This window comes from Myotis yumanensis, unplaced genomic scaffold, assembly GCF_028538775.1.
Source record: "Myotis yumanensis isolate MYYU_CA2020_CCGP unplaced genomic scaffold, mMyoYum1.0.hap1 SCAF_15, whole genome shotgun sequence".
Taxonomy (NCBI): domain Eukaryota; kingdom Metazoa; phylum Chordata; class Mammalia; order Chiroptera; family Vespertilionidae; genus Myotis; species Myotis yumanensis.
Genome location: NW_027223766.1, coordinates 14208765 through 14352943, shown reverse-complemented (window position 1 = coordinate 14352943; position 144179 = coordinate 14208765). Strand labels below are relative to the sequence as shown.

Sequence of the window (144179 nt, the reverse complement as noted above, 5' to 3'; positions counted from 1 at the left end):
CCTTCTGGTTTGAGTTTTACATTTCAAGAGAGATTTTTCTGGGGAGAGCTAAAGTGATCTGCACGGAGTTTCAGAACAAAACCTGGAGAATACTGTTGAGGAGCTAAGCTGTTGGGCATTCTGTATGTGGTTACCAGCAGTTTTTAGAAACGGCTTTCTCAGAGGCCTTCGAGGTGTCTAGGGACAAAGTCCTTTCAGCTGTGCGCCTGTTTATGTTCGTCACTATGTCATTTGTTTTTACTTAAATAGATTTATAAAAGCATAGTCTCCTTTTCTCTTCTTTTTCTTAATTTCCCTGCCCTTCTTTTCCCCCTTCCTTCCTTCTATGCCTTTCCTTCCCGCCCTCCGTGACTGTTTCCCACCGAGATGGAAACCCCCCGTGTCCGTGTGTCTGTCTCTGATGGAGTCTGTCTGTCTCTTTGCTCACTGGCTTTCTTTCACCAAACATTTACCGAGTGGCTCACTCTGGGCCCTGGGAGGGAGCTGGGGAAACACACACACAGCGGCACGTGACTCTCCCTCTCCAGGTGTCGCAATGGAGTGGGAAAGACATTGAGTCCAAAACCGGAACAGCAAGGGAGGCATCGAGTGCAGAACCAGGTCACCTTACCAAATACCAGCTTGCCCAAATCATTAAAAAAATATATTTTTATTGATTTCAGAGAGGAAGAAAGAGGGAGAGAGAGAGATAGAAACATCAATGATGAGAGAGAATCATTGATCAGCTGCCTCCTGCACATCCCCTACTGGGGATCAAGCCCCCAACCCCGGGCATGTGCCCTGATCATAAATCCAACCCGTGGCCTCCTGGTTTAACCACTGAGCCACACCGGCCCAGCCTGCCCAAATCATTTTACCAAAAGACTGAAGTGCTGAAAGGCCAACTCAGTGAAATCAATCTGCCCTAGGCCCAGAGCTGATGAGTGTTGCTGGTCAGAAATAATTCACCCGACGGTCCCACAGGAACGAGCTTGGTACTGGGAGAGGGGCCACGTTTAAGTTCTGGCTCAGTGACAGCTATGGTTGCGAGTCCTCTGGATTCTGGCCAGGGGAGAGCATTTTACACATGAAGTCGCAGTAATCAGAGGTGTGGTTCGCTTATATAACAGCGGCGACTTTCATTTCACTTCTGACATATCCATTATGGTTCCCATAGGAAGCAGATGGCACCTGCAAGCTTGGAGATGTGAAGGTAGTTTAGTAGAGGGACATTGTTCAAGGCCTGGGTGGGATTTGGGAAACGAGGTAGAGCGAAGTGCCCTGGGATTAGTAAGAGCAGGGAGCCATGGTCTCTGGAAGCTGGGTTAGGGCCACCCAGCTGGAGGAAGGGTTTGTGGTGGTCACGTCTCATCTCTCACAGGTGCGTCTCATTGGCCAAACGCACCTGTAAACTGAGTAAAAGGATACCCAGACACACAGCAGGGACCGAGCGGCTCTAGGGGGCATTTGTCATGCTAGGTGACAATTGAATAATATGGCACTAAATGACCATTTCGTCCAGTCATGGGAGCACATTTGTCATTTCAGACTTAAAGCTCAGTACCAAAAGTTCCTTCACGGCACCAAATTATTAATAAGGAGTTGACATGTGCAACAGGGAGCCTGATGAAATTATTTTTAGTGAGAGACGCTCTCAGCAGCTGGCTCTGCAGGTGGCGCAGCAAGCAGTTCTGGAGGAGGTCTTGGTGCAGAAAAGAGTCATTGGAGCTCAATTCTCTCGCACACATGGCCTTTTACAAGGGCTGGACCTGCGCTTTCATTTCTGCTCGCTCTCCTTTTCCCTCCAAGAAGCATCTTCACTTTGTCTGTCTCCACTGTTCCTCACCGGCTGCTCTCTGTCCCTTGCTGCTGGTTGAACCTCGCCCTCAGGAACAGTTCATGGCTCTCTTGCTCATCAAGCACGGGTGGCTCCTTCTGTCCTCTGGTGGGAATCCAGACGCCTTGATGGAGAATGTAAGGTCCCCTAAGGCTCCTCGAAGAATTCAAGTCCCATAAAACCCCTTTCCAACCCCATCTCCCATGATTTCCCTTCATACATGCCTAGTTTGGGCCCTGACCCAACCATCTCTATGCTCGGCTGGCTTGAGACGGCCCCTGCCTGTTGCCAGGTAGAAGAAAATGCCACTTCCGAGTCTCATGGCACTTTCCTCTTGCCCCTCTCCTGTGGCAATGAGCACATCTTATGTTGTCTTACAGTTCATGAGGAATGTGTTTGCATCTCCTCCACCGGACAGCAGACTGAGTGAGTCTTACACCTGCGTTTGCCATCTTTGCATCTGCCTCGTTCCTGTCTTAGGCAGTGTAGCTCCTGAATACGTATTTTAAATTGATTAATTCTGGTGAGTTCAGCTGGAATATCAGACCAAATTAGGTTCCCTGACCCAGCTCTGTATTGGAGTTATATCTGGGGTTGATGTTGATCATAGTTTATTCTTCAGATCTTTTGTAAATCAGGCCAAATATGGGACCAGCCTTTAGCTTTTAGGACCTGAACAATTCCACACTCAATTCTAATGTGTGTGTGTGTGTGTGTGTGTGTGTTTGTGTGTGTGTGTGTGTGTGTGTGTGTGTGTGTGTGTGAGTGTGTGTGTGTGGTAGGGTGGGATGGGGGGGAGGTGAGGGAGGGGGTGTTCCTCACATATCTAAGCAAGTCTTGGACACCAGCTGGGTGTTCTACAATTAAACTCAGTTCTGACTGTCTGCATGGAGATAGCATCAGATCCCACAGGTTAAAGGCTCAGTCCCAGAACAGACTGCCCCCTTCAGACAATGATCACAAGTCTAGGTTATCACCTGTGCTTCTAACCCACAGGTTCTCACCATCCCTTTCTCGGGCTCAATTAGTTTGTTAGCATGGCTCACAGAACTCAGAAACATTTTACTCCATCTCTGGTTCATTATAAAAAGATATAACTCAGGAGCAGCCAGATGGAAGAGATGCATAGGGCAAGATATGGAGAAAGGGTGGGGAGCCCTCTGAGTGCTCAGATCCCCTTGAATCTCTACCTGTTTACCAGAAGCTCTCAAAACCCAGCCCTTTTCGGTTTCTACCCAGGCTTTAATGCACAGCATGATTGATTAAATCATAGGCCTTCACTGATTGAACTCAATCACTCAGACTTCAGCCCCTCTGCCCTTCACAAAGGTCAGTGGGGCAGGATTAAAAGTTTCAACCCTGTAATTGCAAGGTTGACTTTACCATCAACCAGCCCCCATCCTTAAGGACTTTCCAAAAGTCACGTCATTCATATAACAAAACACAAATTCTGAGGGTTTTAGGAGTTCTGTGCCAGAAAATAGGATGAAGACCAATTATAAATTTCTTATTGTAAATCACAATATCACAGACATCCTTGAAAGAACTGGGCACCATCAGGTTTTTCTGGTCCAAGCCCTGATAAGAAGGAGCATCCGTGACTTGGGGATCCATCTGAGTCCTACATGTTCAGCATGTCCTTTCTGAGAGCGATGCCTGTTGTGTACGTGACAACGTGTCTGTGCATTTCCTTTATGTTACTTTGCTACCCTGTTAGACCAAAGAGGCCGGAGGGAGGAGGTGAGTAGCCCAAAGGAGTAAATGGCCAATTAGAACTCAGATGAAATGGTAAGGAATGGGAGACAAGTGCCAAACAGCAAGAACCAAGCTATTATCTCCAAGTGGGGAGCTAAGATCACCCTCTCTGATGTGACTGATGATTCATGACGAATGTGCTGAAGCTTCCGGGTGCTGGGCTCAGGCCCTGCTCACCTCTCCATTACTTGGTCTTCTCCTCCACCTTTCCATATCCTGCTGGTTCAGCCTGACCAGATGCTTATGGAACAAAATACGGGACCAGGTATTTTAGGGAAATAAAAAGTGTGAGTTACAGGCTCCGCCCTTTTTGGAGTTTGTAATCTAATTGGGAGAGAGGCATGTTTCAGGTTGAAATAGGCTTGGGAAATGTCAATACTATAAAACAACATGGAGCACGTGACCTAGCCATAAGGGGAACCTAACTACAGAATATTGGTGGTTCTGAGGATTAAATTCACAGGCACAAAGAAGCACGATAAACATTGATTTAAGCCACTCCTCTTTAAGATATGAGCCAGTTCCCAGAAGTTTTTGTGTTACTCTGAATAACTCAATAAATGAAAATCATACTGTAAGTCAACAAGTTGACTGTGGTGTCCAATCACAGTCTGATCTCTCTAGCCATCTGGCTTATTTAGGGCCTCTTTTCTAGGGCTCCATAAAATTGTTTTAACAAAACCTAAAGGGTAAGAAATAGTGGCTCACTGGAGAGATTCAAAATTTTCTTATTTGGGTGAAAGTCTGAGTGAGATATAAAATATTGAAAATATTTCAGTGTCCATATAGCACATTACACCCAGAGCACGAATGTGTTTCTGGCCAGAAAGAGATGCACCAATGACTGAATAGCCATTACCATCTGGTGCGAAGGCCATCCACCAAGATACTAATTCTCCGGCAAGAATGTCCAAGGTGTCCTTGCTTACTGAAGTTAGAAAGGCTCTTCGAACTTAAAATGATTGGTACTTATGAAGGCATCACAAAATGGAGAAGAAGTGTTCATGCACGAATCTTAATCAACAAGCCAGGAAGCAGCCGCCACAGCCCCAGTGCTGAGCTGGGAAGCCCTCAAGGTTTGCCGTGTGACTCCGGCTAGTTCGCCTTCTCTGGATCTCAAATCACTCTCTTTGAAATAATTACACCAATTTTATCTACCTCATCAGAACATCGAGCTCTGGGAGGAGTTGAGACAAAGGAATTAGTGGGTCTAATTCCAACATATTTGAAAGGGACCATCAATGTTTCATGGCAGGAAGGGATACACAGACGTGATTTTTCAGGAGCTGCAGGTCGCTGTGTGAATGGATGGTCTAGCTCTACAGTTTCGTTGTGCTGCACATTTTTTTGTCTGTTTCCCACGGTGGGATTTAGAACCTGACCATCCCGCGCTCCATTCCCCACTGGCTTCACTTTCCTTGCCTTTATCCCTGATTCTTCCTCTTCCTCCCACCTCTAGGTGAGTGATCCCAGGAAGAAGGAATCCCCTAGTTCAGTGGTTCTCAACCTTCCTAATGCCGTGACCCTTTAATACAGTTCCTCATGTTGTGGTGACCCCCAACCAGAAAATTATTTTCGTTGCTACTTCATAACTGTAATTTTGCTACTGTTATGAATTGTAATGTGAATATCTGATATGCAGGATGCATTTTCATTGTCACAAATTGAACATAATTAAAGCATAGTGATTAATAAAAAAACAATATGTAATTATATATCTGTTTTCTGATGGTCTTAGGTGACCCCTGTGAAAGGGTCGTTTGACCCCCAGGTTGGCGACCCACAGGTTGAGCACCGCTGCCCTAGTTACTTGTCGTGGGCATCAACCGCCATGAGCCTCTCAGTTGTCCTAGCTCTGTGGGCTCCTCCTGGGACTTCCGGGTGAACCCTGTCTTGCCTTGTTTCTTGGGAGCCTTACCCTGGTAGCCGCACCAGCTTAGACCCCCTTTGGTGCAGTTGGGAAAATGCAGTAATTCAGAGGCAGTTTTTACTTAAAAATAATCAAGAGGAAAGATGAAAAAAAGAATAGTTGAATTTGTATATTGTAAGTGTTGATCCTGACTTAGGCTATTTGCTTTGTTGGCACAACCCCATTTTCCTCTGTGCAGCCTGGCCTGGGGCGGATGCTAGTCCCAGCTTCCTGACTTTTGGCCCCTTATGGCTTCCTAGTGACTCCACTGCTGGGTCCAGGGAGATCGAGCAATTGTTGAGCTTGTGTTTTTTAAAAAAATATTTGTATTGATTGCAGAGAGGAAGGGAGAGGGAAGAGAGAGATAGAAACATCAGTGATGAGAGAGAATCACAGATTGGCTGCCTCCTGAACGCCCCATCGAGCCTGCAACGCAGGCTTGTGCCCTTGGCTGGAATCGAACCAGGGACCCCTCAGTCCGCAGGCCGACACTCTACCCACTGAGCCAAACCGGCTAGGGCTGAGCTTGTTGTATTGATTTAGTCCCTCAGCTTGACTCTGGTCTGTGGTTCTCAGGAGCTCCACATGTTCTCTTATTCAAAGCAAACAACACCCACCACTTTTCCTGATCACCTTCTTTACTCCTGCCACTGTTCTGCATGGCATGGGACGTGGCAGAGAAAAGCACAGTAATTGCTAGAGTAGCTCACAGCTAAGTGAGACAGATGGACACCACCCAGAAATGGCAAAAGAGTGGGACAAATGCTTTATCAGACATTTGTCTATTTTGGGGGGTGGAAGGGGTGTCTAATATCCAGACCTCCTTTCTGTTCCTGAGGAGCTGCACAGGTGCCATCGCCACGCGGGGCAGGGCCTTCCTTCACGTGCCCGGCAGAGGAGAGGCAGGTCTGTGGCCCTGCTCAGCCCGTCTAATCCCAAGGGAAAGAGAGGAAGGTGCAGGGACTGTTGAGAAATGCTTTTAAGGTGGTAGCCTTGGCACTGCGTTCAGAGACTGCATTTTGTTTCAGCCCATTTTCCAATGTTCTCCCGCCTTCCGGGCTCTCAGTTTCCCCCATATACATTTATCTTCTCCGTAGGTTACTCAGGGGTTTTGCCCCCCTTGAAATCAATTGACCCAGAATGAACAATGAGGTGTGTGACGCCAACCCCAGATCCTCAGCGAGAGGAGAGGAGTAGGGCATTAGGGTTATTCATGGGCTCTGGACGACCCCTTGGTATGCAGTGTCAAATATTAATGAAATTATTGTCCAGTGCCACCTGTCATGAGGCAGTCGCTGAAGGGAAGATGGGGGCCACATTACTGCTGACACAGAACAGAATGAAGATCTGGGAACTCAAGAGTCACAGGCGAATGGTGCCCTCTAACAGCACCAGGAAGCCTGAAGAAAGAGCAATGAACCCTAATATGTAAATCCTCAGCCGAAGGCAAAGATGAGGCCCTGGCACTGCACTTGACCTCACTAAAGAATTCTCCTGCCACCTGACGCTGAATGGTTCAGGCAGCCCCAAACCAAATTCAAAGTGTAGGTCAGTTGACAAATTACATTAGTCCAAGCTACAGCTTTGTAATTCTAAATTTAGGTTAATTTGAAGATTAGTTTTCTATCATTGATGAAATATAGATCCCCTCATATGTATAAATAAGCTAAACTTTGAATGGTTTTTAATAAATCCACTATAATTACAAAAAAGCTAAAGTTTTATTAATCTCCTACACAATGGATTTCAAATATATATTTTTACTTCAGTCCCTAGAAAAACTATGTTTTATTTTGATCCAGCACACACGCACACACACACACACATACACACACACACAATTGGATAAAGGTGTGATGAAACAATATTTATCTTTATTATAAGCAAAATGTTCTGCTATTTTTATCCTCTTCTATTTAAAAAGACTCTGCTTACAGTGAACCAAATTGGAAAACACTGAGCTATGGGAAGAATTAGAATGAGGATGTGTGGGAAGATCTGAAGGACCCAGAGAGGTAGTTGGACTCCCCGACCCTTCAGTGAGCCCTCCTTGCCAGTCGGAGCAGCCCAGCAGCACTCTGTGTCGTGGGGTGGGGGACGTTCCTTCACTAGAAGGCCCTGTAACTCCCTCCTGACATGAAGCCAGTTCTTCTGAGTTCTTCGCCATTCACCACCTGACCCCCTCAACCCACGATCCTGTCTCTAAGTCTCTAACCAGAGTCAGATCTCAGCATGCCCCAGGAGGCTGACAATACACTTACGCCAGGAAGGGGAAGCTTCCATCACAAAGAATCATAGGACTTTGTTACTTTCTAGCAGCAAAATCCTGTGGGATATTTGTGGAAATGAGTTCTGTGCAATAGTTTCAGCAGCCAAGAATCATTCCAATTTTTAGCTTGATTAGTTGACAAAAAAAGAAAACCAGAACAAAAACAAAACTGAATTCAGTAGCAGCTCACATCAAATGAAGCTGATGTGCTAAACATCTTTTGTAAGCAGGTAGAGAGGGAATTCCAAGAGCCAGGCATCTTGCAGGGACCTGATCATGCGTCGTGTGTCAACCACCAGGGCCGGCCCTTGGCGATACCTTGGAAAATACACTGGTGAGAGGGACCTTGGATTTTTGGGAAGCTGTTTAGCTACTGTTCTCTGAAGGTGAGGATTGCTTATGGAGATGTCCTTGATTTCAGTGGGGAGTTGAGGGGCTTGCAAACTGGGCATGCCTTCCATGCTAATCAGCTCTGTGGTCCCTTCTGAATGGAAGACTAATGCTGCCCTTTGCCCCCTACCATTGAGAGAGACAACAGGATATTTACTGATACTCCCTCCATGTGCCAATCACCGAATCCTCAATACTCTGAGGTCACCAGTCTCACGACCTCCATTTTACAGGTGTGCAAAGTGAATCACAGAGGTTCAGATCTCCTGGCTACTGAGCTGTGGAGTGAGGGTTCTGTCCCCGTGCAGTTTGGTTCCAGAGTCAAGGCCCAAAGCTTGATTCTGGAGGCAACCTATGCCCAGAGGTAGATCTGCTATGAAGCGACTGAAACTTATGCTTCAGGGACCCTCTTCTGCACGAGTCCCTTCCCAGGTCCTGGGAGAACCCTAGGAATGGAATCCCATGGTCACGTGTTGCTATAAAATTTGCAAAATAAGATATTTTGGTTGCAGTTTTTTAGGACTGCTTTCGTTCTACTGTGACTTCTGGAACTCACATCCCCTGATGTCAGGGGGTGTCGGAAGGGCCGTGGACATTTTGGGGATCGGGCTAAGGTGAAGTTGAGTTGGGGACTCATGTAGTTTAGTTTGGTGGGATGTATCTCTGGTTTATAGTCACTCTGCTGACCTACCTAGTGTCGTGGAACTGACACCAGTGTTCTGGTTTTTAGCTGCAGGGCCAGACATTCTATCCACCTGTGAAGGTGCACCGTGGAGCCCGATACAGGAAGTAAGTGGGAGATGGAGGGTGACTAGGTCTGAGGTGGAACCAGAGCTCAATAAGGAGCCAAAAGCTATGGGAAAATTCTTCCAGTCATCAGATGCATATAATTAGAAGGAGAAGATTCAGTTGTCATAAATGTGTCATGCTGTTGTGTCGGCTCTGACTCCTGGCAGCTCTATGAGTGAGTGACATCCACAAGGTCTTGTCCTCAACAGCCCTGCCCAGCTCCTGTAGACTCTTTTATATGCCTGCGGTTTCTTTTATGGAGTCCACCCAACTCATCTTTGGTCTTTTATAGCTGCGTGGTCAAAAATAAAAGTTCTGCCCTAACTGGTTTGGCTCAGTGGATAGAGCGTCAGCCTGCGGACTGAAGGGTCCCAGGTTCGATTCCGGTCGGGGGCATATAGCTTGGTTGCAGGCACATCCCCAGTGGGAGATGTGCAAGAGGCAGCTGATCGATGTTTCTCTCTCATCGATGTTTCTAACTCTCTATCCCTCTCCCTTCCTCTCTGTAAAAAATCAATAAAATATATTTAAAAAAAATAAAAGTTCTCCCTGTTAGGCAGACACTTGCTATTATGGCACATATAATTACATGTGCACCATCAACCTTTTTCTTTCTGGTTGCAGGTTCAAACCAGAGTTGATCAGAATCCCTGTGCTGGAAGGGTATAACCTAGGATGTCTGTGTGTGAAGACATATATTTAGTGGAGAATTGTCTGCTGAGACACGTAGATGGAGAGGGTATATCTAGCAGCCCCCAACCCCCATGGTCAAGGGTTGCTCTTTGAGCTCTAACTTCCTCAAACATTCCAGGGCTTGGTGTGTGGCAGATTGTTGAACAATTTCCTGCAGCAGATCCAGTCCAGGCAGAGGAGGCCCGACAGAAAACCAGTGTGACACAGTGGCTGTGCTTCCATATCCCTCCTGACAGCAGCAGCTGGGAGCCAGGTGGGCCGACAGGGTGGGGAATCCACAAGGTGTCCCACCCTGGTCTTTGAGTGTCATCACTTTAAAGATTATATAGGATTAATCCCTGCACAGGAAAGTTGAAATACCCTGAAACCTCACAGTTCACATTGGAAAGAAACTTGATGACACTTTTTAAAAATTTCACCAATCCTAAAAATCAACGGAAAACAACTTTTCTAAACTTTCAATAAAAAAAAATTAACCAACCATGCCAGAGAAAATAATAAATGATCTTTCTCTTTTTTTTGTACAGAAAATATTTGTCATATAAGAGTATGTAGCCAAAACCTTTGGGGAAAAATTGGGAGATGTGTCAGACATCTGTTGTGAGTGGTATTTATCAGCTTTCTTAAAAATCGCAAATTGTTTGGCGTTCATACCTAATATTAGTCATTGGTACTATTTTTTGTGAAGTGGCTCCGTCCAAGTTTTCCAAGCACCAGCTCTAAATTCTGGATGTGCCTCTGCGTGTGCCACACTGGGGAGTCGGAAGGGCTGTGGGCTTTGTGTGGGGCCAGGACAGGAGCAGTGGCCCATCCAGGTGGGAGCACAAACCACTGGACAGCACAGCAGCGCTCCCCGCTCAGCACTCGTTCTTAAGGGAAATTGCACCCCTGATGAATTAAGAATCTCCATCACTACACCTGAGATTCTACCAACTGCGCAGAATTGATCTTTTGTAAACCAGCCGAGAATCTTCCCAGCATTTCCAATGTTATTATTTTTTTGAGTAAATGAGCTCAAAGCCTCCCCAAATGGCTTATGAAGTCAGTCAGCTGCTTGTTCTGTGTGTGTGGGTGTGTGCACATCTGTGTATACACACACACAGATTTCCATACGTAAACTCATCAGCCTTTGCTTTCCTTTGTGTGTGAATATACCTCTTTTAAAAAATTAAATTTTTTTCTAAATATATTTTTATTGATTCCAGAGATGAAGGGAGAGGGAGAGTCAGAAACATCAATGATGAGAGAGAATCATTGATCGGCTGCCTCCTGCACGCCCCCACTGGGGATCGAGCCCGCAACCCGGGCATGTACCATTGACCAGAATCAAACCCGGGACCCCCGAGTCTGAGGCTGATGCTCTATCCACTGAGCCAAACTGGCCAGGGCAAAACTACATTTGTTTTATTTATTATTTTTATTTATTTTTAAGAAAGAAGAAGGGCGAGAGAGAGAGAGAGAGAAAACATTGATTTGTTGTTCGTTGGTTGATTCTTGTATGTGCCCTGACTGGGGATTGAACCCACAACCTTGACATATCTGGAAGATGCTCTGACCAACTGAACTACTGGGCCAGGGCTCAAATACATCTTTTTAAAAATCTGCACCCAAAGATATATCTATATCTATATCTATATCTATATCCATATCTATATCCATATCTATCTATAGAATTGATTTTTAGAGAGAGAGGAAGGGAGAGAGAGTGAAACATCGGTTGTCTCCTGAATGTGTCTTGACCAGGAATTGAACCCTCAACCTTTTGGTATACAGGACGATGCTCCAACCAACTGAGCCACCTGGCTGGGGCCTGAATATTTCTTTTAGTTCGAGTGCACCTTTCTAAGGAGAGTCTCTTAACAGAGTGTAAGGTGCATAGTCAGCTCTCAACCAATAACATTGTAAGTGACAATTTGCTGAACCAAATATAGGCATTAATTCTGATTCCCTCAGATTCAGAAGGCAGCTTTTTTTATTTTCCTCGTTGATTATGAGTTTCTTCCTAGCTTATTTTGATTTTAATTTACTGGGACTTTATTTCACAGGAAAAGGTATCTCACAGTGAAGAATTATGAAAACATGGTCAAATGGTTGCAATTCTCTTCAATTTCATCCACTTTTAACAAACGCTTAACTGGGGAGCTTGTCAGACAGCTAACCACACTCACCTATGCAATGCCCCCTTTATTGCACTTGTGGGGGTTGAAATGTCACCTTTGAAATCAGCATGGGTATCATTTTCTAAAGGGCCCGTGTCTTCACTACGAGGGGATTGAAACACCTCTTGACTACAACATGAATAGAATGAAATGTATGTGGTTCAATTCATAAATGCGTTTTTGATATTGCTTAATGTGTTTCATGTTCCAAGGCATTTCTTCTCTGGAGGTTTACCCGATGTGAATTTGTAATCACTGGAAAGCTCTTAAAGTCTAGCTACCTTCTACTCCAGGTGGCTCGGTTGTTTGGAGCATTGTCTGGTATAACAAAAGAATTTCTGGTTTGATTTCCGGTCAGGGCACATACTTAGGTTGCGGGTTCAATCCCTGATCCCCAGTCAGGGCGTGTAAGGGAGGCACCCAATCAATGTTCTCTCTCTCTCTCTCTGTCCGTCTTTCCCTTCTCTCTCTCTAAAACTTCAATTACAAAAGTCTATTTACTTTCTGAACCGATTTCAGAATTAAAAGGAATGGATTTAGGGGCTCTTTTGGAAGGATCTCCGTGATACCTGGGGTTTTGTTAACGAGATTGTGTAGGTACCACCTTTGTTTAACCAGGTTACCTATTTGGTGTAGATCAGGGGTTGGCAATTCTTTTCCATAAAGGGCTAATAGTGAGCCTTTTAGGCTTTTCAGGTCACCTGTGGTCTCTGCTCCTTTTCCTCTCCCCCTCTCTTCCACATTCCCTTCCCTGCGCCCTCCTCCCTTTGTTCTTTCCGTTAAAAATGTACAAACACTCTTAGCACCAGGGCTGTGCAACAACAGTCTGCAGAACGAATGTGACCGCTGATGTAGGTCATTGTATTAGTCAGGGTAGGTTGGGCTCTGCTACAGTAACAACTCTAAAACTTGGGAATGGCAGTGGCTTACCACATTTAATATTATTTCACGTTTGCCCACTCAGATGGCCCTGCTCCGTGCTGCAGCCCTTCCACCTGCATCAGGATGGGGCTGGCACTGGGGTGGGGCGAGAGGCCCCTAGGGCACAACATTAAGGAGGCTCTCTCTCTGAAGGGAAAGGGAGGGCCCTGGAATCACATGAGCCATATATATATATATATATATATATATATATATATATATGACTTTATATTTTAGAACAGTTTTAGATTACAGAGAAATTGAGAAAATAGCACAGAAACTTCCCATAATCCCTGCACCCCGTTCCCCCATATTGTCGACCTCTTGCGTTAGGATGGTACATTTATGTCAGTGAAGGAGCCAATATTGATGCATTAGCTAAAGCGTGTACTTTATTCCGATTGCCCTAGTTTACCTTTTGTCCTTTTATAAAATGCCAGGATCTCCGATCCCACATCACATTTAGTGGTCACATCTCCTCAGGCCCCTCCTGGATGGGATATTTCTCAGACTTTCTTTGTCTTTGATGACCTGGAGAGTTTTGAGGTGTACTGCTCAGGGATTTTGTAGACACTTCTTACTTTTTGGCACAACAAGACCCTCCGGCTTGTGTTTTCTGCACTAGTCCCAGAATCAGCCATTTCTCCCAGGTTCCTTTTACTGGTGAAACCAGGATTTGGGTGTTGGGTGTGCTTGCTGCGATGCGGCTTTTGCTTCTACCTGGCAGGTGTTTTAAGGGCTAGGTGTGGGAAGAGCTTCAAAGTGTGGTCCACAGACTAGAAGCATCATCCTAATATGAGAGCTTCCAGACCTACTGAGTTCATATCTACATTTTAAAAGATCGCTAGGCAGTTTGCACGGACTTTAGGTTTGAGCAGCACTGCCCAGAACTCAGTCCTGTGGCCCCCACTTCAGAGGACACTAGAAATGGGGGCCCCAGAGGAGGAAATAGCGTGGCGAACATACTGTGTTGTTTCTACAACTGTGCCCTCCAGTATTTACTTAGGCTTTATTGGCTATTTGCTCAGATGACTTATGCTTAAAATACCTATTTTATTTTTGTTCTTGCTCTTCCATTGTATTCTTTTTCATATAAAACAGTCATTTATTGAAATACATATAGAGCACCTGTTACGTTTCTGGTGTTTTCCTGAGTGCGAGGGATGCAAAATGCCTTCATGCAGCTTACAATTCACACGGGGGCGGAGGGTACCGAGAAAGAATATGTCTGTGTTGGGTGTGGCAACTGCTATGAAAAAAGAAGGCCTGGCAAGGGGTAGAGTGGTGGCAGGACTAGGGAAGGTTGCCGATGGAAATAGGATGGCCAGCTCATCCAAGTAGAGATCCGAATGAAGGAAGCAAGTGAGGCCTGTGACTCTTTGGGGATATTCCAGGCAAAGGGAACACAAGTGGTTTTTTTCAAAAGCCAAGACACATTCAGATTAAAATTTGAAATCTCAGCTCCAAAGTCAGGTATCAAAATATTCAGGTGTTGACAACTTTTGGACCTTGGACTGACATATGGCTCCTGCTATGTTAACACAACTCCTTTGGTCAGAAGGGATGTGACATGCTGATGCTCATTTTATAGGATGTGAAAGAACATATTTCAGCTGTTTTCAAGTTTTTTTTTTTATCTTAGGACTCTTTTATGATATTTACTTATTTATATATTTTTTGGTTAATCCTCACCAGAGGATATTTTTTTGTTGATCTTTTAGAGAGAGTGGAATAGAGAGGGAAAGACAGAGAGACACATCGAAGTGAGAGAAACACATAAGATTGGTTACCTCCTGCACGTGCCCCGACCAGGACCTGGGCTGGGGAGAAGCCTGCAACTAAGGTACGTGCCCTTGACTAGAATTGAACTCGGGACCATTTGGTCTGCAGGCCAGCGCTCTATCCACTGAGCCAAACTGGCTAGGGCAGGACTCTTTTACACTCTTGAGAATTATTGAGGACCCCAAAGAGCTTTTGCTTATTAGGCTTACATCTATAGATATTTACTACATTACAGATTAAATCTAGGAAAAGGTAAACATTTATTAATTAATTCATTTAAAAATAAGATGAATAAATTGAGTGCATATTAACATAAACATAATTTCTATGAAAATACATGTATTTTTGAAAACGAGAACAATTTAGTGAGAATAGTGGCATCATTGCATGTTTGCATATCTCCTAATCGCAGCCAGCTAGACTGGACTCTTATCTGCTTCTGCATTGAGGCTGTTGCAATATCACATGTCATGTAGCATTTCGAAAACTTTGTTGTAAACCCAGAGAGTAAAAAGGCAAGTAATAGTTTAGCATTATTACAAAATAGGTTTGACTTCGTGGGCCCCGTTAGAGTCTCAGAGACCTCCAGGGGTCCCCGAAGCACAGTTTGAGAACCTGTCCTCTACCAGAGTTCAGCTTCACCACTCCACTTGGCTGGGCAAGTGATTGGACTTTTTGGTTCCTGAATTTCCTCATCTTTAAAATGGACTGAGTAACAAATAACAATTGATGTGATGCATTTAGATTCGTGCCTGGCACCAAAAATCCTCCAGAGTCGTTACTATAGTTTTTATTTTTTTAAAAAGATTTTTCATTGATATTTTTTAGAGAGTGAGAGGAAGGGAGAGGAAGAAACATCAACGTGAGAGCAATACATCAATAGGCTGCCTCCCGTATGCACCCTAACTGGGGGATCAAACCCACAACCTAATTACGTGCTCTGACTGGGAATTAAACCGGAAACCTTTTGGTGCACAGGATGACACCCAGCTGAGCCACACGGTCCAGGGCTCGTTACTGTGATTGTTAAATAGACACAGACTTTGATTATGATTATTTCTGAGCCGTGAGAGAATATTATTCACATATTAGAGACCCGGTGCACGAATTCATGCATGGGTGGGGTCTGGCTGGCCCACCCCAATCAGGACCTTTCAGGCGGGCTGGCCGGGGGGAGAGGATGAGGGAGATTGGCAGGCTGGCCTCACCCCCCCGATCGGGGTCAGGGGGAAGGCCAATTGGGGGCAGGGCTGGCTGGGGGAGGGGCTGCAGGCAGTTGGCCGGCCAGCCCCGCCCCCTGGTTGAACTCCTGGTGGGTTGAACTCCCACCTGAGGGGACAATTTGCATATTAGCATTTTATTATATAGGATAGGATTAAAGTCTATGTTAATTCCTTTGTCAGGAATGCAACTCCCTCCTCCCGAATGCCCCTTAAATCCTCTTGTTATGGAAAAATAAGGTGTGGGCTGACTTACACATGGCTGTTTTCTATTTGGAAAAGATTTCTGTCCTTTCCAATATTTTAAGCTTCATTAACATTTAGTTTTCACACTGATAATCTCTTTGTGGTCAAGACTGAGGAAAAATATGTCTTCCCACTCCCCAGGATGAATCAGTCCTGTCTGAAGCTGGTCTCCAAACATGGACAGATCTCATTTGCTGTTTCCTCTCACCATTGATCTGAATTCCTGAGAAGTCCAGGAAGAAAACTGCCTTTGGCCACCGTAATAATTTCTTTCTTTCTTTTTTTTTTTTTAAATATATTTTATTGATTTTTTACAGAGAAGAAGGGAGAGGGATAGAGAGTTAGAAACATCGATGAGAGAGAAACATCGATCAGCTGCCTCCTGCACATCCCCCACCGGGGATGTGCCTGCAACCAAGGTACATGCCCTTGACCGGAATCGAACCTGGGACCTTTCAGTCCGCAGGCCGACGCTCTATCCACTGAGCCAAACCGGTTTCGGCAGTCGTAATAATTTCTTAGGGGCCACTGACCTTGATGCCTCTTTTATGTGTAACTATTTTGCATATGTATTCTAATTATCATAAAAAGTCTAGTGAATTCACACTGCCGAGCAAGGACATTATCACAGACTCATGGAATGTCGACTGATTTTTTCGTGTTCACATTGTAACGATTCTCTCTTAACTCAGGATGCATTCCTATTCCTCTGTTGTGCTTCACCCTGTCAGTTAAGATGGAACAGCTTCGCATTACTTAAGCAACAGATGTGCTTTGCATGCAAAGTCGGGAAGTCTTGCAGGAACGACCTTCCATGTAAAAGAACTTCAAACGACAATAATAACAGGTTAATCCAAGAAGCATTAGCAGCCTCCTCCTCACGCAGCCTGAACAGGGAAGCACTTATGTAACGAGTGAGTTTACCATAGTAAATAAGCCACTGACATTTGTAAGAAGCATTCCTATTGGAGCCTGGACCACAGATTATGTTGCATGTTAAACTATAAATAGGGCGAATCACGGAGCCAGGCCCGGTTCTAAAATGCTATGGAAAGTAATGAGCTCTGTCGGGGTGAAATGGGTGTTACGAGTCCTCTCGACACGAGTGTCCAGTTGCCCGGCTCGGGTTCCCTACAGGCCCTGGAAACCTGATGATTCATCTCACTTTCCAGCCTGACTCTCCGGGGCGGTTAAAAAAAGAGAGGGCATGTTTCTCTTGGGGAAAAAACCATCGGAGGCAGAATTCGTAAATGATACAGAGGGATACGGATTGCATCTCGCTGTAAGTGAAGGGAGAAAACAGCTTTCTCCATAAGGAGCTGGCAGCTCCTTGCAGCCTAGGCGACTGGAAGAGTTTCGATCAGAAAATCACATCCTGCTCCAGGCTGTCTTTGCTGAGAAGGTCTGTGCGTTTAGTGATTTCCTTCAGACCTCACATTAGGTGCAGCAAGGATGAAGCCCGGAGCCGAAAGGTTATGATGACACAGTCTTTACACGGAGACTTCTCGAGCCCACACGTTTGGCGGAAGACATACGAGGGGCTCAGTTTCAGGCCCAGTGAAGAGGGAGTGAGGAGAGGAGAGGCCAGGAGGACCAGAATTTGTAGGGCTCACCCAGGCAAAGCCAAGGAAGTGGCTGCCTTTCCAGGATGTCTGAAGGACCCGGAGATTCTCACTTGCCCCATTCCTGAAATTCCTGTGTGTGAGCACATATTCGTCCATTCAGCTCACTCATTCAACATTTCCTATGACCCATGGATTGTTCTAGAAATGTAAAGATACCAGAAACAGAAAGAGAAAAGTTGTATTTCCTGTCTCATGTTCATAGTCTAGTGGTGTTGAAAGAGAAATATGAAAACAAATGATGATTGTCATTGTTTGGGCTGCTATGACAAAGTATCATAGATAGGCTGGCTTAAACAATAGACATTTATTTCTCACAGTCTGGAGGCCGGAAGTCCCAGATCAAGGTGCCCACAGATTTGGTCTGGTGAGGGAGAGAGAGAGAGAGAGAGAGAGAGAGAGAGAGAGAGAGAGAGAAAAGCTCTGGTGTCTCCCCTCTTATAAAGGACACCAGTCCAATCATGGGTATGAAAAGTTTCAAGTGTTCAATTCAAGATGCAACTAAGAGAGGCATGTTCATGTATGCTGATAACCAGGGTGTAATGATCTGTGTCCCCCCAAAATTCATGTTGATTAGGCAGAGCCTTCATGAATGGGGTTAGTGTCCCATTAAAGAGGCTCCAGAGAGAGCCCTTTTCCCTTCTGCCCTGTGAGGACACAGCGAGAAGTTCATGACCGTGAAGCAGGAAGAGGGTCCTCACCAGGAGGGGACCGTGCCTTGACCTTGGACTTCCAGCCTCCAGAACTGAGAAATCCATTTCTGTGTTTGTAAGCTGCCCGGTCTGTGGCATTTTGTTATAGCAGCCAGACCAGGCTAAGACACAGGGGCACATCAGTTCCAATGGCCTCTGCAGCCCCTCGAGCCTGGTAGGTTCTGTGTATGGCAAAGCCCTTCCCCACCAGCTGGTCCACAAAACCCCGAGCTTCCTTTGCAATCTGGCCACTATTCTTCCCAAAGAGATGGAAGGGAGACTGCGTCCAATATTAATGACCTCCACTGATACAGCTTCACAAAAAAGAATAGAAAGGATGACAGCAAAATCATGATAAATGGTCCTTTCTCTGCTGGAAGACTACCTCCAAAACTTTGCTAGGGCTAACAAGGCCCTGGGCTGTGGCTGCGGGACTGTTGCTTCCCTCCCATGGACTCTTCCTGGGATGTGCAGATGGCTGAGTGTGATCAGCTACAGGGAGTTCCTGTTTTCTGCATGGTTACGATGACCTATCTATGTTGCTGGGGCAGGGCATGGCTGGAATTCACACACACAGTGTCCGATCCAGAGGATCAGCCTTGAATCTCTGAAGCTGCACTGGGACCCAGCATCTCTCTGAGACTGTTCAAGGTGCTGACTGTTTAATAGTTCCCTTCCCATTGTCTAAGGACATCTGCTTGAGGACAGAGAGGTGCTGGGTGGCAGGTGTGGGTCGAAATACAGACTTCCAAGTAGGAAATCTCAGGGTGCCCAGGGCCCTGCCCTACCAAGGCCAGAACCCGGATGATTGAAGCAGTGGCTGGGGAGGGTCACCTAGTGTCCTGCTCCGGACTTGACCCTGGTCCACCAGATGTTCTGCTCATCACTGCTACGCTGCCACTGTGGGCCTCCTCTGAGCCGCTCCCGCCAGAAAGGAGGTGAGAGTGGGATCAGTATTTCCCAGGAAGCCCTGACCCACTAATCTCTCCCTTTGGGATGGATGATGGCAGGAACACTTCTTGCCTCTAAGAGTTCTCATCTCAGAATAAAACCCAGATTTCCTGCCCCAGCCTCCAGGGCCCTGCAGGCTGCAGTGCCTGCAGGCCTTCCTCCGGCCACTCCCTGCACTGCATCACTCCCGCCAGCCTTGCTGGCTTCCTTGCTGACCCTGGGACAGGACAGGTGTGATCCTGCCTCTGGGCGTTTGTGTCCACTCCTTCTGGGTTGTTTGCAAGTCTTGCTCCGTCAAGTGCTCCATTCAAGCATCTACTCAGTCTTATCAGAGACCCCTCCCCCTAGAATCCTCACTTCTTTCTGCACCTCTCATTTACCTGCTTCCTGGCTTTATTTTCCTAGCACTTCCTACGCCTGATATATGTTGTATCTTTGAGACCACAGTCTAAGTGTCTCTTTCCCATCACCCACAAGCAAGGTCCTTGAGAGCAGTGACTTGGTGTCCCCAGTGCCTAGAACAGTGCATGGCATGTGACAGGGACAGCCGAAAATATTTTGGGATGTCTGTTGGCTGGGTGAGGACAAGAAAATACTGTACCTCACTGTGTGTGTCTGTGTGCTCAGCCTCGACTCCCCCAGCAGCTCACGGCCACGGGGCCTCGCCCTTGGCTGGGTGATGACTTCTTACATTCATTCGGCCCTTTTCAGCCCTGTTTGCCTTTCTGAAGCAATTTCTGCCATGAAAAGAGTATTATGGACTTTGGAGCCAGCAAGGTTTGGCTACCACCCTGTTTCACCACTTAATAGCTATGCAGGCCCGGGCCAGTTATTTCACCTCTCGGGACCACACTTTCCATGGGAGTTAAATTAGGATACAGATGGCTCGCTCATGGGAATTTTCCAGGCACTTGAAGTCAGAGACTCCTGGGGCAGGGCTGGGTCCACCATCAGAGCTCAATACACGTCCATCCCATGTCTTTCTTCCTTCCCCTTGGCATGCCTGGGCTCTTCCTCATCCTCGTTTCTCGTTCCTTCTTTGTTTCTTTGTGTCCCTTGCACACTTTTCTTAACCTTTCTCCCCACGGCCCGGCTACTGTTCTCCGAGGCTGACCTTCGTCTTGCTCTCCTCTTCTGCGGCCGTGTGCTCCCTGGTTCTGTGGCCAGGCGACTGCTGACTTGTGTTCTGGAGGCTGCAGGTCACAGTTTCCTGCTTCTCACATCTCTCCCGGCGAATGTTCCACACAGAGCAGATTGAGTTGATGTGACGTGAACTCTCCTTTCCTCCGTCAGAGAACGCCAACCTCCTGGTGTAGACGGTCCCATTGCTTTCCCAACATCAGCACCGGCTTGTCAGAGACCCATGGCCCAGCACCTGGGGCGGCACACACAGAGTGGGCTTCTGGGGAGGAGAAGCCCCTGGAGTGGCCTCACCAGCAGAGAGGAGGAGACAGGGACCTTGACTTTGTCTCGATGTAAAGACAGCAGAGCCTGCCTGCTGTCCCCTCACAGCAACCTCCCTTCTTCTGTTCAGTGCAGAGCCCCCAGGTTGAACTGAAGCAAGTGACGGCCAAGCTCTACCCTGAGATGTGGCCATGCAACCAAGCCCCGTGATGTGCACAGAAGTGATGTGTGTGACTTCTGGGTTGTGCCCTTAAAGCAGTGGTTCTCAACCTTCTGGCCCTTTAAATACAGTTCCTCATGTTGTGACGCAACCATAAAATTATTTTCGTTGCTACTTCATAACTGTAATGTTGCTACTGTTATGAATCGTAATGTAAATATCTGATATGCAGGATGGTCTTAGGCGACCCCTGTCGCCTGTGAAAGGGTCGTTTGACCGCCAAAGGGGTCGCGACCCACAGGTTGAGAACCGCTGCCTTAAAGGGAGAAGGGCTTCACTCAGTCGCCCCCCTTTCTGTGGGCTGGAATGTTGACATGATGGCTGGCGCTACAGCAGTCATCTTGGACTACAAAAGAGAAGCTGCAGGCTGAGAACCCGGAAGCACAAGACCAAAGGGGTCTATGCTCCCAAAACCCAGGAGAGAAGTAAGGGACTGCTTGCACATCGCCTGATCCATAGGGGAGACAGCCTGTTTTGTTGACGTCTCTGTGGTTTTGGCCTTTGTTACAGCAGCTATACCCTAACTAAGCGAGAGAGAAAGGGTATTTTGTTCCCAGTAAGGATGGACACTTCTGAGGTGGTTATAACTTAGTGGAATAAGCTCAGACATTGATATTGAAGGACTGCTTTGGCATCACCACATATAATCGTTGGGCAAGTTATAACCCTCTCCGTGCCTCAGTTTCCTCATCTGTACACTAATAATAATAAAAGACATAATGGTACCAACCTCTATCTAACATTTTATGGAGCGTGTAGCTCGGTTTAGGTGCCACATAGTGTTTGGGTAAGTGAGATACTAGAGTAAATCTAATACCACCGTTAATTACTTTACACGTTACTATCCACACAAGTATTATTATTTGACTCTTCCCATCCTGATTTCTTGTTTACTGCTGATGGGCACTGACCGCTCCTGAGGCTGGCTTTGAATCCCACCAGAGACCTGCTTCAAAATGTAGCACAGAAGCAATATTTCATGAATGCTTGTGAAAGGCATAGCTTATTTGTGAGTGGGATACTTCTATTAACAGAACGACATTTTATCTTGATTTTAAAAAATTTAAGTGTGTTATATACATAACATAAAATTTACCCTGTTGGCTATTTTTAACTGTATAATTTAGTGACATTAAGTACATCCACATTGTTGTGCAGCCATCACCACTCTTCACTTCCAGAGGTTGTCATCATCCTCAATAGAAATTCAATACCCACTAAGTAAACACCCCCACTCCCCCCCTCCTCCTAGCCTCTGATAAACTCTATTCTACTTTCTCTCTCTATGAATTTGCCTGTTCCAGGTACCCAACTAAGTGGACTGCTGAAGCTTTCTGTCATTTTATATCTGGCTTATTTCACTTAGCATGTTTTCAAGGTTCATCCACGTTGTAGCCTGTGTCGGAACGTCATTCCTTGTTAGAGCTGAATAATATTCTACTGTATGGCTATCCCGCCTTTGCTTACCCACTTGTACACGGATGAACACGTGGGTTGCTTCCATCTTTTGGCCGTTGTGAATCATGCTGCTACCAATGTGTGTGTGCAAGTCCTCGATGTGCCGTTAATGCAGAATTTGACTTCACATCTGTGTGGACACCGGGCTTCCTCTGAGGCGGTGCCGCACGGGGACCTGCTGCAGTGTTTCCCTTGGAGGCATGCTCAGTGTCCCAAATGCCTAGACACAACAGCTGGTCCCTGGCACAGCGGTGAGAAAGTTCGCAGTGTGCTGCCATCTCCTTACGTTGCACGGAAGGACTCGAGGGGACAGAGAGGACACAGGGAGGGTGACATTGGTGTGTAGGGGCCCAACGTGCCCTGGTGCAAATGCACTTCTCTGTCCGCTTCTGGATGTAACATGTCCTACCTGACCTCGGCTGAGTGGGTAGGCAGGGGCACCTCCCCTCGCCCAACAGTCAGGTTGGCGCCTTGGGGCCGAGGCCAGGTGCCCCTGCCCTGTGGCTGCGAGCGCCTCGTGTGTTTGGCTGATAATCCTTCGGTCTCCGTCCTGGCTCCTTGTTGTAGAAGCAGAAGCTGACGACTTTGAAGCTGTGGTCCAGCGGAAGCATGCCCGAGGAATGCGGCCATTACTCCAACTTCTGAGAAATGCAATCATGAGGATTCTCACTTAGATCATCTAGCGCCAGAGACACGGCTCCCTGGGCCTGCAGCTTTGACACTGGCTGCCAGTGAATGTTCGAGTGCGTGTCAACAGAGAAACCAGTGCATGGCCCTGGCGTGGTCACGTTGATCCTGCAGTCGGTGAGATCGGATTCCAGGATGATGGGGTCGTGACCGTCGCGAAGGTTCGCACAAAGTCAGATGAGGACAGCACGGGCAGGTGCTCGCCTGTGTCCTTGGCTTTGGGATCGGTCCCTTTGTGTTTCAATCATTCAGTAAAAAATCAGATCCTTGCATGTATCGTGGTTATGAACTTCCCGGTTTCACTGCTCACTAGACTGAGTAAAAGGCCTAATAGGATTCACCAAGAAAAATAAGAATGTTGGGCTGTATTGGGAAAAACAGGACTTACATATAATTTTTTGGTTAGCTGCAGAAATGAAAGCATGTATGGACGAGAATGACTTCAAACCCACTGGCCAGGGTCCAAAGAACTCATTTATTTTGTTTGTTGGGTTTCTAAGAAATTAACTCTTTTTTTCCTCTTTTTTTAAATTGAAAAAGAAATATATGCACGTTGCCTTAGCCCAGCCAATAGAAACTGAAGGAAAGCTTGAGGCTGCTGGTTAACTGGGGGAGGAGGTACAGCGACCAGGTGGCCAGCCTGCGGAACAGGGAGGCAGGGGAGGATGGGAAACGATTGCAAGGTGCTGTGTTACTTCCAAAAGGCATCAGCGTAGGTCGTCTCATCAGATCCGCTGCCCATTTTTTAATGAGGTTGTTTGTTTGCTTTTTTGCTGTTGAGTTGTATGCATTCTTTATAGATTTTCAATGGTGATGGGAGTAACAGGGATTATGACCACTGTAGTGGAAACAGATGTTGGATTACAATGCTGTCCACCTGAAACTGATAGAATAAAAGATTTTTTTTTTTTTAAAAGATGTTCCTGTGCTGTAAAACTAGTAAGAGACTTAGTTCCTTTTAAAAAAGATTTACCTACATCTCAAAGGGAGAGAGAAAAGACGGACAATTATGAGTTTTTCTCAAGGAATTGCTCTAAGAAAAAAAGGGAGGAAATGTATTCTCCCCTCCCCCTTTTTAGACCAGAAAAATTCCACTTTTTAGTATCTGTATTTAACCTTTTCAGAAAGGGCTATAAAATGTAACACAACTTCAATCAAAACCACAATAAAAATTTTTTAAAATATATTTTTATTCTTGATAGTATTACAGATATCTCCCATTTCCCCTCCCTTTTGCCCCCCTCCTCCCGGCCCTTATCCACGCTTCCAAGTCTTCACTATCCAATTGCCTGTGTCCATGGGCTATGCATATACTAGTAAGTATGTAAGTTCTTGGTTTATCTCTTCTCCCCCCACCTCCCCCCCTCCCCCAGTCCCACCACAATAAAAGTGTTTGATGGAGAAAAAAAGAGGTTGCTTGTGTTCTCTTCTTCAAAGGGCAATTCCGTTTCTACCATGTGAGCTCTTAAATATAGAGTTTCTCATGCTATTGCTAACATGTCAGTGGCTCGGGCTCTATTCCTGTCCCCTCCTTCCTCCCTCCATCCCTCTTCCCCGTTTCCCTTCCTTTGCTCTTTTGCAAATTTGTGTTGAAGGGGCTTGTGGCAGGCTGGGGCAAAGAAGAACCCAGGGCTTCCCAGCACGGTTTCCCCCTGTGTTGTGGTTCCTCTCTTTGTTGAACGCACCAGATCCTAGTGGATACGAAGGAATGTGCTTTCCTGCTGGTTCCCTTGGTAAGAGCACCGCATGGAACTAGCAGATGCCTCGCAGGGAGGAGAAGCTGTTGTGGGAACAGGAAATGCGGGTAATTGGCAAGCTTCCTGGTGTCTGAAATCCTGCCTCCACTGAGTGCAGCTTTTCCCTGTGCAGCTGTGGCTCCCAGCGAGCAGGCTCTGTCCTTGGGGAATTAGAAACACATTGATCTGGGCTGTAGACGCTGATGGCTCCAGACAGGCCAATGGCCCATGTCAAGTGAGAGTTGGGTCTGTGGGGCTGGGGTGGTGAGTGAGCCAGCTTTTGGCTCTGCTGTTGCTTAGCTGTGACCCAGCTTTTCATGGTGAGATAAGTGGGCAGGTGCCCCCCATCCTCAGGCCCAGGAAACACAGGGGAGCCAGAGTCAGGGCCTGTCTCCTTTGCTCGACTGCAGGCTGCCTGAGGACAGGGGAGTGGGCGTTACTTCTGGATTTCCCACCGCCCCTGGCCCAGTGTTCTCCCAGGAGGCAAGGTGCCTGGTTCAGGGAAGCAGCAGCTTGGCTGCATCCTTGACCCTCTCTTTTCCAGCTCATTCTCAGGGGAGCTCAGAGGGCTTGGAGCAGGCAACAGGCCATCCATTTCCCAGGGTCTCTGCGGAGAGTAGACCCAGGGGTACCTTCTCCTGGGTGTCTGGAGGCTGAAGGGGAGAGAGCTGCTTCTCCTGGGGGCCTGGGAAAGGACTGACATTTCCTAGCTGTCCAGGAGGCCGGCCCTGGAGCGCTGTTGCCTACATGACTTCCACCTGGCGATCCGCACGAGCGGGCGGGAAGGCCCCTCCTGAGCCTCAGGTGCGTGGTGCTGATTTGCTGGCTGTTTGCGGAAGGCCCACCTTCAACCCTTTATTGGTTCGCTCGTGTTCCCGAGCCCCCGACAGTGGACTTGTCTGCCTGCAAGGCTGGGCGAGAGCAGGCCACACAGAACCACGACAGGCGAAGAAAGAACCTCCGCCACCGGGTACAAAAGCCAAGCGGGTCATCAGGCCCAGGGGATTCGCCCAAGCCCAGCGCTTGCCACAGACAAGGTAGGAAAGGACTTTAAGCAGAAAACTTCTTGAGGAGGTGACACAGAGCTTTAAAAAGGCTTTCTGGAACGAATGAACTATGGTTTTTTGAAGAAATGCAATAGATGCATTTTGACACCTTTTGGTTGAATTTATTGGGGTGACATTGGTTAGTAAAGTTATACAGGTTTCAGAGGTGCTATTCTATAATACCTTGTCTGTATATTGAATTGTGTGTTCACCATTTACTACTGAAAAGAAAAGCTTATCTGAGTACCATGGTGACTGAGACGGTCTCTGAGGGGTTTGCAGTCTATGGAAGAAAAGAGACTTAAATAAGTAGACAGAGGCTGGCGTGAGAGCTCATCCGAAGTAGGAATACAGTGTTTTGCATGGAAGAAGGCAGGTGCGAGAAGGTGCGGATGGAGTGCTGTTCCAGTGGGTCGCTGGACAGGAGGGTGTCAGCTGGGGAGGAGGAGGACGGTGATGCTGGGCTGGGGGCGCAGACCCGTGGGGCTGAGGATGACATGGGCAATGAGGTCAGAAAGTGGCTTGGAGTCAAATCACAGAGCATCTTGTTTGCCACGTTAAGAAACCTGGCGGCCATGGAGGCTATACCTGTTAGCCACCCCGAGGGCTTCCGCAGGTGTGGAAGCAGAAGGGGCGGGCTCTGGCCTGGTATATCCCTCACAGCTGTGAGACCTGGGAGGCATCTTGTGGTTTACCCTGTGGGAGTGGCATTGCTGAGGGGAAAGAAATGTTGTAAGAACTAGGCAGCGGTTCTCAACCTGTGGGTCGCGACCCTTTTGGCGGTCGAACGACCCTTTCATAAGGGTCGCCTGAGACCATCCTGCATATCAGATATTTACATTACGATTCATAACAGTAGCAACATTACAGTTATGAAGTAGCCACGAAAATAATTTTGTGGTTGGGTCACAACATGAGGAACTGTATTTAAAGGGCCAGAAGGTTGAGAACCACTGAACTAGAGTAATGTAGGTAAGGGTGTTTGGTCGGTCATGGTCTCTTGCCGTAGGTCTGCTGTTGGAATAAACAGGCCAGAGAGAGGCCTGGTATGTGATCTCCGTTTCGAAGTGGAGAGATTTGAGGCTGAAAGAGTTTAACTAGCTTGTTTAAGCTGCCTGAGCAAATAAGACTTCCGGTCTGGAGCTGAGCCCAGAGCCCACGTTCTCCCCTTTCAAATACACTGCTCCGCGGAGATAGGCCCAGTCGGGGTGGCGGGGGGTGGGGGGGACAGGGCTGTCTAAAAGGGTGGTGTCGCTGCCCTCAGGGAGGTGACCATCTGGCCTCTTTAACACGGGAAGTTGGGCTTCAGAGCAAAAGCTGTCAGTGCTGTGGTGCTAGCGGGCTCAGAGGAGAAGCAGGCCCTGTGAGAGGCCACAGTCGGGGGGGGGGGGGGGGCTTCCTGGAGGAAGCGGGACTCCCCGTGGACTTTGTTGAAGAGGGAATCCAGGATGGGGAATGCTGTGAGGGGCTGCCCAGCATCCCTCTTAGGAATGAGGAGCTTACTGCCCAGCTGTTGGCCATTCTTCGGGAAGATGGCCTACAGCTGTCGGCGCCCTGGGCATTGCCTCAGCTGAAGACAGCTGCCTCACTCAAGGTCCCACCTCCTTCCACAGGAAGCCCACGCCCAGTGACTGACCAAGGCCAGGTGACAGGCCTGATCTTCCTACCCAGCTTGGGACAACTCTGAAGGTGATCTCAGCCCTTAAGCTCCCCCATGGGGTCAGCTGAGGTCCTTGGGGCTCCATCACAGCCCAGCCTCTCCCTCCCCTTCCACAGCGGCTGACCCAGGGGCACCCCCTAACAGACACCTGCATACTCACCCCGGTCTCATTCAGCTTCCTGGGGCCCCCACCTGTGACACTGGACTGCAGCTGAGTCTGCATGATTCAGACCTGTCCCAGGAGCTGTGTGGTGACAGGACGAACCCACTAACGCATTTTCTCACAGGACCTGTGGCCTGTCCCCTTAAAATTCTTGTCTGGGAGGGACACATCCTTTATGCCTGGTGGGACAGAGCTGAGCGTGCGTGTGTGGTGGGGCAGTGGGTATGGTAGTGGTTAAAGGGTGGGAGGTATGTGGAGGCACCCATCTTCTATATGCCTTTGCAGCTGCTCTTCCAAATGAGTGGAAGCTGAGCATGGGACAGGGAAGTGGGAGGGCGTGGCTGAGAATGACGTGTAGCCTAGAGGGAGGACCAGTGTCTGGTCTCAGTTTTTTAACCTGTGCCTCACAGAGAGCCCAGCGTCTGGAACCCCCACCGAGGAGTCCACTGGACTTATTCCCTGTAGTTCGGATGACGAAAGAAGGAAGTTATTCCTTATTCCACTTCATGCATATGCATTTCTGATTTGTAAAACTGAGACCTCTCTACCCCCCCCAGTGAAAGCACCATCTTTCAATGAGGCCATTGAAATGTGAACCTGGGAAATTTTGTCAGCCAGGGCTCAGGGCCTATTAGCAGCGCTGGGACCCCGGGGCCCCAGGGACCTTGAGCACACTGGGGAGGGCACACACCTGCCAAAGTCCCTCCGAGCTGCCCGGCTTGCTTGTGGTTGTACAAATGTGGCACTCAGGTTTCCAGGGAGTTTTCTGAGGGGCTCTGTGCCCCTTCTCTGGCTGAGTTCTCATGGCCAAGGGCTGGCCAGTTGAAAGGCCAACACCCAGCAGGGGACTGGTTCCCACAGGGGTGCCGGGTGGAGGGTAGCCCTTGACTGTTCTTCACGTAGAGAACCTTGAACAGTCATGCACCCCATAATGATTTCGGTCAACATTGAACTGCATATGAATGGTGGTCCCATAAGATTATAATGGAGCTGAAGAATTCCTATTGTCTAGTGATGTAGCCACAATAGTGTCCTAGGGCCACACATTAGCCATGCGTCTGTGCTGCTGGTGCAAACAAACATACTGTGCTGCCCATAGTATAAAAGCGTAGCTCATACAGTTATGTACAGTACATGCTACTTGATAATGAAAATAAACAACCCTGGGACTGGTTTATGTATTTACTATACTTTCAATTGTTATTTTAGAGTGTATTTACTATACTATACTTTTATATGTTTACTATACTTTCAATCATTATTTTAGAGTGCACGCTTTCTACTTATTAAAGTTTGTTGTGTAGGGAGGCAGTGGCCTCATACCTCTGGTGTCTACGCATTTCTGATTTAATCTCGTGCTGTTTTGTGCAGTATCATGCTTGTAAGCTAGGAGCACAGGCTGGCTGTCCCACACACCCTAGGTGTGCAGTGGGCTAACCCATGATGTTTACACATGAGGAAGCCGCCTGATGACGCTTTTCTCAGGATGCCACTGAGGTTAGATGTATGACCGCACGATTGGAAAGGCCCTGGCCTCACCCTGTGAATGCAGGGGAGCCCTTTCCCTGTTTCTTCTACTCTCAGTCCTTCCTGAGGGGGGTCCCAGGCTCAGAGCTAAGTTTTAGAAAATATGGCTTTGTATCTCCTGCAAGTCTTAGAGATAGAAAGGGCAGACTGGTGGCTGGGAGACTGGGTGACAAAGAGGAGCCGATGGAGGCTGGGGAGTGGAATACAGGCGGTCATTTGAGACACAGCGGAGGCAGAAGGTGTGGGAGGGAACAATGGCTCCAGCACAGAGCAGTCCGGACTCAGCCCCGAGGGAATGGTGGCTGCAATGCCATGAAAAGAATCCAGGAAGGCAATTCTCACAAACCCTGTGAGACAGGCTTCAGAAATAGACCTGGTTTCAAATTTGAGCTCTGTTACTACTGGCTGTGAGGGTGCCAGGGGCTTCTTGTAGTCTGATCTGTTGTTTTTTATTTTGTAAAATCTGGAATGACAATGACCACTTTCTAGTTATTTATTGTGAGGAACAAATTCAATGAGAAATACCCATGAAGCATTTATAATAGATCAGTGGCCAATACATGGCAGTGACTGGGTAGTCGATTAGTGCAGTTTGTGAGGGTGAACTGGGGAGATGGGGCCTGCAGAAAGAGTGACCGGTCCCGGTGAGCTGCTCAGGGGAGTCACATGGAGGAGTCAAGAGTTTGTGCTGGGGTCTCTTCGGGTCTTTGATGTTTTAGAAGTCCAACTCTCCTAAGCAGAGAAATGAACTGATTTATACAATAGTCTTATTTTTCGGGGTAGCTGTGAATGACAAGCATGAGTATTTAAAAGGAGATTAAACCATGTCATTGATTATTTGTTTAACAAGAGAAGTTCAACAATGTTATCAAAGATCCTAGCTTTTCCAACTTTCTGACCTCCCCCCGCCCGCCCAGTTCTTGTGGTCTCATGGTGCAAGATAGTTGCCATTGCATAAGGCAACACATCTACATTCAAGACAAAAAAAGAGGAAGGTGCAGCACCATTGAGGTCTCTGCTGTCGCTTTTATCAGGAAAGCAAAAGTTTTCCAGAAGACTCGGCAGTTTCATTGGCCAGAGTTTGGTCACCTCATCATCTCCAAGGGTTAAAAAAGGCCAGGAAGGCAAAAATCTGGCAAAGAGGAATGGGATTGCCTGACAGTGGTTTCATACTCAAAGGCAGGGGTCCTCAAACTACGGCCTGCGTGTCACATGCAAATACAAATATTGTATTTGTTCCCATTTTGTTTTTTTACTTCAAAATAAGATATGTGCAGTGTGCATAGGAATTTGTTCATAGTTTTTTTTTAAAACATTAGTCCGGCCCTCCAACGGTCTGAGAGGCAGTGAACTGGCCCCCTGTTTAAAAAGTTTGAGGACTCCTGCTCAAAGGGGAGATTTAAAAATATTTTTATTGATTTCAGAGAGGAAAGGAGAGGGAGAGAGAGACAGAAACATCAATGATGAGAATCATTGATTGGCTACCTCCTGTATGCCCCACAGTGGGGATTGAGCCCACAACCCGGGCGTGTTCCCTGACCAGGAATCAAACCATGACCTTCTGGTTCATAGATCAACGCTCAACCACTGAGCCATGCTGGCTGGGCAAGGGGGAGATTTTTAAGCAGCTGAGATTTTGGTGAGAAATTTTGGCAACTGAGAATTCCAGTGACGTAACCATTTAGCTGTAGATCAGTGGACATCTTCATAGAGGAGTAGGTAGCCTGTGATGTTTTTGTCTTTTTGGTTTTCTCAGGCAAAAGCTTTAATTCCCTTTCCCTTTCCTAGAAGCTTTAATTACCCCCACTTCTCCCAACCCAATTTCAATAAATAAATAATGATCTCTCCAACTAGATAATGACAAAAAGTACTGGTGGGCTTCACAATTAAACTTTGTTGCTTTTTTACTTTATGAGTTCAGCAGGAGGCTTCACTGCACAGGAAACTAAGACAACAGGAAAGAGGACAAGGAAGGCCGGCTCCCCAGGAGCAGGAAGGGCCCTGTAGTCGTGACTGGCAGCCTGTCTTCTGCCCTCGGGCCTGATGGCAGGGCTGGTTCCTGCTTGTAAAGAAAAACTTCCTTGACTTGAAGATAGCTTAAGGATCCACGGATATTTATAGTAGCTCAATCATCACATTCCTTGTTCTAAAATGAATGAGAAAAATTGCATATTTCATGTGTGTTAGGTGACCCAGGAAAGCGGCGGCGAGGAAAGCAAAGAGAATCGAGAGAATCAGAAAGAAAAAGGAGAAGTTTATTTGCGTTCTCGGGCGAGACCCACCGGCCCAAAAGGTGGGGCCAGTGAATTTCGCGACTTCAGGGAGGGAGGGACATCTCTTTATTCAGGTGTTTGGTGAGGGCGGGGGCCTGAACTGAGGAGGTGCCCGCAGCAAGGATCATCACACATTCAACTGAGGGAGTCTCGGCCCGCAGGGGGTGGGCGGCACATTCAGGAATGGGTCAGTATCTTGTGCGGGGATCTCTGTGAACTTCAAGGAGAAGCAGGTATCTGTGTCTGGCACGCTGACCCGTGAGAGATTCCAGATCTGTGAGAAATTCCAGAGGAAGTCCATTGTCTCATCCCATGTCCGTATGTATCCGATCCCGGGCTCCCTCCGACCTAACAATGTGTTATTCAGTGAATTCAGACTCAATGATAAAGCAACTTATAATAATTTCAAACACCTCTGAAATAGTAAAAAACAAACCCCAAATTAGTGAAATTAATTACAAAATCATTGTTTTTGAAAAGGGGCAATTTTTAAAAATCTACTGAAGCCCTAGCCGGTTTGGCTTAGTGGATGGAGCGTCAGTCTGCGGACTGAAGGGCCCCAGGTTCGATTCAGGCCAAGGGCACATGCCTGTGTTGCAGGCTTGATCCCCAGTCGGGCGCGTGCAGGAGGCAGCCGATCAATGATTCTCTCTCATCATTGATGTTTCTATCTCTCTCTCCCTCTCCCTTCCTCTCTAAAATCAATAAAAATATATTTAAAAAAAATAAAAATCTACTGAAGATGAATAGTGGTGTGAATGTACTTAATTCCACTGAACTGAATGTTTAATGGTTAGAATAGTAAATTTATGTTATGGATATTTTACCACAATAAAAAATTCTATGGAATGTATTAAAAAATTTTTGTTGATTTCAGAGAGGAAGGGTGAGGGAGAGAGAGATAGAAACATCAATGATGAGAGAGAATCATTGATTGGCTGCCTCCTGCATGCCCCCCAATGGAGAACAAGCCTGCAACCCGGGCATGTACCCTGACCAGGAATTGAACTGTGACCTCCTGGTTCATAGGTCGATACTCAACCACTGAGCCATGCCAGTCGGGACGGAATATAGTTCTTTTGAGGGACCTGCCTTAATAAATGGGTTGAATAATCTGTAAAGAGAAGAGCAGATAGCGACATATAAGTGGGTGTCCCTCCCCGCCTCCCCTATTCTATACTCAGCACATGTCTTAATCACGGAGTGTCCTCTTGAACTTTGGACCTGTTGACCCAATGGCATCCTGTCCACTTGGCCATCTCATGAACTCCCAGGTCCAAGATGTCTCACATTGAACTTGGCATCTTCAGTTGACCTGTGCACACCTCCTCCCCCCCCTTCCCCGTCCCCCTCTCCCCCCCGCCTCCCGTCCGTATCTTAGGCAAGGCCTCAAACCTGGACGTCATTCTTGAATTCTACTTTTCCCTCATTCTCCATACCAAACCATTTACCACCTTTGGTTAATCTCTCCTCAGTGTGGCTCTAATCTGTTCATTTCTCGTCACCTCCACAGTTGCCACTCTAAGGTAAATAAGGAATAAAGAACTGATTTCTGAATGAGCTCCAAACTCCATTCTGCTACCTCCCTACTCTTAAATGCCTCAAAAAATTTTATAGGGATAAGAAATTAATAAAAAAAAATTTTAAATTCATTCTGGCTGGGTGGCTCGGTTGAAGCATCATCCTGTACACCAAAAGCATGCGGGCTTGATCCCCCATCAGGGCACATACCTAAATTGCAGATTCAGTCCCCAGTTGGGGAGCATATAGGAGGCAACTCATCGATGTTTCTCCCTCTCTCTTTCTCCTTTCCTCTCTCTCCAAAATAAATAAACATCCTCCGGTGAGGATTAAAAATTTATTTTATTTTATTGTAGTAAGATCACCTAGTATGTGGTTTTCCCCTCTTAATTTTTTAAATATATATTTTATTGATTTTTTTTATAGTGAGGAAAGGAGAGGAATAGAGAGTTAGAAACATCGATGAGAGAGAAACATCGATCAGCTGCCTCTTGCACACCCCCCACTGGGGATGTGCCCGCAACCAAGGTACATGCCCTTGACCGAAATCGAACCTGGGACCCTTCAGTCCACAGGCCGATGCTTTATCCACTGAGCCAAACCGGTTAGGGCTTCCCTCTTAATTTTAAGTATTGTTATCTGTAGACACAAAGTTGTAAGTAGACCTCTAGAACTTACTCATTTTGCTTCACTAAAGTGTGATACCTGTTGGTAAGAAATAATTTTCAGAACCAAGACCAATGAACTGCTGGCCTTTTTGGATATGTTATCAAATTGCTTAGCAAACCAATTTTACAAAGGCACTCAACCATAATTTTTGCCAAATGGAAATGAGCGATATCTTAACATGATTTCCACAAATGCTTAAAACTTCCTACTCTTCTACAAAGTATTAACCTCCCTTCCCGGTTAACATAGTAACACTAACCCTGAAAGACAGAAGAGTTGGGGTGTCATGTAAGATGGCTCTTACACTCAAGTGGGAGCTGTCCAAGGGCAAGGATATTTCAGTTTCATTAATCACTCATCAGTCTTATCGCACGTATGTATGTTCCAGGTACTACTGGGGGAGAGAGATGGGACAAGGTCTCCATTTGCAAGGAGCACACAGCCTAGTGGTGGAGACAGACTTGGAAATGTGACTTAACACAGTGATGTGCTCAGAATCAAGCAAGGTGGTCTGGAGTCACCGAGGAGGGATGTTGTTCAGTTGACTCCCCAGATCTGGAAAGTAAAGGCGATCTGGCTTTGAGATGTAAGCTGACTCCCAATCAAGTTCCTTTTCCATTTCAGCCAAGAATGTCATCGTGCGGCAGGCACAGGAGTTTGAATCTGCATTTTCCTGGCCCCAGTGGGGTTGAGCATCTTTTCATGTTAAGTGACCATGTGTCTTTTCTCTTCTGTGTATTGTCTATTGTTGAACATCTTAATGTTGAAAATAAACTCTCTGAGCCCTGACCAGTTTGGCTCAGTGGATAGAACGTCGGCCTTCAGACTGAAGGGTCCTGGGTTCGATTCTGGTCAAGGGCATGTACCTTGGTTGCAGCCCGATCCCCAGTAGGGGGCGTGCAGGAAGCAGCTGATCCATGTTTCTCTCTCATCAATGTTTCAACTCTCTATTCCTCTCCCTTCCTCTCTGTAAAATCAATAAGATATATTTAAAAAAAAAAAACACAGAAAAAAAAACAACTCTCTGAGGCACACAGGGCACTGGTCCGATGCTCTTTGAAGGACTGGCTTCCTAACCCTACCCACGGTTTTCCACAAGAATAAGGATTAGGGTGTTTTCCTAGAAGCCCCCTGCTTCCTGCCCCTCTCTGCCTTCTCTCTGATAACCAGGCTTCCTCTTCGAGCCTGGCGGTCACGGAGAAAGTAGGATGGAATCTGTACGTGCCGACACTGACGTCACCTTTAGTTGCCTAGTTGTTTTCTTTCCTGTGAGAGCCAGGGGAGAACTCTGCACAGACGGACAGAGGGGGTGAGATGCAGGCTGGCGAGTGGCAGCACTATCTGATAAAACGGAAGTGTTTGAGTGTCACGTCTTAAAGAATGTGGTCCAGTTTTATACCTGGTTTGATAAATAGCTCGGTATCTAGGAGACTGACTCTCATTCATGGATACCTGCCTTCGGCCTCAGATATCAATGTTTTGTTCTAATTAACCCCGAGGACTCAATCTTCGTGTTACCTGGCCCAATGGCAGTCAGAAGGCTCTCCAACTGTGTCTGTGTTCCAGAGGACAGGGTTGGAGCTGCTGAGATGAAGGGGAAGGAGCACCCAGGACTTGGGGCTACAGGCTCCTGGGTGTCAGTCTTGGCTGCGCTACCCATCAGCGGCGTTCGGTAAAACAGTTCTCTCCACCCCTCTGGTTTTCTCCTGTGCAAAATGGGGAGAATGCTTCCCGGAGTCATTATAAGGACTAAATAACATGATGGCTAGACATTTGTTAGGTACATCTGTGTTCCTTTTCTCTCTTCTTTATTCTCTTTGCCACACCAGACATGCAGCCAAGCAAAGAGTCTGAATGTAGTTGGTGCTTGATACTTCTGCGATGCTTGATTACAAAGAGAAGTGGTTCTCAAAGTGGGGTTCCCTGGCCAGCAGCAGCAGCACTTGGGAACATGTTAGATATGAATTCCTCAGACCTCCACATTGTAAGCTCTGCCCTTGGGACGCACCTGCAGGTAGTCCTAGTGCTAGTTAGAGTTTGAGAACCTCTGAAGGTCATCTATCTTCCTGTTGTGGCTGATACAGGGGGGTGGCTAACGTCCCATGGGCCGTCAAAGGCCCACAAAATCATTTGGTCTGGCGCTGCCAAGGCATTAGGGGTGAGTTATTTAAATGTTTGGCCAAATACAGCAGGCTAATTTTTAAGCTGATAATTTTGTATGGCCTGCAATTGATGTTATAAATATCCAAATGGCCGTTGGCAGAAAAATGATTTCCCCACCCCTAAAAAAGCTAGTTGAAGAACCAGGAGGTGATTTTCATCTTGTGTGAGGTTTTCTTTAAAATGGTGAGTGGAATATGTTTCAAGCAGGTGAATTGTTCCCTGTTACCCACTGCGGAAAAGCCCCGAGGTGAGCTCCCTGTGGGATTTGAGCTCAGCTATCTGGATGTCTTCTCTGAACTGGGGCATTAACTTCTTTTCTGTTCTTTCTCTGTCAATGCCAAGGACAGGATTTATCAAGTAATGGATGCTACAGTGAATACTCAGCATTTGTGATGATGTTTTGCTATTATTTCTGACTACATATATTTTAATTTTATGTAAAGACAGAGCCATTTGCCTATGTTCATAACCACAGGGATTAAACTTAACAGCTGGGCCCATTAACACATTTCTGCATATCATTGAAAATCTTCCATACCTCAGAAAGTCCCTACAACCAAGAGTACAGTCGCTGTGGAAGGCCTTGTCAGATTCATTTCTCATACTCCTTAACGTTTTTCTCATGCCTTTATTAAAAATAGCTGTACCTACTGTGTGTAATGAGTGTTCTGTATGATTAACTATTCCTAAGCCTTTTATGAGAATGTATCAATACTTGCCCATGTACCTTCTGATGGCCACTAGGAGCTTTGAATTTTGTCTGCTTTTTGCTTTTGAGAAGAAACCCATTTAATTGTATAAAGTATAATGGATGCTATATGCAGAATACATTCCTTAGGGCAGGATCAAAGGCTGGTAGAATTTCATTTCAATGAGTTTTAAGAAACATCAATTATGTGTAATAAATGCAATTTGATGAAGGAGTAAGTAAAAATTGCTAATAAAGGTGAGAATATTAAGTGTAATACCTACTGTATTTTGAGAGTTTACCATGTGCCAGGGAGTTGACTGAAGTTGCCTGCTTTGGTTCTTATAAAAGCTCTGAGGCATCGATACAGAGAAGGAACTGATGGTTGCCAGATAGAAGGGTGGTTGGGTGAAAAAAGTGAAGGGATTAAGAAGTATGGATTGGAAGTTACACAATAGTGACGAGGATGTAAATTACAGCATAGGAAATCTCTCTCTCTCTCTCTCTCTCTCTCTCTCTATATATATATGGCTAAGTGACCGTCCGACCGTCCGTCTGACTGTCCAACCATCCGACTGACCGGCGGGTCAGTACATATGATGCGCACTGGCAATTTAAAAATTAATGTTGACTTGTGCATGCGTGATATTTGCCCCCATCTGACACTGGCCTCCCATTTAAATTAATTTAAAGACAGTTTCCTGTGATGCCAGCATTTGCGATGACTATTAATAAATCACAAGGACAAACTCTAGACAGAGTAGGAATATTCCTACCTGAATCCATTTTTGGACATGGTCAGTTATATGTTGCTTTCTCTCGAGTTTGAAGAGCGTGTGACGTTAAAGTTGGAAATACTTCATCACAAGGGAAGTTAGTCAAGCACTCTGAAAGTGTTTTTACTCTTAATGTGGTATACAGGGAGATATTAGATAGATAAGTTTAATCAATTTATCAGTCATTGTTTTCATCAATATTGTTTTTATATCATGTTTTTGTCGTTTTATATAATGTCTTTGTTGTTATATCATGTTGTTATTGTTTATTAATTAATTTATATATTATTTTCATATATATTTTACTAATTTTCTTTCATCTCTGACACTTCTATTATAGAGAAAGGGTGAATAGCGATATTAAAGTATTTCTTCAAATTAATTTCCTTTCAATGTGCACGAATCCATGCACCGGGCCACTAGTATAGTCAATAATCCTATCTAATAAAAGAGAAACATGGTAATTAGCTGTACATCCGCTACCCTTCCCATTGGCTAATCAGGGAGATATGCAAATTAACTGCCAGCCAAGATGGCGGCCGGCAGCCAGGCAGCTTGAAGTTAACAGGGAAGCTTGCTTGCTCCAGTGACTGCGGACTCCAATGTTCCCCACCTGACTTGCTGGCCTCTCAGCTGCAACTCTAAGCAACTATGTTGCAAATATAGAAGCTAAACAAAACCCCAGAAGCCTGCTTTATTCAGCCGGGCTTCAGCCAGTCGGACCTCAACATTGTATCAAATACAGAGGGTAAACAAAGGCCAGAAACTTGCTTTCAGCAGCCGAGGCCTCAGAGCTAAAGCTGGCCCAGAAAAAAAAAGAAAAAAAAGGAGCGGTTGGGAGCTTCAGTCACCCGCCAGCCTGAAAACGGCCCTCAGCCCCTCAGCCAGACTGGCCAGGCACCCCAGTGGGGACCCCCACCCTGATCCAGGACACCCTTCAGGGCAAACCAGCCAGCCCCCACCCATGCACCAGGCCTCTATCCTATATAGTAAAAGGGTAATATGCTTCCCGGCACCGGGATCAGCGTGACAGGGGGCAGAGCCCAAACCCCCTGATCGCCCTGCGGCTGTGTGTGACAGGGGGCGGGGCCACAACCTCCCTATCTGCCCTGCTCTGTTCGTGACAGGGGAAGGTGCCCCAACCCCCTGATCAGCCCTGCTCTGTGTGTGACAGGGTGCAGCGCCCCAACCCCCTCATTGGCCCTGCTCTGTGGGTGATAGAGGGCAGCGCCCCAACCCCCCCACCCCCCACAGGCCCTGCTCTGTGTGTGACGGGGTAGAGCCATAACCTCCCCATCGGCACTGCCCTGAGTGTGACAGTGGTGGCGCCCCAACCCCCTGATTGGCCCTGCTCTGTGTGTGACAGGGTGCAGTGCCCCAACACCCCTCCCCCCACAGGCCCTGCTCTGTGTGTGACAGGGTAGAGCCATAACCTCCCCATTGGCCCTGCCCTGAGTGTGACAGTGGCGGCGCCCCAACCCCCTGATGGGCCCTGCTCTGTGGGTGACAGGGGGCGGTGCCCCAACTCCCCTATTGGCCCTACTCTGTGAGTGACAGGGGGGAGCTCCTCAACCCCCTGATGGGCCCTGCTCTGTGCGTGACAGGGGGGAATCTCCCCAACCCCCTGATCGTCCCTGCTCTGTATGTGACAGGGTACGGAGCCCCAACCCCCCTGATGGGCCCTGCTCTGTGCATGACAGGGGGCAGCGCCCCAACCCCCTGATCCGCCCTGCTCTGTGTGTGACAGGGGGCGGTGCCCCAATTCCCCTATTGGCCCGACTCTGTGAGTGACAGGGGGGAGCTCCTCAACCCCCTGATCGGCCCTGGTCTGTGCGTGACAGGGGGGAGCTCCTCAACCCCCTGATCGGCCCTGCTCTGTGTATGACAGGGTATGGAGCCCTAACCCCCCTGATGGGCCCTGCTCTGTGCGTGATGGGGTTTCACCGCAACTTCCCTATCGACCCTGCCTTGAGTGTGACAGGGGGCAGTGCCCCAACCCCCCAATAGGCTGTACCCTGAGTGTGATTAGGGGTGGCATCGCAACCTCCCGATCGGCCCTGCTCTGTGCATGACAGCGGGCAGTGCCCCAACTCCCCAATCGGCCTTGCTCTGAGCCCAACCAGGGGCAGCACCTAGGGATTGGGCCTGCCCTCTGCCACCCGGGAGCAGGCCTAAGCCAGCAGGTCATTATCTCCTGAGGGGTCCCAGACTGCGAGAGGGCACAGGCCGGGCTGGGGGACCCTCCCTCCCCGCTGAGTGCACAAATTTTTGTGCACCGGGCCTCTAGTATTGTAATAACTGTGTATGGTGCCAGGTGGGTAATGGAAATGTCAGGGGGAACACTTTGTAAAGTATATGATTGTCTAACCACTATGCTGTGCATCTAAAATTAATACAAAATGATATCGAATATCAACTGTAATTGAAAAAACCCCACTATGAGGCAGATATTATTGTTCCTCTCTTACAGACGTAAAAACTATCCTGAGAGTGTACAACACGGACATGTGATATTTGGACATGTGCGGGCATAGCCAGTGGTTATGGGGACAATTCCAAAGGAAGTTCCATAAAAATGGCATTTGAGGAAGTGGCATTCCTGAATTTAGGCTGCCTTATGCTTCCCTGGCAGAGGTAATCTCCTCAGCTAAGCTGGGACGTTTGCCAACCTGCAGTGGTGACTTGTGTGCGTCTTTGCCTGCTACTGGGCTGAGGAGACTGACAAGGAGCTATGCTCCAGTGGGATGGAGAGCTGAGGCTTGCAGGCTCTGAGGTAGTAGGTGGTGTATGTATCACGTAGTGTTAACATTCCCGAGAACTGGGAGGAGGGCAGCAGTTAGGTTTCAAATGCTCCCTTTATAACTTGCTCAGGGAGTCTTTAGAATGTCAACACAAACACAGGTAAATTGTTAATAGTTTGAGTGAATCCATGGAAACCCCCAAATACAGTCTGTTAGGATCTTTAGGTTAGATTTTTAAAGTTTGTTAGGTCTTTTAGATTTTTTTCTTTTTGTGAAGAAAAAATAACATGTCTACTAGATTAAATGGAAAGATGTTTCTATGCACAAAAATTCTAATGGAAAAAACACACACATCAAACTATAAAGTAAGAAAATACAGGAAATGAAAAAGTGGACACTGAGAAATGACAAGTAATGCCGCACACCTCACATTGCTTGTATCACAACACATTAGATGCAAATAACAACAAACCTTATTTTGAGTTCAGAAATATTTCACTTTTTTGGGTACTTTCTTGTGTGGAGATTACTTCCCAGATTCCTGCTTGGTTTCAGTGGACTGATGAGTAACAACAGACTTAATGACACTTTATCCTTTGGAATATTGTATGGACTTGAGTATTTCTAACCTCTGCTAACTTCTTATTTGGCCCAGTTATCTGATGTTAAACTGCTTTTAAAATGCCATCTCTTGTTCTCAGATTCCACCACTCGTTAGCTCTACAGCAATTTCATGTTTGGGCATCTTTCTTGGCCTTTATTAACATCAGAAACAGCCACTTGACCTCTAGGTACCTGCTCTACTGGTTGGAAACTGTTACAACCTGCCCCAAACATGAGAAAATCAGATGATCTCGGCTTCTTCTCACCTTTGCATTTACTGCACAGGGGACGTGATATTCACCTATTCGATTCTTTTCTTCCAAACACGTGCCATAAATGGCAGGAATGTGAGGTATGCAGTTCTGAAACCAAACATCTCCATTGCTTACCCTTAAGTAAATATCATCTTGAATTCCATGGAATGTTCTATAGGGTTCTTCATATTTCACCAAGGGGACAGTAGGGGGGCAAGGAAAGATCTGCATGTAAATATTATAATCATCTTTAATGAATTCATCTCCACCTCCAAATCCTCTCTGTAAAATTCTTTTCAAGGATTGAAACACTAGATTCTTTTTTAAATGATTTTTTACTTTTCAACTACAGTTAACATACTAATTATACTAGTTTCAGGTGTAGAAGATAATGATTAGACATGTATATAATGAAGTGATCAATCTAGTACCCATCTGACACCATACGTAGTTATTACAACATTACTGACTATATTCCCTATGCTGTCTTTTACATCCCTGTGACTGTTTTTGTAACTGGCTATTTGTACAACTTAATCCTTCTACTTTTTCACCCAGCCTCCCAACCCCACTCCCATCTGGAAACCATCAAGTTCTTCTCTGTATCTATGAGTTTATCTTTTATTTGTTCACTTATTTTATATTTTAGAATCCACATATAAGTGAAATCATATAGTATTTGTCTTTCTCTGTCTCACTTATTTCACTTAGCATAATGCTCTCTAGGTTCATTCACCTACTGTTGTAAGTGGCAAGATTTCATTACTTTTTTATGGCTGAGTAATATTCCATTGTACATATGTATCACCTCTTCTTTATCCATTTATCTATCAATGAACACTAAGGTTACTTCCATATCTTGGCTATTGTAAATAATGCTGCAGTGAACATAGGTGTGCATATATCTTTTCAAATTAATGTTTTTGTTTTCTTCAGATATATACCCAGAAGTGGAATTGCTGGGTCATATTGTAGCTATATTTTTAATTTTTTGAAGAACCTCCATACTATTTTCCATAGTGATTGAACCAATTTATAATCCCACCAACAATGCATGAGGGTTCCCTTTTCTCCACATCCTTGCCAATACTTGTTCTTTGTTGATTTATTGATGATAGCCATTCTGATAGGTGTAAGGTGATATATCATTGGGCTTTTAATTTGCATTTCCCTGGTGATTAGTGATGTTGAGTATCTTTTCATATGTCGATTGGCCATCTGTGTGTCCTCTTTGGAGAAATGTCTGTTCAGGTCCTTTGCCCATTTTTTAATCAAATTGATTAGTGTTTTTTTTAATTGTATGAATTCTTTGTATATTAAATCCTTATCAGATGTATCATTAACGAATATGTTTTCCCATTGAGTGGGTTGTCTTTTCATTTTTTCGATGGTTTCCTTTGCTGTGCAAAAACTCATTAGTTTGATATAGACCCATTTGTTAATTTTGTCTCCCTTGCTTGAGGAGACATACAAAAAATATTACTAAGAGTAATGTCAAAGAGTTTGTTGCTTATGTTTTATTCTAGGGAGTTTTATGGTTTCAGATCTTACATTTAAGTCTTTAATCCATTTTGAGTTTATTCTTATAAATGGTTTAAGAAAGTGACCCACATTCATTCTTTTGCATGTATCTGTCCAGTTTTCCCAACACCACTTATGGAGAGACTGTTTTTACTCCACTGTATATGCTTGCCCCCTTTGCCATAAATTAAACAAGCATACAGGCCTGGGTTTATTTCTGGGTTCTATATTCTGTTCCATTGATCTATATGCCTGTTTTTATGCCAGTACCACATGGCATAAAAAGTTGTTTTGATTACTATAGCGTTGTAGTATAGTTTGATATCAGGTAGCATGCTACCTCTAACTTTGTTCTTTCTCAATACCACTTTAACTATTTGAGGTCTTTTGTGGTTCCATAAAAAGTTTAGGATTATTTGTTCTAGTTCTGCAAAAAATACCATTGGTATTTTGATAGGGATTGCATTAAATCTGGAGATCACTTTGGGTAGTATGGACATTTTAATGATGTTAATTCTTCAATGATGAGCATGTATATCCTTTCATTTATTTTTTTTATCTTTTTCAATTTCTTTCTTCAGTGTCTTATAGTTTTTCCAGTACAGGTCTTTTATCCCCATGTTTAAGTTTATTCTTAGGTATTTTGTTCTTTTAGATGCAATTGTAAATGGGGTTGTTTTTTAAATTTCTCTTTTTGATAGTTTGTTATTGGTGTATAAAAATGCAATCAATTTCTGAATGTTAATATTGTATCCTGCTACCTTACTGAATTCATGTGCTAGTTGTAATAGCTTTTTTGGTGGATTTGTTAGGGGATATATATATATATATATATTTTCAAGTTCTCTGCAAATAATGACAGTTTTACTTCTTCCTTTCCAATTTGGATGCGCTTTTACTTCTTTTCCTTGTCTGATTGCTGTGGCTAAGACTTCCAATACTATGTTGAATAAAAGTGGTGAAAGTGTACATCCTTGTCTTGTTCCTGATCTTAAAGAAAAGATTTTTGCTTTTCCCTGTTGAGTATAATGTTAGTTGTGGATTTGTCATAAATGGCCTTTATTATGTGGGAATATGTTCTCTCTATCTCCATTTTGCTGGGAGTTTTTAATCATAAATGGATGTTGTATTTTTGTCAATCGGTTTTTCTGCATCTATTAATATGGTCATATGATTTTTGTCCTTCATTTTGTTTATGTGGTCTATCATGTTAATTGATTTTCAGATATTGAACCAACCTTGCATCTTGGGAATAAATGCCACTTGATCATGGTGTATAATCTTTTTAATGTATTGTTGGACCTGGTTTGCTAATATTTTGTTGAGGATTTCTGCATCTATATTTACCAGGGATATTGGCCTATAATTTTCTTTCATTGTAGTGTCTTTGTCTGGTTTTGGTATCATAGTAATGCCGGCCTTGTACAATGAGTTTAGGTCCCTCCCCTAGCCTACAATTTTCTGTAACAGTTTGAGAAGGATAAGTATTAATTCTTCTTTGAATGTTTGGTAAAATTCACCTGTGAAGTCATCTGGTCCAGGGCTTTTGTTTGTTGGGAAGTTTTTGATTACTGACTAAATTTCATGAGCAGTTATTGATCTTTTCAGATTTTTTGTTTCTTCCTGAATGAGCCTTGGAAAATTGTATATTTCTAGGAATTTATCTATTTCTTACAGATTGTCCAGTTTGTTGGCATATATTGTTTGTAGTATTTCCTTATATTGCTTTGTATTTCTGTCAATGTCAGTTGTCAGTTCTCCTCTTTCATTTTTGATTTTATTTATTTGGGCCATATCTATTTTTTTCTTGATGAGTCTAGTTAAGGATTTATCAATTTTGTTTATTTTTCAAAAAACCAGTTCTTGGTTTCATTGATCTTTTCTATTTTTTAAAGACTTTATTTTATTTATTTCCACTTTGATCTTTATTTTTCTTCCCTTCTATTCACTTGGGTTTTGTTCTTTTTCTAGGTCCTAGTGTAAGGTTAGATTGTTAACTCTCAAATCCCCCACTATTACTGTATTACTGCTGATCTCTCCCTTTATGTCCATAAATATTTGCTTGTTTCTTGAGGTAGGCCTGTATTGCTATACATTTGCCTATTAGAACTTCCTTGGCTGTGTCCCATAGATTTCGGGTCCATGTGTTTTCATTTTCATTTGTCCCGAGGTATCTTTTGATTTGTTCTTTGATCTGGTTGTTAACCCATTCATTGTTCAGTAGCATATTATTTAGCCTCCATGAGTTTGTGTGTTTTTTAGTTTTCTTCTTATCATTGATTTTTAGTTTCATACCATTGTGATCAGAGAAGATACTTAATATGATTAAAATCTTCTTAAATTCATTAAAACGTGTTTTGTGGCCTAGCCTGGTCTATCCTGGAAAATGTTCTATGTGCACTTGAGAAAAATGTATATTCTGCTGCTTTGGTGTGAAATGTCCTAAAAATATCAACTAAATCCGTCTGGTCTAACGTGTCATCTAAGGCCACTGTTTCCTTGTTGATTTCCCATCTGGCTGGCTGATCTATCCATTGATGTCAATGGAGCATTAAAATCCCCCACTATTACTGCTATTACTATATTACTATTGATCTCTCCCTTTATGTCCATAAATATTTGTTTTATATACAGGGTATCCCTCCCCAAAAATGTATACCCACTTTAAAAGCTGATTCAATTACATTTTCAAAATGAAATATATTTTAATAAACAGTGCCTTTATAATTATTCAAAGTGTGATCATGGTATCTCCTCTGCCAGGTAAGAAGTATTATTCAAAGTGTGTATACATTTTCTGGGGACACCCTGGTTTTAGGTGCTCCTACATTGGGTGTGTAAATGCTTATAAGAGTTATATCCTCTTGTTGGATTAATCCATTTATCATAATGAAATGCCCTTCTTTGCTTCTTGTTACAGTCTTTGTTTTAAAGTCTATTTTTTCTGACATAATACTGCTACCCCAGTGTGAGGTGAGGAAGGCCACTTGTGTGGAAAAGCATCTAGAATAGGTTCCAACCAGGCATTTGAGTTGGGTGGGGTGGAGTCTCAGGGAATCACCACAGCAGGGCCAATGATGTTAGCCAAGTTAATGGAGAGCTCAGATTTGGCATCCACCTGCCACTACAGGTTGGGGATGGAGTGGTGGGATGATGGTGGTAACTCAACAAAAGAACATTGGCATCTGTCGGCACTTTTGTCCTGGAGAGAGCTGTCCTGATCCCTACCCTCCAGCCCTCACCCTGAAGCTAATAAATTCAGTTCCTTCTCATATGACCCTGGTGCTTTTGTAGCTGCTGCCCCAGCACTGGAGCCTAGAGTGAGTGAGTTTGTGAGTGAGTGAGTCTGTGCTCAGGTTTTAAAACCTGAATGTCTAGATCTGCAGCAACCTCAGTCTCAGCCACAATCTCTGGTGGTTTTCACAACCCGATATTATGGAGGATCCTCCTCCTGGCACAGGAGCCCCAGGCAGAGGAGTCCAGTCTGGGGCAGAGACACCTCACTCCACAGGGGGTACCTCTGCAGCAAGATGTCCCTCCTAATTCTTCATCACCACACTGTTGGTGTGGGACCTGCCTGTTCCGTGTCTCTGCCCCTCCTACTAGTCTCAATGTGGCTTCTTCTGTATATCCTTAGTTATAGGAATTCTGTTTAGCTAGTCCTCAGGTGGTTTTCAACAATGGCTGTTGTATAATCTAGTTGTAATTTTGATGTGGTCATGGGAGGAAGTGGGCACAGTGTTTACCTACTCCACCATCTTGACCGGAAGTTGACATATTGTACTCTTCACCATAGTAAGTGAGCAACTTTATCAATCACTAGCTAAACAAATCTCAGGCTCTCACTTTTGTGTTAATTCTACTAACAGTTTATCAGATTTGGGATTCAAGAGAATAACAAGGAAATTTTATTGAACACAGATAAACTGTCAAAAGAACACCATATTTGGCCCTAGCCAGTTTGGCTCAGTGGATAGAGCTTTGGCCTGTGGACTGAAGGGTACTGGTTAGATTCCGGTCAAGGGCACATGCCTGGGTTGCGGGCTCGATCCCCAGTGGGGGGCATGCAGAAGGCAGCCAATCAATGATTCTTTCTCATCTTTGATGTTTCTATCCTCTCTCCTCCCTTCCTATCCGAAATTAATAAAAGTATATTTTTAAAATTGAAGAAAAGAACACCATATTTGTCTAAATCTTTTAGGTGCTATGTGTAATTCCTAGGTTAATCCTAGAGATCAATTTCAAACACACATACACACACACACACACATGCACACACACCAAGTTCATTTATAACGTGCTTACTTCAAAATACCAAGATATCCTTTGAAATGCTAAAGTTTTGTTACTATTTAGTATTTTATAAGGTTCAAAAATAAATATCATAGATAAATACATTATTAAAAGTCAAGAAATAGAAAGATTGTGGATACATTATTTAGATCTTCTAATGGACTCCACTATAGTTATAGCAACCAAATGGCATTAAGGAACTGATGGAAATGGGCTCATTCAACCCACCATGTTACTTTGAATTTCATATTTCCTACTTTTTCATGGCTGCTGACTGTGTCAGTGTGGAATAATGCTAGCCAATATATGAAATAAAAAAGCACATTTAGAGGCAAATCAAAATCACAAATTTTTATAATTTTTGGCTACAGGATCTTGGGCAAGTCACTTAATTTTCATAGGAATTGTACAAGAACTTCATGAGATATCAATGTGAAAGTTCTTTGTAAAGCAAATGTCTCATATTCTATACTGAAAAGCACACGTATCAAGAAGGAAGTCTGTGAGTGTGGTGTTTGGTTTTCACAGTGAGAAAGACTCGCTGATCAGTATTGTAGAAAGAACATCCTATGGCCGGTGGCATAATTAACCCTTATAAAGAGGCCTTTAGTGGGATCTCTATTTTTTAAAGTGTTTGAGACACTTATAGGCATTTAATATATTTTCCTAGTTCCAATTAGTAAAAGCTAACACGTACAAAGCAGTGAGTAGGTGGCAGGCACTGTACCTTGTACATAATGTAAATGAGCTTAATTTCATTCTCACAAGCAGCCTGTGAGGTAAGTGCTGTGGTCACACCCATTTTACAGAGAAAAAGCCAGGGGAACAGATTAGAGGAGGATCGACCATCAGGACCACAGCCAGAAGTCCATCCATCATTATGGCATTTATCCAAATTCATTATGTGTTATATATATATATATATATATATATATATATATATATATATACACACACACACACACACACATACACACACACACACATACATACATACATACATATATACACTAGTGGCCCGGTGCATGAAATTTGTGCACAGGGGTGGGGGTGTGTGTCCCTCAGCCTGGCCTACACCCTCTCCAATCTGGGACCCCTCAGGGGATGTCCGACTGCCGGTTTAGGCCCGATCCCTGTAGGATCGGGCCTAAACCGGCAGTCGGACATCCCTCTCGCAATCCAGGACGGCTAACTCCTAACTGCTCACCTGCCTGCCAGCCTGCTTGTCCCCAACTGCCCCCCCGGCCTTCTCACCCCCACTGCCCCCCATGCCCAGCCTGATTGCCCCAAACTGCCCCCTCGCCAGCCTGCTCACCCTCAACTGCCCCCCCCCCCCCAATGCTGGCTGCTCGCCCCAACTGCGCCCCCCGGGCCTGATTGCCCCCACCTGCCTCCCCCTCCTGGCCTGATCGCCCCTAACTGCCTCTGCCTCAGCCCCGCCACCATGGCTTTGTCCAGAAGGATGTCCGGAAGGTCTCCCGGTAGAATTAGCATATTATCCTTTTATTAGTATAGATTCTGTTATTTTCTTTTATGTCCCATTAATCTGACCCCTATAGAGGGTGTTAGAGAATACTAAAGTACTTTTCAGTACTTTTGGAGTAAGAATGAAATGTTGGACATCGTTCACAAACCTGGGATAAGCAAACACAGCCTCGTGCACTGTCCCCAGGGAGGGGCAGATTGTGCCATGTCTACAGCTCCATATGGAGTTGGAAAGTCGAGTCTACACAACTTCCCAGAGCACGAGAGAAGGGTGGCAGGTCCACAGAGTGAGAGCCCGGGAGCTTACTCATCATGACTCTTAGAACAGTGATTGCATTAAATGGGCGGACAGAATATTTTTCCAGATTCTTCCCAACCACACAGTCTTCTCCTGAGCTTTGGCTTCAACCATCATGACGTGTGGTTTGGACATGAGTCTGGAATCAATGTTTCTAGCACCCTGTGCTTTTCCCGCTGGCTCCAAAACAGTCTGTCCTGTGTTGTGTTCCTCCTAGGATTTGCTAGGAGATTCATTGTTTAAGTCGATAAATCGATTAGTAGCCAGAGGTGATCACTTTGTGCATTATTTATATGGAGGTCTCGAATATACTAGCCCCCGACAGGAGTGACAAACCTGGGAACTTAAAAGCACCCTGGCAGCTCCTGGGCCGCTGTTCCGAGGCAGCTTGGCTAGCCCAGCTCTGAGGATGGCTTCAAAGGGCGCCCAGGGGCTGGAAGGTCTAGTGACAGCAGGTTCCCTGAACTGCTCATTGGCCTAAGCTTCCAGAAGTGTGCTCAGCAGTAGGGGCCATAGCAACGTATAACTTTATTTGGGGAACAATGGTCCCAAAACTTGAGTTAATTGAAAAGTACCCATGCAGGAGGGAATTGACTCCAACTTTGAGTTTTCCTTAAAAACTTGAAATCCTTGCCCAGCTGGCATGGCTCAGTGGTTCAGCATCAGCCTATGAACCAGGAGGTCACGGTTCGATTCCCAGTCAGGACACATGCCCGGGTTGCAGGCTGGATCCCCAGTAGGAGGCATGCAGGAGGCATCCGATGGATGATTCTCATCATTGATGTTTTCATCTCTCTATCTACCTCTCCTTCCTTTCTGACATCAATAAAAACATATTAAAAAACCAAAAGAAAAAAAACTGGAAACCCCGGGTAGGGCACTAATCCAGTTAACACGTAAAACGCCCAGCCTGTTTTGTCTTCCGGATGGAAAGTACAGTGTCAGTCCCCGGTGACTGGGCACTTCACGTGTTAATGAAGGCATCAACCAGAGCAGTGAATCTTATTTTGCAAAATTACCTGGAAGGCCCGCGATGAAAGAAATGTAGAAAGAAATAACCGTGTAGTACAGCTACCTTCTGCCCCAATCCCCTCCCCCCATCATTTCTTTCTTTTTTTTTTTTTCCTTTTTTTAAAAATTTTATTTTATTTTATTTTTTTCGCTTAAAGTATTACAAAGGGTATTACATAAGTGTCCTTTTTTCCCCCCCGCCCTTGACAAACCCCTACCCTCCCTTACCCCCCAGTGTATTATGTCCATTAGTTATGCTTATATGCATGCATACAAGTCCTTCGGTTGATCTCTTACTCCCCTCCCTCCTGCCCCCATCATTTCTATTGTTAATTTCTCAGCAGCTCTTTCTTTCAGCACAGCAAAATTCCACATAACTCCAGACAGTAGTTTATGCACAAAGGAGACACACCTGTAACTTTTTAAATAACCAACATTTTTTTTTATTAGAGCAAATACAGTTGTGAAAACTGTACGTTATACATTTTGGTTTCAAGGATTATAAATAAAGGAACTCACAGGTAGGGAGTTCTTTTTTTCACAGCAAGAAACTTTAAATAAACAAAGTCATGTTTTATTAAGTACACTGGCAGACTTCATGTGCTGTCCAAAATGTAGAGTACAGTATAACAACCCATTAGAAAGAGCCTTTCATGTAAAATACAGCTGTGCACATTTTAGAAAAATACCGACAATTTGGGCTTTGTTTTAAAAAAGCTTATAAATCATACATATATTTATAAATGGAACCAACATGCTTACTGTAGAAACATATCCTTTCGTTATCTTGTTAGCCCATTATTTCAAAGCATTACACATTTTAAATAAACACTTAATAAGATTAAATATTTTATCTTTTTAGAAAATCAGCTTTCCCAGCGTAAAGAGCTAAGGGGTCAGGAAGGAGAAGTGAGAGTATTGAGAATGACACAGGAACTTAAACGTTTCTTGGGTAAAAACGTACTTCCTAAATTTCCAAGTCAAAGCAAAATGTAAAAAATAATTAAATATACAAGTTGCAATTTTCATTTGCTCTCTTTCCGCTTTCTTCTTTATTCCACATTGGTCACACCCAGGATTCTCAACATAGTGCACTTCTGCAAGAAACACCACTGGGTTACTGCCCTGCAGGTGACCAAGCACCCAGTTCACCCCTGTGCTAACATGTGAATGGTCTCTTCCGCATTGAAAGGGTAGCAAATAAGGCAAAGAGAATCGGATTAAACCATGCAGATGGTGAAAATATTCAGGAATAGCTCCCTCTCCACAATGTCATGTTTCATAGAGATCTAACAGAAACCTTTCCTCCCCTGATTTCTTCTTAAATAATTACTTTGAGAAAGACCCTGTAGTTTCTCGAAGTAGGCATGCTTCTGAGTAACAAAGAATAAATTGTAAAACAGCAAAAAAAAAAAAAAAAAAAATCAAATTATGTCAGAATAACAAAGGACGGCGAAAGACAACTACTGAAACAGAAACGTCTAAGCCTTTAAGATGTGAAATAAAATTAAAAAAGGACTTTGAAAAAACACGAAAGGCATAAAATTGAGAAGCAGTGATTTTACAAAGCTTTATGCTCTACCTGAATGTATTCAAAATTTTCAGTTGGGGGAAAGAGAAGAGCAGTTATTAATAGCATCTTGCTTAACTTTCATGGGAATTAACATAGCCACTGACAAGATTCTATTTGGTTGTAAAGTACGTCAGCAATGAAACTGAATCCTTTAGACACCGATTACTGCAACCCATGCAACATTCTGACTTCTTAGAATTCTGTTGTCTTTCAGTTTTTAGAATTTAGCACCTCCCGAGTGCATAAATAACCCATCTCAGTAACGTTAAAAATATTTAAAATGAAATTATTTCTTAGGAAGGTATAATGCTTTCAAATTGCTAACTTTTAAAGATAAACAGCCTTTCACCCAAGGTTTAGGAAGACTAAATGGCATTACAAAAATGATGTATTGTTGTCAAAATTGACACGTTTTCTCTAGACTTTTGTTGTTTCTTTTCCTTGAGATGCAACGTGGGTGTTTCATCCAGCCAGGACCGCACGTGGTAGGTGACCGTACATCATCATATTTAAATAAACAGCAAAAATAGTCGTGCACAAGCAAACGCAACGTTCTCTCCCAGAACGTTTGGGGGCGTGAAAGCAGCAGGTCATGGCATAAGACTGCTGAGTGATGCTGCTGCCTCGTTCTCGGACCGAGACGGGAGCGAGCGTTGGAAAGGCGGCGGCAGCAACACAATCCTCCGGCCGCATTCCTCGGGTCGGGTCGTTTGTTTGCCCAGCTCCCTGCTGCCAACGTCAGATGGTAAAATAGTAAGGCAGCTGTTGACTCCCATCAACAACCAAACACGCAGCTCCATACGTTTCCAGTTTAGTCACACTCTGCTAGGACAGATGGAGCAGCCAGTGCCAGGAACTTCGCCGGATGGGGCTGCTTCAGCAGATTTCAAAAAAGAAGGATTATTAAGTTTTGCGCTCCAACCCGCTGCCTGCTCCAGCTCCCAGAGGACCCCAGAGCCACACAGCCCTCCCACGGGGACCGGACAGGGCCTCTGGCCGCATTTCCCAAGGTTCCTTTCTCTCTCGAGCCCATCCTAACGGCAAGCCTCCCTCCCTGGGTCTGAGTCTGACCGGGGTGTGCCATTTAAACGGCTGATGACACCACTGGGCAGAACTGTGGGCTGAGACTACTAGTTGTCATGACTCCACCGAAGGGTCAAAACAGTTATATCATGGAGTAGCTATGTGGAATCACATTCAGGCACAGCCAAAGTTAAAGTGAAGGACAATGTGTCGTTGTTAAAAAGAATGTGAATTTGAACATGGGACAAGAATGCTATGTTTCGTGGTTTGCAATAGAAATCAAGGCTAGTCTTACCTTTCCTAACTCCAATCAAGTTAGAAAGTGAACAAAAAGAATGGCCAACCCGATATTCAACAGCATGACAAGGACAATCATGACTGAATTAGGGCCCTGGAAATAAAACAGAACAAAACAAGCATAACTTTTCCATTTTAATAGCGGCACATAAATTAGCTCACAAAAGCAATTACGAAAAATATAAAAATACCCAACACAGTTGCGGTAAAGGAGGCATGAATAATGACAGCAGTTACAAAAGGTGTAAACTAAAAATAGCAATGCCGTATTTAGACGGAGCCATCTCTGAACTTTCACTTAAAAATGAATCCTGCCTTGATCGAGTCTAAACTAGGACTGAAAAAACAACCTGCTACATTCACCTGGAAACGTTGGGCGGCAGCCTGGGAGACACAGTTCCCCTCAAAGGTTAGGAACTGCTGAGGGTTGGACAGGCACTTGTGAAGGTGCAAATCAGACAAGAAAGTTATTTCCTCAGAAAGGCAGGAGGAATGTGGGAGGGAAATCTGTAGGACAGTGAGGCCTCCCAGGAAAAACGTTGGGAAAACTCAAAATAAGGTTCTCTGACTCTTGCCTTCTCTGGGCGTCTTTTTTGGACACTATCCCGTCCTTAAAATGAAAAACTACAAGTGGGAAGCTGAACACTTTCAGACATTATTGTACAGGTTTAATTTTATTGTTTCTCTGCTCATAACCCTAACCTTTCAGAGGTCAAGTTATACTGGAGAAATTGCAGCATCCTAGTTTGATAAATTACTGCTGTAATAAATACCTCACAGCCCAAGGAACCCAAACTGGGTTGGCTTGTTTAAAAACAAACCAACCAGTTCTGGCTGGCGTGGCTCAGTTGGTTGGGTGTCATCCTGTGCACCGAATGGTTGCTGGTTCAATTCCTGGTCAGGGCACATGCCCGGGTTTCAGGCTCGATCCCTGGTAGGGGGCATGTAGGAGGGAGCCAAACTCCATGTTATTTATGCTCTCACATCGATGTCTGTCTATCTCTCTCTGTCTCTCTCTCTCTCTCAATCAGAAAACAAAAAATCCCAAAACAAAAACAAACCAGCCTTATATGACCCACCTTTTCAGATCTGCCCAAGCTTGGCCTTGTTGATTACAAAGACATGATCTTGGTATTTACTATTAAAATAGTGTCTTATTCTCCTTTAAATATATATATATATTTTATTTCAGAGAGGAAGGGAGAGGGAGAGACAGACCGAAACATCAATGAGAATCACTGATTAGCTGCCTCCTGCATCCCCCGCACTGGGGACAGAGCCCGAAACCCAGGCATGTGCCCAGCCCGGGAATTGAACCGTGACCTCCTGGTTCATAGCTCAACCACTGAGCCACACCAGCAGGCTAGTATCGTATTCTTAAATAGCATTAAAAGTGTTCTAAAACTGGTCTCATGTCTTAGGTGGGGAGGAAGTTTTGTTCTTAAAGATGAGAAAATAGTTGTACTATGTTTGACTACCCAGCGAGTCCACAATGAAACGGTTAGGCCTCAAATGTCTTGTAGTAATTTTGAGGGGCATGGGGTGAGTAAGTTTGGAACTGCCATTGGTCCAGTGCTCGTCTCGCAGGGTCTACGGCTTAGGTCACGTATCCTTCAAGGAGGTCTCCTCCCTGGAGGAGGTCAGAGTGTGTGCGTCATTTTTCTCTATTCTAATACTTCACGCTTTATTGTCATCTTTGTGAATTGAGTTCCACAGCAGCAGGGCCCTGCCTTGTTCACCACGTGCACCCACACATAGAGCTGCCCGATTCATTCAGGCAGCCAGTGTTTAATGAAAACCTCCCATCTTCTGGCACTTTTCCAAGTGACATGGATATGGTGAACAGACTAATCCCTGACATTGAAAGAACAGGGGACTAGTACAATCAGGGTGGTGAAACGGAGGAAGTAAAAATGGGTGCCCTTGCCATAGGTAGTGTTAGTTCCTAAATCCCATGGAAATGAAGGAAAAAAGAAAACATTTCCTGCAGGTCTTCCTGTGCCAGGAGTGGGCCAAGATGCCTGTGTTGATTATTTTAAAAAATTCTTCATGAGGGATTATTAGTCCCATTTTACAGAGCAGGGAGGGTGTGTTGCCCAAGGTTAACTCAGCCTGTTTGGACAAATTAGATCTAGAAGTAAACTGTGGTCTGCTTACGCCAGTGCTCGTGTCCTTTTCACTACATCCCTATGAGAGCCACAGGCCTCCGTTTGAAAATAATGACTCCCCATCGACTTCTTTTTTTTTTTTTTTTTTAAATATATTTTATTGATTTTTACAGAGAGGAAGGGAGAGAGATAGAGAGTTAGAAACATCGATGAGAGAGACATCGATCAGCTGCCTCCTGCACATCTCCCACTGGGGATGTGCCTGCAACCCAGGTACATGCCCTTGACCGGAATCGAACCTGGGACCTTTCAGTCCACAGGCCGACGCTCTATCCACTGAGCCAAACCGGTTTCGGCCCCCATCGACTTCTTTAAAATGGTATTTTCATCTGTACCCTATGCTTCTAATATCAGAAAACATCAGACTTTGGGAAGGACCCGTGTTTCTGTTAGAATACTTGTGCTGTAACCGATTAAGAGAGGACTAACCCAGGCAACTTCTCAATCACGTTGAACCTAGAACGTATCAGGTGGGAAACTCTTATGACCCAGGAGATAAAGCAGATGATCTTTTAACATCACAACAGCATGGAGATTAAGGAAATGCTATGTATATGATGAACTTTGATTAGATTTTGCTCACAAATGTGTTACCAATTTTGGGATCGTTTCCACTCTCTGGGATCAGCAGGTTTAATTCCCAATCCCCAAAGACAGGGATATGGAAGAAGAAGAGGACATTTTTCTGTTGACCATATATTTATCCTGTAATATGTTCTAATAGACACACCCACTTATCCTACCATTTACGGTGCCCTCTTTAAAGATGATTCAGTACAACCAGCAACAAAAGGTTCAACCTGCAACCAGGTTGGAAGTGAGTTCTGGGACGCTGTGTCTGAGAGGCAGACGTCAGGACGCGAGCACTGCGTTCATCAGGGTGCAAAGCTTTAAGGTGAAGTTCCATAAATATGACTGGTGGCCAGTTGTAGCTTAAAATAGCAAAATGGAAAAAAAAAATCAGTCTTGCTTTTCAAGACTGACTGGGACAGGTGTCTTGAAGGAAGCTGTTTCAGGGCAAAGTGCAAGTCCTGATTGAAAGAAAACTCCAGGCAGTTAGAAAATTAAGTGCAGGAAGTCAGAATATGGGAAGGATGGCTAACGCAAGAAATCAATCTTTTTTTTTTCCTTTTTCTTTCAAGAGACTATCAGTTCACTTAAAATGGTGAGGAATTTCCTGCTAGAGAGTATAGTTTATTAATGTTAAATGGAAAACTTCTCCAAAAACAGACCAAAGCTTAGTTTAGTATTAACAGCAAGTTTTAATTATATAGATTGACTGTTTTTTATTGTGTGTGGTTCAAACATGGCCTGACAAGTTTTTCAAACATGGTTTTCAATAGTTCAAAAGAAATAACAGTCAAATCTCAAAATGAACTTGGAAGCTGATCAGAGGGACGGCTGGGACAAAGGGCAGGCAGTTTCCAGAAGGGATCGAGATTCTTAATGAGCAGACCCCTCACCATTCTAGCTGACAAGGCTCTACAGATGCTTCTACTGTCTCCCACCCAAGTTGCCAGGTTGCAAAATCCTCAAAATGTTGCGGTATCACGTGAGTCTACACGCAACCCCTGCCCACAGGGGCCACAAAACTTCGTCAGGGGGTTACAAAGTAATCCCTGCCATGGCTCCCCCTCTCAGACTCAAGTAATTCATTTGCTCTCAGGGATTAGCCTGTGTCCCAGAAGATTTCATAGGGGGTCAATAGCCAGGATGGTCCTGAGGGTGATCAGAGAATACTGGAGGACAGCAGGTTCTCGAATAGGTCGTTTTGTTCAACATGGTTTGGTTATAAGATGGAGGAGGAAAAAAAAAATCAATTCCCGGCCAGGGCCACTGTCTGTGTGGGTTTTCCCCTACATCCCAAAGGTGTGCTCCTGAATGCATTGTTGTGTCTCCACTGTCCCCATGACAGAAGGTCATCCTGTCCAGGGTGGGTCCCGTCTTGTGCCCTGAGCTGCTGGGACAGGCTCCCGCCACCCAGGACCCTGAACTGGAATGAGTAGGTTGGAAAAGAATGATAGTACTTGTTTTTATTCATCTTTCTTACATATGTATGTAGCTCACATTTATCTCAGTGTTGAATATTAGAAGTGTTTTGGGTCTTTATTTAGAAGTTTGGTGATGGTTTTGTGACCAGAAATATGTGGGAACTTAAACTCTTGTTTTTATCCATTAGACTGTGGTGAACTGGTTTCGTTACCTGTCATTTCACTTAAAGTCGCCATTTCCAAGAACCTATCTGCGTACTGATGATGTTAAGTGAGGACTTACTGTATTTATCAACTATTTATGCTTTAGCTAGTACAGTGTTGAAGCAAATTTAATAATAGCTTTTGAGCATTCACAATGTGCTAGGTACCAGGCTAAGAACTTCATAAGTATTAGCTCATTTAATCTTCACAACAACCCTATGATAGAGGATGAAGAAACCAAGTCACCGAACAGTTAGGAAACTTGCCTCAGGCCACACAGCAGGGACCTGAACCTCGGAAGTTTGGTAGCACAGTTCACACCCTCAGCCACTAGCCTATCCTGTCTCCATAAGCTGGTTGGAATTCTAGGTCTGGTTTGGTGAGCCACCCTACACAGGGCGATTCTGACTCAAACCGGATCTGCCAGCTGCCCACAAAGAGCCCTGGCTGATTCAGTGTTGTTTTCCCTCAAATGTCTGTTTTAGTGTGAATGTTCCTATGAATTTCCAAGTTGTTATTTTATCAACCTCTTACTTATACAATCTCTTTTAATCTCAAAATTGTATTAAATTATAGTACTCCCCAGTTTTATTAATTAATTCTCACCCAAGGATATTTTTCTACTGATCTTTCAGAGAGAGTGGGAGAGAGAGGGAACGACAGAGAAATATCAATATGAGAGAAACACCATTGATTGGTTGCCTCTTGCACACGGCCTGGGCTGGGGTGGAGCCCGCAACTGAGGTATGTGCCCTTGACCTGAATTGAACCCGGGATCCTTTGGTCTGCAGGCTGACACTCTACCCACTGAGCCAAATTGGCTAGGGTCTCCCTGGTATTGCAAGTTGTTCATTGGTTAACTTGAGGGTAATTCTGTCACTTCTACATTTCTGTGAAGAAAACAGTGATCAGGGTATGAAAAACAGCTTTTGATTATTATTAGAAAAAGAAGGTTGTTAAAATCTTCCCACGAAGGTGCCAAGTCAATCCTGACTTCTGGTGCCCATGGCGGACAGAGGTGAGAGCTGCTCTGCCTCCTGGGGGTGCGGAAGGGAACCCGGGAGACCAGCCTACTGAGCTGGGAGATGCTTGGCTAACTCCAAGAATCACAATTCTGCACATGAGTCAAACAGATGCTTTTTCTAAATAAGGAGGCTATGAAGTTTATAGAGGAACTATTACAGATAGGAGCTAGGTACTCACCCGATTGTAAGACACCAGGGCATATGCTTCCCCTGGGGCAGTTCTGGAAGTCAACTGAACCCCACTTCTGGGAACCCAAAGCTACAAATGTAGGGCTTGGCAGTGTTTGAATTTCCCCCTTGTAAATCAGGCAAACTAATACTAATATAAATGTGAGGCTTTATTAATCTGCGGATAAAAATTCTGAAAGCCAAATAAGAAGTGAAATATTACATTTAACAATTTCAGTAGTGATATCATGTATATTATAGGTATATCAGGATACTGAAATATCAATGTTAAAAACTAAAAAAAAAATGCTTATTGAATAATCAGAGTCTCAAAGTTATTCTGTTTTGAAAACCATCTATCCCCATGGGGACTGACTCTCATAAAGTTAATCCAGTTAATCTGATTAATATATATACTTAGATAATTAAAAAGATGAGAATTTGAAAAAAAGGGTGGGAACCAGTGTTTACAGATATTAGCAAAGTCAACAAACCTAAGAAGTTTCAAACCTAAGTTAATTAAAAAGATGGATTTCAATTGTTTAAACCTGTGAATACATTAAACAGACAAAAGAAACTGGTGATTGTATTATATTCTTGTTTGCTAAAATATTAACCCGCACCTTTATGCAAATAGGTCTCTGAAATTACTAGTAAACATTGGGTTGGCTGTGGCTTCTACCATAAGCTAAACATGCAACACCTCTGTTCCCAAGGCATGTGATAGGTCAGTCAACTGTCTATCAGCAAGTACTCTGCTTCAGCTTTTATAGATTCTATAGAATTTGGTAAAATCCAAATTCCATTTATCATTGACAATCAAACTCATGTGATCGAGGACATATTTATCGATAACTGAAAGCTTTCTGGTTGAATAACAAAAACCTTAGCTGCTCAAGGCTGATGATAAAACCAGCATCTACCAGAAATATGAAATGTCAGGAGTACTAACACTCTGAGGGGTTAGAAGACCAAGGTCATCTTCTTAAACATTGAAACCTGGCTTTAATTAAGCAAAATCCAAACGAAATATTTATGAGAATAATTCACAACTGCTAGAAAAGATGTTCTTTTGTCTAAAGGCACTGACTGTTTTGGGGAGTCAAAAGGTGGGCGAAGAGCTTAGCAAATGGTGGTGAAGCAATTTTTCTTAGCTAGAGCTCTGAGCTTTGTAGCCATCGGGAGTCAGCTTTCGTTCTGGACTGCATGTTTGTGTCCCCCCAGAATTCAGATGATGAAATCGTAACCACCAATGTCATGCGATGGCATTTGGAGATGGGGGTCTTTGGGAGGTAGTTCGATTATGAGGGCAGAGCCCTCCTGGTGGGTTAGTGCCCTTACAAAAGAGAGGCAGAGAGAGCTTGCTTTCTCTCCCTCCCTCCGCTGGGCGAGGACACGGTGAGAAGATGGCCTGTGAATCAGGATGTGGGTTCTCACCAGACACCAAATCTCCGGGGACTCGACCTTGGAACTCCCCGCCCAATCTATGGTATTTCTGGGAGAGCGGTCCCAACTAAGACAGCTACCAGGAGTGATGCCGCCCCAGCCGGGCGTGTTTTAACCTACCTGAAGGATGTCTAAGGTGGGTGGCTGGCTGGCTGAACATGGAGGAATTTCTGTCCAGAAAGCTTTTTCCTGTCTCCAGCTACACACGGGCTCAGAGCTACTCTAAACAGCCCCTTGTGTGGCAGGACTTTTGCGAGCCTCGCTGCCATCAGGGTGCAAGTCACCCCATCTGCTCCCCGAAAAAACCAGAGTGAGGACAGGAGGGGAAAACCCATCTCGGACAACTTACTGAATTGGCTTCTTTTTCCGAAGAAGGGCACGCATCGTTGCTTGCTGGGTTCTTTGGTATGGCAAGTTCAGACTTCTTAGCTTTTGGCTCAGCTTTGCTTTCTTTGGCAACTGGTTTTGTCACAGACTTAGGGGGACTCCACTTGTTGGATGTCGGCTTGTGCACCAGCGCCGAGGAAGAGTGGCCGGATCCTTCATCTTCCCGCACGTCTTCCGGAGGGTGCTTGGGGGCGTTCAGTTTCACGTAGTAGCCGTGGTACTGAGAATGCAGCTCCCCGTTGCTGGGGTTGGGGACATGGTGGCGGCCAGAGTACTTGGAGGGAGCGGCTCCCAGCTCCTTGGAGGGAGCCTTGGCCATCAGGGGCTTGCTGACGATGGCCGTCACCTGCTCATCAGCCACACTCCTTTTGTCACGGTTGAGTCTGGCCCCTGAGCTGGGGTTCTGCTTCCTGACGGGCTGGGGGGAAGGCTGGGGGGAGTGGCTTTGTCGGGGATGCGTCTCGGGAGTGCTCGGGGGTGTCGTGCCTTTGCGGTAAAAATGAGGCGATTCCTTTGGTGAAGGGGGCTTTTCCGGTACCTTTTCTTCTGGGTTTTCTTTAGTATCGACACCTTCCTGAAATCTCTGCTTGATATAATCTGGGCCTGGTGGGGGGAAAAGTGACAACAGAAAGGAAGGTGATAAAAATGAGGCAGAAAGGTTTCGTCCTCATGGTATGCATCTACAGCCGGCCCCCAAATAACGTGGTTTCGTTCAATGCCGATGAGATGCCCTAGGAACTTAAATATCAATTAGCCTGTGGGAAAACTGGTTTCATTATAAGTCATTTCACTTAAAGTAATAGAACCTATGGATGAAGTTAAGTGAGGACTCAGCAAAAATATACGGTAAGTCAGCTTCACCTTTCTTCTTTTTCTTTTATATATACTTTTGAGGCTTTGACTAAGCACAAGCACATTTCATTTCCCAAAAGGTTACTTTTTGCTGAAAATGTGTTTTTACATGAACATATGTGGTATTTATACTATTCTGATGGCCATAGAAGTGAAACCATTGTGACTTCCCTAAATAATCGCACTGGCCGTGCCTACTCACAGAACACGGAGGCAGAATTCACGTTGATGGAGCCCTGCTGACCACACTGTGGGGATCTGAACATTCAAATTTGGTGGCATAATTAAAACACAGATCCTACACTCATATCAGTGAAACTGACTCGTGTGCTCAATATTTAATAAATTACACTGTATGAGGCGAACCTACAGATTATATATCTATTGTGTTAATCCTCACTTGATATTTTTTCCATTAATTTTTTAGAGAGTGGGAGGGAAGCGGGGAGAGAGAAACATTGATGTGAGAGACACATAGATTGGTTGCCTCCTGGACCGGGGCCAGGGAACGAACCTAAGACCCTTTGATCGCAGGCCAACACACTACCACTGGGCCACACGGACCAGGGCAACCTATTTTGAAGGATCCTCCTTCAAAGGATCGTTTCAAGTTCCTCGTTAGGAGCCACGTCTGTGGTTTAGGTTGCATTTTACAAAAGAACTCGCACAGTCCTTCCCAGCATGGGCTTGCACTGCAGGCATCAAAGTCAAGATGGGACAGTTGTCTTTGGCCCTCAGGTCTCAGGATGGTTTATAACAATCCCATGTTATTTTTACCCATGGGAATCCTTTCATTCAAAAGAGGGACTCTGGTGCATTGTTATTTTATATGGGAGGTCTGGGGGGTGGGGTGGGGAGTGAGGAGTAGAGACACAGGAAGTGCAGCACAAGATGGTACCAGTCATGAGAGTTTAAGGATGCCAGTGGTCCAGGCAGGGGACATTGCTGGGGCTCTCAGGGACAGCGCTCCAAGGCAGTTTCTTCCTGTTAGGGACTTCGCCTCTCAGCCCCTCTCCTAGAACCAGGTCACGCACATCCTCTGGCCACCACTCCACCATCAGCCACTTTGCACGTCACAAGGTGAAGCCAAGGTCACACAATGCAGTTGGTCCTCTGCTCTGCACGTGGGCAGGAGCGGACAATGTCACCTCTCCCGTGTACAAGGGAGAAACCACCCCACCAATTGCTGACTGGACTTGACCAGCTCTTGTCAACCGCACAGCATCCTCATGTTCATTTTCCTTTTGCCCCCCCACAACCCTGAGGGGCTGAAAACCAATGATCCTCATTGTTAAAAAGACATGCTGCCTATTTACACTTTCAATTGCTCTTCCCTTGGTGGTCTGAGTAATAATTTGTTAGGAGACTGCTATTTATTACACAAGGTATTTTCCAAAATTCCAAGCCTCACCAAACTCTTAGGAAGCAGGCATTATCCCGACTTTACTGATGTGGGAACAGCTGTAGCAGCTGAAAAACTAAATGTCACAGAGCCTGTATATCTGTAAGATGAGATAGAATACAATGTATAAGGTAATGTTTTAAGCCCATAAATGAGAATTCCTAAGGACCCACAATTATAATTGTATTCAGGGCAAAAACATAATAGCATTATCCCACCTTCCACCCTCCAAAGACAAATCCACCCCGGAGGGTTCGAATTTCCTGGTCCGTGTGGCCCAGAGGTAGAGCGTTGGCCTGTGCACCAAAGGGTCTCGGGCTCGTACCCTGGCCCCGGTCCAGGAGGCAACCAATCCATGTGTCTCTCACATCAATGTTTCTCTCTCCCCGCTTCCCTCCTTTCATGTCTTTTCTAAATTCAGTATAAGCACCGTCTTTTTAAAAGCTGGCAATTTTCTTTTAAAAATAAACTGTCCACACAGAGAAAGGCCTCTCGGGTGAGTGAAGAAAAAGGAGAAACTGCAGTTTCTTTTCCGAATTTGTTCTTGGTGCTGTCACAGGGACATAGCACCCTGAGGGCTGGGCTTCACCCGCAGGCTGGCCCCAGGGTTTAGAGCCCATTCGGGTCACCTCCACTGGCCGTCCACCGAGGGGCCCCTCCTCCTCCGATTGTGGAATTGTTTTTACAGAGCCTGTCCCCTGTCAAAGCAGCTGCCCACCAGGTGAGAGCTGACAGCAAGGAGGAGACAGAGGGAACACTAACAGCAACAAGAGACAGATTATTTGGGGGAGGGGACCTCAAAGTAATTCAGTCATCGTGGGTCCAAGGAAAATGTAACTCTTTTTTAAAGTCAGCACTTCAAGGAATATGCTTTAGTTATCTGGAAAAAGAGCATGAAGCTATCTTAAATACAAAGCACATTTTCAATGCTTTTTGTACATACGACTCTCTACTTTTTAAAAAAAATAAATTTTTATTGATTTCAGAGAGGAAGGGAGAGGGAGAGAGAGATAGAAACATTAATGATGAAAGATAATCATTAATCGGCTGCCTCCTGGATACCCCACACTGGGGATGGAGCTCGCAATCTGAGCATATGCCCTGACTGGGAATCGAACCATGACCTTCTGGTTCATAGATGGATGTTCAACCACTAAGCCACACTGGCTGGGCTCTCACTACTTCTTCAGTTATGTTCCATTAATAGGCCGTTGGCAATACTCTGGCCACTGGAGGAATATGTATTAATGGATTTATGAAGCTATAGTTTGGACTCCACTGAACGTACTCATTATGCTTATTAACTCTCAAATACCAGTCTAATTACTCCCTTAGATCTGTAGAAATCTGATGTGTTGCTTCTTTTGACACGATTTTTCTGTTCTAAATGTGTTAGGAAAGGCATTTCTTTTGCAATTGCTTGTGACACTCTCCCAAGACACAGTTTTCAGGCATATTCACATGTAGATTTCTCTATAGGGCTTCCAGTGAAATTCAAAATCTGTTGCGCTCCAAGAATTTACTAGAAGATGGAAGTACACTATAGTACAGGCTGTCTGATTTGAAAGAGTCCTAGCGTTACTATGCATTGAACACAGCTGGGTCAGGGACTCCATGTTCTCCACAGCTGGCTCCAGAGCTGCCGCCTCAGAGACACCTGGGGTACAACTCCCAGAGACTTAGATTTCACGAGGATGGAGTGAAGCCTAGAAATCTTGAGGTTTAACAAGTATTTCAGGAGGTTCTAACGGATCCAACCATAGGTGCTTGAAAGCAGCAAGCAAACATGTTGACCAGTGGTGGTCCTCGCTCCAGCCCTACGTGACTACATCCTGCTGGCAATGGTTCCAGTGATGCCGTCACATGGGGCCTGGGCTCTGATCGAGGAAATACAGTTAAAATCTCCAGAATAAGATCAAATGCATTTGAAACAAGACATTTAATATCAGGCAGAGGACAGATGTTGTTCCTGGACTACCCTCTTGGAAGGCACACGTTGTGTCTGCTACTTGTCTGATGTAGGAATGCATGTCAGCCTCGCCAGGCCGGCAGCGTGAAGCTGATGAGATACAGCCGTTCCTGAGAAAGCCTCGTCAGAACAGTGCCAGGGAGGGAAAGGATGGAAAGGAGGGGAAGGATGGCGGGTGCGATTGCACAAGGCGTTTTCATCTGTTTTCACAGACAGGATCTATGAATCTTATGGGTTTATCCCTGGAGGATTCCTGTTGGGAACCAGGTCACGTGCTCACTGACATACCGCACAATGTGAAACAAGGACATTCAGAAAATGCCATTCAGCACCACTGAAAGGTTGCTGGTTGCAGTGGGCAGGAAGGCTCTGAACAGCTATGGCAGATGGTAGCCGCAGGGTGCCCAGCTGGTTCTCACAGGTGAGCTTTGCGGGGCTGGCCACGGGCAGAAGCGGCACCAAGAAGATTCCCCCGAAACTAATGTCTGAAGGGCAGTGCTTGGCAGCAAAGGCTCTGTAGCATCATCAGAAGTCATGACATAGACATGAGGTCTCTCCTATGGAGACTGCCTTTCAGCAAAGCAGAACCACATGGAACAATTCTAAAAAGCTTACAGGGCTGGCAGGAGAAACACTTTTACCTGCGGTGTGGGAAGAAAACCACTTTCCGGCGGGACTTCGATCCCGTCTCTGACAAGACTGCCGCGTCTGAACACAGCCACCGCAGTCTTGTCCGCGGGACGTCCGTTCCTGTCCCTCGCACATGGCTGGCACTCAATTCACAGCTGTGCAACTGAATGAGTAAGTGGTAAGAATAACCAGAAAAACCATGAATTATTCATGACATATCAACTAGTAGATTATTCCATTTCCCATTTTCTATGAAACAGTTGGTTCAGATTTTGGCAAGTGAGTTGAGAAGTTGTCTATTCCAGAATGCTTCTCTTGTCTTAACCATAAAATCTACATATTAATGACAGGCATAGGAAATTACATAATGAATATGTGCTTTCTCTCTAAAGACTTTTTAAATTTTTATTGAATTTATTGGGGTGACACTGGTTAATAAAATTATGTAGGTTTCAGGTGTGCAGTTCTAGAATGCAGCATTTGTATACTGTATTGTGCGTTCACCAAGTCAGGTCTCCATCCATCGCTATTTATCCCCCCTTAACTCTCTTCTAACGTCCCCCTTCCCCTTTCCCTCAAGTAATCACCGTACTATTGTCTGAGTTGTTCTTTTTTTTCCCCTTAATCTCTTCACCTTTTTCACCCAGTCCCCTCTTATCATTATGTTCTATCGATGAGTCTGTTTCTATTTCATTTGTTAATTTATTTTGTTCATTATATTTCACATGTAAGTGAAATCATATGGTACTTGTCTTTCTCTGAGGGGCTTATTTCTCTTAGCATAATATTCTCCAGGTCCATCTATGCTGTTGCAAAAGGTAAGATTTCCTTCTTTTTTATGGCCGAGTAATATTCCATTGTGTAAATAAATGTACCACAGCTTTATTAATCCACTCGTCTACTGATGGGTACTTGGGCTGCTTCTAAATCTTGGCTATTGTAGGTAATGCAGTAATGAATACAGGAGTGCATATATTCTTTTGAATTAGTGTTTCGGGTTTCTGCGGATATATTTACAGAAGTGGAGTTACTAGGCCATAAGGCGGTTCTGTTTTGAATTTTTCGAGTTAGCTCCCTACTGCTTTACACAATGGCTGCATTAATTTCCTTTCCCACCAACAGTGCATGAGGGTTCCCTTTTCTCCACATCCTCACCAATACTTGTTTTTTGTTGTTTTTATTGATGATAGCCATTCTGACAGGTGTGAGGTGATAGCTCATTGTGGTTTTAACTGATGATTAGTGATGTTAAACATCTTCTCATGTCTATTGGCCATTTGTAAGTCCTCTGTGGAGGCTGGCTGCACTCTGGCAGTATGCACATTGTATGAGGTAGGTTCTCAGTGAGTCGCCAGGTAGAGGTGAGTGGTGTTCACTAGTTTGATACAGGTTCAAACTCTGTGCCCTTGCTGGGTCTGAGGCCACTCAGCCAAGTCCCAGGGTATACCAAGTCTAGCTGCCACCTGCCGAGTGCCTGCAGGCTTTGTGGTGAGATGGGGCACCGGAGTCATCAGGGTGAGGCAACAGAGTTTATTAGTCCCAAAGGGACCAAGACTTGGCCTTGTAAATGGAGGGCTCTGCACCAGTCGGGAGCGTGAGAGAAAAATGGCCCCTGTCCTGGACCCCACAACTCAGTCTGTCTCCGATCTGCCAGGAGCCGCTCTCAGCAGGGCAAGGCAGCCGGAGGATGGGGCGAGTGGATCTTCCCTGAAGAGGAGGTGCTGATCAAGCTCAGGGGACGGTGGGGGGAGTGGCCCTCCCCCCAGAGCCATGCAACTCAGTCTGTCCCGCATTCTGCCTGTACCTCAGTAGGGTGGAGCCCAGAGACTGGGGCCAGTAGATCTCCAGTTGCAGCGGTTCTCAACCTTCCTAATGCCGCGACCCTTTAATATAGTTCCTCATGTTGTGGTGACCCCCAATTTCATTGTTACAAATTGAACATAATTAAAGCATAGTGATTAATCACAAAAACAATATGTAATTATGTGTTTTCCAATGGTCTTAGGCGACCCCTGTGAAAGGGTCGTTCGACCCCCAAAGGGGTCGTGACCCACAGGTTGAGAACCGCTGAGTTAGGGGCAGGTGCCAGTCAGGTTCACGGGAGAGTGGGAGAAATGGCCTCCACCCTGGTCACACCTCAGTTACTGACAGCACATGAGTCTTCCTGGGCTTCTCTGTCCTGGTGCAGGCAGCTGATGCTGTATGGAGGGGAGTGCTCCACCCAGGAAAGACGGCTTTTGCTGTGCGGGAGAGTGACTCAGCACAGGGATCCTGGCGACTGTCCCTTCAGCTCTCTCCCCAGACGCTCCTCATGTGACTCTAGTCGGCTCTACCTTCCCTTTGCCGGAGCCCAGAGTGAGTGGCTGCAAATGAGATTTCGTGCACCGGCACTGTAGGAGGGCACCTGTGTCTCTCGCACATTCCCTGGTAGACAGACTCCCTGCTGATTTTCTCAGCCGGATGTTATGTGAGCGCCTCTTCCTGGCTCTGGGCTGAGGAGCCCAGCTTGGGGTTGAGACTCCACGCTTCTCAGAGGGAATCCCTTCCGAATCTCAGGGGCTGCCTGTGGGAGTGGGGTCAGCCCTTTTCGTGCCTCCACCCTTTTTACCAGTCAATGTGGCTTCTTCTGTAAATCTTTGGTTGTAAGACCTCTCTTCGGCTAGTCTTCAGATGGTTATTGAGGTTGCTTGCTCTATATTGTAGTTGTAACTACAGTTTGGTCCAGCAAGGAGGTGAGTGTAACATTCACCTACTCTGCTGCCATCTTGGATCCCTCCTCTCTAAAGAGTTCTAATTCATAACAGAAATGTGAACTTCATCCCACAATAACCTATGCCAAAGACCTCAGTTTTTACTTAGGGTAATAAATTTACTGGTGTGTGCAAATACATGCTTCTATGGACTATGTGTGTTTCCCAAATTCAGAGTTTGGAGGTGTGGTCACAGGGAGGGAAGTAGGATTAGATTATATCATGTGTGTGAAAACCTTATGATGGAATCGGTGAACTTGCAAAAAGAGGAAGACACAGCAGAGTTCTGTCACTCCCCTTGCATGCACCCAGGAGAGGCGAACTCAGGTTCTGGGAACAGCCCTCTTCTCTCTGACAATGCCAGCATCATGACAAGGTAGGAGAAGACTCATCACCCACCTCCTTTTCCTTTCCCCACCTCCACTCTCCTTGGGAAGAAGTGGGGAGAATTCTCCCAGCACCCACCTCCCTTTTCCTACCAAGCTCTCATCCTAGGGAAGAAGTGTCCCCATCACTCCCTACTTATCTTTCTCTACTTACTTCTCGTCCTTGGGAAGAAGTGGGGAGGAGGCCACCTCCTTCCTTTCCCTATTACCTGCGCTGGGCTTGCTATCTCCAAAGGGGGGCTCCCTGTAAGACATCGGCCCCATTCTAGGGCAGTGTTTCTTGGTCTTTTTAAATTCATGCCCTGTCACTTTGATAAACATAATTTTATACTCTACTTAATATCACTTAATAATAAAAAATGAAGTATCTTGACTAAAAGGAAATTGTAACAGTGGGACAAACAACCATATGTATACAGTTCCTTGATCTCACCATGTCCCACTCCTCCTTCCTGAGTGACCACCTGAGGTCTCTCATCTTACCTTTCCTGGCTTAGCTACCTGATTTCACTTGAAGCAGAGTGACTCCTGGGGGCAGACTCACACTGCCACCACAGCTCACAAGGCTGATGCAGGACAGCAGAAGGCCAACTCGTTACTTTAGAACCACCAATGCCAATGTCACATAGGCCAGAGGACTTGCCCTGATACCACCAGTGCATGCTCTCCTTGTGGTCGACCTCCACCAGAAGCTCAATCAACATGAGAAGGTTGCTAGTGAACACGCATCAGGACACGGAGCATGAGATGAGTCAAATTTCCGAAGGCCTGAGGCAGCCAATTCCTCAGTGGGGTCATCTTGCCAATAAAGCCACCCAGTTTGGTGACAGCTCCTGCATCCTTCCCCATTATAGCAATGTCCTTCCAGTGCAACCGCTAGACTCGAGCTTACGTTTTGGCCAAGGCTCCTCTCTCCTTTGGACAGTATTTACATGGGTGCTGCCAACATTTTTCTCTGTGACTCTTTTTTCCTATACTCTTCGGGGGACCAATGCTGTCTTTAGATATTTTAATACACTCAATCAGATGACAAGGACATCTCGCAACTCTGAAACCCAGGTGATCACTTCTGAGCACTTTATATATTTCTGTGTAGTATCCTGGGCTCATTTTATAATTCAGCTCTCAGAAGGCAGCCTTTTTCTAAATTCTTGGGGGATGACTCACTCTACCGTGCATGTATGCAGTCACCTACACATTCACATCCGTTGGTATGCTTTATTTACTAGAATTTAACCCTTTACTCAAAGCCATCCCACAGGGCTAGGTTTTTCCCCCTTAGTTTTAACTGAACTGCAGAATCATCCAGTTTTGAACTAAAAGCATAAGATTTAACGAAGAGGGTAAACACATGAAAATATCGCCAGCTCCTGAGGTAGGTAACTTATTATGAAAAGCGATCAGAACATCAGCCCTGACGGACAGCCTTTCCCAGGGTTAACAACTTCTCTGCAGGACACATGCGCTCCCAACAATGGAAACACTTATAGGTGAGAAACATAAATTGAACGAGCAGCCTGACTTAGAAAAAATACTTGAAAACCCTTTCAGAGGTGCCTGACTTGCTCACCCTGTAACGTGGAGGGGGAAAGCATGAGTTACTGAGTTAAGCTCCCGGCAGAAGCTCAATCACACTCAGTACAGAAAAGACTTTCTACAGTTGCCGAAGGAAGTGCTGGCTGTGGGTAAAGGGGACTGCAGCCTCCCCCACCCCTGGGCCTTGTCTCAAACAGCCCCTGTTGTCATCCCCTGCTCTGGGGATATATTCATTACTGGCCCACAACGAGCTGCCACGAAGCCCGTTTCACTCAAAGGGTGCAATTACACTTTCCCACAATATTTCTTCCCCCCTCAAATGCTTTTACAACCATAAAAGACTTTTAAAACCATTTAGTCTGGGAAACTGAGATGACCTGCTGTATCATTTACCTCTTGGTAACACACCTAATAGCAATCTATAGGGAACCCCTTCCCCAACAGAATCCAGAAACGGCCACCTGCAGACAACAATGGGGAGTTTGTTTGCTTTCAAAGCCGCTCAGTTAGTGCTGATTCCGGAGGCAGTGTGGTCTCCTGACAATGACAACGGGAGGAACCAGCCGTTCCCAGCTCTCACCTTACAACAGGTCATTCGCTAATGTACTTAGGTACCAGGGAAGGGAGTTGATTTCACACCAGCAAGTTTCTTCCCACCTGAGGTCACCATGAAAATGGGAAAGTTTCCCTTTCTGGACAAAACATATATACATACATGTTAAATGAGTTCAGTCTCAGCCACAGGGTGAAATAATGCACGCGAAGGAAAACACACACGATCACTACTGCCTCCCCCTGAACTATGACAGAAGCCACTCTGTGACAAGCCCATCACTCAACCGACCGGGCCTCGCCCCAGCCTCTCTCATAAAAACAGTCCTCTGAACCTGGCCTCTACTGTCTTCATTCTTTGCAGAAAAAAATAAATAAACCTGTTACTTTCTTTTTCCTCCATCCTTTATTACAGCCAAACTTTCTAGCTTTTTTTATATGGATTTTGCTATTCTGTTCACTTTGACTTACCTTGTTCATTCAGTCGCAGCGATGTCCCAAGGGGGGGGGCGGATTCCAATATTCTATCATCTTCATTGGAACCCAATGTGTATGGAACACACATGCTGTGAGGGTGCTAGTTATCCAGCTTGATTTAATAGAAACCAATGTGGAAAAATTCTTTACCAAGAAAATACATATTTTGATATTTAGGACATTTTGGTTCCTCTTCACTTAGAAATCTATTGAACCCTCAATCAATCCCCAGAAAGATGTTGTTTATAAGACAATGGAAAAACACATAAAAATGGCTATTGCCATTTTAGTAACACCAGTATATTATAGAAAGGGATGGAGGCAGTCTAGTTGGAAACCATTAGGAAGTGACTTCAATATTTAAACCCACTGCAAACATTTGCTTATTGCTATTTTATAACATTCGAGAGACAGATAATCAGGACTGACTTTTATTTTCTGAGGTTGTCACTTTCTCTGCGTCCACCATGACATACATCGTCATCTCAACCTGTGCAGTCACCAGTCTTTCAGCGGGATGTTTCCATACCTCCTAACCACAGTCCTGGGAGCCTTAGTTCAGGTATGTTTCAAAAGGACTTGTACACATGCATATTAGCATAACCAATGGACACAGACACTAGGGCAGTGGGGGCTTGCCCGGAGTGGGAATGGCTGAGGTGCGGGGGGTGTCAATTGGGGAAAAAGGAGACATATGTAAAACTTTAGACAATAACACCCCCCCCCCCCCCACAACAGTTTGTATGGGCTCTCCTCTTACTGCCAGTTTGAGGTTATTTGTTACAACATCTGCAATGGCCACTAAATACACACTTTGTTAGAATCAGATGCTTCTCTTGGATTCCTGTCTCCCTTACTACTATCAGCTCAAAGGTTATTGCAGGGAGTGGGGAGGCAGGAGGGGAGTCACACTGGCAAATACCCGAACCTCTAGTGCTAACCCTGAGGCTTCAGATATTTCTAACTATGCTTCCATTTGTTTTCTAGTATTTCTGGGATTCATGAAGCACAGACCTTGCAGTTGAATGGAAAAGAATGAAAAAAAAAAAAGGAAATCAGAGGCGATGCTCTTACCTTTTCCACCACAGGACAACGCAGTCTTACCTGGCTGGTAGAAGTCGGGTGACAGCTCCTTGGCCACTGCTCTCGCGATGTCGCACTCCTGGCGGGCAGCCAGCGCGGCCTGGTCCGCAGCGTCAGCTTTGGCTCTGGCGTGTGCAGTCCTGCAGGGAGCACAAGCGGCCAGTCATCAGGGTGGGACCTTGTTAGCTACACGTGGACAAGCAGACCGGCTGCAGCCGAAAAGCAATGCTAATTGTGATCTGGCCCTACACCAGCACGTCTTAGAGTCATTTCAACGGAGACAACATGCGCTAAACTACCAACAACATGCCTCAGTCCTTCTTTCAAGGGACATGAAAGATGAGCACGTTTGGTTCAGCTCGATGCAAAACTCACCGAATGGAATATCCGGTTCACTTTGGTTGCCATTCCTCTCCCTAACCATGGAGAGTAGAATTAGAACAGATGAATCAACACGGTGTTTTTTGGATTCAATTCCTATGATAGAATTTGATTAAGGGTCTGCCCAGTGCTGTGGGTGAAGTAGCTCCCTGGGGGAGAAATAAAGTAAAACTCTGATTTGCAGCACTGGCCAATTTCACTGGTGTAAATACTCCCACCACAGCCAATTTCAGGCTACCAGCGTGATGCCACTGAGTGTGGTTGGGAAGCGATGCACACAATTGGCTCTCACCAGCCTGCTCTAGGAATGTGCTCAGGGGAGGTGCCAAGGAGTAGTTGCTCTTTAAGCATGTTTCTAGGGTAAAACAAAAAAGAGGCAGAAAGGAGAGGAGGAAATGGACTTCTTTCAGTCTTCTGCCCTCTCCCAGGCCCACCCTCCCTCACTGGGACCTCTTATGCTTCTAGACTCTAGAGCAGGGGTCCTCAAACTTTTAAAACAGGGGGCCAGTTCACTGATCCTCAGACCGTTGGAGGGCCGGACTATAGTTTAAAAAAAAACTATGAACAAATTCCTATGCACACTGCACATATCTTATTTTGAAGTAAAAAAACAAATGTTTTCGGCGGGCCGCAGTTTGAGGACCCCTGCTCTAGAGCAAGCATGTCAAACTCGCGGCTGGTGGCCTCACGCCTCGTGTATTTAACATGCTTGCTCTAGGCTAGGGCTAGGGAGAAAGCAGTAGGGAGAACAATGGACCTTCTCATGGCAACAACAGGTATTTGCTGTTGATTTGCTGCCTGCCCGCCTGCCTGCGAAGAGGGGTCTGGAGGGTGTGACTGAGAACTGTGGGTCATCCACTTCCAAAGGAGAAAGAAGACCTTGTCCATTAGTCCTTGGATGATGACCACAAGCACCTATTTCTTATAACTTTCTATCTACTCTCTTTCATGAGCGCCAGCAGGTCTATAGATACTAATAAAAACTGAAGCCTAAAAGGTGCTTGGACTTAGTTCAGAGAGAGGCATTGGGAAATGGCACTGTGCCCTGGCTGGTCTTAGGAGAGAAAACACAGATGGCAGCCGGAGGAGGCCGGCAGACAGTTCCAGGAAGAGGCAGGCGGCTGAGGTCGGACCTGGGGCCATGGGGCTAACTGGTAGGAGGTCCTGTTCTCCAATTACTTTCTCCAACTATGTCCTCTCACCCTGTGCTCTCACGGGGCGTTTCCCTCCTACGTACGCCCTAGCCTGGAGGCCTGATGTACTAGCCGTAGGCTTCCGGAAGGCTGGGATTTTAAATCTGGTCCTTGGCTACATGCCCAATGCACAGAACACTGCCCGGCACATAGTATTTATCAAGGGCTCACTTTATAAATAAACGAACGAATGAGGCTTCCTTAGAAATAGCTGAGTAGTTACTTACACACCAGCGGATGGACCAAACTACAGAGACAGCAAGTAGATCAGTGGTTGTCAAAGGTCCAGGGTGAAAGCGCGTGAGGGATGAACAGATGGATCATGGGATTTTTAGGGCAGTGAGACTAATCGGTGGGACACTAGTGATGGGGGATACATGACATTATGCATTTGTCAAAGCTCACTGCACTGTACAAAGAGCAAACCCTACTGCCAACCATGGACTCTAGCTCATACTGATGTATCAATATTGGTTCATCAATTGTACCAAATGTGCCCACTAACACAAGATGTTAAATAATAACGGGGGAAGCGGTGTGGGTGTGGGGAGAGGAGGCACATGGGAACTCTCTGTGCTGTCAACTTACTTTTTCTGTAAACTTAATATTGCTCTGAAAATAAAGTCTTTTAATAAAAAAGAAGTGGACCAACGCCCAATCATCAGCACTGTTATTTCTGAATCCCGGAGGATGTTTTAGATGGTCTCTAACGGTACCATGAAATGGAGACAAACTCATGAGGGTCAGAGCACATTCCTAAACAACCGGCCTTGTCACCCCATAGGTCAGCCATCACCGAGGACAGGTGACACGTCAGTCCCACGTACGGTGCCTGAGCATCTACAGGGGCCTCTGTGATGTCCTTTCAACTTCCCAGAATCTCCTTTTTCCCAGGATTAGTTTTCATGTTCTCTCATGTTCTTAGCTAGAGCCTAATCATGTCCAGGTGTCCTCATACGTGAAACCCTAAGAGTTCAGTTATGCTGCCTTGTAATAAAACCTACTACCCTTTCAATGACAAATTCACAAAACTCAGGTAACCAACAACTCACTGCGATACAATCACAACCCACCACCACAGCGTCAAATAAAATGCAGGTATTAGTTCTGCCGCTTTTCACAATGTGCGAACCTGGAGCACAGACAAATACAGCTTAACCTTTCTGCAAATATATTTTGGAAGCAGAACATCAGTGAAGCCTTAACCCCGTCCTGTTTCACTTGCTCCTTCCTGTAACACGGCACAGGGAGGGGGGACCTTGCCATCCAGTGTCCGTCCCCGCGTCAATTCTCCCGCACGGCTGCCGAGATGAGTCCAAACCACATTTGACCCTGAAACCCGAGGTCTTCTCGGGAGCTTTCGGTAGCCCTGGATCTGACCACAAAAAGCAGAAGAGAACAAGAACCCACTCTGCCTTTGCTGTCGCCACCAGCTTTGGGTGGCCAGACCTGATATGTCTAGATTTTGCCTGGGGGGGGAGGGGGGAAATCCGGGCCTGACCCTGCCTCATGTTAGTGAGTTCCTGTGTTCACACCCCAGGTTCAGTTCCAGAGCAACACACGGCCCCTTTAATCAGCCAGCTGGTAAGCCCTGCCATTGTTCATGGGTCGGGGGGTGGGGGTGCAGGCTGGTCCATCTGGGGAGATGAGCTCAAACAACTCACAGGGAATGCCCTGCTGCAGTCGCTGGTCACGTGGGAAACACACATGCATAAAAGCAGCACGCATGCCCAAGAACCTCTCATCAATCAAACGACTGCTGACACCCATAAATCCTCAGACCCTCACCAGTCTCCCAACACCGTCATCACGTACACTTTCTCCCATAAAACACAGTCAACAGTAAGTGAAAAGCAACTTCTCTCAGGCATTTGTCGTTGACTTTCTTTTAGGGTCATATTTTTAGAAATAAACCAAAGTTTTAACTGGTAGAGAATTACTAGGCAGGAATGTAGAGATACAGACACGTGGGCGGCTGGTTAGACTCACAGGGGAGCTAAGTGACTCCCTCCTGGACGGGAGCCCTGCAAGGTCACCTGTGAAGGGCTAAAGACAGTCCATGTGGAATTTCTGAACTTTAGGCACCACCTGTACTTAAGAACTTAATTACAACTTATTTTTCCAATCAGTAAGTTTATGAGAATCTGAGCTTTCTCCCCTTTAATGACTGAAATAGTGTTTCACGTCACCTTATTCAGAACAAAATAGCCTGGCTTTCCCAATATTTCTTAAACATAATAATACTTTTACCAAAAAAAAGCGTATAAACAATACACTGAACATACCCAGCTAAAGTAACACGTGGGTCCCTTACATGCCTGTCCCAACTTCTAACTTTCCCTCTTTTATACACATCTGTTCACTGACATAGCTGATAATGATTTTAATCTAGGAAGGACTATGATTCTGCTAAAGCTCCGTTCTCAGGAAATTTGGGGTGGGAAGACAGCTTCATAAGGGTCAATCTTTACATTTATATGTTATTTTTCTCCCAGAGTTGCTTTTTTTTTTTAATTTTTAAAAGGACCTAGAATAGTAACTTTAAGACAAAAATCTTAGGTCCTGGCTAAAAACCAAAAACCAAACCAAAACAAAAACCCCAAAAAACCTCCCAAAACAAAACAACAAAAAACTTGTTCCATCATCAGAAAACATTTGTCTTTCTTGCCAGGGCAGGAGTTCATGTCTTACTTCCCTAAAAAGTAAGCAACATCAAGTTATTTAGATATAAAATGTAAACGAAGAGGCTAGCTATCCCCATGGGAGTTTGATATTTGATCTTTTAAAGGCCCAGATTCACAGAGGTATGATGACACAGGCTTTGGAAGCCCCAATACTCAGAGACGAGGTGAAGGGCAGTCTAGACCACAGATAATCCTTGTCCATAAGATCAAAAGTTAAACCATGTTACTTTTATCACAGAAATGTCTTTGTAGAATCATAATTTATATCACACCCTTGGTTTTTTATCAAGGGGAGACAGGAGGAACCAAGATGCATATGAAGAATGTTTACATACCTGTTGTAAAATGCAGTTCACTGTGTGTATCCTTGTCATGTTTATAAAGATATGGGTGAGATATTCCTTGTAAAGTTCAGTGCCAGGAAGAATGTGGTCTCTGATGATAAACCGGTGTGCTTCCTTGTATCCTACATGAGAACTACATAACCTTTATTTCTCTTTTTGTTAAGGCAGCTGGGAAACTGGGAGCAAATCCACCCTCAATCTGTGTATATGGTTATCTTCCCTAACTGCATGGCTTCAACATTCCCCAGGGTCAGGAATGTATGTGTGACTCATCATAACGCCCTTGCTAATCCTTTTTGGAAACTGGCAGGATATTGGAAAAAAAAATTACTGGCTCAATAAAGCTCTCTGTTTTCTGAACTCTAGCCCCTCACACTGTGTTAATGCTCAGGAACACATGTACTAACTTGGGAAAAGCTGAACATATTAGTCAACTTCCTGTATAGGATTTTTTTCTATATTCAGAACATTTTCAAGCTTGGAAAATAAGACCTCATTCTTAAGTACTTTATAGACTTTATTCCCTAAAATTTGATCAAACTTAATAAGCTTAAAGGCTATATTCTCTGGATAGGCCAGGTCAAAAGCACATTCCTAATCCTCAGTTGAAATATGCCAAATAATTGGCTCTGTTTTACTTAATTCTGAGTTTTATAGAATTTATCTATAATTTACTTTCGCATGTAATTTGTGCACTGAGAAAAGTCAGATGTAAAAAAAAATTAACAACTGTTTTGTTCTTGAAATAATTTTTAGAGAAAAGCCCTTTAATGAGGTCATTTTGAAGTTCAAAGACATGATGACTAAATAATATTAAAACTTCACTTTGAAATAGAGTCACCTGCATCCTACCGAATGGGAGAAAATATGTGCTGACCATATATCTGACAATGGATTAGCATCCAGAATATATAAAAAACTACTACAATTCAATACCAACAGAGGACCCAATTAAAAATTGGCAAAGGACTTGAATAGATACTTCTGCAAAGATGACATACAAATGGCCAATAAACATGTGAAAAAAACCCAAGATCATGTATAGGAAGGGAAATGCAAATCAAAATCACAAAGAGATACTACCTCACATCCATTAGGATGGTTACTAGAAAAACCTTCCAGAAAATAACAATTGTTGGTGGGGATGTGGAGAAATTAAAAACCTTGTGCACTACTGGTGGGAATGTCACATGTTGCAGCTGTTGTAGAAGACAGTATGGTGGAGGGTAGGGCTGGGATCATAGGGTTTTAGAGGAGGAGGCAATCTGGAGACCCCTGCCCACTGGTTCTCTGTTTTCATTGTCAAAAACACGTTTTAGTAAGTTATTTCCCCAATGAACTTCTGTTTTAAGAGTTGCTTGCTAATTAAATTGTACAAATTAAGAATAATAAAAATAAAAAGAAAACAGTATGGTGGTTTTCCAAAAATTAAAAATAGAATTATCATATGATCTGCCCATTCTATTCCTGGGCATATACCACAAAGAAGGAAAAGCAGTTTCAAATATATATCTGTACATCCATGTTCAAGAAGCATCCTTTACATGTGTCAAGAGGTGGAAACCACCTGTGTCCATCAATGAATGAATGGGTAAACAAAATGTGGTGTGTACGGTCATATACTGCATAATGCTGTTTTGGTTAATGATGGACTGCATATAAGATGATTGCACAGGATTATAACGGAGCTAAAAATTTCCAATGACCTAGTGACCTCAGCTGTTGTAACATTGGAGTGAAATGCACTACTCACATGCTTGTGGTGATGCCTCACATGCTTGTGGTGATGCTGGTGTAAACAAACCTACTGTGCGGCCTGTGGTATATATAAAAGCATAGCACATACAATTACAGTAGTGCGCTAGACCACATAGATTTGCGTAAGTGCACTCTACGATGTGCGAATGACCACGGAATCACCTTATGGAACACTTCTCAGAATGCATGCCGATGTTAAGTGGCCCCTGACTGTACATCCATGTAATATTATTCGACCTCAAAGAGGAAGGAAATTCTGACAACTGTTTCAACATGGATAAACCTTGAGGACATTATGCTTAGTGAAATAAGCCCATCACAAAACGATGAAGACTGTATGATTCCATTCAGATGAGGCACCTAGAATAGTCAAATTCATAGAGTCAGAAAGTCGAAGGGTGGTTGCCAGGGAACAGAAAGAAAGAGGTGTTATTATTTAGTGAGTGTAGCGTTTTAGTTGTGCAAAAGGGAAAAGTTCTGGAGACTGGTTGCACAACACTGTGAATACACTTAACACTACGAACTATAACACGTAAGGATGGTTAAGATGGTAAATTTTAGGCTATGTATACTTTTTAAAATAAGGAAAACATGGTTACCGACGTTCAAGTATTTCCAGAGCATCCTATGTGTCCAGAGGGTGTGAGGAGAAAGAGCAAAGGCGGGGCTCTCAGATGGGGAGTTGCACGCATCTCAGCCAGGGCATGCAGTGTGTCATGAGGGGGAAGAGCCATAAGAAAAGGAATAACCAAAGGGCGTTACCAGGGAAGAACCGTGACCCCTTTGAAACACCAGGGCAGCCTCCACGCCTGCTCTGTCAGCTCTTAAAGCCTGGCACAGAGGCTGTCAACAAGTACTTGCCGAATGGAGAAATGGGTAAGAAGGATAGAAACATAAGGGAAAATCCCAAGATTTCTGACTTAGTGTCCAGGTGAATGGCTTTGCTACAGATAGAAATTGTGCAGGTGCGAACGGGAGACAGTCTGAAGGTGATGACAAGTTCAGTTTTAGACGAAGTAGGATCTTACATGACACAGGCATTCAGAGGGCTGCCATGCAGAGGAAAGGTCAAGGTTAGAAACAGGAAGGTGGGCATCATGATCACAGAGGATGAGTGCACGACAGGTGGATGAACCTATCAAGTCAATGACTCAAAAACTCCAAGGACACCCTGGCCGGTGTGGGTCAGTGGTTAGAGAGTTGGCCCATACACCAAAGAATTGCAGGTTTGATTCCTGGTCAAGGGCATGTACCGGGGTTGCAGATTCCATCCATGGTCCCGGTCACGTGTGCGGGAGGCAACTAATTAATGTATCTCTCTCACATCTATGTTTCTCTCTCTCAAAAAAAAAAAAAAAATCAAAGGAAAAAGTATCCTCAGGTGACAATTAACAACAACAAAAAACAAAGGACTAAAGACAGAGACAAAAGTGCTCATGGGACTTGGTGAAGGACATACTCGAACTGAGAGGCAGCAGGGAACAGGTGGAAGGTGGACTTCCAATAGAACCACTCAAAGTTCTTGTTCTTGGATAAGTCTCTGGTCTTGTTAGGAGGTAAGTGGGCTAGATCAGAATTTGTCCCTTCCCTGGGGCAGCAGCCACTGTGACACGTGCCTGTTAGAGTCTGAGGAAGGGGTGGCTTGTCCATCCTGCCGTGTGCTGGAGAGAGCCGAGGGCTCAGAGGCTGCGCATTTGCTAAGAAGCTTTGAGAGGGCAGTGCTGACCCAAAGGCCACCGCAGGAGCCAGACGGAAGGGGGTCGGCGAGGAAAGGGGCGGAGGAAGTAGAGGAAGCAGGTGTCGGCCGCATACTGGACACTTTTGACCCAGAAAGGAAGGAGGAAATTTGGACAGTAACCAGAAGGATGAAGTGGGCCAAGGGAAAGGGCGTTTTACTCGCAGCTGAAGAAAACAAGAGCTGATCAGGTTGGAAGGTGGGAAGAAAGATGCCCAGAGAAGAGAAGCAAATGAAGAAGCTTTGAGAAGTGACCATGGTCCGAGTCGGGTCCAAGATGAAGCAAAAGAAAGGAAATGGGAACAAGTTAAGAACAGATAGGTTGATCCAATGTTTTAAGGTTATTTGAAGGATCCTAAGCTTGAAAGAGTCAGAGAGAACTGAGGGCTTTAGAACCAGACAGACTGGGCCAATCCCCAGTTTATCACATACAGGCCATGTGACGTTAGCCTCAAGGTCCTTAACCTGGCAAATGGGGATGCTATTATCTAAGGAACTGCTCTGCATCAGAACTGATTTATACCAAGTACTTAGCACTAACTGAGGGTATTCGTTGCTAAATGGCCATTGTTAGTCTTCCGCTGAAACGAAGGGCTTGGAGGAAGAATCCTGGGGGCTTAAAGAGGTGCTATGGGATGGCAGGAAGGAGCGTAGAATTGCTGGATGGGACCAGGAGGACCTGACGTCAGGCCTATATGATTCTGCCTCGTTCTCCATCAGGCTCTCACTCTGGGAGAAACAGGAGAGGGAGAAGGTGGCTGTGACACAGGGTAGAGACTCGAGCGAGGAGGATGTCCCCACTGCAGGGCTTTGGTTCGGGAGTAAGGGCACATGGCAACTGTGGACCCTGGGCCAGAGGAAATAGAAAGGATTAGGTGAGGATCAAGTGAAAAGTGGGGAGGCAATCGGATCACTGTGAAGTCTATACATGCAGGCTATTCTTATAGTTTTAGGTGCTTTTCATTTTTTAATTATTATTTTTTAAATATATATTTTATTGATTTTACAGAGAGGAAGGGAGAGGGATAGAGTGTTAGAAACATTGATGAGAAACATTGATCAGCTGTATCCTGCTCGCACCCTAATGGGGATGTGCCAGCAACTAAGGTACATGCCCTTGACCGGAATCGAACCTGGGACCTTTCAGTCCCCAGGCCGATGCTCTATCCACTGAGCCAAACCGGTTAGGGCAGGTGCTTTTTAATGAACTGAAATGAGGCTTTGTCTTTCCCCTGGCAAATTCTATAGAAACTGCCCGATTCTGACTAAATTCGAATTCTATAGGAACTGCCTGATTTTTACTACTATAAGGAATGACTTTAGTTCCAATGACCAGCTAGCAGGCTTTTGAGAACAAAAGGGGGGCCAAATCATTTCAAAATGGATGCATATTGTATTGAATGAAACCAGAGAGAACCAGGACTACATTTCTACTGAAACAGACACATCTGGTTGTGCCCGATAAGGACGCTGCAACCTTGGGACCCGAAGACCTGGGTAACGAGGCCGAGAACGGTCACATCAAGGCGGCGTTTATTTGCACACCATCGTTGTGCAGCTTGTGCTTTACCAATGGTCCATTGTGGGCACAATTTAAAGTGTGACTAAGGATTAGAGCAATTCCAGGTGAATGGTCCAACCCATTGTGCAGCTAGCAGTGCTCAGGGAAGGCAGGTCTATTCTCCACTCACTGCTGCAAGTGCCCAGGAAATGCATGCTCTGTGGGGCTCAAATTCTCCATTGTACACATCCTTACACATTAAAAAAATGGAGCAACCATCACTCACGCACTCCTCAAAAATGACAGAGATCCTTTAGAACTCCTCCAACTCACAGTTGAGACACATTCTCTTAGGTAATAAAATACCATTTTTCTCTTTCTTTTTTGTTAATCCTCACCCAAGGATATTTTTCCATTGATTTTTTTTTTAAGAGAGAGTGGAAGGGAGAGGGAGAGACAGAGAAATATCGATGTGAAAGAGACATATTGATTGGTTGCCTCCTGCATGCAGGGCCGGGGAACCTGCAACCAAGGTATGTGCCCTTGACCCGAATCAAACCTGGGATCCTTCAGACTGAGGGCTGACTCTCTATCCACTGAGCCAAACCGGCTGGGATCAAAATACCCATTTTCTATCCTATAGTATCTACAATGATTTTCTAAATTCTGTAACTGTGTATGGCGACAGAGGTTAATTAGACTTGTTGTGATGATGTTTCACAAAAGACACAAAGATAGAATCATTACGTTGTGTACCCGGAACGAATATAATGTATGTCAATTATACCTCAGTATAATAAATTATAAAGAATTAAGAATAAAATTAACATCATAAATTGGTATAAAAAATGGCTCTCTAAAAAATCCTGAATCTACCAGTTTTCCCCTTCCCTTGGTCCCATCTCGAATGCCTAAATGGTAGCAATAAAAGAATCTATTCCTCTATCGGGATGCTGAACTGTCTGAACAAGAACTTGCTTGGACCAGCTATGCAAAGCCATCCTGCATCTTTAGTTCCATCTCATTCAAAGTACAGGTTTTGAAGTTGTTGAGCTTGTGAGAAGACTGCTTTGTGAGGAATGCCAGGACGGTAGGTTATAGTTATTCTCAGCAAACTAGTTTTATTCATTTCGTGTTTCCTTGTAGAAATAGTAAGTCAGTTATAACCTACATGAATTTCATGCTTGGTCTGTAATAAGAAATCACTCGATAGTTCAACCAAGAAGTCCTTGACTAACTTCACTTTAAGTCATCAATCTTTTGCAGCAACAGATACTGGGGACAACAATCTAATGAGCCCAAAGGATTGGCTCTGATTCACGGTGACCTTCTGATTTTGAGGAAGTGGCTCTTGAATGTTCTGCTTGACCAGACAGGCTGGAAACCACAATTAGGACTGGAAGGGCCTCTGAGAGCCCCATGGTCAATTACTTTTCTTTCTGTAGGGAATCAAGACTCACAGAGGCTAAGGAACATATGCAAATTCACACAGCAATTCAGTGGGATGAATGGGCAGAACCCGGGTCTCCTAACCTTTAGAGCAAAGCTGGGTGACCTCTGTGAAGAGAGATTTCGGCACTACTTCTCGATTTTGCTGTCATTTAATTATCTCATCTATATATTTGTTCTGCTATAAAAACACATTCATAGCCCTAGTCCTATCTTCTTATATTCATATTTTCTCTGAGTCTGTAACCCTCTTTAATTCTTTAATTTTAATAAATTTATGATTCCCATTGAAAATTAAAATTTTGAGCTTTCTTCTCATATATATATCTTAAAACCAGCTTTGGCTGACTTTCAAATGAAATAACACAGCTTAGAAAACATCTCACTGGAAACTAAGAGATTTGGTTTTCATCAAGGCTATTCTTTAGCAGGAACATTTTTAGGTGGTGTTAAAAATACTGCAAATTCATCCAACTCATAGTTGCCTTCCCCAAATCATAAATTAGTAATTAACACCTCCAAATTTAAAAGGAAATATCAGATCATTCAGTTTTTCCTGAATTCTTAAAAAGTTTTCTTCTTTTTCCTCATGAGAATCTCAAAAAATCTCCGTTGTGGTTGTACCTGTTTTTAGCATTTGCTGTGTTAAACTGAAAAGATGTTCATCCCAATATTCAACAGATAAAATAATAGCTTGCCCAAGGGCACTGAGAAAAATGCAGGCAGAAACAAATATATAAAGCAGAGTGACTGGTTTTCTGTTTAGTGCCTTTAAATACAAATAACACAGTTACTTTGGGGAAGGCAAGGCGGTTTTGAAGATGAGTATGTGTACCTGGAGGTAAGAATGTATACATACTTCCCCTTCATTAAAGACGACGGTAGAAATGCAAGGCAGGATTCAAATAAAATAAAAGAATCACGTTAAATTCTGGCTCAAATAATAGGAATATTTCCTTCTGGTCCTGGGAGATTGCCAGTGGTCTGCTTCAATACTGCGTCCTTACGGCACCTGTAATACTTGGATTTCTTGCCCAGGAGCCTGCTGTCTGCCTGGGTATCTACTCTAGACACATTTTGATGAACTTTTAACCTTTGTTTTTTTCTTCAGGGTGGAATTAATTGACTCTGGGGCCTGGGATGCGTGCCTGTCAGTAGGATGGACAGACGCCGGCTGCAGTCACTGGGGAATGCAGGGTCTGCCTTCTGCGACTCCATTTCTTAGTGACAGATGCATTAACGGGAATGGAACTAGTCCTCAGCAATCTGAGGTCCACACTGAATCCGAAGAATCTCCAGAAGAATTCCAGGCAGAGAGGGAATGCTGCACCTCCCACCCCCAAACAAGGGGGATGTGATTGACACGAAGGTCAGAATTTTCCTTGAGGCCCAAGAATTCAAAATCTACTCACTGTTCCCTTGTAACTGGGGGCATGTCAGGCTGAAGTCAGGAGGGGCAGGGAGAGTTACCTGCCAAACCAGAGCCTGCCCTCCCCCAGTTGGGAGTTGTCTAGGGTGGGTCTCAAGTCTGGCTGCTTCGCTGGCTTCTCACAGCTGCCCCAGAGGCCTCCCGGTCTACCTCGGAGCATTGAGCTGCTTTCCAGGTTATGTTTCCTGAATGTGCCATGTTTTAGCCAGCGATACAAGGGCTGGGAACAACTCTTCCTTCCTTTTCTTTTCTTTTTTTAAAAAAATACATTTTTATTGATTTCTGAGAGGAAGGGAGAGGGAGAGAGTGATAGTAACATCAATGATGAGAGAGAATCACTGATCAGCTGCCTTCTGCGCAACCCACATGGGGGATTGAGCCAGCAACCCGGGCTTGTGTCTTGACTGGGAATTGAACTGTGACCTCCTAGTTCATGGTCGATGCTCAGCCACTGAGCCACGCCAGCTGGGCTCTTCCTTCCTTTTCAATGCAATCACAGCACCTACCAAAATGACAACAGATTTGGTGTGCCCTCACCTATGGCTGTCCTGTGCTAGCTGAAGTGGGGACATGAACATGCCTTGCACTTAAGGCAGAGAACCCTGGAGTCTTCAGAGGCTCTGTGGGGTTCTAGTCGAAACCGAAAAGTATATTTATATACAATTGTGGACCCAAGTAATGCTGCAATGGACATGACAAAGTATGGTACTTCACATTCTCCCCTTTGTTCTGGCATGAATGAAATGGGGGACAGAAAACCCTTTTATAGTTTCATGTGGGGTTCCTTTGGGTTGGCTAGTTACCCTGAAAATGTGAGGGACATAAGGAAAGGAGAGGCCTATGACAGTCAATCATAACGTTCAGAACAAGTCCATCCTTCCTTCTTAAAATATAAAAAACCAAAAACTGAAGCAGAAGGAAAACTTCCAAACTCATTCTGCCAAGCTAGCATTACCCTCATACTAAAACCAGACAAAGATATGAACCACCCCCCCAAATAAAGAAAAAAAGAAAATTACAGGCCAATATTCTTGATGAACATAGGTGTAAACATTCTCAACAACATATTAGCAAACCAGATTCAACAATGCGTTAAAAAGATTGCCCAGTTGGTATAGCTCAGTGGTTGAGCATCCACCCATGAACCAAGAGGTCCCCAGTTCAATTCTCAGTCAGTGCACATGCCCGAGTTGCAGGCTTGATCCCCAGTAGGGGGCGGGCAGGAGGCAGCTGATCCATGTTTCTAGCTCTATCTCTCTTCCTCTTTCTAGAATCAATAAAAACATATATATTTTTTTAAAAAAAGATCATACACGGTGACCAAGTGGGATTTATCCCAGGATGCAAGGATGGTTCAGCAACTGTAAATCAATATGATACGCTGCATCAAGAAGAGGAAGACTAAAAACCATATGTTCATCTCAATAAATGCAGAAAAAGCATTTCACAAAATTCAACCTCCTTTTATGATAAAAACTCTAAAAAGTGGGTAGGGAAGGAACACACTTCAACATAATAAAGGCTATGTATGACAAACCCACAGCTAATATCATACTCGGGGTGAAAAGCTCAGAGCTTTTTCCCTAAGATAAGGAACAAGAGAAGGATGCCCACTATCACCACTTCCCAATATAGCATTGGAAATCCTGGCACAGAAATCAGACAAGAAAAATAAATAAATCATCCAAATTGGAAAGGAAGAAGTACAACTCTCACTATTTGCAGATAACATGATATTATACATAGAAAAAAGAACACACCCTAATAACATCACCAAAAAAGCTATTAGAACTAATAAGTGAATTTAGTAAAGTTGCAGGATACAAAGTCAACATACAGAAATCTGTTGCATTTCTATACACCAGTAATGAACAATTAGAGGTGAAATTAAGAAAACAATCCTATTTATAATTACATCAAAAAGGTAAAATACCTAAGAATAAGTTTATCCAAAGAAGTGAAAGACCTATACTCTGACAACTATAGAAAACATTTTAAAAAAACTTAAAGAGGATACAAATAAATGGAAGGACATACCTGGCTCATGGATGGAAGGATTAATATTGTTAAAATATTCTTACTGCCTAAAGCAGTGATGGCGAACCTTTTGAGCTCAGCGTGCCAGCATTTTGAAAAACCCTAACTTAACTCTGGTGCCGTGTCACATATAGAAATTTTTTGATATTTGCAACCATAGTAAAACAAAGACTTATATTTTTGATATTTAGTTTATATATTTAAATGCCATTTAACAAAGAAAAATCAACCAAAAAAATGAGTTAGCATGTTACCTCTGACACGTGTGTCATAGGTTTGCCATCACTGGCCTAAAGCAACATAAGATTCCATGTAATTCCTATTAAAATACCAGCAGCATTCTTCACAGAACTGGAATAATCCTAAAATTTATATGGGGTCATAAAAGACCCCGAACAGCCAAAGAAATCTCGAGAGAAAAAATAGTGGAAGGTATCATGCTCCCTGATTTCAAACTATCCTACAAAGTGACAATAATCAAAACAGTATGGTACTGGCATAAAAACAGATATATAGATCAACGGAATAGAATAGAGAGCCCAGAAATAAATCCTCACTTACATGGTCAATTTATCTATGATGAAGGAGGCAAGGATGTACAATGGGGTAAAGATAGTCTCACTGAAGATAAGTGGTGCTGGGAAAACTGGATGGGCACATGCAAAAAAATAAAACTGGACTAGTTTCTTAACCATATATAAAAACAAACTCAAAAGTAAGACCTAAAACTTCTAGAAGAAAACACAGGCAGTAAACTCTTTGACATGATCTTATCAATATTTTTTGTATATGTCTCTTTAGGCAGCAACAAAAGAAAAACATAAACAAATGGGACTACATCAAAGTAAAAAGTTTTTTTGCATAGCAAAGGGAATCATTTACAAATGAAAAGGCAAACTACTGAATGGGAGATGATATTTGGCAATGATACATCCAATAAGTGGTTAATATCCAAAATATGTAAGGAACTCATACAATCTAATACCAAAAAAACAACCAATCCAACTAAAAAAATGGGCAGAGGATCTGAATAGACATTTCTCCCCATACACATGGCCAATCCTATATAATAAAAGGCTAATATGCAAATCAACTTAATGTTGGAACGACCGGTCGCTATGACACTCACTGACCACCAGGGGCAGACGCTCAATGCAGGAGCTGCCCCCTGGTGGTCAGTGTGCTCCCACCGGGGGAGTGCCGCTCAGTCAGAAGCTGGGCTCACGGCTGGCAAGCGCAGCAGTGGTGGTGGGAGCCTCTCCTACCTCTATGGCAGTGCTAAGGATGTCTGACTGCCGGCTTGAGCATGCTGAACTGTGAGAGGGCACAAGCTGGGCTGAGGGGACCCCCCCCCCCCCTCAAGTGCATGAATTTTGTGCACCAGGCCTCTAGTAGACATATAAAAAGATGCTCAACATCACTAATCATCAGGGAAATGAAAATAAAAACCACAGTAAAATATCACTTTATACCTATCACATTGGCTATTATCAATAAATCAAATAATGTGTTGGCGAAGAGTTAGAGAAAAGGGAACCCTCATGCATTGTTGGTGAGATTGTAAATTTGTGAAGCCACTATGAAAAACAGTGTAGCAGTTTCTTAAAAAATTAAAACTAGAGCTGCCATATGACCCAGCAATGACACACTGGGTATTTATTTGAAGAAAACAAAAATACTAATTAAAAAGGATATATGCACCCCTATGTTCACTGCAGCATTATTCACACTAGCCAAGATATGGAAGCAACCTAGGTGTCTACTGACAGATGAATGGATAAAGAAGATGTGGTATATATTAAAAACAGAGTATTACTCAGCCATAAAAATGAATAAAATCTTGCCATTTGCAACAACATGGATGGACCTAGAGGATATTATGCTAAGTGAAATACGCTGGACAGAGAAAGGCAAATACTGCATGAATTCACCTGCATGTGGAATCCAAACAAAACAAAACAAATAAATAAACAAAATAGAAAGAGAACCACAGATAATAGAAAACAAACTAATGGTTGCCAAAGGATTGGGGGGAATGGGTGCAACAAAAACATATAAATAAAGCTCACTCTCACGTAAGAAAAAAAAAGATGTCTGGGTTGCATTTTTAAAACAGATCCAGAGACACAGAAGCATGGAACAGACTGTCAAACCTCAGAGGAAAGGCAGGGGAGGGAGGGTGGGGGGGAAGAGATTAACCAATGAACTTGTATGCATATATGCATAACCCACGGACACAGACTGTAGGGTGCTGAAGGCCTGGGGTGGGGGGTGGGGGCAGGCTAGAAGAGGACACGGGATAAAGGGGACTTACGTAACACTTTCAACAATAAAGATTTTTTTAAAAGTCCCCCTCCCACCCTCCACCCCCCAATTCCTCAGGGGCAGGAATAAAGAATAATAAGCCTGTCTCACAGAACCTTCCACTCCTGGAGGACTCTGTGGGGACTCCACTGCCCTGTAGACAGGGCTTCTTCCAGGGAGGGCTGGAATGCCCTGGAAAATGGCATTTGTTCCACAGGGCAAGGGGTTAGGAAGCCTCTTTCCATGCAAGACAAGGAGCAGGGACAACGACTGGAGCTCGAGGCCGGTGAGCAGCTGGCTGCTGGCATCGATGCTGTCAGGAGCTCTTAGTAACGTCGCAAAGGTCCCGCTGTTCCCCGTCTTCCTGTGGCTACCTCTCCAGGTTTCAGATCACATTCGAAGTTGATTCCCGAAAATAATCACCGCTGGCCTGTCTCTCCTGACACCTTTCCAATGCTGTTTCAACCCTCATCTCGTGATCAGCCCCTAGGGCAAGCATGTCAAACTCAAAGGCTAACACGGACCAAATAAACGAGGCATGCAGCCCGCGGGGCCCCGAGTTTGACATGCTTGCCCTAATGTTTTCTCTCTCAAATAAAAGCCTCAACATACTTAATGATTCACAGACGTCTCAAAATCCTTCGACATTCTCTGCTACTCTGGACACACATATCTCATTCTACTGAATTCTGAAGATCATGCTCAGTTTTCTTTCCCCACGTATCATACATAGAGTGCACGCACCGCCCTCCTGCTCGGAGCCCTCTGCAATGCTGGTCGTGAAACGAAAGCTCCTTTTCCCTTGCATTTCTCTCTGGCAGGGATTGTAAGCATGACAACAGCAGTTGTCAACAGCAGTTGATTGTAAGCATGACATTTCTCTGCAGTGCGTTTCTAAAACGTCACGGTGACAGCAGCTTACACAGAGAGCTCGCAGGGCGAAGGGAAAAAAATATGAAGATTTGCCCCCTTTTTCAGATTCTGGTCTGAGAGGGGGGCCTGTCACAGCTGGGCTCTGAGACACCACAACAGGTCACCACGAGCGACATGTTTTAATATAACGAAATTCTTGTCATTTACTTGTTAACATTTCTTTTCTCCGGCGCCAGCTTAATTCCCAGAAAACAGCTTATCTACCGAGGTTCTAAAAGTCTGAAATTAATTTTTGAAGCAAACCTTTTTCATTCTAAATGTAACGAAAAGCACTAGGGCTATTATTTTTTAAATCTGCTTTGTCATCTTAAAAGTAACCATCAACTTAAATACTATGAGAAGATGAATCTCTTGTATCATTAAAATTCCTACAGCAGTACGGAATGTTGGCTTGGTAGGCTTGATCTGATAGTGAATTTTGGGGAAGGAATACATAAATATATATAAATATGTAATACACAAATTTGAAGTGCGGATGTAATATTTGATTGAAATACAGGGATGGGCAAAAGTAGATTTATGGTTGTGAGTACATGAAACACAGTTTATTCTTGTATTATTATTTGTTAATTATTGTATTATTTATTATTACTAATCTACTTTAGCCCACTCCTGTATATATCAGAACCAACCAATGTGAACCAGTAATATGTGTGCCTGAAGTTTTTTTTTTTTTTTTTGGCTTGTTCTCATTTGTGACAAATATTAACTGTACTTACTATCCTCTAATACTTTTTTTGGGTGGGGAGGGGAGTTTTGTTGAATCTCAAGGAATATGACAGAGTTGAAATCAGGAAAAACTTTAAAAACCAACCAACCAAACAAAAAATTTTAGGAATGAATACTTTTAAGTGAAATATCAACTAAAACTCTAGTACTGATTACTACCAGTGCCCTGGCAACTAGTTAAGTCAGGGCTGCTCCCGCTTTTAAATTATAATTTCATTATGTGCGGTACCAGGCTCCTTTGTTAAGTAAGGCTTTGTTTCAGGGTTGTTACGTAATTCAACTGATGGGTGAAAAAGGCCTTCTAGGCCTGGCAAACCTAATTGCAACGGCACTGTCCTGGCCTGCGGATGGGGAAATCATTAAACTGGCATTCAGTAACCGGACTGTAACAGAAAAATTATACTATCGCACAGTTTCATCAGCTTTTTAAATAGCCTTCCAAGCTTCCGAGTGTCTTAACCAGTCTCCTCCTTGACGCTCTGGGACTTGACACGACCTGACAGGTAAGCAATGATGTTGGACACGGGTGGCCTGTCTGCTGTTCTCCGAGCCGGTACCGTCCATCTCAATCGCCCGTTTCCCCTGTCCCTTAGCCCATCGCTTGGCCCAGAGCCCTCCTGCCTGCCATTTGCCACTTGTTCTGGGCTATTTTAATTCTGGACGAGTTGTGGTAGCTGCTATATTTAAATTGGCCTGTGCGGTGCAGAAACACGGCAAATGCTAGTGGCAACCTTTTTCCTTTCTGACATAACCCAGTTGTGCTCTGGCTTTGAGTCAAGATTCGGTACCATCCACACTGGCTCAGCTCCCGCCTGCATCCAGGTGCTCACCGCCCGTTGGGTAGGGTGCGGTGGGGTGGTTTTCTGGGAGGGATGACCCACAGCAGGGCCCCAAACTAGAGAGTAAATGGAGAATCAGGAACCATCACGGGAGGAAAAGCTAAATGCTTCTGGAATATTGGCAGAGTAATGTTTCAAAGACCAATGTCCAGATATGAATTTTGTAGAATGTAACCCATTGATCGAGGGAGCCTTAAGGGAAACTGCTCCCAGGTGAAGAGCCAGCTTTCTGGCTCCTGGGCGCTGAGAAGTGGGCTTGCTAAGACTCACTTGCTCCTCCCCCGCCCCGCGTGGCCCACCGCGCTCCTTGGCCAGCGGTTTCTGCACGTCTGTGCTGGGAGGAAGGTGTCTCCCGGGACTTAAGCTGTCCCTGCAGAGAAGACAAATACATCGAAAATGCCTCCTCATTATTAAAAGCTAAATACAATATAAAGATGAGGTTTTATAAATGTCCACAGCTCAAAGCTAGCCTATAGCCAGACTCTGTCATGAAGAATCAGAGAGAATCAACCTAAATTTTTTTTACAATCCAGGGCTTTTGCTTCGAGACCTTAACATACAAATGCTAATACCGACATGCTCATTTCACTGGCAGGGGAATTACAATTCAGACGGGCTATAGACTCCTACCCATTTATCTGAAGTACAGCATTTCTGCCTAAATAGGCCTTTTGAGGTATTTTTTTTGACTGCTTGGGCTGTTACACTTTACCTTCTGTCAGCCAAGATTGTACTTGATTTTTTTTTCTTTTCTGAATAAACTTTATACCCAAGCAGGTAGTAAGTAAGACAGGGCCTTTGTTTTCTGGGCTGAGTAAGAAAACCATCTTGGAAATGTTTCGCTAGAAAAGAGTATTCACTAGTCAATTCATATGAAACCACTTTTAAATGTCCCCAACAAAGGAGGGCCCAGTAGTAGGTTATTTGGTTACATGTAGTCAGGGTTACCAGCTTTCACATTTCTCGACATAGTAGCCAAACAAAGATGGAGAGAATGGATGGAAACAGAGATGCCTGCTTTTACTAGAAGGCACGCAAGTGGTACTGAATATATCATGCTCTGAGTATCATGAAAACACAACTCAAAATAAATCCCGTATTATCCTAGTGCTCTAAGCTTTCAGAGAGCTAATTCCAATCTTAAGAAATCACATGCTGTCTTCTTTCCCAAATACTTTCCCTGACTCCCTGATATTCTTGTAGGTAAGAAAATTACCTGAGCCCTAGCCGGGTTGCTCAGTGGTTATAGCATCACCCTGGGGACCGAAGGGTCCTGGGTTTGATTCCGGCCAAGGGCACGTACCTGGGTTGTAGGCTTGATCCCCAGCCCTGGTTGGGGCACGTGTGGGAGGCAACCAATCAATGTGTCTCTCTCACATCAGTGTTTCTCTCTCTGACTCTCCCCTTCCCTTCCAGTCTCTCTAAAAATCAACGAACAAGTATCCTCAGGTGAGGATTAAAACACACACACACACACACACACAATTAAAATTACCTGAGGTCCTGAGGTCTTCCTAGTTTGTCTTCTCCTAAGATATAGTTTAAGCTCATTCCATTTAAAAATATTTTTATTGATTTCAGAGAGAGGAAAGGAGAGGGAGAGAGAGATAGAAATATCAATGATGAGAGAGAATCACTGATCCGCTGCCTCCTGCATACCCCACACTGGGGATCAAACCCACAACCAGGCATGTGTCCTGACTAGGAATCAGACCATGACCTCCTGGTTCATGGGTTGATACTCAACCACTGAATCACACCAGCTGGGCTTCAGCTAATTTTTAAGTGACAAGGACACATGTGAGAGGTCTCCCACCACAACTCGGCATAAATCTTCAGAATAAACTGTATTCACAAGTGTGGAACAAGAACCCGCCACAGAAATGCTGGGGACAGGAGGACAAGTGTGTCCACAGCACAACAGGATCATGGAAGCGTGCTGTCCCTCAGCGAACGTCCAGTCCTCTGGATCTTCCTACACAACAAGGACTGAGGCGGGCTCTTCGGAACTCCCCGCTCTGAGACTGAGGGACAGAAAGGTCATATGAGGTAGGAAAGAATCAAGCAGAGAAGAGACCAGTTCTGGCCTTTAGAAAAAGGGTGGGGGGGGGGGCCAATTTTAATAATTACTAGTGCTTTTAAAGGCACATTTCTCATAACTTCAAAATTATTAGTTCAATTTTGTTATGTTGTGTGCTTCTCTGTGATTATTACCAGCTAACACACACACAAATATATACAGATATCACTCCAAGATCACAATAAACCAAGGGCTGATTTCTAAAAGGGATAGGGTAAAGGAGAAGTTAAGAAAAATTCTAGCGCATTTCTTAAGGAGTCCTGGAAAGGAGCATGAAACAGACAAATAAAACCATAGGTGGTAGGAGCTGAAAACAAAGGGGCATAGGCCACATTTCTGAGTCTGGGGGTGGGAAAGAGGGGTGACTGGATGGGACAGGTCCCAGGAGTTCACACCACCCACAACCGGACGGGCTCACCCCAGGCCAGTGATGGCGAACCTATGACACGCGTGTCAGAGGTGAAACGCGAACTCATTTTTTTGGTTGATTTTTCTTTGTTAAATGGCGTTTAAATATATAAAATAAATATCAAAAATATAAATCTTTGTTTTACTATGGTTGCAAACATCAAAAAATTTCTATATGTGACACAGCACCAGAGTTAGGGTTTTTCAAAATGCTGGCACGCCGATCTCAAAAGGTTCGCCATCACTGCCCCAGGCTGTGCAGGTGTGAGCAGGGAGGTGACCTGTGTCTATGCTCGCTGTGGCCTGGAGGACAGCCCCTGCCTCTGGCCATCACATGGCACTGGCAGGACAAGGTACAAGGGAGAGCTGCAGTCTCTTCCTCGTCAACGCCATGACTTGTAACCTGCAAAGTACAGCAGGTCCTCACTGAACAGCGCGATGGGTTCTGTGACTTTAAGAAAAACGTATAAGGAAACGAACATCACCACAGGCTAATGGGTACAAACAAGAGTTAAGTTCCTAGGGCATCTCACCAACGTTACCACGAAACGACTTTATTCGAGGACCTGCTGTATCACCACTGGAAAAATATAAATACCTGGTATTAAGTTAAGCAAGCAAGTATTGATGATGATGATGATAATTACTGTTAAGATGGACTGAGTGCCTTTTATACACGGGGCCTAAACTTGCATTTTCTGTTCTAAGAACTTGACGTGTAATGTCTCCTATGAGCCACCCTGGGTTACGGGCTAGTGTGTGGTGGGAGCTCATTTGAATCGAATGTCAGAATTGTGCGTACACACCCACCCAGCCCCAATCCTGCTCCAGCTCTCTAAACTCCCTCTGGGGTGGTCTTCCTTCTCATTCCAGCCATAAGTACTTGGTTTCCCTCATCATCTGAATTAATAAAGATGAACATTTTTTTCCAGGCACATTTAACATTTTTCTTAAATTAACATATACATTTCTCCTTTTCGCATGAGTTAATTTCTTTTTAACTTCTTTTTTTAAAAATTTAATTTAATTTTTTTGGGAGGGTTAATTATATATAATAACCTTTTAGGGACAAACATTTTGAGTTTAAATAAAAGTAGGATTGATGCTATCAAGTAACAAGTGATTCAAAGCTGCACTAGCTTTTCAAATGATTTACTCCAAGAAAAGGGATTCAAAAAAACATTGAAATCAGGTTTAAATTTAACATCTCTCTCAGACATTGCCATGTTGCTGTGTTTCACTGGGGTTTCAGCGGTGATACACACCAAATCCTACACACACCAAGCCCTCTAAGGCAGGCACCTCACGCCTGTGGTGGTGGCATATGAAGCCTTCTGCCTGCTGGGCCGCTCTGGGGCCACCTCTACATCCACCCTGGTCCCTACTGTCTCCTCCATCTGGAGGCTCTGACGGTTCCCTCTCACCTACTCCCCTCGGCTTGTCCTTAGGTGTCTCGGTATTTGTGCCATTTGGCACAGAAAAGCTGCTACCTCAATCTGTGGCATATTGTTCCAGCCACAGCATAAATGTAACCCTCGGATTAGATTAGCATAGTAGAGATTTCACGGTCTCCCTGGACCGGCACTATAGACGGAGACAAGTGACTGCGAATCCACAGACTTCAAACCCGAAGATCTCTCTTCCACCGCAATGGAACACACTCCAAGTGGAGTTTCTCGCTGTGTGTCGAGTCCCCTCCTAGCGTGCTGAGGAGCACGAGTTCTAGAATCAGACAGCCTGGATGCTATTAGCTCTCATCCTCACTGGCCTGGAGGCCAGGGGCGTTCCCTCACCTAGCCGTGCCTTTGCTTCAGGAAGGGTGGTAAACCCACCTTCTGGGGTTATCATAAGGACCACAGATGACACATGGAAAGCCCCAAAGAACAGACAATGCACATAGGGTACAACTTCATTACCTATTAATACTTATCAAATTAATTAATTCGATAACTTAAAAATGTATTACGTTTTGCCCTGGCCAGTATGGCTCAGTTGGTTGAGTGTTGCCCAGTTTAATACCAGGTCAGGGCACATACCCAGGTTATGGGTTCGATCCCCAGTCGGGTTGTACACAGGAGGCAACTGATCAATGTTTCTTTCTCACATTGATGTTTCTCTCTCTCTCTCTCTCTCTCTCTCTCTCTCCCCCCTCCCTTCCACTCTCTTTAAAATAAATAAAAAACATATTAAAATATATATTAAGTTTCTGAATAAGATATTCAAATGGTTCAAAAAAATAATAAAAAACTAACAGGGAAAATCTCCCTTTTACCTGGTCCTGACCCAGCCATAGCCAACCAGTGTTGATGTTTTTTAAAAAGAACTTTCCATAGTTTCTTTAAGAGTATACAAGAAAATGAAGTTCCCGTTTTCTCCTTTTCTACACAAAAGAAAGCAATACATACAATGTGTCTGTTCCTTTGTGAAATGCGACAAGAAAACAGCGACCAAACGGAGCATAATCCTTATACTGTGGCAAACTACGGCAGCCCCTGACTATCGTGAGAGGTGACAGTGAGTGGAACCCCCTGGGTGAAGCCGGGACAGCAATGGGGTGGGGCTCTAGTCAGAAGGCCTCTGTTTGGTCCTGGGCCCGTCATCTGCAAGCTGTGCGGTCCTGGACAGATTATCTAAAAGTGCTGGAGGTGTGGAGTTGGTCATCATCATGTTTGTTGTGGGGATGTAAGATTTGTGTGCAAGAGTTTTGTAACCCTGGCTGGTGTGGTTCAATTAGAGCAGCGGTCGGCAAACTGCGGCTCAGCAAACCGTGGCTTGCGAGCCACATGCGGCTCTTTGGCCCCTTGAGTGTGGCTCTTCCACAAAATACCGGCTCTTCCACAAAATACCGACTTCTGCGCATGGGCCACGAAGTTTCAATCGCACTGTACGGGCGCACCCGCACGTGGTATTTTGTGGGAGCGCACTGATCACCAGGGGGCAGCTCCTGTATTGAGCATCTGCCCCCTGGTGGTCAGTGTGCATCATAGCAACTGGTCGACTGTCCAGTCAACCGGTTGTTTGGTCGCTTAGGCTTTTATATATATACTAGAGGCCCGGTGCACAAAAATTTGTGCACTGGGGGGGGGGGGGAAGGGGGGTCCCTCAGCCAGGCCTGTGCCCTCTCGCAGTCTGGGACCCCTCAGGAGATAACGACCTGCTGGCTTAGGCCTGCTCCTGGGTGGCAGAGGGCAGGCCCAATCCCTAGGTGCAGCCCCTGGTCGGGCTCAGAGCAGGGCTGATTGGGGAGTTGGGGCGCCGCCCCCTGTCATGCACAGAGCAGGGCGGATGGGGAGGTTGCGATGCCACCCTCAGTCACACTCAGGGTAGGGCTGATTGGGGGGTTGGGGCACCACCCCCTATCACACTCAAGGCAGGGTCAATGGGGAGGTTGCGGCGCCACCCCCTGTGATGCACAGAGCAGGGCCAATCAGGGGGTTGGGGCGCTGCCCGCTGTCACTCACAGAGCAGGGCCAATCAGGGGGTTGGGACACTGCCCCCCCCCCCGTCACGCACAGAGCAGGGCCCATCAGGGGGTTGGGGAGCTCCCCCCTGTCACTCACAGAGTAGGGCCGATAGGGGAGTTAGGGCACCGCCCCCTGTCACACACACAGCAGGGTCCATCAGGGGGTTGGGGCGCCGCCACTGTCACACTCAGGGCAGGGCCGATGGGGAGGTTATGGCTCTACCCCATCACACACAGAGCAGGGCCCGTGGGGGGGGGTGGTTGGGGCGCCACCCCCTGTCACACACAGAGCCGCAGGGCGATCAGGGGGTTTGGGCGCTGCACCCTGTCATGCTGATCTGGTGCCAGGAGGCCTCGCGGCTCCGCTGATCCTGGTGCTGGGAGGCATATTACCCTTTTACTATATAGAATAGAGGGGGCCGGCTGGTTTGCCCTGAAGGGTGTCCTGGATCAGGGTGGGGGTCCCCACTGGGGTGCCTGGCCAGCCTGGATGAGGGGATGATGGCTGTTTGCAGCTGGTCACACACCCTTCAGGGTGGGGGTCCCCACTGGGGTGCCTGGCCAGTCTGGGTGAGGGGCTGAGGGCCGTTTTCAGGCTGGCGGTTTTGACTGAAGCTCCCAACCGCTCCTTTTTTTCTTTTTTTTTTTTTTCTTCTGGGCCAGCTTTAGCTCTGGCTCTAGCTCTGAGGCTTCCGCTGCTGGTTTGTTTGCAGTTCTATAATCGAAACAATGTATAACTTCAGCTCTGAGATCCCAGCCGGCTATATTTGTTAGAATGTTTCAAACTGCCAGCTCAGAGGCCGGCAAGTCAGGCGGGGAACGTTGGAGTCTGCAGTCACGGGAGCAAGCAAGCCTCATGTTCGCTTCCAGCTGCCTGGCTGCCGGCCGCCATCTTGGCTGACAGCTAATTTGCATAAGGATACGCTGATTAGCCAATGGGAAGGGTAGCTGTCGTACGCCAATTACCATGTTTCTCTTTTATTAGTGTAGATATATATATATGTTTCTATTTCCCTCTCCCTCTCCCTTCCTCTCGCTGAAACCAATAAAAACTTGTTTAAAAAAATAAGAATTTTGTAAATTGAAGATACACACACCGAGCATTATTACCAGTTAGAAGCTACCACAACCCTTGAAGCCACTCCCCCTCCTCTGGAAACCCCAGTGGAGTGATGAGAGCACAAGTCTCCATCTGTGACCTGGAATCTGGCCGGACAGATGCCATTCCTCCTCTAGGGCCACCTCGCTGGTGTGGGGTGCGCTCTGTGCTGTAGCTCTATCTCACTCAACTTTTCCAACATGGGTCCAGTTTCTTTGAGAGTCGACCCCAAAATGTATCAACATAATGGGAGGCTGAAGGTGTGAAAGTCAATGAGAGGGAGACTGGAAGGAGAGGGGGTGACACACAGGACCTAGCGATTTCCCTTCCTCACCAGCAGCCCGACTTGTTTGATCCCCAGAGAGCGTGGCCGTCATGGGTGTTCTGACACTGGCCGCGTAAGTGGGCGCATGGGCCGGTGCTGCGTGCGCACTGGTCAAGGGGAAGCTGTCCGTGGGTTTAAGAGAATTGGGTTCTTTTGCTGATTCCTCACTATTTGTGACCAGAGGCCTCGCACCTCCCCGTGATCCATTAGCTTCCTCAGCTATAAAATGAAGGGGTTCGAGTGAGAATTCTAATTCATTCTTGTATCAAAATTTAACATACTTACACTTTCAACAATAAAGATTTCAAAACAACAACAACAACAACAATTTAACTTACTTCCCTCCACCCCCACACTGTGAGAGACCAGGGTGCATGCTCTGGCTGGCAGGGACCTGGGCTTTCCCCGCCTCCTGCAACAGGCCTTCCACCAAACCTGAGCACCCCCATGGATCCTGAGCATGCCCCCGGGTCCCGAGCACGCCCACAGAACCTGAAACTACAGCTTGAAGGTGCCAAGTAAAGAGTCCTAAAGTCCCTCCAACCTGAATGCTCAATCACTGTGGCAGCTATACTTTTGTTTCTAAAGAAGTCTGCTTATTATGTATAAACAAAAACAAGATCTCTCTTTATTATCTTTAAAAAGTGAGACTAGCCTTGACCTAGAATCAAACCCACCACCTTTTGGTGCACAGGACAACACTCCAAACAGCTCAGGTCCCCTGCCAGAACCCACTAAAATAAATCATTTTGCTTTAGTAGATCAAGTTGGAGGTAAGGTGATTATACCTTCTAGCTAAAAATTTTCCTGCAATTTGAACGGTAAAGAACCCGAAATAATAGCCTGGACATAGCAATCAAATCACATGTGGAAGGTGAAATATGAAGTTGTATGTATTTCATACAACGTAGATCAACATGTCTAGCAATAGATGTGTACACATGTGAGCATAGAGCAGAAACGTCCTCAAGGATTCGTGGCTTCTTCTTCTTATTATTATTTAAATCCTCACCTAAGGATATGCCTTCTATTGATTTTTAGAGAGAGGAGGAGAGGGAGGAGAGGAAAGGAGGGTGAGAAAAAGAGATACATGTGAGAGATAAACATCAACTGGTTGCCTCCTGCATGCACCCTGACTGGGAATCGAACCCAAAACCTAGGTAAATGCCCTGACCCAGAATCAAACCCGCCACCTTTTGGTGCACAGGACGACACCCCAACCAACCGAGCCACCTGGCCAGGGCCTTGGTTGATTATTTTTATCACTGGATCGCTAACGCTAACCACAGTCCTTAAACATCCTGCAATCTGCTCATTAAACCTGGAACGAATTCACATTGTATCAACCCATTTCCCAAAATCTGGAAACTGAGAAAGGCCTCAGAGATCACCGAGTTCGATTCACATATAGATCAGCGTCGGCTGGAGCAGGTAAGGTTAATCACACTCACCCACACTCACGTGCACCCTGCAAATGTCTGCCTGCGGGGACCCAGCCTGCTGGTGTCAGCGCCCACGGGGACAGCATGGTGGGAGGCACCATAACAGAGCCATACGGGATGCAAAGTTCTAAGAGTCCCACGAGCTGGGCTAAAGGCACTCCTGCACCGACCATGAGGTGATGAAATGTGGGGACCTGCCACCCTCAGGGGACTGTCAGAAGGGGCGTGTACAGGGGTGGCTTTAATTTGACTGCCAAGGACTGTCTACTCTTCAGGAAAGCACACAGGTGTTTGCCAAATATTTGTTTTTAATTAATTACACTTCTAATGTATTCACATTTCTTTTAAGAGAGGGAAGGTATGGAAGGAAGGGGTGGGGAGGAAGACCCAGAGAAAGGTGGGCGATGGGGAGAGGGGGGAGGAGAGGAAAGACAGCGACACAGGACTAGTGTGGGGTCCACACAGCCCAGGAGAAATGCCCAGCAGGCTCGCGAGAGTTAAGTCTAACCGAGAAAAACTCTAAGTCCCTGAGAGAAATGTGAAAATCACGATTTTAATATTTGTATACCTCTATAATGTGTATGTAGATACATACAAACACACTCTAAAGATACAGAATTTTGTGCTACTTGCTAAGCATCTATACTCTAGGAATCTTGCTAAACAGTTTGGGAGCAAAATTATTACGCTGAGCTCTCCCAACAATCCTTTGGGCTGTTGTTCTCTCTGTTAGAAGGAGATATAAGGAAGTGTGCTCGGACAGCGGTCTGTCCAGAGTACACGGCAGCATCGGACGGATCCCGGGGACTTTTAATGATGAAGCCCACACTCTTTCTTCCACATTATGCCACCTATCAGCTGGAAGTAATTAAAATGTTATGGGGAAATCTGCCATTTGTGACACTGTTTGCTTATTACACTGGTTTTTATATTTGAGCCGTACATGATCCCAGTAAAATGACCTTTCACTAAAGTTGATTATTCAGACAAAGGTTCTTATAAATTCTGTGCGATGCAGATGAAACTAAGAATGAACTGGAAATTAAGCAGCATCGCTAAACCTACTCTGCTTATCAGGGTGCCCCCTGGACCAGAATGCCAGCAGCGGTCCCTTGGGCATTGAAGCCTCGCCTTAACATAGAAGGAGCAAACCCCTGCTGACCCCACTGAGCCAATTTGGTTAAGAGAGCTGAAAATACCACATGGACAGATGTGTGTACCCAATTATTTCAGGCGTGCAGACCCAGCCCTGGTGCCCAACACACTGAAATAACCCTTCTTCTTTGGAAGCAAGTGTCTACGGACAAGTTGGGAACTGAAGTTTGATGAGGACATTCTAGGCTCGAGGGAGTTGGTGACAGATGCTCAATGTTCCCCTGGGGGCCAGAGTCCATGTGCCACGCCCTGGCCCAAGCAACAGGTTCACATCTGTTCTCACCTGTCCTCTGACCCACAATGACTCCCTCACATTTATTCATGCTCTGATGACCTTGGGTCCTGGGATAAATCTTAAACACACACCCGCCAACACCCTGCCCTTTTCTACAACCACTGATGCTGCCCTCTCCCTTCCCAGGAGGGCTGAGCAGCAGCTGACATAAGCGACTGGAAGATGGTGAGAGGCAACTCCGACAGGACCGAGCGGGCTCCTAGAAGCCCCGAGAAACGCATCCGCCAAATTTTCTGAGTCTAAACCAGGGGTGGGCAAACTTTTTGACTCGAGGGCCACAATGGGTTCTTAAACTGGACCGGAGGGCCGGAACAAAAGCATGGATGGAGTGTTTGTGTGAACTAATATAAATTCAAAGTAAACATCATTACATAAAAGGGTACGGTCTTTTTTTTTTTTTTTTTTTTTTTTTTTTTTTAGTTTTATTCATTAAACTGGGCGAGGCGGCGTTCCTAAGGCTCGGCGTTCCCCTTTACAGCCCGCTCACCGTGTCAGGCATCGTACACGATCCACCGCACACAGGAACTCTCGGTGTCCCTCTGAGGAGGTTCTATAATTATCCCACTTTCCCTGGGGAAGAGACCAAGGCTGAGAGCCGTTCAATGTCCTGTCCAAGGTGGAGTCGAGACTTAGCCAGACTCCAAAGCACGTGCTCGTCCTGCACTCCATGACCTTAAGTTACAGCGTTCGCATCAGATCAGTACCCGCTTCATAGTCGAGAATCTTCCTCCCAGTTTGGCCCCTCAAAGACCTGAACTCTTATTAGGGCAGATGTGCGAATATTTTATTCTAAAGCAGGTGACCCAGAGGCTGTCTGCCCAACCCCAGGAGGCATCCCACCCCCTATCAGAAAGCTTAGATTTTTTTTCTGTGCTGTTAGGACAGAGATGCCGAAGGTATTCATGCAGGGGTGGGCACTAACAAGTATCCTAAGGTGTAGGACAACATTTTAAATGAAAACATGAGAATGGACGCGTTAATTTGAGTGGGTACCACCAGGTTTTGCTAGAGGGACTTGAAGGACCTGCATCTTGGTTTTTCAAAGTGAGCTGGACACAATGTTTGTTACAGCACAGCCAGTGATAGTGGGGAGCGGGACTCCCCTGAAGCGTCCCCCAGTCAGGGCGTGTCAGTCACACGGGGGCATGCAGAGTCTGGGATGGCGTGCAGCCATCAGACCAACAGCCTGGGGGACACAGGCAGCATGGATGGATCCAAAAACGCAGCCTGGAGTGGCAAAAGACCAACAACAAACCCCTAAAAATTATACACAGCATGTAAACGTTATTAATGTATTAAACATAAATAAGAGAAAATGAGCTTTGTGGTGCAGTGCCATTCATATAAACTAAAAACACACAGGAGAGCCCAGCTGGCGTGGCTCAGTGGTTGAGCATCAACCTATGAACCAGGAGGTCACGATTCGATTCCCAGTCAGGGCACATGCCCAGGTTGTGGGCTTCATCCCCAGTGTGGGGTTTGCAGGAGGCAGCTGATCAATGATTCTCTCTCATCATTGATGTTTCTATCTCTCTCCCTCTCCCTTCCTCTCTGAAATATATATATATATATGTATGTATATATATATATATATATATATACACTTAATATATATATTCAAATGAACAAACGAACAAAAAATACACAGGAGACACAACACGTTTCCATTTATACAGAATCAATGAGCTATAATAAATATTGACTGCTGAGCGCTTACAGAAGGGAGCGGACCTGGGAAGGTGGAGAAAGAGGGAAGAGAACAGAAGAGAGAGGCCTGCTGGTGATGGTGCATACAGAAGGCAGAACCGGAGGGATGTGTTCCTTCAACCTTCTACAATGAAGGGTTAAGAAAAGGCAGGAGGGAAGGAGAGAGGCGGGAGGGGAAGTGGGGGAGGAGGGAAGATAGAGGAGTTGATAGAAGGTGGACACAAGTTGTGAATCCAGCTCAAAGCTGCCTCCACATACCCACTGTTAGCTTTCGTCCTACCTTCTACTGAAATCACATGCAACCCTCAGGTCTGTACCATGTGCGTGGGCATACGCTCACCCCGCACCCCCACGCCCTGCGTGGCCACGCCTGGATTACAGCCAGTTTGTAGGCTTGAAGACTAACAGAAACGGAGGATAGCACTTGTGGGCATTGGAATGGAACACCTGGATTGATTCCGAGAAAAAAATGCTCCATTTCCTTTTTCTGCGTCTACAGACTGGCAGAGTTTAAACACGCAGTACACAGAGACCAAGGCAATGAAAGATGAGAGGCGAGTTAATGACCATACGTGACGAAAAGCTAGACCTCGCCTCCTTCTTCCCCTCCACCCAGAGGTTCGGGGGTGGCGGTGATTGCTTTCTCCTTGCTTGGACCCCAGCCTCATGCTCAGGCCGCTGTGGAGGCGCTGGCCTGGGCTGGTGGGGAGAAAGCTGGGGGAGCCAGGGGCGGTGAATGAATTCCTAAACAAACTCTCCCCTGACACATCACTAAAAATAAGTCTGCTTACATGCACAACACATTTGGGACTGGTAAACTGAACTCTCTCCTTCATCCTCTCTAGAGACTAGACATTTCAACTTTTAGAGAAAATAAAATGCAGGTGCAACCACGTGGAGCCCCGTGGGTAGGAACTTTTGATATATGTGATAACGGCGCACCTGCCAAGAGGTTAAGGACTCGCAGAGCGCACAGCCACGGGTGGACAGCCCAGCGTCCTTGGTCAAACGCTGATAAGGCTCACTTGGGCATTGCCTTATTTAGTCAGGCTGCTCTGCCCGGAGCCGGGCACGGTGACAACTGCGTAAGCTGTGACCGGCTCTCTCCTCCCCGTCGCTGGTGCTGACACACCAATTAAAAAGGCTCTCTGGGATTTAAACAGCCTCTCGCCTTTCCGAGTAGCAACTTCTCTACAAAGAATAACGGTATCACAAATAAACCCTGCATGTGTCTATTTGCTTGGCAATGAATTCTCTAAGGCACGCTGAAAACTAAATTCCAGCTCTTAGGGCTTTCTTGCCGCCAAACCCTGAACAAATGATGATGTTATATAAGGTGTTCTATTGCGGTGGCTAACTTGCATATTTTCTTCATAAACCACTATTATTACTGTTTCTTTTGTCTTCTTCTTCTGTGTGTGTGTGTGTGTGTGTGTGTGAGAGAGAGAGAGAGAAAGCATTGCTTGTGTTTAGCAAAATTTTTTTCTTTTTTTTTTTTTTTTTTTACAAATTCAAGGTTTGCAGTACCCCTGCGTGGAGCAAGCCCATGGGCACCATTTTCCCAACAGCACTTGCTCGCTTTCTGTCTCTGTGTCACATTTTGATAATTTGCACAATATTTTAAATTATTTGATTATTATATTTGTTATATTGATCTGTGATCAGTGATCATTTTTTATTTTATTTTTTCCATAACCATTTATCACTCTATGCCCTCTTCCACCTCCATGCCCCCGCCCCCAAATCACCACACTGTTGTCCAGGAGTTCTTTTTTTCTCCTCAATCCTTCAGGTGCACCCCCCCCCCCCACACACACACACTATTTCTAACTGTATTATTAAAAACAAACAAACAAACAAACAAGTATTATAGTATTGGAGACAGCCTGATCTATCAATAACTTGCTGTAGACCTGACTCTGCTCTCAACAGAACTCTGCTCTCAATGAATTTTATACATCTTTACTACATACACACATACGTATATGCACATAAACCACTCTATATGTAAATTATTTTCTACAAGAAGGCTAGCATGTGAGCCAGGTGTAATTGCTGACAAATGAGGATCCTTTCTAGGTACTAATATGGAACGCATTCTAATATATATTGCTAATTAAAAAAAACCCCAAACCCAACAGGGTACACCACAGTGTATTCTGGGCTACAATCCTTCATCTGCAATTCCAACATCTGAAAAACTTTAAAAGCCAACATTTTGTTTTTAATAAGCTTAGGGCCAAACTTATTTGACAATGGCACTGGAAAGAAGCTATCTGTGGTTCTGATTTATCCCCCTCTGTGTGAATCCTGTCTCCCTAGAGAATGAATGTGCTTGATTACCGGGTGCTGCTCAGACCCCGTGGCGGAGTTGTGCAATTGATGCTCTACGCACCATGTTACTTTTCTAAAATCCAATATGGTGCATTCTAAAACATACCTGGACCCAAAAGGTTTGGAAAGCAATTATGGACTTGTGGTATGTAACCACATGTGTCAAAGGGGACAAAATGTATATTGGTGTGTAGACACATCAGAAAAATTTTATAAAGATACCAATAACATTGCTTATCTTCAGGGAAAGGAAATAGCTGGAATCAGGAGTGGGAGGGAGATTTATCACTCAGTCTAGATCATTTTGCAACTTTAAAATTTTGAACCATAAACATGTGCCATCTATTAAAACATAAACAACATTAAAATTAAAAAATTACCAATTCTTCCCTGGCCAGGAGGCTCGGTTGGTTGGAGTGTCATCCGTGCACCAAAAGATTTCGGGTTCCATTCCTGGTGAGGGCACATCCCTAGATTGCTGGTTTGACCCCCCGTTGGGGTGGGTACAGGAAGCAACTGATTAATGTTTCTCACATCGATGTTTCTTTCTCTCTCTTGCTCTCTCTCTCTAAAAATCAATATAAATGTGTCCTTGGGTGAGGACTAAAAAAAATCACGAATTCTAAGTACAGGACAAGAGCCTAATCTATTTAAAATATATCCTGTTAACCAGTCTTCAGTAAGCAGCGTTTCATACCCACTGCCAATGGATCCCTTTGACCAGCCTTCATTAGTGCCTGTGAATTTCAACTTCTCTTGACTCTCACTTTAAGCATGTCCAGGTCTTTCCAATGCTGCTGTCTTTTCCTTTGAACTACAAGGAGTCCTCATTTAACGTTTTTTATAGGTTCTGTGACTTTAAGCCAAACGATGCATAAAGAAACCGATTTTACCACAGGCTCACTGATGTAAACAGAGTTCAGTGCCTATGGCCATCTCATCAATGTCATAATGAAATGACATTATACGAGGTTCTGCTGTACTGCTGACTGTTCATTTCTTAAAGCTTTTGTGTCCCTAACCCACATGTGGCTTCTTCAATTAGATCTGAAACTCTATAAAACTCATGCAACTGGCCAGATACATGCTTACTTATTTGTCCTTGTCTTTCGATTTCTATGGAATTTCACGAAAGTACAGATAAAATAATCTAACTTTAAAATTTTTACTTGGCACAGTTTTTCTTACATTGGTGGTTAATTATATGGTTTGTATATCTGGTTTTCCTAATGAACCCCTGGGGCCCACCCAAGTAGTGAGTGATAAATATAAGCTAAATTGGATTAAGCTTATAAAACAAAAATCATTTCCCAGGAAGGCTTTACAATGAAAAGGAAATGGGAAAAATAATCAAAGCAAGTTTCTGAAGACTTAAGTGCCACCTGTAATGGCTGTGAGAAGTAGGGCCCTGGGCTGATGGAAATTATTCTGAGATTAGGAGAAACCAAGATGGCGGCATAGGTAAACACGGGAGTTTGCTGCCTCGAACAACCACTTCAAAAATACAACTAAAAGACGGAACGGACATCATCCAGAACCACAGGAAAGCTGGCTGAGTGGATGTTCTACAACTAGGAGGAAAGAGAAAAGCATACCGAGGCTCAGAGGAGGCGCAGTGCTGAAGTAAAATACTAAGGTTCGGAGTGCATGTGGAGCGGGCTGGAGGCTGAGGGCGCGGTTGTTTTCAATCAGGAGGGAGTCTCAGGCTCTGAGCTCCAGTTCCGGGCGAGTCTCTAAGGACCCAGACTCATACGGGAGAAGCGGGACTGTCTGGCATCGCTCAGAACCCTAGGGCAGCTTTCTCTCCGTGGGGCTTGCAGCGACTACTGGGACACTGAGAAGCAGAGCCTCTGAGGGCAAGACTGAGAGCAGCCATAATTGCTAACCCCGCCCTGTTGATCCCGTGGGACCCGCCCCGCCCAAGCCCTGCAGGGAGGCTTTTGCTGGATAGCCTCAGGCAAAGGCTAGATTAGCACCTCCCTAGAGATCCAGGAGCCAGGAAGCCCAGAGGTCAGAGTGGGACCATCCAGCTTTAAGCTCCGTGGAACCATAAAAGACACACTCAGGAGGCAGACTCAGTGAGCACCAAAGCCCCATCGAAGCAAGTCTAGCTCCAGAGGGGTGTCTCCAGCACAGAAGTTCTCCCACCGCAGACACAGCTGATTCTCACAGCCAATTGACCTGGAGGTCAATTCCTCACAGTGATAACTACAAAAATCAAGGCTTAACCACAACAAGACTGTGCACAAAGCCCACAAGGGGGTGCACCAAGAGTGTCTACCTTAGGTAATTGGGACACTTAGCACAGAAAGGCACTCTATCGACACAGCGAAGCATAAAAAAATGCCGAGACAAAGAAACAGGACACAAATGACAGAATTGGAGGAAAGCAAACTGTTGGATATAGAGTTCAAAACCACACTTTTAAGGTCTTTAAAGAACTGTTTAGAAGCCCTCGAAAAGACTGGTAAGACCGCCGATAAATGTAGTGAGATCCTCAAGAAATCTAATGAGACCCTCGATGTTGTGATAAAGGACCAACTAGAAATTAAGCATACACTGACTGAAATAAAGAATATTATACAGACTCCCAACAGCAGACCAGAGGGTCGCAAGAATCAAGGCAAAGATTTGAAATACGAAGAAGCAAAAAACACCCAACCGGAAAAGCAAAATGAAAAAAGAATCCGAAAATATGAAGATAGTGTAAGGAGCCTCTGGGACAGCTTCAAGCGTACCAACATCCGAATTATAGGGGTGCCAGAAGATGAGAGAGAGCAAGATATTGAAAACCTATTTGAAGAAATAATGACAGAAAACTTCCCCTACCTGGTGAAAGGAATAGACTTACAAGTCCAGGAAGCGCAGAGAACCCCAAACAAAAGGAATCCAAAGAGGACCACACCAAGACACATCATAATTAAAATGCCAAGAGCAAAAGACAAAGAGAGAATCCTAAAAGCAGCAAGAGAAAGAAAATCAGTTACCTACAAGGGAGTACCCATACGACTGTCAGCTGATTTCTCAACAGAAACTTTGCAGGCCAGAAGGGAATGGCAAGAAATATTCAAAGTGATGAATACCAAGAACCTACAACCAAGACTACTTTATCCAGCAAAGCTATCATTCAGAAGTGAAGGCCAGATAAAGAGCTTCACAGATAAGAAAAAGCTAAAGGAGTTCATTACCACCAAACCAGTATTATATGAAATGCTGAAAGGTATCCTGTAAGAAGAGGAAGAAGAAGAAAAAGGTAAAGATACAAATTATGAACAACAAATACACATCTATCAACAAGTGAATCTAAAAATCAAGTGAATAAATAATCTGATGAACTGGTGATTGTAATAGAATCAGGGACATAGAAAGGGAATGGACTGACTATTCTTGGGGGGGGGGGGAGAAAGGGGTGTGGGGTGAGTGAAGAGATTAGACAACAATCGTGCACCTATGGATGAGGACAGTGGGTGGGGAGTGAGGGCAGAGGGTGGGGTTGGAACTGGGTGGAGGGGAGTTATGGTGGGAAAAAAGAGTAACTAATGTAATAATCTGAACAATAAAGATTTAATTAAAAAAAAAAAACAAAAAACAAAAAAAAAAGAAAAAAAAAAAAGAAATTATTCTGAGATTACAATTTCCAAGTGCTGATTCGTGCACGGATGGTGGAGAAAGCCTAGTTACTTTTGGTGCCCTTGCCTCCGCAAGAAGTGGTCTAATAAGAATTACTGTGAGTTAAAGATTGCATTTGTTCCATGTGATATTAAACTAACAAGTTATTTACTGATTTTAATGAATCCCAAAGGACTAAACTAGGAATCAAAATTTTTAAAAATCATGGGCTACTAAATTTAGAAATAACACCATCCTTATCTTTCTTAGAATCCTTGGAATCACTTCCAAGCGATTTCTGAAAAGGTCAACATATTTGATTTAACAATTAGTCTAGTTTCTCCTTTTTAAGACAGATCTCAGAGGCTTTTGAAGAGTGAAATTCCATGCTGTGCAGTACGATTTCTCTCCAACTATGCATTTCATTCAGTTCCACTGCTCTGGCATTGGTAACAAATCTTTGCATCCAAAGCCAAAAATAAAAACGACATCTTCTCCCCTTTTTATCCTTAAAAATTAATCCTAGTAAAGAAGTTTACTTACAAACCATATTGATATGATTACAAGATAAAGGCAAAACATCTACATAGTTTTCAAAACAAATATATAGTTGTTTTAACTGATAATCAGACTTTTTTTTTTTAAGCCAGAAAAATCTTGGCAAGAATTCTAAGTCACCCTTTTACTTTACAGATGAAAAGCACCAAGCCCAGGGAAGTCACATCTTATTGTCTGTGTTCCATCCGTTATGCACTGCGAGGTGTGCAATTATTAATAACTGGCTGGACTGAAACAAGCAAGTGCATATGCATAGATAGTCTAATAAGTATGGCAACCTATCTGCACCCTATTCCTGGGAGCACAGGAAGATGGGGGGAGTTGGAGGAGGTGCCTGAGAGGGTTTGGCCGAGACAGGTTCATCTTCCCGCCCCCCTACCTCGTGGGTCGCTAAGCCTCCGGCGCCTTCTCCAGCAGGATTTTGGCGGCACCAGTACTTGCACCCAGTAGTTGGCTGTTTACTTGTTTGCCTCACCTAAAGGGTGAGCGCTGCCTTGGAAAACCCATTTCTCAAACATGCATAATGGCATGTCAACACCCATGAAGTGAACTTGATCTACAAATGATGTGAGGGTACAGATGGGCCAAGTAGAGCTGGACATCCAGGACGGTGGATGGTGGGTCTAGAAGCAGGAAAAGTAGAAAAGGGGGTAGAGCAGTGATGGTGAAACTATGACACGTGTGTCAGAGGTGACACGCGAACTCATTTTTTTGGTTGATTTTTCTTTGTTAAATGGCATTTAAATATATAAAATAAATATCAACAATATAAGTCTTTGTTTTACTATGGTTGCAAATATAAAAAAATTTCTATATGTGACACGGCACCAGAGTTAAGTTAGGGTTTTTCAAAATGCTGACATGCCGAGCTCAAAAGGTTCACCATCACTGGGGTAGAGGGATGGGAGCAGAAAGGCAAGAAAAAAGCAAGAGGCAGAAGTCAAGAGACAGGGAGCAGGTGAGCTTTTTGAGAACACGCTTAACCAGGAAGGTGAAGCAGAAAGTGGAGCCCGGGGACAACTTCTCCAGGAGAGATGAGTGTGTGCGCTCTTCTTAGTCAACACCAAACCAACAGAGGTCATGCGGCGACAGACTTCCATCATGGTCACAACAGTCTTAGGTTATTTCAATCATCTTCGCTTCACATGTTTTCATTAAGAGCTAGGACTCTGAAAGACCCAACAAACCAGTCCAAAGAAATACACCCCCCACTCTCCTACAGGATCCACGACACCACGCTGCCTTCAGTAGGGGAAAACACATTTTCTATAGAAACCTTATTTGAGAAGATGGGGCAATAGTGGAGTTAGATCCGATTTCATTTTTTTACAGGATTAAAAGGAAATAACCGACTCCCTCGGCTTAACAACGTAAGTGCCGCCATGGCAGCGAGCGTCTGTATCCATCCCCAAGATGCCGCCAGCTACGGTGTGGTCCTCTTTAGAGAAAGATGATAACATATATCTTTTAAGCAAGAACAACAAGATGGTCTAATGGATTTGTAGTGATAATTCAAGCTTTGATATTTTTAAAAAAGGATCTAACCCCAAAGGCATTTAATTGAAAAAATGTACACGCATCACAAATATTCAGAAGCTCTGTGGGCCTTGGGTATATCACGAGATGTTCTCTGTTGTAACTGCTGCTGTGCCCACACCCACTTTACTTTTTGCTCTGCTTAGAACACCTCCCCCTCCTCACCCCCATTTCTGCCTGGCAAATCCTTCTCATGGTTTGAGATCCAACTGTAACCCCCTCCCCATGAGACCTTTCCCGATGCTCCCACATGGATAAAGTAGCGTTTGCTTTAAAAACTTTATCCAGCCCCGAGAAGATAGTGAAAAACTGACTTGCCCACAGCACTCATGCCTCACCGTGCATCACAGCGACTTGCTGCATTTCGCTCCTGGGGAACAAGACGCTGGACAGCGGGATTATGTCCTGCTCACTTCTGCACTGACCATGCTCTCATGAAGCATCGACAAGTTCACTGTGGTCCAGGTCAGTGGCGTAGGGCTTCCGTGAATTGTCACGCACTCATGGCATGCGGGCCTATGGGTACTGACTCTCCCTACTTTTACTCTATTCTTCTGATGCCATTTTGCAAATGACAATTGACCTAACTGTATAGGGCAGGGGTCCTCAAACTACAGCCCGCGGGCCACATGCAAATACAAATATTGTATTTGTTCCCGTTTTGTTTTTTTACTTCAAAATAAGATATGTGCAGTGTGCATAGGAATTTGTTCATAGTTTTTTTTAAAACAGTGTACTGGCCCCCTGTTTAAAAAGTTTGAGGAGCCCTGGTATAGGGGAAAAGTCTAGTTTCAGGTACTTCCCTAAAGCCTAAACAGACACACTGAGGAAAGGATATAATACGACCTTAATAATCTTATGGTAGACTTGCACACTTTCTTACATTAATTAAACAGAAAGGTATTATAAGGAGCATTTTCTACCTCACGTTAATGTTACTTTCTCACACTTTCAAGTCCAGCTATTTCTTCTGAAGTAGTTGATTGAAATAATGAGGTGGGAATATAGACATGCAAGCATATAGGTGGTCAACTGTGCAAATCCTGTTACGCAAGGCAAGACCCAGGACAAAGGCACAGGTGTTCCGCTCAGAGCTGTTTAAACGTCCCGAGCGGATGGCACATGGTATGAGCCAGGCTGATCAGAGCCTCCACAGGAAACCTGCATCGCAAAAACCTGTGCTCTGGCCACAGTTTGCACACACCTGGAGTGGCCTCAGGCACGTCACACAGAGGTGCGCCCTGTTCAGCACTGGCTGGGCTTCTCTTCGTCTGTGTGATGCATTAGGAGAAAACTGTTCCTCCTACTCCAGACCTCGGGGGAGAATCTCTACAGCTCTCCTTCTCAGGGACCTAGGAGTGCCAATGGATGCCAACCCAATCATTGAACAGAGATGTCACCCGAACTTCACAAAAGCCTTGGATAATGGCTCACAGGCCCGATCATATCCTCAGGTATGGCCAGCAAGGCAGCGGGGAATGACGTCACCCCAATCTCTCTCTGTGCCCATAATAAGAGTCAGAGCTCAGACCGCAGTGCTTCCTGGTGCCAGGCACCACTCCAAACCTGACACGCGCCAACTCGTGGAAGTCCCTGTTCCAACCCTGAGGAGGCTCTGGGAACTACCATGCCCATTGCACAGAGGAGGAGGCTAAAGCTTGGGGAGGTCAAGCTGTTTGCTTGAGGCCACTCAGCTAAACAGTGACCGAGCCAAGACTTAACTACGATACCGTAATACAGAAAGGCTTCCGGAGAATTCCCTGCACCTCCCTGGGCAAACATCAGGCTGTCGTATCAAAGATTTATTTAAGTTTTCTCCCTGAAGTTCTTTGCCATGCAGCCAGCTCATGCTCACGTCTTCCCTGATTTTCCCGAAACAATCCTGAATTTGAGCCGACTTCGGACCAGACTGGCCAAAGAGAAGAGGCAGCATTGATCACACTTGAAACTACGGGACAGAGCCAGGCACACACCACACCTGTGACATATTTTTGCCAGAAATAGGAGAGTTTGGACTCAACTGTTGGAAGACACTGGGGCCTACGGATAGGCATTTCGATCTTGGCCTGGGAGCCGGGGGGGTTGGGGGACACGTGAACACAGCAGGGGACATAGTAGGGCACAGGGTGGGCTGCACTAACCTCTTTACTTTCTCAGATTCGGCTTCCACAACACAACACAGACCTCCCTCTGGTCTTCCTCCCTCTGGTCTGGACTGAGGGAGTGATGGGGGTGCCGCCCGCGCGTCTGAGGGAGCTCCCTCCACCGTGGGAGTCCTGGGAGCCGCTAGACTGGAGAGCAACAGGATGGGAGCAAACAAGCGGCTAGGAGGGGAGTCACGTGACCTGTGACCTGCCTTCTCTCCAATGCACCTCTTTCAAGCTGATAGAAGGCACCTCCCTATCCACTTCTCCAGCTGCAGCTCGAAGGGAAGCATGTGAACTCCGGCCAGGTAGACGGACAGGAGCCAAGACGAAGTCAGCCACAGGGAATGAAACAGGGCCAACCGCAGCCTGGCCGGACCTGCCCTGACTCACACGCAACGGAGCCAGAGGACTCCGTGGGCCCCCACCCACTCCCCCCAGGATCCCTCCGCGTCCTGGCAACAAACCTCTTTTCTGGTGATGCCCCTGCCCCCACCTCCACGCGGCTCAGGGTTCATTTCCAGCGGCACTGCTGCTTGGTCACGGATCCATCTCTGTCACTCGGTTGTAAATTCCCTGGAGGACAGGGGCCATGTTTTTCTCATTTTGGTCTCTCCCAAGCCACCAACTCTACTTGCTTTACACAGAGCAGGCATTCATTCACGGTTGACATGACTACAGCATTTACTCTAACATGAAACAGTAAGCATCCACACTCCACTTCAAGTGTATGACCCCACGATAATCCTGTGAGGAACTGTTACTGCTTTCCCCCATGGGGCAGGTGAAGGAGCGTGAGACGTGGGAGGGTTAAGCCGTTTGCCTGGGTCCCAGCACTGGGTTGTGGTGTAGAGGAGTCCCCCCTTTTCTCTGGATACAAACCAAGACCCCCAGTGGATAGCTGAAACCACAGATAGCACCAAACCCTATAGATACTGTGCATTTTCCCTATACGTACAAGGCCCTTTCCACTTAATGGAAGCACTTTATGTCTTCTCTATTTGGCATATCTGAATTGCCAGCATCTTGTGATTTGGGGCCATTATTGTAATTACTTTTTATATTTTTATTGATTTCAGAGAGGAAGGGAGAGAGGGAGAGAGACAGAAACATCAATGATGAGAGAGAATCATTGATCGGCTGCCTCTCGCAAGCCCCACACTGGAGATTGAGCCGGCAACCTGTGCCTGTGCCCTGACTGGAAATCGAACCATGACCTCCTGGTTCATAGGTCAACGCTCAAATACAGCCACTCCAGGTGGGCATGATGTGGGGCCATTATTAAGTAAAACAAGGTTACTTGACCACAAGCTCCGTGATGATCCAGATGGCTACTGAGTGACTGACAGGCAGGGAGCATCTACAGTGCGGAGACACCGGACAAAGAAATGAGTCATGACCCGGGCAGGGCAGAGCTGGACAGCACGAGATTTCATCACGCTTCTCAGCGTGGCACGTAATTGAAAACGTATGAATTGTTTATTTCTGGAATTTTCCGTTTCATGTTTTTGGACCACCGTTGACCACAAATAACTGAAACTGTGGAAAGCAGATGGGGGTGGGGTGGATACTACATGGTCTTAACCACTAACTGCTAGGACTGCCTCTCTGTGCCCTGGGTCTACATGAATATAAATAACAATAGCGTTTCGGCAGGGAAGAAACCAGCAAGACCTCTTAATCCTCCAGCTTTGCCCTGGCAGCCACCTCTGCTTGGAGAGCCCTTCCTCTCCTTTCTATTCCTGGAAACACCTACTTGTGTCCTCAAGGCTGCTCAAGAGTCACCCCTTGAAGTCTCCCATGGTCCCTCCAGGTGTTTTGGGACCCTCTGGGTCAGTCAATATGTGTGTGTGTGTGTGTGTGTGTGTGTGACACACACACATACACACTGTCATTTGCTAGGTCACATCTTATAATACCTGCTGGTTTTCTTCTCAATCTCCTGCCCCAGCATAGGAGGGCAAGAGCGGTTTCTTTGAAATACTCAGCATGGAGGCATTCAACAATTGTTGTCCTATCAGTTTATTTACTAACTATTAAGTGCTATTTGTTGGGTTAGGGACATTCACATACACTAATCTCATTTAATTCTCCTGACTTCCTGTGAATTGCCAGGTACCAAGTCACCCCATTTGGGGGTTGAGACTTAAACAATATTTAATTAGCCAATATTTGAATGAAATCTCTCACTTTAGCTGCATCTAGTAAGTCCCCAGAGTCATTTTAGCATCCTCATCACCAAACACAGGGGGTGGACAGTGCCATGAGGGAGATCTGGGTGTCCTCCCTCAGGCACCTGCAGATGGGTCTCTTGGTGTTTTGCTCCTGGGCCCTGATCTGAGCCTGTTCAGGAAGAGGGTTCAGTCTCCAGGTCACCAGTCACCTCCTTTCACCCAGGCTTCTGTGTATGTTTTAGCCAAGGCTAGGGATTCAGTCTCACTGACCACAGAGGACTTTCCATAATAAGCGATCATTTCCACTAAACTGAATAACTCTTACGCCGTGGCCTCCATATAGAGATTTTACATATATATGATGTATTGTGCTGATATATGAATTGAGAAAGCCATTTAGATCTTAGCCTTGCACTGCAGATTCAAAATCTCTAAGAAAGAATACCAACTCAAATATGACAAATCAATGAAAACCAAGTATTTAGAGTGCCTAGAATGTCTTGACATCTGTGCTAGGTTCCATGCAAGGTATAACAAATAGAACTAGTTGTATTTGCTATACAGCAATGGTTCCCACAGGGGGCAATTTGATTTTTAAGGGGGGGGGGGGGGGCAATTTGAGAATGAGTTATTTAACAGTAAATTTTTTGCATTTCTTATGGTTCTAGGGGCCTCATATATAGTATATAAATATATATATATATATATATATATTTATATATATATATTCTGTGACATATTTGTGCATTTCAGTTCTCTATTACGTTTGGAACTTGAAACTTTATTTGCTATTTTTTCATATCACTTCATATTATTATTATTTTTTTAACAATTTCTTAGTGATTTCTTCCTCAGCATTTCAACTGTCCTTTTGTTCTTTTATTTTTTCTCTTTCATGGATACTGTGTTCTTTGGAAGCTTGTTTAGATCAAGTTAATGGCCTTTTAGGCTTCCTCCATGTGAATAGGAGTTTACTTTTTGAATAAGAATTATATGTCATGTGGGGGGGGGGGTGCATCAGGATTTTAGAGCTGCTTAGGTGGGCCTGGCCAAAAAAAGGTTGTGAACCACTGCTATACAGTAACTAGAATAATAAAAGCGTCATATGCTAATTAGACTGGACAGCCGGACGACCTTCCGGATGTCCTTCCAGATGACCTTCCAGATGAAGCTGGGGTTTCGAGGGCTGAGGCAAGCTGCCGTGGCTGCAAGGGCCAAGCCCCTTGCACGAATTTCGTGCATTGGGCCTCTAGTATACTAATAAACAGAATAGGCCACTGAAGTCTAAAAAACGATCTATTCATATCATTTTCTTCTCAAGCGTCGCATAAGTAAACACTTTATTCTTACTAAAAATGATTCCAGCTAGCTTTAGATTTATGCTTAATTATCAGGGAAAACTTAGTAAGTCTGTATAGCTTTGCTGTTCATTAGTTCAGTCCTTATTTAATTCAGAGTTCTTTTTTTTTTTTTAGAGTTCTAAAAAGTACTTAGAATTTAAGCAAGCAGGATTTCATACTTATTCTAGAGGTTGAATGGAAGGGGTAAAGGAAAAATTGAAAAAAGAGAAAAAGAAATCCTGCAAATGTCATGAGAAAATCCAGTTATGCACAGCCTGTTTTAAGTTCCTAAAGGTCTTTATACTTATTTGGTACAAGGACTATAATTATATCAATCTGCCTAAAAACTTCTTTTTTTCTACAAAGAAATCCCTTTTTAATTTCCATGGCTTGAAAACTTAAGCTTTTACATCTCTGGCTGATTCACAGTCCTCCTACAGACAAACATATAAAGCATGACTCAGTGTAACCCATGATTTTTTTTTTTTTTGGTTAATCCTCACCCGAGGATATTTTCCCCATTGATTTTTAGAGAGAGTGGAAGAGGGGTAGAGATACACAGAGAGAAACATCAATGTGAGCGAGACATATCGATTGGTGGGCCTCCCACATGTTGGGGGTTGAGTCTGCAACCGAGGTACATGCCCTTGTCCGGAATCAAACTCAGGACCCTTCAATCTGCAGGCTAATGCGCTATCCACTGAGCCAAACTAGCTAAGGCTGTACCCCATGACTTTGAAAGAGCAGTTCATACCCGAAGAGCATGTAACATAAATAATTTTGTATTTTGATTCATTTAAGAGGTGTTTGCCACTTAGTAAAAGTACTTTTTCTTTTCATATTTTCCTGCTTTATGAGTAATAAGAACACGGTTGATGGACTAGAACAGAATAGACATGTAATCAGATTTCTCTAAACAGGAAAATCAGACTGCTCAAGAGAGACCCCTGTATCTCATCAACACCCCATACCCGCCTGCCTTCTAGCAGGAAGGGGACTTCTCACACTCAGCTGAGCAAGGGGGTCCTTTCAAGCAGAGAGTTGCCACTAAGCAGAGAAGCCGGACTGTCAGAGGGACACGCCAGCTCCCGGAGGCTAGACAAAGGTGACAGGTCAGAGCAGGGACAGGAAAGGCCGTAGATGGTATCATGGAACATAATACAAAAACGAAAAACAAAACCCAGACCCCTAGGAGCCCCTTGGTTTTGATCATAAGCTGAATCCAAGTGCTCTTTGCGGGCCCCCTAATTCACCCACTGTGCTCCATGCTACTTCCCTACTCCACGCAAGTAACACACCTACGCATGTCCTCCTGTAGTGCAGGCCTGGATGATAAGGTCCGGGGCCTGAAATTAGCCACAGCAAAGCTTCCACATTCTTTATTTAACTAGGAAGACAGGTATCTCCACGCAAGCCATGTCTGTGCTCATTCTCTTGATCCATTTTTGCACACACAGTAACTAATAAAAATGAAAGATGCCTTTTCGAAGGCAAAGAAAGTCAGAGATGTTCATTTCATTTGTTTATATGGACTTGGTCCAAAACAAAAGTGAGCATGAGGATTCCATGAAAGCTCTGAGTACCCTTTGACTGACTAGTTAGATCAAGCATGTCAAACTCGCGGCCTGTGGACGCATGCCTCGTTTACTTGGCCCGTGTTAGTCTTTGAGTTTGACATACTTGAGCTAGATACTGCAATGGCTACTCTATTAACAAAGTAAATTTTAAAAAAGGGGCGATTTGTTAATTTGGTTTGATTTTTAAATCATGAAATTATGCAAATAGATGTTAGTTATAACCACACTCAAACCTGGTTCAGTACCTTGTCTTTGATTAGTTTCATGTGTTTTAGGATAAAATAATTCCCTGCTTCTTTCCACACATGGGTCACCATCCTGGAAGATTCCTTACAAATTTCTCTACCCCAGCCCCCTCTACTAGATTTCCGAACAACTCTTTTATTATGGAGGACAACGTAAATCTTTGATTTTGATGTTTTCCTTTCCTTTGGAAGCTCTTACATGCACAAGCCCTGAGAGTGACCGTTCTTACAGGACTCTCATCTCTCGTTTTGTTCCTCCTTTAAATGCCCATGAGTCAAAAGATTCCTTATCCTCCTCCCCAAATGTCTCCACCATGATTCATGAGCCCTTGTGCTCTGAGCTAACGACGCTCAGATCTTTAGTGTTTTAACTCCCTTGGACAAAACCAGCTGCACGTTTGCAAATTCCAAGGGTCCAGTTCTTTACGGCCGGACACATTTATTCCTGTCCTTCACGGTTCTGTCCCAACTGCTGCCGGGATCCACCCCCCTGAGCACGGCAGCGCAAACCATTCTCCTCAGATGTTGTTTTGCTCATGTTACTTGCTTGCTGGGAACTCAGGCGGCTTCCACTTGCGCGTTGCATAACACCTGATGGTGCTTTTCAGATCCTTGAGCAGTCAGCACCCTTATCTAATTGTCCTCCTCTCTCCCCATGACTCAGCTGTGCTCACACCATGGCAGAGCCCCACACTGTGTCTCTTAGATGACACGCACCAGCAGGGGGGTGCACAGCCCACCAGGGGGCTGAATACACTTTTGTGCACACGTTTGTAAGACTTCTCAAACGAGGAGGAAGCTCTACAGCCTGAATCATACAAAAGCGTTATATCCAGCATCTCCAGCCTCCTACTTTCCTGTTATGTGTATTCTCTTCTACAAACCAAAAGCATTAATTTTCAGGAATCTTAGACTAGCACCACCGCTCTCCGAGGATGTACTGCCTTTCTGGATCATCTCTCCTGGTGGCAGGATGAGGGTGTCTGCATATGAAAGACCCCTAATTCCAGGGTCTGTAGGCAATGGGAGTCGCTAGGACACAGAACACTAGGAGAAGAGTAATAAGGCCATGAAGCTAACAGTAAGATCTCCAGCAAGGTACAAGGACAGTCCTGCCCACGGATAATGAGCACTGCTGGGCTTTATTGCCTCCGAGCGATTTTCATCCTCTTCAGCTTGTGAGTCACCAGACACGCTGTCCTTCCCCCACCTGGCAAAACCCCCGTCTGCCCCTGTGACAAAATCATGCCTTCGCTCCCCTTCAAAATATTGCTCAAGGCTCCAATTCTCTATGAAATCATTCCAGGCCAATTCCATCTGGCACCCGACACACCAATTATACTAGGGACCCCTCTGTATTCATGCTGTCTCCAATTTTTCTCCTTTTTCTCATTACTCGGCATTTCTTCAGGGCCAGCATTCATATGCACGCATGCTCACGTAGACTCGTCTACACACATGTTTACACAGACCCTGCGTGGGGGGGATGGTCATTTGAGACTTTATTTTTCTTTCCTTTTTTGGCTTAGCCTTCTATTTCCCTTGAAATATCTTTAAGATCTTATTGGGCACCAAATACGGCGGAGGCTCTGGAACGGTTATAACTGTTACCAATATAGCAACTGTAATTAAAGAAAACTTCTCAACAATAAAGTTTCGTAACAACTCTAACACCACAAAATTAACACATCACTGAAGGTTCTGAAGGGAAAAAAAAAATCCCAAAATATGTTTTCCTTTCCCTCATTTTCGTTTATGGAATGAAACCTTAGTGACGGCTCACTCCTTAATCAGAGTCTCATCATTCCAACAATAGGCTCAAAGTTATTCCAATTTAGTGAAGCGCAAGAAGAATAAGATAATCTTGAAAAATGCTTTTACTATCAACTTTGTACAGTAACGTGAAAAAAGAAAAACCCACTCAAGAAGCTACGTCAAAAGTCTTTGAAAGCGCTTTCTGAACAAGTCAACCGATTCCCTTTCAATTTCTGTAAGACGGACCATTTAGAGAATTCTGGAAACCTGCATGGAGCGAGGCAGAGCACTAGGAAGTGAAGGGCCGGCAGTGACCTCTCTTATTAACTACTTCCTGTGGGTGTAAGATATCTGCGAGCAGCTCTAAGCTTATGGAGGCGTGGGCCCGGCTTCCTCCCTCCGTCCCCCTCCAGGCCCAGCGCAGCCCTGAGTGTGCACGTGGTGCACAGGAACTCTGAGAAGATCAGGGCCATTGCTTGGTGACCTGCGCTCCTTACGAGTCCTTCAACATGGCTGGTCCGTGGTAATTTGGGTTCTGTTCCCGACAACTGACACAGGGGGATACTGTCCCTTTCAGTTCACCCTCCTCTGATTGCGGGCACACCTGGAGTTGGAAAAGTAAATGGTCAGCGATGTTTCACTATGTTTGCTTACTGACTAATTTCCATCAGAAACATCGCTGGAATTGGCCTGTGACTTCAGGTTCAAAAGCCACACAAATGGAGGGGAGGTGGCCTGGACTTGGGCTTTCTGTGATAAACGGGCCCAGCTGCCCACTTCCTCAGCCCCACTCCTTGGGTGAGGATTTTTGGACTAGAGTAAGAGACCCAGAAGATTACTTGTTTAATATGCTTGACAAAACTCCCCCATGTTCTGGAATGAATGAACCTTTTCACTAACATTACTGAGAGCCATTGCAATATCAGACATTAGTATCTAAGATTCGCCTCCATTCCTTACCCACCACTTCTGGCCCATCAATTCCTGTAAGTTTTATCCTTTGCCTCTCTACCACCCTGACCTTGACTGGGTCTTTATCCTCTCCTCCACAGGCCAGGCCTTGGGTCTTGGCCCCTTTAACTCCATCACAAAGGTTGATGGCTCCCTTCAAATCCCTTTAAAGACTCCCCAAGGCCATCAGTAGAAAATTAGCTGCCAAAGCTTCATGATCTCATTCCTATCAAAACTCAAGCTACACTTACTGACCGTGAGTGTGCCTAAGAGTAACCTGGGAAGCTCTGGGCCTTGCACTGGGTTGGGGGGTGTGGGGGGCAGGGATTTTAAGGAACCCCCTGAGATGTGCTGCAGGGGGTGGTGGGCTGCACCTGGAGAAACACTGTCTCCAATGGCCTGGAGGAACTTACCGCAGGGTTAGGCAACGGACAGGGGCTGGGGGTGAGGCATTCAGGCACAGAGAGATGCTCATGCAAAGAGCCCCAGACAGTGTCTGTGACAGGCTCACCCTGGCAGGCTTAGGTACTTGGGGGGTGGGGGGTGGTGGTGTCCCCCTGACCTGCAGCCCCACCGTGCTCACAGCACCTGCCCAGCTGCAGAGAAGCGCTACCGACCCATCAGCAGGGTATTCGTGCTTCACAACAGGTTTTGTTTCTGATTCATCTCTGTATGCCTAGGGCCTACTGCCATGTTTGGACAGAGCTGACACTAAATAAATGTTTGCCAAATGATGTTCTTTAGCATAATAATTTGCAAGGGTGATACTCTGTTCTACTCTGTTGCCAAGAAAGAAACAGGCCAGCGGATCTTGCTCACTGGGTGGGTCCCTTCAGCACAAATCTTCGAAAGCATATATTTCACAAATTCAAGTGCAGACATTCTGACACTCGAGTTGCATTATTCAAAGGCATCAGATTTCTGGTCACTTAATGTGAGAACTGCTTTATTTGTGCTTCTTAAAAAGAGCTGTTTCTAACATCATCTGCATACAATTCCGTTCCTGGCCTCCGAAGTATCTCTGTTCCACAGAGTTCTGGTCTGAGCTCCATATGAATAGTGGGAATCTTTTTGCATCCTAGGCCCATGTTCCCTGTTGTCTTTGCGGCCAGCACCTCAAAAATTCAAGAAGTCAAAAATCCATTGCAAACTCATCTTCCTCTTTAAACCTGTACCTTACCCGCAGGTCCGTATGTGAATCCACAGGACCACCGCCCATCCGGTGGGCCATCCAGAACCACACTGGCTTCCTTTCCTAGGTCCACCGCACGCATTCAACCAACCATCAAGTCCAATTGAGCCTGCTTGGGAGGCTCTCGCCCAACATTTGCTTTTTTCCATCGTCACTGCCATCGCTTAGCTCAGCCCATGGACTCTCCCCTAGCCTGCTCGTTAGCAGATCACGACTTCATTTTTCTCCAGGTCTCTCTCTCCTTACTCTTCCCTAACCCTATACTACCTGTAACCAAAGCGATCTTTCTAGTCTGACCAGGTAATTCCTGTTTAAGACTACCAAAAGCCCTCCCCTGTCTTGAGGATAATGTCCAAACTTCCCCTTACTGGTCAGTGAGGTTGCTTCTCCACCTCATCTCTCAATACCCGTACCTTGCACTCTCTTTGCCATCCATATGCCCAATATTTTACAGTGGCCCAAATACACGTGGGCTGTTGTCCTGGGCACGCTTCTCCATCTTCTGGAGAACAGGTGCACATCCTTTGGTTCTCATGTTGGATACCACCTGCAAAATCATGCCTCCATCCCCAGGCTATGATTAAGCTCCTCCTACGGGCTACCTAACCTCACGGCTAGGTGCCAATCATCCGACAGGTAATTAAATGTTTTCTCTGTCCCAACTAGACTCTATCCTGGGAAGGACGGGGTCCCAATCATAGTTTTACTTTTACATAGTATGTAACCAATTAATGTCACAAAGAGGCGATTAAAATCAATGTTTCACTGAGTTTAAGAACCAAACCTTATCAAAAGGGCTGAGCATCCAAACCAGAGTGCTAACTAACATGTAACTGATGACAGACAAGGGCTAAGGTGCCACCCGTCCAGGGCATTTGCATCTTTCCAAGGTAATCTATCAGTCCAGAGCTGAACTGATTCTCTATTCACTGGGATGAGCAAGAGGGGGTGGGAACCAGGGACAGGTAAACCCGCCACCTGGTGCTCCTCCCTTCGACTCTTGAACCCTACACTCTAGCTTTTATGGGATATCTCAACATGTTTTGACTAATAGGCCTCCCATAGGACGCTCAAACCTGGGCCCTAATGGATGGACGCAAATGTATGAAATCTTGATAGACTAACTCAAAAAACCTCTGACACCGATGCAAAAAAGTTAAACACTGGGAGACTTCTAGACCAAGCAATCGAGATCAAAATTTGATTGACCTGCTACAGTAAAATTCAGCAAAATTTTTACCTTACTTAAAAGTTTTTAAAAACTCACACAATTATTTGTTAAGCTCTGGCATAAGTGACTGTTTTAAAGACGCTAGAAAGTGAGTGTGTTTTCCTTGGCTTGAGTCAGTTTCTTTTGGCACACGGGGGAATGCTAAGAAGATTGGACTTCAAAGAGTTGCACTATTTTGGAGGCAGTCTTGATTCCTTACATGTTAATTAAATTTCTGATAAAGCAGCTTATTTTGAACTGAGTATATTATCCAAATAAATGGGAAACACCAACTAAGATAGAAGGGCAACATTATTAAAAGCTTATTTGGTTAATTCTCAGGAGGCTGGTGTACTAAAGCTGAATGACTTACATAAATACCTTTGGCATTTGTTGGATCCTGTTCCTAAACACAATGTTCATATTTCATCTATAATAAGAAAAGCATCTCAAAGATTTGCAAGGCACTGGTCTTGCAAGCGTCCAGTGTGGTGTCTTGAGTGAAGTGAGATTGGCAGTCAGCTTGATCCACAATGGAAAGTTGTGAGTGGGCGGCTTGGGCTGCCTGGCAGCTGCCCGGAGGAGGCGGCTACCAGCTCCGTTAGATGCACAGGGAACTCGACACTTGCCCCAAAGCAGAGTTTCTCTGGGTCAAAGCTCAAATTCATGTGGAGCACCTGGGACGGACCCCAAATGCCACCGTGCCTCTGGCTTTCCGGAAGACATTACAGGAGGGGGGGGGATTTCATTACAAATGCAGCTCTACTACAATGTAACTGCTGCTTGAATGCTTCCCATTCACAGAATCACGAAAATGTCATATTTCAGAGCTAAATGAGATGGTCTGCTGCAGTCTGTATTGTTGAAGTAAATGCAGATTTCTACAGTTAAAACAAGGCCAACACGTGTCCCAAAACCTAGCTTATCATCAGCACCCTGGATTATAGTTTTTTTTTTTTCTCTCCCTTTCTTTCCTGTTCTCATCAAGCACTGAATTGAACATGCTGACCTCTCCCATCCACACCACACACGGCATCTTCCCCTTGCCCTCTCTGTTTAATCGAAGTGGAGAGCCATGCCTACCTGAGTCAGGGTTCAAAAAGTATGTTGAGCGTGGGCCCAACGTCTGGAAAACTGTGTGAGCCTCCCATTATGATGGCCCAAGACCAATTTTCGTTCAATCTCTACCGCTTGAACCTCCATGTTAATCATTAAAACACAGGGCCACCTCAACGCCGCACCATTTCTGAATGGGCCTGGACTTGGAAGGGCTGGACGAAGAGTTTTTTAAAGAGAGATATTTAGCCACAAGATAGCCTCGGGGCGTCTTACAAAGTTCTCATAACACAGCGTGTTCCCATGTGCTGTGCAATGACCTGCGAAACGGCGAGGTGATAGAGATCAGAGTTGAAGGACAGGGGCTGGGCCAGGAGTTTCTCTCTGTTCCCCAGCCAGGACTCTGGGGATGATGCTATCCTAGCTTGACTCTCCCCTGCTGGGGGTGGGACGGAGCTGTGGCTGGCCCAGGTGATCTTTCTGATTTAGCTGCTCCCTCTGTCCACCCGCCCCCCCCCCCCCCCCCCCCCCCCCCGAGGATTCTCAGTGACTGCGCGGCCCATGAAGACGTCGGGGCCTTTGGTACAGACAAGCGCGACTTTCTTGAAACAGCCTGGAGAAGAACGGGAGGAAATCGCAGCAGGCTCCTCGCTCTCAGCATGGGAAATGGGTGCTCATGGGCGAAGAGGAGAAATATGTGTCTAAGGTTTTTACATGCAATACAAAACGGGTAACGCACATCAAGGATACTGGTGACCCACACTAATACACCTAAACGCTCGAAAGAGAAAAACCTTTATTTTCCTATACTGTCTTCAGAATAGTGCCCCAGTGTAGCTTGAAATAAATACATATGCCATTTCCCTGTGCATTTTCTTTCCTCTTAAAAGTTAGAGTTGCCTGTTGACAGTATACTGACTTCACCCAGACCTGAGGCTGGGAAGGGGGTGAGTCCTGAACCGTGCTCATGTCTGCACACAGTGGTCAAGCTTGGGGGGTTAACTCCTTTTCTTTTTTTTTTTTTTAATATATTTTATTGATTTTTTACAGAGAGGAGGGGAGAGGGATAGAGAGTTAGAAACATCGATGAGAGAGAAATATCGATCAGCTGCCTCCTGCACACACCCTACTGGGGATGTGCCCGCAACCGAGGTACATGCCCTTGACTGGAATCGAACCTGAGACCCTTCAGTCAGCAGGCCGACGCTCTATCCACTGAGCCAAACCCGTAAGGCAACTCCTTTCCTCTTGTTTATCCTTCTTTCTGCTTCCCAAGCCTGCCTTCCCTTCCTCCCCCTCCACCCGCCACCCACCTCTACCTCCATCCCAGTCTGACTTCTTGGTCTATCAGCTTTCACTTTGGGGACTGGTACTTGCAGGGTGACGTGCTTTCGGAAACATTAACTCTATACAGTGATTTAGTTTACAAAGCCCTGTGACACCCACTCTCTCATTCAACTCTTACAGCAACCCTCCTGTGAAGAAAGAGGCAAGTATCAGTCCTCGTTCCTGGTGACTTGTCTGCAACTCAGCGCCTGAGTGTTTTAACCGAGCCTCTGGAATCAGTGTGGGGAAGGGCTGGGATAACAGGTGGGAACCGGTGACAGGCAGAAAGGCAGAGATGGAAGAACACAGGCGGCACAGCTACAGACAATAACTAACACTCTTGTGAGCTGTAAATTCCCACATTTTAGGTAATTTCCTTTCGAAATTTCTTTACGTCTAACAGCCTTTTCATTAAAATGACTTGCTAGGCATTACAAGGACGTACCTTCCTGCAAAAATAACTTATGCTAATAACTGAGAATGAACCAGAGCCCCAGGAGAAAAAACAAAAAGTTCACAGAAGAGGTGATCCAAAATGGTTTTCAAAGATCTGATATGACCCCAAGACAGGAAGGAAAGAAAGACAGGATGTAAACTATAATTTTGATTTGCAAAAGAGAAAGAGAATCCTTCTGTCCAACAGAGTCGAAGACTTTCAAATTCCTTGCCCTTCCCAACCACTTGGCGGAGGTCAAGCTCGTTCCTGGTGGTAGGAAGTTCCACTGGGATCCACAATGTGCACGGACTCACGCCTGCCCTTGGGTTTTAATGACTAATAAGTGAAGCACGAATCGAGTCAAGCAATCTTGCGAGGGACTGTTCTATTGAGGGTCATTAAAAATATGACCCTAAAGAGGCAAGACCAGGAAAATCTCTCCAGAGGGAAAATAAGCCAGCGGCACACTCAGCAGACTTGGATTTTGGAAAGGCAGCAAGCTCTCCTGTCCTGACTGCTCACATATGTTGGTGATGTCCAATATGCAGGAAGAACTAATGCTGTGACAGTTAAGTAGGGTGACTTTTTGGAGTCTCCGTATCTGCTCCCAGGAAGTACGCGCATGTATTGCTGGACCGGCTCACACCTATGAAGAATGGTGATAACAATTTGGCTTAACCTGAAGCTCTCATTTCCTGGCCCTGCCTTAGTTAGGACACTTTAATGATGTCGACTTCGTTGAAGGAAAGGGTACCTGTGACTCACCCTCCCACACCTTCTGCACTTCCTTGACTATGGTTAGGGTAGAGCCTGATGAATTATGAGCGTGATGCTTCTTTTCTTAAAACAGTGACTTATACATGTCCAGCAGCCCGGAATTAGAAGCACTGGCTGTGTTCAGACCCTAAGCAGTGAGGATTTAATTCACTCGTTCATCAAATATTTACTCGGGGCCTTACGGAAGTGCCCTGATCCAAGCCAGCGGCTGGGCATACAGAGGTGAGCAAAGCTGCCTGCAGCCTGGCTTTCTGACCTCGTTGGAGAAAGAGCCATTAAACAAACAGGCTGAAATAAAGTGACAACGTAGGCCAGTGGGGGCTTGATACCAGGGGATGGCAGTGGGGTGGGAGGGTGTGGAGTTGGAGAGACTCTCAGTGAAGAAGAGACTTTGTGCCTAAACCTGAGGACGGAGCAGCCTGCGGGAGGCCCGGGAGCCGGGCAAGGGCCAGGCAGAGGGAAGGGCTCAACCAAATCCTAGAGCCAAAGGGAAGCTGTCGTGGCCGAGTCATTCTGAGCATGGAGGGCAGGGAGAGAGTGGTATCAAATAGTAATATGTCTCCTTAAAGAAAGGTATGGGAAATATACTTTTCCTGAAGGATTTTTTCAAACGACGTCATTTTTTATATTGAAGTTGAAAATTGGCAAACACAGAACCCAGACTCGAGTTCCGGGAGCAGATGCAGCCAGCTCACCTGTGCACCAGACCTTGAGCTTGAGGCCTTCCACGCTCTACCTAGCTGCTTTGTCCGCCCCCCTGCAGCTATGGCTGGGGCCCCAGCAGAACAGGGGACCACACAAGACTCCCTCCTGACACTACCTGCTTAGGTGTGGCTGTTACAACCTGCTGGGGCACTGAGAGTCCACATCCTGCTAACTGGGTAACGGGAGGACACAGCCCCACACGGCAGGTTGGCCTGTCCCTTCCTGGACACTTCACTCTAGTTCTGGGAGCTCGCAGCCATGCACCCCCACTCCCATCTCCCATTTTCTCTTTCTTCTAATCTGATAAAATGAAGGTAGTGCAAGCAAAGGCCTCAGGCTGTCACTGCTGTAGGCTGGCTCTCCCGTCCTGTCACCATCTGTTTCCATCCTCTAGAGCAGGAGTTCTCAAACTACTGCCCGTGGGCCACATGCAAATACAAATATTGTATTTGTTCCCGTTTTGTTTTTTTACTTCAAAATAAGATATGTGCAGTGTGCATAGGAATTTGTTCATAGTTTTTTTTTTTTGTTTTTTTTTAAACTATAGTCCAGCCCTCCAACGGTCTGAGGGACAGTGAACTGGCCCCCTGTTTAAAAAGTTTGAGGACCTCTGCTCTAGAGCAGTGGTTCTCAACCTTCCTAATGCTGTGACCCTTTAATACAGTTCCTCATGTTGTGGTGATCCCCAATTTCATTGTTACAAATTGAAATAATTAAAGCATAGTGATTACTCACAAAAACAATATGTAATTATATATGTGTTTTCCGATGGTCTTAGGTGATCCCTGTGAAAGGGTCGTTCGACCCCCAAAGGGGTCGCGACCCACAGGTTGAGAACCGCTGCTCTAGAGCCAGGGTTATGACAGTCAGACAGCTAGAAGGCCTCCCTAGGCAGTGATCTCCAAGAACTTAATAGAAGCTGCCACCCCCCTTTTAAAAAAAGTTTTATAAGAAGGTAGAACACTAAACTCAGAGCTAGTACAGGGAGAATGCCAGTCCTTCAGCTACTCCCTACCAAGACGAGTTGCAAAGCTCAGTATCTGAAGTAGTCATTAAAGCAATGGGGACTACAACAGTGAAAGTACGTAAAATAAAAGGGTTCACTGAGTGGGCACTTTTGGTTTAGTGTATCATCCAAAGAGTATTTTTTTTTTATTCTGGTAAGAAGGCTTAACATGAGATCTACCCTATTAACACACAGTAAGTGCACACTAGCATATTGTTAACTGCAGACACAATGCTGTGCACAGCTCTCTAGAACTCTTCTTCTTGCTAAACTGAAACTTTATACCAGTTGAACCCCACCTTCCCACGTCCCCCTCCCTCAAGCCCCTGGCAACCACCTTCTCCCTCTGTTTCCATGTGTTTGGCCACCTTCGATACTTTCATAAGTGGAATCAAGCAGCATTTGCCCTGTGACTGTGAGCATAACGGACCAAGCCTTTTTGAAAAGCTAAAGTCTTTTATGAAGTTAACTAGTGCAAGGTATAACATCTTAAGCTAAAGAACTCTGGATTATAAACTGTATAACACAGTATTCCCGGACTACATAATAGCACTCCCACAAGACTTCCAGCAGAGAGGGCATGGCTAGGACTTGGGTAAGAGTTTTATGATACTAGTATAATCACAGATCAGCTTTGTATTTGCAAGCAGTTCCCTTTCGTTATGTAGATTCCTTCAATATAAACTAATCATAAACTCAGTAATCACAGAAAGCATAAAAAAGTCTTTGATGCCAGAGTGTCCTGCATGGCTTACTTTCCATCAGGCAAGACTGAACCGCCTCCATGATAGCACTAGGTTGTAAGGTGGAAATAAAATGGAAGAATCCAGGAGTGTGCTTGAAATGACAGGCTAGGTGTATGACTGGTTTTCAAGTTAGCTGAGGACCAGGGAAGCCAGCAAGATCAGATGTGCCAAGCATCCTATCTACAAAGCAAATGGAAAAGCAGATAGATACACTGCTTGGTGATCAGAGAAAACCAAGATCTAAAATAAAAGATGCGTGGCAGTGAAGACAGGAGAGCCCTCTCATAAAAGTTTGTGCTGATTAACAAGAAATACTAACTTTAAATGAGAACTGATTGGAGGTGCAACGGAAACCTTCAAAAACTTTTAATATTAGAATAGGTAGGTATCTATAAATCAGGGGCAGAGAACCTTTTTTCTGCCAAGGGCCATTTAGATATTTATAACATCATTCGAGGGCCATACAAAATGATCAACTTAAAAATTAGCCTGCTATAGCTGGTCAAACATTTAATTAACTCACCCCTAATGCCTTGGCAGGGCCAGACTAAATGATTTCGTGTGACTTATACGGCCCGAGGGCGGGACGTTCCCTATCCCTGCTATAAATAATGCAAAATCTCCCATTTGCCAAGGAGTGTTTCAGACACTCAGAAGTATAGTAGCCATAGAATAGGGATATTAAAAAAAACACACCACACACACAAATTTTATAGGTCTGGAAGCATATGAAATTGCCACATGAAAAAGTTCAAATATCAGAATTTTCATGTTTCAACCAAAAAAAAAAAAAAAAAAAGGTGGGGGTCCATTCATTCAATGCTAAGAATAAAAACCTAAAGACATGATGCTATTTTGTGGTTTCAAAGGAGGTTTACTTCTATGGACAGTAAATGCATTGTTAATATTCTATGCTAAATGTCTGCTTCAAGTCACACACAACTGTGGTCCCTCAGTACCCACGGAAATAAGACTAAAAAAATAAATATTTCCAATTACAACCGCCCCTTTTTCTTTTGTGTCTAACATGACATCCATCCTTCATAAAATTCTATTTCCAACAGATTTCTCCATCCTTCTCGTTGGGTCCCTGAGCCCAGCTATTAATGGTAAAACTTCAAGTACATAGACCTTCTGTGCCCACATCCACCCTACTTCTCAATCTATTATTCACCCACCTTCTCCTCCTCACTCCAGCCTGTCTCTACTGCTCTACTTTCTCCCAACCTTGGCGCACTGACAGCCCCATCTGTCCATGGCAGGTCCCCCGCCCCCCTTCCTTTTAATACACAGTGATCTAATCTTTCCTGCATAGAATGAGGCGATTTCTGTGAGCCTTCGTGCCTCTGCCTCTCCCATGTTGTTTTCAAGAATGCATGCTCGATTTTGTCATGTACCTTCAAACTTCTGCCAATCTAGATCTTGGTGGCTTTCTCAAAACCAATGCCACCTAAAAGGCTTCAGAAAACAGAACCTGAATTTTATAAATTAGGATAATTCTACAGGAGGAGTTGTAAACACTTAGAACTGACATATTAGGATAAAGGGACTCATCTATACCAGCTATGTTTCCACGTAGAAGCACCGTGCTCTCCATGGCAGTATTTCGAGAAGATGTATAACTTTCTGGACTCGGAAAATAAACACAGGGCCTGCGTGAACTCCATCACAGTCAGGATCAGGGAGCAGGAAGGGGACCTCAATGTACCTTCAACGTTTTTGGATGATGGAAAGTTTCAGAACAGCGCAGGGACATTTCTGACTCTGATTCTACTGGGCTTAATCACTTGCCACCTTTGATTCCGGCAGTGGTAGGATCTATTGGCGATGTCACCGACAGACTGACAAACAAATGGACATGGCACGACCCGACCCGGCAGGCCCGGGCACGCTGCGCTTACATACCTTGAATTGGCTATTTCCACTTTGGTTCTCGCCATGGCAGCTGCCCTTTGCGCGCCTTCGATGGCTCTGTCCACCTTCTCCCTAGTTTTTGTGTTTCTGATCGGTATGAGCTGCTTCCTTATTCCACGGACCAGAACGTTATTTTTGTATTTCCCCTCTTCCTTGGAGCCGTCGGGAAACAGGGTGCAGCCGTAGCCATGCCTCTTGTTGTTGACCCACTCGCCCTCGTACTTCATGCCATTGGAGCGCTCGCTGATGCCGAAGCCGTTGCGCTTGTCGTTCCTCCACTCGCCCATGTAGGTTTCCGTGGTGGTGGCATCCACGTGGTCCTCCACGGGGCAAAAATCGCAATCGACGTCGCCGAAGCTGATGGTGGAGTTGGCGTCACTGGAGCTGATTCGGCTCATGGCCGCGTCGCTGCGGACCGAGCTGCGCTTGCTGGAGATGGAAGACTTGGACTCGGATTTGCGGATCTTCATGCTGCCGAGGAGCGAGCCCCGGCGGAAGAGGCCGCCCTTCTTCTTGCCCGCGAGCTCGGCATCGGCTTGGAAGTTGAGCACGAAGCCGCCCCGGGTGCCGGCCGGGGTGTCGGCGGCGGCCGCGGCGTCATGGAGGACACTGCCGTTGCTCTGCTCGCTGCGCAGCGAGGCCAGCGAGGTGCGCAGGGGCGAGCGGATCACCGTGGCCATGCCGTAGGGCACGCTCTGGCGCACTCCGTAGCCATGCCGCATGCCGCCGGCCCACTGGCCCTGGTAGGTGCCTGGGAGAGACCAAAGCACAGGATGAATGGGGGGGGGGGGGGAGGGGGGCACGTGATCCAGGCGCACAGGGCCCAAGGTCACATTCCACCGCCTCCCCAGACTAAGGGACCCTTTTCATTTGGGAATCCCTGTCCTGTAACGGTGTCTATTTGCCTTTTGGGAATTGTATAGGAATTTTCCAATAGTCTGGTCCATTTTGCTTTTCATCTAAAAATTTATGCCAGTGTCAGAACCAGTACTTTCGAATATCAAGAGTGATCACTGGAAACCAACTTTTCACCTCTGAAATGAACACAGCAGAAATCCCTCTGATCTTCGTAAGTTATATAAATGTCTAACCCACTGTGCTGTACGCCTACGACTAATATGGAATGTTAACTGTAATGGAATTTTTTTTTTAATTTTTAAAAAGTAAAAAATAAAATAAAAAGAAATCCCTCTTAGAAAGGCAGTGCCATAGTAGAAGATGAAATGAGTTCTACTTGTGCATTTTATTCTAATTTTACTACTAACGACCCTAATTTAGCTGGAAAAGTCTACAAATGACTCTTGGGTCTGTTGGTATAACATTCCAACATGATCGAGGACCTAAAATTATTAAGGTATGGGTCAACAAACAGTCTTAAATTTTCTTTCTACCATGTTCACCATTTTGAGGGGGTGAGGAAAACTTTAATATTTAGGATTATTACTTAAATTTGGGTAAAAGTTTTTGAGCTAACAGTGATTTGACAAAAACACAATATAGCCTGAATATAGTGAACCATCATGAAAAAATAGGCAATTTGTTTTAACATCTACTTCCAGGTGGAAAGGTAATGACATAGATGTGAACTAGACCAGTGGTTGGCAAACTGCGGCTCGAGAGCCACATGTGGCTCTCTGGCCCCTTGAGTGTGGCTCTTCCACAAAATACCGACTTTTGCGCATGGGCCACGAAGTTTCAATCGCACTGTACGTGCACACCCGCACATGGTATTTAGTGGAAGAGCCACACTCAAGGGGCCAAAGAGCTGCATGTGGCTCGTGAGCCGCAGTTTGCCAACCACTGAACTAGACTTATTACAGTGATCATTTCACAAGATACACAAATATGGAGTCATTATGTTGTACACCTGAAAGGAACATATGTCAATTATAGTTAAAAAAAAATATATTAAAAAAAAGGTTTATCCTGTATTACTTGCCAAACTTCTTTCTCCAGGCCATCCGATTTCCTAGCCAGTGCCACTGCATGGACTAGAAGCACTCTGAGGGCAGGAATTATCCCAAGGGAACACAACATTTCTAGACCCATGGCTTGTGTGGTTTGTAGTCTATAGGTGTTTGATAACTTTAGAGTAAACAGCTATGATGGCGAAAAAGAATACACTATTTATCCCCAGAAAAACTAAGATAAGGCCAAAGGAAACCCCCCATTCTTAACATTATGGAATTCATCTTAGAGCAAAGATGTCTTAAAACTTTGATACCAGATCACTTTTTCAATGAATATTATGCCTTTTCAGGAAGAGGATAACCTTTAATCTAAAGAATTTACATTCAGTAAGGCTTTCTATTAAATAAATTAGCAAAGGCACATTTTAAAAAATAACCTGGTACAGAGTTGTAAATATTCTTAGGAAGAAATGAATGTTAAAATTAGCGAATTTAAATTTTTCTTTTCAAAATCAAGGCCATTTCCTTTCAGTAACAGCAAAATTTAAATTATAGGACCTCCCTTGGAAATATGGGTGGGGGGGGAGAAGAGGGGGAGAGGGCGAGAACACTTTGTAAAATATGATTGTCTAACCACTAACCCTATACCTGAAATTAATACAAAATAATATTGAATGTAAGCTATAATTGAAAAAAATAAACCATTTGAATACCACATTATAGCTCATTTATACAAAGTAATAAAAAATAAATTATAGTACCTCCCCAAACAAAGCTATGTGGAAATTTTAAGATGCAATTACTTCTGTATTCATAACAATTCACAGGATCACGGAAAATGAATCATTATTATGGTCTGTCTTGACCTCCTTGTTTCTGATTTCATAGAGCTACCTTGAAGTCATTTTTCATTTTAAATTGCCACATCAGCTGTCCATTGTGTGGCATGCATTTCATTTCAAAATTCTGAACAAAAATGCTAGTGGTTTTATGTCATTGTGTCAACAAGGGCTGCACTTAAAAGTTAAAACCACAATGGCCCCCAAATAAAAATTTTGGACTAACTTCAAGATTACCTCCTCTTTCTGTTCATTCTGTTATACTAGCAGACAGATAATAGCAGCGCAACAGTGAAATATGAAATAGGTCTGGTACTGAGAATGTCATATGCTGGTAGATGTGAAAGTCTTAACTGGACATCTAGGCACTTCTGAGGAGGTAGTTGGGCAATAGCCTTCTCTAAGGGTAAACCCAAAAGGGCAGGACCAGTCACAAAGAACATTTTAAGGAAAGAAACTTCCTACTGAATACTAGCCATCTTCAAACATCGCCGCCTTAACAGAGAGGAGAACAGAATTATCAGGAAATGTCAATTTTGACATTTGCCTATGTAGATACAATTTAGATTGTATTTACCATGTAGAGACAATTTAAATTCTAGGATAAAATGTATACAATCTGACTTACACATACTAAAACAAACCACCTTATTTTAAATATTTTGTTTCTTTTAAATAAGTGTGGAATCCTGAGATTATAGCCTTCTAACTTTCCTACCTAATGAAGTTAATTTTGCTAGAAAAGTTTCCAAGGGTGCTTGCTGTCTGAATCAATACGTAGAGTATTTATACTTTTAAACGGCAATCATATGATCCTGGTAAATGTTTAGCAGTGAGAGAACATCAACAGCTAGTTCCTTTGAATTGATATCTCAAAAGTAGAACTAATATTTGGAATTTCCAAAGAAGTATTGCTTGAAAACCTAAGCAGTCTACAGCAACAACACTAATTAGAAAGTTCAGGATTCTGATTAACTGTCAAGTAAGGGAAGGCCAGGCCAACAGCTGGCCACATTCCCATCCTATTCTGTTAAATCACAGTCTATGGAAGAATTCCTTAGTGGGTTTGCTAGAAACCAATTTACAGCCAAACTGTCAGTAGTTCATCTGAAGTTTAAAATATGTTTAGTGTAGTTGGTGAAACTAGAAAAAAGGGCCGCTGTTTCTTTATGAAGCAGGTGGGTCTCAACTTCTTTATTTGCTGCTCAACTAAAGCGCTAATGAGGTCCTCTCGGCTCCTTAAAGATAGATGCAGATTTCACAGGCGTAAGACTCATTTTCATGGGCTTGGTTTTAAATCCTGTTCTAGGATTTTTCACCTGAGAGCTGATTATCTAGATAGAGCCATTTTGAAGGCCTCTAGTTCAGAATGAGTTCCAGTGAAATGAAGACCGTTACATGCAAACTTACATTTATATGCTACAGATGGGTGTGTGCAAGTGTGCATACTGTTAACGACAATGTGTCTTCCTAGACATTTCCAGTAGTTTTATGACAACTGGGAAAAAATGAAGTACAGAAGATCAGAATTTGCACCAAAAATGCTGGGCACCTCAACTTGGATTTTATGAGTACAGTACCAATTTATTCTGATGTAATATCCAGGGGTTTCTACTCAGCAACACTTCACACACAAATCTCTAATAAGTCACATGATACTTCTCACATGGAATTACTACTTACTTCCTCCTGTAACTTAATGTCACCCCAAAATACATGGAATCAGATTTTCCCTAAGTCCGACAGAGGGTGTATAGGGACAAACATCTAGTTGTGCAGAGGGCAAAAAAATTTAAAAAACAAAACAAAACCACAAGCTAATTGAAGTAACAATAGGGAAAGTGATTAATTCCTATTTCGGCCAAAACCTTCATATGAAGTAAGTTATACACTTCCACTTAGACCCCACCTTTTATGATGAAGGACTTTCTAATTAAAGATTGATAAATGAAAGCAGAGAACCACCTTCCACAAAATAAACTTGCAATCATGATTTTTAAGGTGTTTTTTTTCCCCTTCTTAATTGGTGGCATATTAGATTTTTTTTGTAGGAAAAAACCCCTGCTGTTTTATGGTGATGCCAAATTTTAAGGTTTTTAATTTTTTTAAAAATTTTAAACAGAAGGCAGATTATCCACAAAGTCAGCCTGAACACTTACTTGAGCTTCCACAAAACATACAGAGACCTTCACTGTGCTATATATATTTTTTGATTACTAGGTAAAATGAATACTCTAAACCAAGAGATTTTGTTTAATGAGTAGTAACTTTAAAAGAAGACTAATTTATTTTTAACCTCCCCAAACTGAAGAGAACTATCCACAGCCTTTCTAAAAGGTTATAACATGATGCACACATTTAAGAAAATAAATATTGTGTCCCACTTTTGAGCATGGAATTTAATTATATTGAAGCGCTGGGGCCTCCAATAAAACCCAATCACAAGCTAACATATTGACAGGGCTGCCAACCAAGGCACCCTGTGCCCATTCAGAACATTTAAGGGCCCTAATTAACTACTGTGGAATTTGGGCCTCAAACAGCCCATATAAAAGTATTCGAGAATGATTTTTTTTCCTTCCTTTTAATCCATGAGAAACGTGTCCTTTATTTAGGACCAAAAAATGTCCTTTTTAGCAAATCCTACCATTCTTGCTGTTTTGCATTTGAAACACGGCCTGTGTTCTGAGTAAGTGAAGTGTATAAATTGTATAAGCTTTTTTTTTTTTTTTTTTAATAGGCAACGGCATAACTGGGGTTGCACTGGGCTGGAGGAACTTTTAATTGGGTCCCTTTAAGATCCTCCCACTCTGGGCTGCCTAACTCCAAAAGTTGGCATCGCCTCCTACAACCCTTTTCAATGAACTACGATTATGTTTATTATCAGAAAATGTATTTTGCCAAAGCATAACCTATTCATCTTTCTCAGCAAGGAAATTCATCAGGTTCTAACACCTGTTTCAATAATGTATATACCTTTCCTAACGGAAAAAAGAAAGTCTGCTCTACATACTCATAAGTTCTTTTGCAAGTATATTGTTAAATATTAAAGTAAGGTGAGTTTTGTTCGCCCTATTTTGTTCGCCAGCATACTGTTCAGGTCATGCACTTTTGGGCAAATCAGTTTCGGGCACTGCCATTCTCAGGAGAAAAGCAGCTGCTAATTTAACGACTATCCGGACGCTATCTCTCAATTGTATTTTTTAAAACTTAGAGTCCCTTGTTCGTTTCTAAAACGTTTTCCTAGTGACTTGTCCATGCAGCTCCGGATCAACAAAGACTACCATTCTTTGGACCAAACACCAACACTTCAGGAACCGAATGAAAACTAGTAACCAAACACCACACCCTCGGAGCTCCACCTGCGTGCGTCAGGTGCCGTCTCTACTCCCCTAGCCAGGATGTTTCCCAACGCGCCCCAAATAAGGCGCCATCCCCCCACATCCTAGTTACGGGGTTCTGCCTGCTATCTTTAGGCGACTAGAGGACCAGCAGCGAAATCCGACTCCTCGTGAAACCAATCCGGGAGCGGTCAGCACCCACCGCCGCCAGCCTCGCAAGCCCAGGCGCTCGCCCTGACTCCCGGGGAGTGGCGATTTCAAACCCGGCCGGGAGAGGGAGGGATCAGGAACGTAATGTGACGGGCTCAAGTGACAGCGTCCCCGCTGCAGCCCAACCTCCCGGGCGGGCGGGCGGCGTTTCCTCCCGGCGGCAGCGCTGCGCTGGCGCCCGCCAGGTACCTCCACGCCTGGCCGCCCCGAGTGTGGACGCGGCGCCCGCGCCCAGGACCCGGTCAGATCCCCCCCCCCACCCCCCTCGCACCAGTTGCGTCCCAACACACCCTCCACGGGCGCGGGAGGCGGGTGCGAGGCCGTGCAGGTGTTTTGGCGGGTTTCCGCGCACGTGCGTCTCCGGTCCCCCCGCCGCCCCGCCGCCCCCGCCGGCACAGCCACCCGCGACGCCGCTCACCTCCGTCCCCGTAGGTCTCCACGCCGTACCCGTCCTGCAGCCCGTTACTCCAGGTCCCCTCGTAGCGAGCGGGGGTGCACAGGCTCTGCCGGACCCCGTAGCGCCCCTTGAAACCGTGGGACCACTCCCCCCGGTACATCCACTTGCCCTTCGTCTCCACCCCCAGCCCGTGCCGCTTGCCCTGCGCCCAGTAGCCCTGGTAGGTGTTGCCGCTGGGCCAGGTGTAGCCGCCGACCACCTCGAAGCCGTGCGACCAGGAGCCCGAGTACTCGCCCTGGCCCTTGGGCCCCGTGCAGATGCCATGCCCGTGCGCCTTGCCCTCCTCCCAGCCGCCGCAGTAGGTGCCGCCATCGTCGAAGTCGAACCTTCCGCCCGTCATTCGGGGGGCAGCCCCGGCGCGCTCCCCGCGGGGGCACGAGCGCGGGCAGAGCTGGGCACGGCAGGGTGTAGCTCGGGGGTGGGGGCCCGGCGGGCGAGCGCACGACAGCGCCCCGGGCAGCTCGCGCCGCCGCTCGGCTCCAGTCCGACGCCGCCCCCGTCCTCCCCTCCGCTTTCGCCGGCGGCGCCGCCACCGCCGCCTTCCTCCTCCTCCTCCTCCCTCTCCTCCTCCTCCTCCTTCACCGCCGCCGCCCTGGCCAGCGCCGCGCGCGAGAGGACAGCCCCGGCTCCGGAGCGGACCTTCAGCTGCTCCCGCCCGCCCACGTGAGCCGGGCGCCGCCCCGCGCCCGCCCCTGTCCCCTCCCCGGGCGCCCGGCCCCGCCCCGCCCCGCCCCGCGGCGCGCCCGCCCCGCCGAGCCCTGCCCCCCGCCCCGGGGCGGCCGCCGCTCCGGTGGGGGGCGCGGGGCGCGCGTGTGCTCGCGCGAGGGGATGCGGGCGGGGAGGGCGAGTGTCCCCAGGGACGCGCGACAGTCCCCACCTGGAGATGCAGGCGCGGCCGCATGCCTGGAGACGGCTCGCGGGCGGGCGGCGGAGCCTCCGGGTTTGTGCTTGGGGTGAATCAAGGTGGTTAAGCGCCTCTAAGTGCGGCCACGTGTGGGTTGAGGGAAGACTCCGGTGTGCGTGGTTGTCTGCATGGGGCTTGCAGTTGCATTTCTTCGGCATTCCAACTTGGGTTCTGTTGCATTTGTCATGCTCAGCTGTCGTCATGACTTCATATCCCCCAGATCTATGCGAGCCTGTGATAGAAATCGGGGGCAGCCCAGATATAATTGCGCAGGATGTTCTTATGCACCCACCCATTTCAAAGCACATGTGTTCGCATTTATTTAATGAAGATGCAGCGGGGAGCAATGCAGTTTGAAAAAGCACAGAGGCAACTGGTTAGTCTTTTATTTGTCATAACGGAGAGGTTGTTTCTAACCTGTTTTTGCAGGGGTATGGGCCATTTTCCTTGTACATCAAAGCCGACTCCCCTTAAGGCCTCATTTGTTCTTCTAACAACCTTAGAAATTCTCCTTAGAAGCTGTGTACCCTACAGGCAGCCGGCTCAGTGTGTATATACTGGGTAAGCGTCTGGAATGTACACCCCATCCTTCTCCACTGGTGTCCACAGTTTCAGAAAGTAAACAGAAGCTTTCAGGGAGGTATATGGTAAGTAAAACACTGCTCTAAACTTACAGAGAGTCTGTGACCTACAAACCCGGGGACAGGTGTCAGCTGATCTTTCCAGCTACAACACTGCTTTGTTGAATTCACTTTCGACAACTCTTTTAAACATTTAAACGTCAATTTCACCATCTTCCATGTGGAAGGGACAAGAGTTGCTTTCCCCTTTCCATGGTCGATGGCAGCATGGAGTATACTGTGGGCGCAGGGCAAAGCCGGGCGTTAGAGAGTTGGTAGCAGGCAAGTTGGATCAGTCAGCTGTCTCTGCTGAGAGCAGGCAGTGGTCGGAACCGCATCCTCAAAATGCCCCTGGGAGACACTTCCCTGCGGTGCGCAGCCAGGGGTCTTAGGTTGGCCTCTCAAGGACATGCTTTGCCGAGTATTCACGCGATTCCTTAGGCCGAGAGGCTTTTGGATGACTGAGCGAGCGCCAGCGGCTGCCAAAGGTTCTCTCCTAGGTATTTGATAATCAGATAAAAATATAAGGACAGGTGTCGGGGAAGGCAGCAGGGAAAAGTAGACTAAACGGCACAGAAAAGGAACTGAAATTGACCTTGATTGCCTCCATCTCAGGCCTGGAGCGGGCCTTTCCTGCTTATCTGGCTGAAATGCTGAAAGAAAAATCTCAGTTCACACAGAACCAAATCACCAAAGAGAATTGGAAACCCTCATCTGTGGCGCTGCCTGCAGGGCTGCCAGGAATAGTGCTTACCCCAGTGGCCTGAAATAATTCCGCATCTTGCTCAGCATCTCGCCCTGGGCTGGGGATTGATTTAGGCCACTGGGAAAACGAGGGCCCCGGACTTTGCCGCTGAGCCATAGCTGCATTTCTCTGTTATGGGATCCACTGGGATCAGCAGCTAGCATAGAGAGACACATTTCCGTTTAGGTGGGGGTTCTGTTTCATAGGAGAAACAGTGTGGTTGCTAAGACAGCATTTTATTTTTTCTCTTAAAACTTTTTTTTCTTCCCACAGAGTATCCTTGTTCCCTGATCATATTTTTTGGAACTAGCCGTATGTGTTGGATCCACATAGGAACATTTAAGGACTACGTTTTTGTTTGCAAGCATGGGGGAAATATTGAATGATTTGTACTTTTCCTACTTTGCTCTCATACAAATGATGAATTTTCTGGAATATATGGCACAGAGAAAGTTTCTAGCTTCTGTGAAAAAAAAAATGTCTGGTCCATCTATGGTGGAAGGACACAGGATCGTGGTACATACACACCTGGGTAGAATATGAAAATTTGAGGAGGATAAAAGACATGGCTATTTATCGCTTAATCTTTTCCTCTTCCTCTCCCTAATAATGTCTTCCTTGGAAGGAACCTTCATTAAAAGAGAGAATCCACCACCAGCTATCTGCTATTAAATTTCAAATAGTCTTAACTGTAACCTGACTCTGCCATTGACTCTCTTTATGGAAGAAATTTATTTATTGAATGCTTGGTACCTCACCGAACAATATTTGGCAAAGTAACAACACAAGCCATGCTCCCATGTACCTGCTGCCACCACAACGGAATGTTTCCCCCAATGCACTGATGTGTTTACTGATGTCAGGGTTCAGGTTCAATGGTAACGGCTGGAGAAGATGGGAAGGTGAACGAGGAAGAGGTGCCAAGAATGATGGATGGCAGAGAGTAGTCAGGGTTAGTAATGTCCTTATTTTCCCTCTCACTCTGAACCTTTGCCCTGGATAAGGGGGAGTTGAATTTAGCTTTAAGAAGGGATTAGTAAGAAGAGAATGTGAATGTTGGTTTGACAGGTGGGGTGGGGGAGGCCATTAAAGCCCAGGGGCCAACAACCGCCCTGGCAGTTTCTTTTCCTCCCTTCAAGCCCAGCTAGTAGAGACTGCCCTTCCAGAAAACCCTGTAACCAAAGGTAAGCCGTTCTGCGTGTGACTCTAGTAACAACATGTTGGTGAGGATGTTTAACTTATATTTTAATCTTTTTAAAAATGGAGGCGTGTTTAAAATTTATTAATAACTATTTTACAGATTAGAATTAATGATGGAGAATTTTTAATAAAAAATTTACAAATCTACCATGTTTATTGTTCAAAGGATGTGATTCCAAGTGTGTCCACAGCCTGGACCCTACCTTGACCCTGATGTAAACCAACTCTGAAAGATGGACTGTGACTTCCTCTATGTCAAAATGAGTATTACTTGCACCTTTGTAATAAAGCATTCAAGAAATTTAAGAAATTTTTCTGCAATGACTATATTAAGAAATGTGGTCATAAGCTTTGCAGAGAACATGAGGTCAGCAGAAGAGAGTTCCAAAATGAACGGTTTTCACCCAGCTGGCGTGACTCAGTGGTTGAGCATCGACCTACGAACCAGGAAGCCATGGTTCCATTCCTGGTCAGGGCATATGCCTGGGTTGTGGGCTTGATCCCATTTGTGGGGCTTGCAGGAGGCAGCCGATCAATGATTCTCTCTCATTATTGATGTTTCTATCTCTCTCTCCCTCTCCTTTCCTCTCTGAAATCAATAAAATAAAATAAAAAGAATGGTTCTCAAAATTTTGAAGATATCACCATGTGCCCGATTCTGTGCTAAGTTCTTTACATGCATCCATTCATTGAAATCTCATTAAACCCATGTGGTAGTATTATAACCATTTTACAGGAGAAGAAAAATAAGGTGTAGGGCATTCATGTGCCCAAGGTCATTCAAGATGGGCATGGCTGAGCAAGGATTCAAACCCAGGTTGGTCTGGCTCATGAGGTGGTTCTCCTTATTACCCTCCTGCTTTGGAGCAAGAGTGAGAGCTTTCAAATGGGGGGAGGAAGCCTTCTGGGTGGAAAGCAAGAAGGACTGTGAAGGTGACTTTTCTCATTGTTTAGAATGGCTGCCTGGATTGGATGAATGGTAATGCTACTGTCTGGCATGAAAGAAATGGAAGAAAAAGAGTAAATTACAGAGGTTGGGAAGATAGGTTCATTTAGGAGATGTTCAGTAGGCAGCTGGGTAACACAGGTCAAGAACTAAAAAATAATGAGTTGGTAAGTACAGGCGTACCTCGGTGAGATTGCGGGCTTGGTTTCAGACCACTGCAATAAAGCGAGTACAGCAATAAAGCAAGCTGTAATCTTTTTTGCTGGTGGAGGGTCTTGCCTTCATTTTGTGAAAAAATGCAACATCTGTGATGCACGATACAGTGAAGCACAATAAAACGAGGTCTGCCTGTAATTGGCGTTGTTCTCCTCTGACATTGCTCAGTAGCGCCTCCTTTTGAGACTTGCACTAGTCATTCAAGCCGTAAGTGCCAATCTTGTCGCCATCTTCTCTGGGTCACTCCCCTGACTTCATCCAGGACTACTGGTTTATCTGCTCCTCCCCCACATGCTGTCCCCTGCCACTGTTCCAGGCAGCTTCATCCTGGCCTCAAGCCTTTCTCAGAGGCATGACCTTTATCTTCAAGTCCTCAGACACAACCTGGACCTTACCTTGAACCCAACGTAAACCAACTCTGGAAATGCGCCTTGACAACCCCACTCTTTGACAACACTGTCTCATCTTCCCCACTCGCTGAACAAACCAACCAACTCATATAAAAGTCTCCTTTCCTTTGATGCCCCCTTGTCCTCCTGGCCCCACCCTGGCCTGCCCTAGGCCCTATGAGTCATTTCTACCACACTGTCCTTTCCATAGTGACCTCCTGGAGCATTTGCCCACCTGGTCCCCAACCCCAAGCCTCCATTTCCCATCCCCCACTCGTAGGAAGCCCCTGTTGAGAAATCACATCATTTACTAGTTGCCATTGCAAATCATGGGAGCAGAGCTCAGACCCATCCCTCCACTCGGCACCACAGTCTCTTTCCAGGTGACTTCCAGTTGCCTGTGACTGTCCCCAGGCTCCTCTCAGCCCCAGTTCCTTCCTACTGGGCTTGGTCTTCTCCCTCAGAAAGGAAAAGAGCCAACACATGGGCCACCTGCCCTCTCTTTCCTCTCTTCAGAACTTAGCATCAGTTCTCATGTTCTCTCTCCTCACCCACCCCAACCCCAAGGAAAAGACACCCCTTTCCTCTCCTAGTTCTGGGTCTGTTCCTTCCCTCCGTGGAATGTGCTGTAATTTCTTCCATTTATCAGATGTGCGCATGTGTCCTCCGTGTGAAAACAGTCCTCATTTGCAGGTACTGCTTTCACTTCAAGTCCCTGGTTCTGCCCTTGAAGCTGCAGACTCCTAAGGAGAGTATGTTACGTTCGAGTGTTGACCTCCCACCACTCCTTGTGCCCCCCAATTTGGGTTCTGTCCTCCCCAGTGAGGTGGAGCTTGCCTAGCCATTAGGGACCTCCTAGTTAACATCTATAATGGCGTCTCTTCAGTTCTTGTCCTGCTGGAGGCAGCTGGGAATTTGTATCTCCCTTGGCTTCTGTAAAACCCGTATGTTTTGCCTCTCCTCTGCCTCTTCTTCACTCACCACTTCGGCTGGCTCATGTCCTGTGTAGCTTTCTCCTTATCCCTTTCCAGTCTCCTTAATTTTAGGCGATCCTTTGTGTTCTAGACATTAGCTTCATGGTACCAGAATTTTATATGATTGCTGGATACCTGCTAGCTTATCTTGCACTCCTGTCCTTGGCATGAAGAGTCTAATTTAGAACTAGTCTAATTCCAGTGTAAAAACACCAGC

At 45.3% G+C, this 144179-nt stretch overlaps 1 protein-coding gene across 3 annotated transcripts; it reads right to left on the bottom strand.

The window, feature by feature from the left end:
- Positions 1-31592: 31592 nt before the first annotated feature.
- On the bottom strand, positions 31593-138501 carry JPH1 (junctophilin 1). 3 transcript variants are annotated; one of them, XM_070391891.1, is made up of 6 exons: positions 137930-138501; positions 131203-131962; positions 71352-71470; positions 59656-60296; positions 52303-52398; positions 49831-51858 (listed from the first exon to the last, which is right to left on the bottom strand). In XM_070391891.1, exons 1-5 carry the CDS (start codon positions 138306-138308, stop codon positions 52318-52320), a joined length of 1980 nt encoding a protein of 659 aa, XP_070247992.1. In that variant the 5' UTR covers positions 138309-138501; the 3' UTR covers positions 49831-51858; positions 52303-52317. The 3 variants fall into 3 exon arrangements, with proteins under 3 accessions (XP_070247990.1, XP_070247992.1, XP_070247991.1); XM_070391890.1 differs by having other exon boundaries at positions 49831-51855; XM_070391889.1 differs by lacking the exons at positions 49831-51858; positions 52303-52398 and adding an exon at positions 31593-31736.
- Positions 138502-144179: the final 5678 nt, after the last annotated feature.

Coding starts and splice junctions, on each gene's coding strand:
- JPH1 (XM_070391889.1), bottom strand. CDS start 138,308: ATGACGGGCGGAAGGTTCGACTTCGACGATGGCGGCACCTACTGCGGC. Junction 131,963..137,929: donor GGAGACCTACGGGGACGGAG/GTGAGCGGCGTC, acceptor GGTCTCTCCCAG/GCACCTACCAGGGCCAGTGG. Junction 60,297..71,351: donor ACCCGACTTCTACCAGCCAG/GTAAGACTGCGT, acceptor TCCCCCCACCAG/GCCCAGATTATATCAAGCAG.